The 144,179-nt window shown below is 44.1% G+C and overlaps 1 protein-coding gene and 1 pseudogene across 2 annotated transcripts; both read right to left on the bottom strand.

Annotated features, from left to right (window-relative positions):
- Positions 1 to 32,150: 32,150 nt before the first annotated feature.
- VAMP7 (vesicle associated membrane protein 7) lies at positions 32,151 to 87,558 on the bottom strand. Of its 2 annotated transcripts, XM_058658419.1 has the most exons (9): positions 87,429 to 87,531; positions 77,262 to 77,324; positions 74,500 to 74,654; positions 69,596 to 69,653; positions 66,795 to 66,932; positions 64,244 to 64,334; positions 53,501 to 53,568; positions 37,463 to 37,555; positions 32,151 to 32,403 (listed from the first exon to the last, which is right to left on the bottom strand). In XM_058658419.1, the coding sequence occupies exons 3-9, from the start codon at positions 74,643 to 74,645 to the stop codon at positions 32,335 to 32,337; spliced, it is 663 nt and encodes a 220-aa protein (XP_058514402.1). In that variant the 5' UTR covers positions 74,646 to 74,654; positions 77,262 to 77,324; positions 87,429 to 87,531; the 3' UTR covers positions 32,151 to 32,334. The 2 variants fall into 2 exon arrangements, with proteins under 2 accessions (XP_058514402.1, XP_004598945.1); XM_004598888.3 differs by lacking the exon at positions 77,262 to 77,324 and having other exon boundaries at positions 87,429 to 87,558.
- On the bottom strand, positions 67,994 to 68,772 carry LOC101530747 (large ribosomal subunit protein uL1-like; annotated as a pseudogene).
- Positions 87,559 to 144,179: the final 56,621 nt, after the last annotated feature.

Below are 144,179 nucleotides of genomic sequence, written 5' to 3'. Positions count from 1 at the left end.
GATGGGACAGCAGGACAGGGGACACATGGTTAGGGGGACAAGGGAGAGGGGACAGGGGACAGGAAGTCAGGGGACAGGGGAGAGGGGCACAGGGGCACAGGGGGACAGGGTCAGGGGGTGCACAAGGACATGGGAACAGGGGACAGGGGGTCAGGGGTCGGGGTGTCAGTGGGACAGGGGGACAGGGTCAGGGGGAGAGGGGAGAGGGAACAGGGGGACAGAGGCACAGGGTGCAGGGACACAGGGGGACAGGGTGTCAGGGGTACAGGGGGATGGGGGACGGGGGACAGGAGGCTCCGACCCCCCTCGCAGGCCTAGAGGCTCCCCGGTCTCCCTCGCAGGCCTAGAGGCTCCCCGGTCTCCCTCGCAGGCCTGGAGGCTCCCCGGTCTCCCTCGCAGGCCTGGAGGCTCCCCGGTCTCCCTCGCAGGCCTGGAGGCTCCCCGACCCCTGTCACAGGCCTCAGAGGCTCCCCGGCCCCCGTCACGGGCCTACAGGCTCCCCGGCCCCCGTCACGGGCCTCAGAGGCTCCCCAACCCCCGTCACGGGCCTCAGAGGCTCCCCGGCCCCCGTCACAGACCTCAGAAGCTCCCCGGCCCCCGTCACGGGCCTCAGAGGCTCCCCAACCCCCGTCACGGGCCTCAGAGGCTCCCCGGCCCCCGTCACGGGCCTCAGAGGCTCCCCAACCCCCGTCACGGGCCTCAGAGGCTCCCCAACCCCCGTCACGGGCCTCAGAGGCTCCCCGGCCCCCGTCACAGGCCTCAGAGGCTCCCCGGCCCCCGTCACGGGCCTCAGAGGCTCCCCGGCCCCCGTCACGGACCTCAGAGGCTCCCCGGACCCCGTCACAGACCTCAGAGGCTCCCCAGCGCCCCCGTCACGGGCCTCAGAGGCTCCCCGGCCCCCGTCACGGGCCTCAGAGGCTCCCCAACCCCCGTCACGGGCCTCAGAGGCTCCCGGCCCCCGTCACGGACCTCAGAAGCTCCCCGGCCCCCGTCACGGGCCTCAGAGGCTCCCCAACCCCCGTCACGGGCCTCAGAGGCTCCCCAACCCCCGTCACGGGCCTCAGAGGCTCCCCAACCCCCGTCACGGGCCTCAGAGGCTCCCCAACCCCCGTCACGGGCCTCAGAGGCTCCCGGCCCCCGTCACGGACCTCAGAAGCTCCCCGGCCCCCGTCACGGGCCTCAGAGGCTCCCCAACCCCCGTCACGGGCCTCAGAGGCTCCCCAACCCCCGTCACGGGCCTCAGAGGCTCCCCAACCCCCGTCACGGGCCTCAGAGGCTCCCCGGCCCCCGTCACGGGCCTCAGAGGCTCCCCGGCCCCCGTCACGGGCCTCAGAGGCTCCCCGGCCCCCGTCACGGGCCTCAGAGGCTCCCCGACCCCCGTCACGGGCCTCAGAGGCTCCCCGACACCCGTCACGGGCCTCAGAGGCTCCCCAACCCCCGTCACGGGCCTCAGAGGCTCCCCAACCCCCGTCACGGGCCTCAGAGGCTCCCCGGCCCCCGTCACGGACCTCAGAGGCTCCCCGGCCCCCGTCACGGGCCTCAGAAGCTCCCCGGCCCCCGTCACGGGCCTCAGAGGCTCTCCAGCCCCCGTCACACACCTCAGAGGCTCCCCGGCCTCTGTCTTACCTGCTCATGACTTCTGCCTCCTGCAGTACAATGTCCCAAGTTCCCAAGTGTGCTCCAAAAGCCGGACCATCTCCTCGTACTGCAACACGGACATAGCACTGCCAGCCGGCTCAGCTGTGCCTGCTTATCTCTGCTCGGCTCTGCTCGTCTCTGCTCGACTGTGCTCGGCTGTACTCGTCTCTGCTCGGCTGTACTCGTCTCTGCTCGGCTGTACTCGTCTCTGCTCGGCTCTGCTCGTCTCTGCTCGTCTCTGCTCGTCTCTGCTCGGCTCTGCTCGGCCCTGCTCGTCTCTGCTCGGCTGTGCTCGTCTCTGCTCGGCTCTGCTCGGCCCTGCTCGGCTCTGCTCGGCTGTACTCGTCTCTGCTCGGCTCTGCTCGTCTCTGCTCGTCTCTGCTCGGCCCTGCTCGTCTCTGCTCGGCTCTGCTCGGCTGTACTCGTCTCTGCTCGGCCCTGCTCGTCTCTGCTCGGCTCTGCTCGGCTGTACTCGTCTCTGCTCGTCTCTGCTCGGCTCTGCTCGGCTGTACTCGTCTCTGCTCGTCTCTGCTCGGCCCTGCTCGGCCCTGCTCGTCTCTGCTCGTCTCTGCTCGTCTCTGCTCGGCTGTGCCCGGCTGTGCGTACCTGCCCAGACGCCTCCCAGGACGGCAGAGGAAGGCCGAGTGCTGTATCACCCTAACTGCCACCCCACACAAGCACAAACACGCTAAGGCCTCTCCACAGCCCACCGTGAGCTGCTCCACTGGGTAAACAAAGCCCAGGCCTGCCCCTTAGGTGCTCTGTGAGGAACGGGGGTAGTGGAAAGGTTTCCAGGGACCTCAACTGCAGAATATCAGTGCTAGTCATCCGGTGTGTAACTCCAGCTCCCAGAGGGCCTGTTGACTTGGGACTTAAACTCCCAGGGTTCTTTCGGTTCCCTGACATTGTGCCCTGCTCTTAAAGGCACCCTGACAATTCCTATCACAGAAGCCCAGGCCGATGCTCGGTCCCAAGGGCCCTCCTTCCCTCCCGGGCCTTAGTATGCGGCCATCCGGCCTTGGAGCCCTGATCTTCCAACCACACGTGTCCAGGATCACTGTCCGGGAACCCCACCTGAGCTTAGGACGGCTTGGGCTGGGCTGCCTCTAGCTCAAAGGCTTGAGCCATCAAAGGTGGAGCCCTCTTGTGGCCACCAGCACTCACTGCAGGACGCTCAACCAGACTCTCAAAATCAAGGGAAGCAGCCAGGCCCAGAGAAGCATTCTCTCTCAAGGACACACTATTTAGAGCTTGCACACGAGTCCCATTACGGAAACCCTACCCAAGCCCTGGGGGTCTGCATGGGCAGACAAAGCAGTCCAAGGCCACAGCACAGCACAGCACACAGCACACAGCACGCTACCTCGCAGCAGGCCGGCAGCTTTCTCTTTCTTTCTTTCTCTTCCTACCTGCCTGCCTGTCTCTCTCTGTCCTATTTGCTTGGAAGCACAGAGGAACAGAGAGAGAGAGACAGCAATTTTTCTGGCATCTGCTGGCTCACTTCCCCAAGGACCACCACCAGAGACAGCTGTGGCTGGGTCAGGACAAGCCCAGGAACCAGGAGCTTCCTCCAGATCTCCCACAGGGCCACAGGGCCACAGGGGCACAAGCCCTGGCAGTATCCTCCGCTGCTCTCCCAGGACGATCGGCAGGGAGCTGGACTGCAGGGGAAGCACCCAGGATTCGAAGCAGTACCCAGACAGGCCATCCGCCTGGCAGGCTGAGGCTTGACCCACTCGGACAATACCCCGCACCAACACACCACACAACACCACACCACACCACACCACACCACACCAACCCTCGCTGGACCCTTCAGCAGCTCCTTCACCAGGCTGCTGAAGGTGTCTGTCCCCCTGGCTTGCACAACTTATGCCGTTGCGTGCTGTGAGAGCAGCCGCTACAGACGAGGGATCCAGGCATGTTGCTACTCTACCTGTCCTGGGGAGAAGGACCTCTGTGAAAAACAGACGTCAGCTGTTGGGATGTCTTGTGGAAGGTGGCACATCAGCGGCGGCCGACAGTCCACAGCTGACCAGCAGGAGAAAGAGTCTTGAATCCAGAAGGATCCCTGGAGGAGGGTGAAGTACTCCCTGGTGAACAAGAGGGCAGCAGCATCTGGCTCGAGGCTGTGAGGCCAAATTCCTGCCTCCAAAGCACATGACAGGGATGGCTGACCCCTCAAGTGCTAGCTGGAGGTAGAAAGGGCAGCTTTGTGCACCCTGTCGTGTGCAGGCAGCACAGGCCCTGAAAGCCCTCCCTTGTGCGGGCCTTGGTGGCTCGCCGGCCATCATCAGATGTGCTGGGCAGCAGGGCTGCATGGTGCAGGGTGCTCTCCGCAGCAGCTAGGGCCTGGGACTTCCTATTGCGGATGGCTGCTGACCTCTGGTGCCTACTTCTCCATCCACCTGCTCCTGGCTTAGGAGCCCACATGCCCAGACACCACCCAGCTAGGCCGAGGAAGGCCGAGTAGTGTATCACATCACCCTAACCACCACCCCACACATGCAAAAATACATGAAGCCGGGGCCCATCAGCGTGGCCTAGTGGCTGTTCGGCCTTGGAGCCCTGATCTTCCAACAACACGTGCCCCGGAATACTGTCCGGGACCCCCACACGACGCTAGGATGGCTCGGGTTGGGCTGTCTAGAGCTCAGAAGGCCTGAGCCGACCAGGGGTAGAAAGGGCAGCTTGGGGCCCGGCGCCGTAGCCTAGCGGCTAAAGTCCTCAACTTGAACGCACTTGGATCCCTTATGGGCACCGGGTTCTAATCCCGGCGGCGGCTCCACTTCCCATCCAGCTCCCTGCTTGTGGCCTGGGAAAGCAGTCGAGGACGGCCCAAAGCTTTGGGACCCTGCACCCTCGTGGGAGACCCAGAAGAAGTTCCAGGTTCCCGGGTTTGGATCGGCACGCACCGGCCGTTGCGGCTCCGTTGGGGAGTGAATCATCAGATGGAAGATCTTCCTCTCTGTCTCTTCTCCTCTCTGTATATCTGACTTTGTAATGAAATAAATAAATCTGTTAAAAAGAAAAAAAAAAGCAGCTTTGTGCGCCCTCTCGTGGCCACCAGCACTCACTGCTTGACGCTCATCCCAGGCTCTCCTGCCAAATCAAGGGAAGCAGCCCAGCTCCAGCTCAGAGAGGCATTCGCTCTCAAGGACACTCTTTTTAGAGCTTGCACACAAGACCCATGATCGGAAGCCCTACGCACGCCCTGGCGGTCTGCATTGACAGACAAAAGCAGTCTAGAGCACAGCACAGCACAGCACACAGCACACAGCACATAGCATGCTCTCTCGCAGGAGGCCGGCAGCTTTCTGTCTTTTCCTTCCTCCCTCCGGCCTCCCTCTGCCCCCTTTTCTTGGAAGCACACAGGAACAGAGAGGGAGAGACAGCAAGCTTTCTGGCATCTGCTGGCTCACTTCCCCAAGGACCACCACCAGAGACAGCTGTGGCTGGGTCAGGACAAGCCCAGGAACCAGGAGCTTCCTCCAGATCTCCCACAGGGCCACAGGGCCACAGGGGCACAAGCCCTGGCAGTATCCTCCGCTGCTCTCCCAGGAGGATCGGCAGGGAGCTGGACTGCAGGGGAAGCACCCAGGATTCGAAGCAGTACCCATACAGGCCATCCGCCTCTCAGGCTGAGGCTTGAACTACTCGGACAATACCCCGCACCAACACACCACACAACACCACACCACACCACACCACACCACACCAACCCTCGCTGGACCCTTCAGCAGCTCCTTCACCAGGCTGCTGAAGGTGTCTGTCCCCCTGGCTTGCACAACTTATGCCGTTGCGTGCTGTGAGAGCAGCCGCTACAGACGAGGGATCCAGGCATGTTGCTACTCTACCTGTCCTGGGGAGAAGGACCTCTGTGAAAAACAGACGTCAGCTGTTGGGATGTCTTGTGGAAGGTGGCACATCAGCGGCGGCCGACAGTCCACAGCTGACCAGCAGGAGAAAGAGTCTTGAATCCAGAAGGATCCCTGGAGGAGGGTGAAGTACTCCCTGGTGAACAAGAGGGCAGCAGCATCTGGCTCGAGGCTGTGAGGCCAAATTCCTGCCTCCAAAGCACATGACAGGGATGGCTGACCCCTCAAGTGCTAGCTGCAGGTAGAAAGGGCAGCTTTGTGCACCCTGTCGTGTGCAGGCAGCACAGGCCCTGAAAGCCCTCCCTTGTGCGGGCCTTGGTGGCTCGCCGGCCATCATCAGATGTGCTGGGCAGCAGGGCTGCATGGTGCAGGGTGCTCTCCGCAGCAGCTAGGGCCTGGGACTTCCTATTGCGGATGGCTGCTGACCTCTGGTGCCTACTTCTCCATCCACCTGCTCCTGGCTTAGGAGCCCACATGCCCAGACACCACCCAGCTAGGCCGAGGAAGGCCGAGTAGTGTATCACATCACCCTAACCACCACCCCACACATGCAAAAATACATGAAGCCGGGGCCCATCAGCGTGGCCTAGTGGCTGTTCGGCCTTGGAGCCCTGATCTTCCAACAACACGTGCCCCGGAATACTGTCCGGGACCCCCACACGACGCTAGGATGGCTCGGGTTGGGCTGTCTAGAGCTCAGAAGGCCTGAGCCGACCAGGGGTAGAAAGGGCAGCTTGGGGCCCGGCGCCGTAGCCTAGCGGCTAAAGTCCTCAACTTGAACGCACTTGGATCCCTTATGGGCACCGGGTTCTAATCCCGGCGGCGGCTCCACTTCCCATCCAGCTCCCTGCTTGTGGCCTGGGAAAGCAGTCGAGGACGGCCCAAAGCTTTGGGACCCTGCACCCTCGTGGGAGACCCAGAAGAAGTTCCAGGTTCCCGGGTTTGGATCGGCACGCACCGGCTGTTGCGGCTCTGTTGGGGAGTGAATCATCAGATGGAAGATCTTTCTCTCTGTCTCTTCTCCTCTCTGTATATCTGACTTTGTAATGAAATAAATAAATCTGTTAAAAAAAAAAAAAAAAGCAGCTTTGCGCGCCCTCTCGTGGCCACCAGCACTCACTGCAGGACGCTCATCCCAGGCTCTCCTGCCAAATCAAGGGAAGCAGCCCAGCTCCAGCTCAGAGAGGCATTCTCTCTCAAGGACACTCTTTTTAGAGCTTGCACACAAGACCCATGACCGGAAGCCCTACGCACGCCCTGGCGGTCTGCATTGACAGACAAAAGCAGTCTAGAGCCACAGCACAGCACAGCACACAGCATGCTCCCTCGCAGGAGGCCGGCAGCTTTCTGTCTTTTCCTACCTCTCTCCTGCCTCCCTCTGTCCCCTCTTCTTGGAAGCACACAGGAACAGAGAGGGAGAGACAGCAAGCTTTCTGGCATCTGCTGGCTCACTTCCCCAAGGACCACCACCAGAGACAGCTGTGGCTGGGTCAGGACAAGCCCAGGAACCAGGAGCTTCCTCCAGATCTCCCACAGGGGCACAGGGCCACAGGGGTACAGCGGCAAAGGGGCACAAGCCCTGGCAGCATCCTCCGCTGCTCTCCCAGGAGGATCGGCAGGGAGCTGGACTGCAGGGGAAGCACCCAGGATTCGAAGCAGTACCCATAAAGGCCATCCGCCTGGCAGGCTGAGGCTTGACACACTCGGACAATACCCCGTACAAACCACACCACACAACACCACACCACACCACACCACACCAACCCTCGCTGGACCCTTCAGCAGCTCCTTCACCAGGCTGCTGAAGGTGCCTTTCCCCCGGGCTTGCACAACTTATGCCGTTGCGTGCTGTGAGAGCAGCCGCTACAGACGAGAGATCCAGGCATGTTGCGACTCTACCTGTCCTGGGGAGAAGGACCTCTGTGAAAAACAGACGTCAGCTGTTGGGATGTCTTGTGGAAGGTGGCACATCAGCGGCAGCCGACGGTCCACAGCTGACCAGCAGGAGAAAGAGTCTTGAATCCAGAAGGATCCCTGGAGGAGGGTGAAGCACTCCCTGGTGAACAAGAGGGCAGCAGCATCTGGCTCGAGGCTGTGAGGCCAAATTCCTGCCTCCAAAGCACATGACAGGGATGGCTGACCCCTCAAGTGCTAGCTGGAGGTAGAAAGGGCAGCTTTGTGCACCCTGTCGTGTGCAGGCAGCACAGGCCCTGAAAGCCCTCCCTTGTGCGGGCCTTGGTGGCTCGCCGGCCATCATCAGATGTGCTGGGCAGCAGGGCTGCATGGTGCAGGGTGCTCTCCGCAGCAGCTGGGGCCTGGGACTTCCTATTGCAGAGGGCTGCTGACCTCTGCTGCCTACTTCTCCATCCACCTGCTCCTGGCTTAGGAGCCCACATGCCCAGACACCACCCAGCTAGGCCGAGGAAGGCCGAGTAGTGTATCACATCACCCTAACCGCCACCCCACACATGCAAAAATACATGGAGCCGGGGCCCATCAGCGTGGCCTAGTGGCTGTTCGGCCTTGGAGCCCTGATCTTCCAACAACACGTGCCCCAGAATACTGTTCGGGACCCCCGCACGACGCTAGGATGGCTCGGGTTGGGCTGTCTAGAGCTCAGAAGGCCTGAGCCGACCAGAAGTAGAAAGGGCAGCTTGGGGCCCGGCGCCGTAGCCTAGCGGCTAAAGTCCTCACCTTGAACGTGCCAGGATCCATTATGGGCACCGGTTCTAATCCCGGCGGGGGTTCGACTTCCCATCCAGCTCCCTGCTTGTGGCCTGGGAAAGCAGTCGAGGACGGCCCAAAGCTTTGGGACCCTGCACCCTCGTGGGAGACCTAGAAGAGGTTCCAGGTTCCCGGGTTTGGATCGGCACGCACCGGCCGTTGCGGCTCCGTTGGGGAGTGAATCATCAGATGGAAGATCTCCCTCTCTGTCTCTCCTCCTCTCTGTATATCTGACTTTGAAATAAAAAAAAAAAAAATCCATGAAGCCCTCTTGGCAGCCCATCGGGGAGCGGCTCCACTTGCCAAAGAACTCCCGGAGCCTGCATCTCAGGGTGCACTTCGAGGAATGGGAGTGGTGGTAAGGTTTCCTGGGACCTGATCTGGCAAAGTACAACCCCAGTCGGCTTGTGTAACACCAGCTCCCAGAGGGCCTCTGGGGACGCAGGCGTGGGACTCCAACTCCCAGAGGGCCTCTGGGGATGTTGACGTAGGACTCCAACTCCCAGAGGGCCTCTGGGGACGCTGACGTAGGAAGCCAGAGCCCAGAGGGCCTGTGGGCACGCTGACTTAGGACTCCAGCTCCCAGAGGGCCTGTGGGCACGCTGACGTGGTATTCCACCTCCCAGGCTTCTTTAAGTACCCTGCTATTAAAGGCACCCTGACACTTGCTATCTCACAGGCCCGCGCTGATGCTAGGCCCCAATCTACCTCCTCCCCTCCCAGGCCTTGGTATGTGGGCTTTCAGCATTGGAGCCCTGATCTTCCAACAACACGTGCCCCTGAATACTGTCCGGGACCCCCACACGACGCTAGGATGGCTCGGGTTGGGCTGTCTAGAGCTCAGAAGGCCTGAGCCGACCAGGGGTAGAAAGGGCAGCTTGGGGCCCGGCGCCGTAGCCTAGCGGCTAAAGTCCTCACCTTGAACGCACTTGGATCCCTTATGGGAACCGGTTCTAATCCCGGCGGCGGCTCCACTTCCCATCCAGCTCCCTGCTTGTGGCCTGGGAAAGCAGTCGAGGACGGCCCAAAGCTTTGGGATCCTGCACCCTCGTGGGAGACCCAGAAGAAGTTCCAGGTTCCCGGCTTTGGATCGGCATGCACCGGCCGTTGCGGCTCCGTTGGGGAGTGAATCATCAGATGGAAGATCTTCCTCTCTGTCTCTTCTCCTCTCTGTATATCTGACTTTGTAATGAAATAAATAAATCTGTTAAAAAAAAAAAAAAGGGCAGCTTTGCGTGCCCTCTCGTGGCCACCAGCACTCACTGCAGGACGCTCATCCCAGGCTCTCCTGCCAAATCAAGGGAAGCAGCCCAGCTCCAGCTCAGAGAGGCATTCTCTCTCAAGGACACTCTTTTTAGAGCTTGCACACAAGACCCATGACCGGAAGCCCTACGCACGCCCTGGCGGTCTGCATTGACAGACAAAAGCAGTCTAGAGCCACAGCACAGCACACAGCACACAGCATGCTCTCTCACAGGAGGCCGGCAGCTTTCTGTCTTTTCCTTCCTCCCTCCGGCCTCCCTCTGCCCCCTTTGCTTGGAAGCACACAGGAACAGAGAGGGAGAGACAGCAAGCTTTCTGGCATCTGCTGGCTCACTTCCCCAAGGACCACCACCAGAGACAGCTGTGGCTGGGTCAGGACAAGCCCAGGAACCAGGAGCTTCCTCCAGATCTCCCACAGGGGCACAGGGCCACAGGGGTACAGCGGCAAAGGGGCACAAGCCCTGGCAGCATCCTCCGCTGCTCTCCCAGGAGGATCAGCAAGCAGCTGGACTGCAGGGGAAGCACCCAGGATTCGAAGCAGTACCCATACAGGCCATCCGCCTCTCAGGCTGAGGCTTGACCCATTCGGACAATACCCCGCACCAACAAACCACACAACACCACACCACACCACACCACACCACACCAACCCTCGCTGGACCCTTCAGCAGCTCCTTCACCAGGCTGCTGAAGGTGCCTGTCCACCTGGCTTGCACAACTTATGCCGTTGCGTGCTGTGAGAGCGGCCACTACAGACGAGGGATCCAGGCATGTTGCTACTCTACCTGTCCTGGGGAGAAGGACCTCTGTGAAAAACAGACGTCAGCTGTTGGGATGTCTTGTGGAAGGTGGCACATCAGCGGCAGCCGACGGTCCACAGCTGACCAGCAGGAGAAAGAGTCTTGAATCCAGAAGGATCCCTGGAGGAGGGTGAAGCACTCTCTGGTGAACAAGAGGGCAGCAGCATCTGGCTCGAGGCTGTGAGGCCAAATTCCTGCCTCCAAAGCACATGACAGGGATGGCTGACCCCTCAAGTGCTAGCTGGAGGTAGAAAGGGCAGCTTTGTGCACCCTGTCGTGTGCAGGCAGCACAGGCCCTGAAAGCCCTCCCTTGTGCGGGCCTTGGTGGCTCGCCGGCCATCATCAGATGTGCTGGGCAGCAGGGCTGCATGGTGCAGGGTGCTCTCCGCAGCAGCTGGGGCCTGGGACTTCCTATTGCAGATGGCTGCTGACCTCTGGTGCCTACTTCTCCATCCACCTGCTCCTGGCTTAGGAGCCCACATGCCCAGACACCACCCAGCTAGGCCGAGGAAGGCCGAGTAGTGTATCACATCACCCTAACCGCCAACCCACACATGCAAAAATACATGGAGCCGGGGCCCATCAGCGTGGCCTAGCGGCTGTTCGGCCTTGGAGCCCTGATCTTCCAACAACACGTGCCCCGGAATACTGTCCGGGACCCCCACACGATGCTAGGATGGCTCGGGTTGGGCTGTCTAGAGCTCAGAAGGCCTGAGCCGACCAGGGGTAGAAAGGGCAGCTTGGGGCCCGGCGCCATAGCCTAGCGGCTAAAGTCCTCACCTTGAACGCACCTGGATCCCATATGGGCACCAGTTCTAATCCCGGCGGGGGCTCCACTTCCCATCCAGCTCCCTGCTTGTGGCCTGGGAAAGCAGTCGAGGACGGCCCAAAGCTTTGGGATCCTGCACCCTCCTGGGAGACCCAGAAGAGGTTCCGGGTTGCCGGCTATGGATCGGCACACACCGGCCGTTGCAGCTCGGTTGGGGAGTGAATCTTCAGATGGAAGATCTTCCTCTCTGTCATTCCTCCTCTCTGTATATCTGACTTTGAAATAAAAAAAAAATCCATGAAGCCCTCTTGGCAGCCCATCGGGGAGCTGCTCCACTTGCCAAAGAACTCCCGGAGCCTGCATCTCAGGGTGCTCTTCGAGGAATGGGGGTGGTGGTAAGGTTTCCCGGGACCTGATCTGGCAAAGTACAACCCCAGTCGGCTGGTGTGTAACACCAGCTCCCAGAGGGCCTCTGGGGACGCAGGCATGGGACTCCAGCTCCCAGAGGGCCTCTGGGGACGTTGACGTAGGACTCCAACTCCCAGAGGGCCTGTGGGGATGCTGACGTAGGACTCCAACTCCTAGAAGGCCTCTGGGGCACGCTGACGTAGGAAGCCAGAGCCCAGAGGGCCTGTGGGCACGCTGACATAGGACTCCAGAGCCCAGAAGGCCTGTGGGCACGCTGTCGTGGTATTCCACCTCCCAGGCTTCTTTAAGTACCCTACTATTAAAGGCACCCTGACACTTGCTATCTCACAGGCCCGCGCTGATGCTAGGTCCCAATCTACCTCCTCCCCTCCCAGGCCTTGGTATGTGGGCTGTTCAGCATTGAAGCCCTGATCATCCAACAACACGTGCCCCGGAATACTGTCCGGGACCCCCACACGACGCTAGGATGGCTCGGGTTGGGCTGTCTAGAGCTCAGAAGGCCTGAGCCGACCAGGGGTAGAAAGGGCAGCTTGGGGCCCAGCGCCATAGCCTAGCGGCTAAAGTCCTCACCTTGAACGCGCCGGGATCCCATATAGGCACCGGGTCCTAATCCCGGCGGGGGCTCCACTTCCCATCCAGCTCCCTGCTTGTGGCCTGGGAAAGCAGTCGAGGACGGCCCAAAGCTTTGGGACCCTGCACCCTCGTGGGAGACCCAGAAGAGGTTCCGGGCTCCCGGCTTTGGATCGGCGCCCACTGGCCGTTGCGGCTCGGTTGGGGAGTGAATCATCAGATGGAAGATCTTCCTCTCTGTCTCTTCTCCTCTCTGTATATCTGACTTTGTAATGAAATAAATAAATCTGCTAAAAAAGAAAAAAAAAAAGGCAGCTTTGCGCGCCCTCTCGTGGCCACCAGCACTCACTGCAGGACGCTCATCCAAGACTCTCCTGCCAAATCAAGGGAAGCAGCCCAGCTCCAGCTCAGAGAGGCATTCTCTCTCAAGGACACTCTTTTTAGAGCTTGCACACAAGACCCATGATCGGAAGCCTTACCCACGCCCTGGGGGTCTGCATTGACAGACAAAAGCAGTCTAGAGCCACAGCACAGCACACAGCACACAGCATGCTCTCTCACAGGAGGCCGGCAGCTTTCTGTCTTTTCCTTCCTCCCTCCGGCCTCCCTCTGCCCCCTTTGCTTGGAAGCACACAGGAACAGAGAGGGAGAGACAGCAAGCTTTCTGGCATCTGCTGGCTCACTTCCCCAAGGACCACCACCAGAGACAGCTGTGGCTGGGTCAGGACAAGCCCAGGAACCAGGAGCTTCCTCCAGATCTCCCACAGGGGCACAGGGCCACAGGGGTACAGCGGCAAAGGGGCACAAGCCCTGGCAGCATCCTCCGCTGCTCTCCCAGGACGACCGGCAGGCAGCTGGACTGCAGGGGAAGCACCCAGGATTCGAAGCAGCACCCAGACAGGCCATCCGCCTGGCAGGCTGAGGCTTGACCCACTCGGACAATACCCCGCACCAACACACCACACAACACCACACCACACCACACAACACAACACCACACCACACCAACCCTCGCTGGACCCTTCAGCAGCTCCTTCACCAGGCTGCTGAAGGTGCCTGTCTCCCTGGCTTGCACAACTTATGCCGTTGCGTGCTGTGAGAGTGGCCGGTACAGACGAGGGATCCAGGCATGTTGCGACTCTACCTGTCCTGGGGAGAAGGACCTCCGTGAAGAACAGATGTCAGCTATTGGGATGTCTTGTGGAAGGTGGCACATCAGCGGCAGCCGACAGTCCACAGCTGACCAGCAGGAGAAAGAGTCTTGAATCCAGAAGGATCCCTGGAGGAGGGTGAAGCACTCCCTGGTGAACAAGAGGGCAGCAGCATCTGGCTGGAGGCTGTGAGGCCAAATTCCTGCCTCCAAAGCACATGACAGGGATGGCTGACCCCTCAAGTGCTAGCTAGAGGTAGAGAGGGCAGCTTCGTGCACCCTGTCGTGTGCAGGCAGCACAGGCCCTGAAAACCCTCCCTTGTGCGGGCCTTGGTGGCTCCCTGGCCATCATCAGATGTGCTGGGCAGCAGGGCTGCATGGTGCAGGGTGCTCTCCGCAGCAGCTGGGGCCTGGGACTTCCTATTGCAGAGGGCTGCTGACCTCTGGTGCCTACTTCTCCATCCACCTGCTCCTGGCTTAGGAGCCCACATGCCCAGACACCACCCAGCTAGGCCGAGGAAGGCCGAGTAGTGTATCACATCACCCTAACCGCAACCCCACACATGCAAAAATACATGAAGCCAGGGCCCATCAGCGTGGCCTAGCGGCTGTTCGGCCTTGGAGCCCTGATCTTCCAACAACACGTGCCCCGGAATACTGTCCGGGACCCCCACACGATGCTAGGATGGCTCGGGTTGGGCTGTCTAGAGCTCAGAAGGCCTGAGCTGACCAGGGGTAGAAAGGGCAGCTTGGGGCCCGGCGCCATAGCCTAGCGGCTAAAGTCCTCACCTTGAACGCACCTCGATTCCATATGGGCACCAGTTCTAATCCCGGCGGCGGCTCCACTTCCCATCCAGCTCCCTGCTTGTGGCCTGGGAAAGCAGTCGAGGACGGCCCAAAGCTTTGGGACCCTGCACCCTCCTGGGAGACCCAGAAGAGGTTCCAGGTTGCCGGCTATGGATCGGCACGCACCGGCCGTTGCGGCTAGGTTGGGGAGTGAATCTTCAGATGGAAGATCTTCCTCTCTGTCTCTCCTCCTCTCTGTATATCTGACTTTGAAAGAAAAAAAAATCCATGAAGCCCTCTTTGCAGCCCATCGGGGAGCTGCTCCACTTGCCAGTGAACTCCCGGAGCCTGCATCTCAGGGTGCACTTCGAGGAATGGGGGTGGCGGTAAGGTTTCCCGGGACCTGATCTGGCAAAGTACAACCCCAGTCGGCTGGTGTGTAACACCAGCTCCCAGAGGGCCTCTGGGGACGCAGGCATGGGACTCCAGCTCCCAGAGGGCCTCTGGGGACGTTGACGTAGGACTCCAACTCCCAGAGGGCCTGTGGGGATGCTGACGTAGGACTCCAACTCCAAGAAGGCCTCTGGGGACGTTGATGTAGGACTCCAACTCCCAGAGGGCCTCTGGGGATGTTGACGTAGGAAGCCAGAGCCCAGAGGGCCTGTGAGCATGCTGACTTATTACTCCAGCTCCCAGAGGGCCTGTGGGCACGCTGACGTGGTATTCCACCCCCCAGGCTTCTTTAAGTACCCTGCTATTAAAGGCACCCTGACACTTGCTATCTCACAGGCCCGCGCTGATGCTAGGCCCCAATCTACCTCCTCCCCTCCCAGGCCTTGGTATGTGGGCTGTTCAGCATTGGAGCCTGATCTTCCAACAACACGTGCCCCTGAATACTGTCCGGGACCCCCACACGACGCTAGGATGGCTCGGGTTGGGCTGTCTAGAGCTCAGAGGGCCTGAGCCGACCAGGGGTAGAAAGGGCAGCTTGGGGCCCGGCGCCGTAGCCTAGCGGCTAAAGTCCTCACCTTGAACGCACCTCGATTCCATATGGGCACCAGTTCTAATCCCGGCGGCGGCTCCACTTCCCATCCAGCTCCCTGCTTGTGGCCTGGGAAAGCAGTCGAGGACGGCCCAAAGCTTTGGGACCCTGCACCCTCCTGGGAGACCCAGAAGAGGTTCCAGGTTGCCGACTATGGATCGGCACGCACCGGCCGTTGCGGCTAGGTTGGGGAGTGAATCTTCAGATGGAAGATCTTCCTCTCTGTCTCTCCTCCTCTCTGTATATCTGACTTTGAAAGAAAAAAAAATCCATGAAGCCCTCTTTGCAGCCCATCGGGGAGCTGCTCCACTTGCCAGTGAACTCCCGGAGCCTGCATCTCAGGGTGTTCTTCGAGGAATGGGGGTGGCGGTAAGGTTTCCCGGGACCTGATCTGGCAAAGTACAACCCCAGTCGGCTGGTGTGTAACACCAGCTCCCAGAGGGCCTCTGGGGACGCAGGCATGGGACTCCAGCTCCCAGAGGGCCTCTGGGGACGTTGACGTAGGACTCCAACTCCCAGAGGGCCTGTGGGGATGCTGACGTAGGACTCCAACTCCAAGAAGGCCTCTGGGGACGTTGATGTAGGACTCCAACTCCCAGAGGGCCTCTGGGGATGTTGACGTAGGACTCCAACTCCCAGAGGGCCTCTGGGGACGCTGACGTAGGAAGCCAGAGCCCAGAGGGCCTGTGAGCATGCTGACTTATTACTCCAGCTCCCAGAGGGCCTGTGGGCACGCTGACGTGGTATTCCACCCCCCAGGCTTCTTTAAGTACCCTGCTATTAAAGGCACCCTGACACTTGCTATCTCACAGGCCCGCGCTGATGCTAGGCCCCAATCTACCTCCTCCCCTCCCAGGCCTTGGTATGTGGGCTGTTCAGCATTGGAGCCTGATCTTCCAACAACACGTGCCCCTGAATACTGTCCGGGACCCCCACACGACGCTAGGATGGCTCGGGTTGGGCTGTCTAGAGCTCAGAGGGCCTGAGCCGACCAGGGGTAGAAAGGGCAGCTTGGGGCCCGGCGCCGTAGCCTAGCGGCTAAAGTCCTCAACTTGAACGCACTTGGATCCCTTATGGGAACCGGTTCTAATCCCGGCAGCGGCTCCACTTCCCATCCAGCTCCCTGCTTGTGGCCTGGGAAAGCAGTCGAGGACGGCCCAAAGCTTTGGGATCCTGCACCCTCGTGGGAGACCCAGAAGAAGTTCCAGGTTCCCGGCTTTGGATCGGCACGCACCGGCCGTTGTGGCTCCGTTGGGGAGTGAATCATCAGATGGAAGATCTTCCTCTCTGTCTCTTCTCCTCTCTGTATATCTGACTTTGTAATGAAATAAATAAATCTGTTAAAAAAAAAAAAGGGCAGCTTTGCGCACCCTCTCGTGGCCACCAGCACTCACTGCAGGACGCTCATCCCAGGCTCTCCTGCCAAATCAAGGGAAGCAGCCCAGCTCCAGCTCAGAGAGGCATTCTCTCTCGAGGACACTCTTTTTAGAGCTTGCACACAAGACCCATGACCGGAAGCCCTACGCACGCCCTGGCGGTCTGCATTGACAGACAAAAGCAGTCTAGAGCCACAGCACAGCACACAGCACACAGCATGCTCTCTCACAGGAGGCCGGCAGCTTTCTGTCTTTTCCTTCCTCCCTCCGGCCTCTCTCTGCCCCCTTTTCTTGGAAGCACACAGGAACAGAGAGGGAGAGACAGCAAGCTTTCTGGCATCTGCTGGCTCACTTCCCCAAGGACCACCACCAGAGACAGTGGTGGCTGGGTCAGGACAAGCCCAGGAACCAGGAGCTTCCTCCAGATCTCCCACAGGGGCACAGGGCCACAGGGGTACAGCGGCAAAGGGGCACAAGCCCTGGCAGCATCCTCCGCTGCTCTCCCAGGAGGATCAGCAAGCAGCTGGACTGCAGGGGAAGCACCCAGGATTCGAAGCAGTACCCATACAGGCCATCCGCCTCTCAGGCTGAGGCTTGACCCATTCGGACAATACCCCGCACCAACACACCACACAACACCACACCACACCACACCACACCACACCACACCAACCCTTGCTGGACCCTTCAGCAGCTCCTTCACCAGACTGCTGAAGGTGCCTGTCCACCTGGCTTGCACAACTTATGCCATTGCGTGCTGTGAGAGCAGCCGCTACAGACGAGGGATCCAGGCATGTTGCTACTCTACCTGTCCTGGGGAGAAGGACCTCTGTGAAGAACAGATGTCAGCTGTTGGGATGTCTTGTGGAAGGTGGCACATCAGCGGCGGCCGACGGCCCACAGCTGACCAGCAGGAGAGAGTCTTGAATCCAGAAGGATCCCTGGAGGAGGGTGAAGCACTCCCTGGCGAACAAGAGGGCAGCAGCATCTGGCTGGAGGCTGTGAGGCCAAATTCCTGCCTCCAAAGCACATGACAGGGATGGCTGACCCCTCAAGTGCTAGCTAGAGGTAGAAAGGGCAGCTTCGTGCACCCTGTCGTGTGCAGGCAGCACAGGCCCTGAAAGCCCTCCCTTGTGCGGGCCTTGGTGGCTCCCTGGCCATCGTCAGATGTGCTGGGCAGCAGGGCTGCATGGTGCAGGGTGCTCCCCGGAGCAGCTGGGGCCTGGGACTTCCTATTGCAGATGGCTGGTGACCTCTGGTGCCTACTTCTCCATCCACCTGCTCCTGGCTTAGGAGCCCACATGCCCAGACACCACCCAGCTAGGCCGAGGAAGGCCGAGTAGTGTATCACATCACCCTAACCGCCACCCCACACATGCAAAAATACATGGAGCCGGGGCCCATCAGCGTGGCCTAGCGGCTGTCCGGCCTTGGAGCCCTGATCTTCCAACAACACGTGCCCCGGAATACTGTCCGGGACCCCCACACGACGCTAAGGTGGCTCGGGTTGGGCTGTCTAGAGCTCAGAAGGCCTGAGCCCACCAGGGGTAGAAAGGGCAGCTTGGGGCCCGGCGCCGTAGCCTAGCGGCTAAAGTCCTCACCTTGAACGCGCCGGGATCCCATATGGGCACCGGTCCTAATCCCGGCGGCTCCACTTCCCATCCAGCTCCCTGCTTGTGGCCTGGGGAAGCAGTCGAGGACGGCCCAAAGCTTTGGGACCCTGCACCCTCGTGGGAGACCCAGAAGAGGTTCCAGGTTCCCGGCTTTGGATCGGCACGCACCGGCCGTTGCGGCTCCGTTGGGGAGTGAATCATCGGAAGGAAGATCTTCCTCTCTGTCTCTTCTCCTCTCTGTATATCTGACTTTGTAATAAAAGAAATAAATCTGCTAAAAAAGAAAAAAAAAAAAAAAAAAAAAAAAAGGCAGCTTTGCGCGCCCTCTCGTGGCCGCCAGCACTCACTGCAGGACGCTCATCCCAGGCTCTCCTGCCAAATCAAGGGAAGCAGCCCAGCTCAGAGAGGCATTCTCTCTCAAGGACACTCTTTTTAGAGCTTGCACACGAGACCCAGGACGGAAGCCCTACACACGCCCTGGGGCTCTGCATTGACAGACAAAAGCAGTCTAGAGCCACAGCACAGCACACAGCACACAGCACGCTCCCTCGCAGGAGCCCGGCAGCTTCTGTCTTTTCCTTCCTCCCTCCTGCCTCCCTCTGCCTCCTTTCTTGGAAGCACACAGGAACAGAGAGGGAGAGACAGCAAGCTTTCTTGCATCTGCTGGCTCACTTCCCCAAGGACCACCACCAGAGCCAGCTGTGGCTGGGTCAGGACAAACCCAGGAACCAGGAGCTTCCGCCGGATCTCCCACAGGGGCACAGGGGCACAAGCCCTGGCAGCATCCTCCACTGCTCTCCCAGGAGGATCGGCAGGGAGCTGGACTACAGGGGAAGCAGCCAGGATTTCAAGCAGCACCCATAGAGGCCATCCGCCTGGCAGGCTGAGGCTTGACCCACTCGGACAATACCCCGCACCAACACACCACACCACACCACACCACACCAACCCTTGCTGGACCCTTCAGCAGCTCCTTCACCAGACTGCTGAAGGTGCCTGTCCCCCTGGCTTGCACAACTTATGCCGTTGCGTGCTGTGAGAGCGGCCGCTACAGATGAGGGATCCAGGCATGTTGCTACTCTACCTGTCCTGGGGAGAAGGACCTCTGTGAAGAACAGATGTCAGCTGTTGGGATGTCTTGTGGAAGGTGGCACATCAGCGGCGGCCGACGGCCCACAGCTGACCAGCAGGAGAAAGAGTCTTGAATCCAGAAGGATCCCTGGAGGAGGGTGAAGCACTCCCTGGCGAACAAGAGGGCAGCAGCATCTGGCTGGAGGCTGTGAGGCCAAATTCCTGCCTCCAAAGCACATGACAGGGATGGCTGACCCCTCAAGTGCTAGCTAGAGGTAGAAAGGGCAGCTTCGTGCACCCTGTCGTGTGCAGGCAGCACAGGCCCTGAAAGCCCTCCCTTGTGCGGGCCTTGGTGGCTCCCTGGCCATCGTCAGATGTGCTGGGCAGCAGGGCTGCATGGTGCAGGGTGCTCCCCGGAGCAGCTGGGGCCTGGGACTTCCTATTGCAGATGGCTGGTGACCTCTGGTGCCTACTTCTCCATCCACCTGCTCCTGGCTTAGGAGCCCACATGCCCAGACACCACCCAGCTAGGCCGAGGAAGGCCGAGTAGTGTATCACATCACCCTAACCGCCACCCCACACATGCAAAAATACATGGAGCCGGGGCCCATCAGCGTGGCCTAGCGGCTGTCCGGCCTTGGAGCCCTGATCTTCCAACAACACGTGCCCCGGAATACTGTCCGGGACCCCCACACGACGCTAAGGTGGCTCGGGTTGGGCTGTCTAGAGCTCAGAAGGCCTGAGCCCACCAGGGGTAGAAAGGGCAGCTTGGGGCCCGGCGCCGTAGCCTAGCGGCTAAACTCCTCACCTTGAACGCGCCAGGATCCCATATGGGCACCGGTCCTAATCCCGGCGGCTCCACTTCCCATCCAGCTCCCTGCTTGTGGCCTGGGGAAAGCAGTCGAGGATGGCCCAAAGCTTTGGGACCCTGCACCCTCGTGGGAGACCTGAAGAGGTTCCAGGTTCCTGGCTTTGGATCGGCACGCACCGGCCGTTGCGGCTCCGTTGGGGAGTGAATCATCAGATGGAAGATCTTCCTCTCTGTCTCTCCTCCTCTCTGTATATCTGACTTTGAAATAAAAAAATCCGGGCTTGGCATCGTCGCCTAGTGGCTAAGGTGCTCGCCTTGATCCCATATGGCCGCTGGTTCTTATCCTGGCAGCTCCACTTCCTCTCTCTCTCTCCTCCTCTCAGTATATCTGAATTTGTAATAAAAATAAAATAAATCTTTAAAAAAAAAATCCATGAAGCCCTCTCGGCAGCCCATTGGGGAGCTGCTCCACTTGCCAAAGAGCTCCCGGAGCCTGCATCTCAGGGTGCTCTGCGAGGAATGGGGGTGGCGGTAAGGTTTCCCGGGACCTGATCTGGCAAAGTACAGCCCCAGTCGGCTTGTGTAACACCAGCACCCAGAAGGCCTCTGGAGACGCAGGCCTAGGACTCCAGCTCCCAGAGGGCCTGTGGGCACGCTGACGTAGGACTCTAACTCCCAGAGGGCCTCTTGGAACGCTGACGTAGGACTCCAACTCCCAGAGGGCCTCTGGGGACGCTGACGTAGTACTCCAGCTCCCAGAGGGCCTCTGGGGCACGCTGAGGTAGGACTCCATTGCCCAGAGGGCCTGTGGGCACGCTGACATGGGAATGCACCTCCCAGGCTTCTTTAAGTGCCCTGCTCTTAAAGGCACCCTGACACTTCCTATCTCACAGGCCCGCGCTGATGCTAGGCCCCAATCATCCTCCTCCCCTCCCAGGCCTTGGTATGTGGGGTGTTCGGCCTTGGAGCCGTGATCTTCCAACAGCACGTGCCCCGGAATACTGTCCGGGACCCCCACATGACGCTAGGATGGCTCGGGTTGGGCTGTCTAGAGCTCAGAAGGCCTGAGCCGACCAGGGGTAGAAAGGGCAGCTTGGGGCCCGGCGCCGTAGCCTAGAGGCTAAAGTCCTCACCTTGAACGCGCCGGGATCCCATATGGGCACCGGTCCTAATCCCGGCGGCTCCACTTCCCATCCAGCTCCCTGCTTGTGGCCTGGGAAAGCAGTCGAGGACGGCCCAAAGCTTTGGGACCCTGCACCCTCATGGGAGACCCAGAAGAGGTTCCAGGTTCCCGGCTTTGGATCGGCGCCCACCGGCCGTTGCGGCTCCGTTGGGGAGTGAATCATCGGAAGGAAGATCTTCCTCTCTGTCTCTTCTCCTCTCTGTATATCTGACTTTGTAATAAAAGAAATAAATCTGCTAAAAAAAAAAAAAAAAAAAAAAGGCAGCTTTGCGCGCCCTCTCGTGGCCACCAGCACTCACTGCAGGACGCTCATCCAAGGGTCTCCTGCCAAATCAAGGGAAGCAGCCCAGCTCCAGCTCAGAGAGGCATTCTCTCTCAAGGACGCTCTTTTTAGAGCTTGCACACGAGACCCAGGACGGAAGCCCTACACACGCCCTGGGGCTCTGCATTGACAGACAAAAGCAGTCTAGAGCCACAGCACAGCACACAGCACACAGCATGCTCCCTCGCAAGAGCCTGGCAGCTTCTGTCTTTTCCTTCCTCTCTCCTGCCTCCCTCTGCCTCCTTTCTTGGAAGCACACAGGAACAGAGAGGGAGAGACAGCAAGCTTTCTTGCATCTGCTGGCTCACTTCCCCAAGGACCACCACCAGAGCCAGCTGTGGCTGGGTCAGGACAAACCCAGGAACCAGGAGCTTCCGCCGGATCTCCCACAGGGGCACAGGGGCACAAGCCCTGGCAGCATCCTCCGCTGCTCTCCCAGGAGGATCGGCAGGGAGCTGGACTACAGGGGAAGCAGCCAGGATTTCAAGCAGCACCCATAGAGGCCATCCGCCTGGCAGGCTGAGGCTTGACCCACTCGGACAATACCCCGCACCAACACACCACACCACACCACACCACACCACACCACACCACACCACACGAACCCTTGCTGGACCCTTCAGCAGCTCCTTCACCAGACTGCTGAAGGTGCCTGTCCCCCTGGCTTGCACAACTTATGCCATTGCGTGCTGTGAGAGCGGCCGCTACAGACGAGGGATCCAGGCATGTTGCTACTCTACCTGTCCTGGGGAGAAGGACCTCTGTGAAGAACAGATGTCAGCTGTTGGGATGTCTTGTGGAAGGTGGCACATCAGCGGTGGCCGACGGTCCACAGCTGACCAGCAGGAGAAAGAGTCTTGAATCCAGAAGGATCCCTGGAGGAGGGTGAAGCACTCCCTGGCGAACAAGAGGGCAGCAGCATCTGGCTGGAGGCTGTGAGGCCAAATTCCTGCCTCCAAAGCACATGACAGGGATGGCTGACCCCTCAAGTGCTAGCTAGAGGTAGAAAGGGCAGCTTCGTGCACCCTGTCGTGTGCAGGCAGCACAGGCCCTGAAAGCCCTCCCTTGTGCGGGCCTTGGTGGCTCCCTGGCCATCGTCAGATGTGCTGGGCAGCAGGGCTGCATGGTGCAGGGTGCTCCCCGGAGCAGCTGGGGCCTGGGACTTCCTATTGCAGATGGCTGGTGACCTCTGGTGCCTACTTCTCCATCCACCTGCTCCTGGCTTAGGAGCCCACATGCCCAGACACCACCCAGCTAGGCCGAGGAAGGCCGAGTAGTGTATCACATCACCCTAACCGCCACCCCACACATGCAAAAATACATGGAGCCGGGGCCCATCAGCGTGGCCTAGCGGCTGTCCGGCCTTGGAGCCCTGATCTTCCAACAACACGTGCCCCGGAATACTGTCCGGGACCCCCACACGATGCTAGGATGGCTCGGGTTGGGCTGTCTAGAGCTCAGAAGGCCTGAGCCGACCAGGGGTAGAAAGGGCAGCTTGGGGCCCGGCGCCATAGCCTAGCGGCTAAAGTCCTCACCTTGAACGCACCTGGATCCCATATGGGCACCAGTTCTAATCCCGGCGGGGGCTCCACTTCCCATCCAGCTCCCTGCTTGTGGCCTGGGAAAGCAGTCGAGGACGGCCCAAAGCTTTGGGACCCTGCACCCTCCTGGGAGACCCAGAAGAGGTTCCAGGTTCCCGGCTATGGATCGGCACGCACCGGCCGTTGCAGCTCGGTTGGGGAGTGAATCATCAGATGGAAGATCTTCCTCTCTGTCATTCCTCCTCTCTGTATATCTGACTTTGAAATAAAAAAAAAATCCATGAAGCCCTCTTGGCAGCCCATCGGGGAGCTGCTCCACTTGCCAAAGAACTCCCGGAGCCTGCATCTCAGGGTGCTCTTCGAGGAATGGGGGTGGCGGTAAGGTTTCCCGGGACCTGATCTGGCAAAGTATAACCCCAGTCGGCTGGTGTGTAACACCAGCTCCCAGAGGGCCTCTGGGGACGCAGGCATGGGACTCCAGCTCCCAGAGGGCCTCTGGGGACGTTGACGTAGGACTCCAACTCCCAGAGGGCCTCTGGGGATGCTGACGTAGGACTCCAACTCCTAGAAGGCCTCTGGGGCACGCTGACGTAGGAAGCCAGAGCCCAGAGGGCCTGTGGGCACGCTGACATAGGACTCCAGAGCCCAGAAGGCCTGTGGGCACGCTGTCGTGGTATTCCACCTCCCAGGCTTCTTTAAGTACCCTGCTATTAAAGGCACCCTGACACTTCCTATCTCACAGGCCTGCGCTGATGCTAGGCCCCAATCTACCTCCTCCCCTCCCAGGCCTTGGTATGTGGGCTGTTCAGCCTTGGAGTCCTGATCTTCCAACAACACGTGCCCCGGTATACTGTCCGGGACCCCCACACGACGCTAGGATGGCTCGGGTTGGGCTGTCTAGAGCTCAGAAGGCCTGAGCCGACCAGGGGTAGAAAGGGCAGCTTGGGGCCCGGCGCCGTAGCCTAGCGGCTAAAGTCCTCACCTTGAACGCACTGAGATCCCTTATGGGCACCGGTTCTAATCCTGGCGGCGGCTCCACTTCCCATCCAGCTCCCTGCTTGTGGCCTGGGAAAGCACTCGAGGATGGCCCAAAGCTTTGGGATCCTGCACCCTCGTGGGAGACCCAGAAGAGGTTCCGGGTTCCCGGCTTTGATTCGGCACGCACCGGCCGTTGCGGCTCCGTTGGGGAGTGAATCATCAGATGGAAGATCTTCCTCTCTGTCTCTCCTCCTCTCTGTATATCTGACTTTGAAATAAAAAAAAAAATCCATGAAGCCCTCTTGGCAGCCCATCGGGGAGCGGCTCCACTTGCCAAAGAACTCCCGGAGCCTGCATCTCAGGGTGCACTTCGAGGAATGGGAGTGGTGGTAAGGTTTCCCGGGACCTGATCTGGCAAAGTATAACCCCATTCGGCTTGTGTAACACCAGCTCCCAGAGGGCCTCTGGGGACGCAGGCGTGGGACTCCAACTCCCAGAAGGCTTCTGGGTACGTTGACGTAGGACTCCAACTCCCAGAGGGCCTCTGGGGACGCTGACGTAGGACTCCAACTCCCAGAGGGCCTCTGGGGCACGCTGACGTAGGAAGCCAGAGCCCAGAGGGCCTGTGGGCACGCTGACTTAGGACTCCAGCTCCCAGAGGGCCTGTGGGCACGCTGACGTGGTATTCAACCTCCCAGGCGTCTTTAAGTACCCTGCTATTAAAGGCACCCTGACACTTCCTATCTCACAGGCCCGCGCTGATGCTAGGCCCCAATCTACCTCCTCCCCTCCCATCCCCTCCCATCTCAGGCCTTGGTATGTGGGCTGTTCAGCATTGGAGCCCTGATCTTCCAACAACACGTGCCCCTGAATACTGTTCGGGACCCCCACACGATGCTAGGATGGCTCGGGTTGGGCTGTCTAGAGCTCAGAAGGCCTGAGCCCACCAGGGGTAGAAAGGGCAGCTTGGGGCCCGGCGCCGTAGCCTAGCGGCTAAAGTCCTCACCTTGAACGCACTGAGATCCCTTATCGGCACCGGGTTCTAATCCTGGCGGCGGCTCCACTTCCCATCCAGCTCCCTGCTTGTGGCCTGGGAAAGCAGTCGAGGATGGCCCAAAGCTTTGGGATCCTGCACCCTCGTGGGAGACCCAGAAGAGGTTCCGGGTTCCCGGCTTTGATTCGGCACGCAGCGGCCGTTGCGGCTCCGTTGGGGAGTGAATCATCAGATAGAAGATCTTCCTCTCTGTCTCTCCTCCTCTCTGTATATCTGACTTTGAAATAAAAAAAAAAAATCCATGAAGCCCTCTTGGCAGCCCATCGGGGAGCTGCTCCACTTGCCAAAGAACTCCCGGAGCCTGCATCTCAGGGTGCTCTTCGAGGAATGGGAGTGGTGGTAAGGTTTCCCGGGACCTGATCTGGCAAAGTACAACCCCATTCGGCTTGTGTAACACCAGCTCCCAGAGGGCCTCTGGGGACGCAGGCGTGGGACTCCAACTCCCAGAGGGCCTCTGGGGACGCTGACGTAGGACTCCAACTCCCAGAGGGCCTCTGGGACACGCTGACGTAGGAAGCCAGAGCCCAGAGGGCCTGTGGGCACGCTGACTTAGGACTCCAGCTCCCAGAGGGCCTGTGGGCACGCTGACGTGGTATTCCACCTCCCAGGCTTCTTTAAGTACCCTGCTATTAAAGGCACCCTGACACTTCCTATCTCACAGGCCCACGCTGATGCTAGGCCCCAATCTACCTCCTCCCCTCCCAGGCCTTGGTATGTGGGCTGTTCAGCATTGGAGCCCTGATCTTCCAACAACACGTGCCCCGGAATACTGTCCGGGACCCCCACACGACGCTAGGATGGCTCGGGTTGGGCTGTCTAGAGCTCAGAGGGCCTGAGCCGACCAGGGGTAGAAAGGGCAGCTTGGGGCCCGGCGCCGTAGCCTAGCGGCTAAAGTCCTCACCTTGAACGCACCTGGATCCCATATGGGCACCGGTTCTAATCCCGGCGGCTCCACTTCCCATCCAGCTCCCTGCTTGTGGCCTGGGAAAGCAGTCGAGGACGGCCCAAAGCTTTGGGACCCTGCACCCTCGTGGCAGACCCAGAAGAAGTTCCAGGTTCCCGGCTTTGGATCGGCACGCACCGGCCGTTGCGGCTCCGTTGGGGAGTGAATCATCAGATGGAAGATCTTCCTCTCTGTCTCTTCTCCTCTCTGTATATCTGACTTTGTAATGAAATAAATAAATCTGTTAAAAAAAAAAAAAGGGCAGCTTTGCGCGCCCTCTCGTGGCCACCAGCACTCACTGCAGGACGCTCATCCCAGGCTCTCCTGCCAAATCAAGGGAAGCAGCCCAGCTCCAGCTCAGAGAGGCATTCGTTCTCAAGGACACTCTTTTTAGAGCTTGCACACGAGACCCATGACCGGAAGCCCTACGCACGCCCTGGCGGTCTGCATTGACAGACAAAAGCAGTCTAGAGCCACAGCACAGCACACAGCACACAGCATGCTCCCTCGCAGGAGGCCGGCAGCTTTCTGTCTTTTCCTTCCTCCCTCCGGCCTCCCTCTGCCCCCTTTGCTTGGAAGCGCACAGGAACAGAGAGGGAGAGACAGCAAGCTTTCTGGCATCTGCTGGCTCACTTCCCCAAGGACCACCACCAGAGACAGCTGTGGCTGGGTCAGGACAAGCCCAGGAACCAGGAGCTTCCTCCAGATCTCCCACAGGGCCACAGGGCCACAGGGGTACAGGGGCACAAGCCCTGGCAGCATCCTCCTCTGCTCTCCCGGGACGATCGGCAGGCAGCTGGACTGCAGGGGAAGCACCCAGGATTTCAAGCAGCACCCATACAGGCCATCCGCCTGGCAGGCTGAGGCTTGACCCACTCGGACAATACCCCACACCAACACACCACACCACACCACACCACACCACACCACACCACACCACACCACACCAACCCTCGCTGGACCCTTCAGCAGCTCCTTCACCAGGCTGCTGAAGGTGTCTGTCCCCCGGGCTTGCACAACTTATGCCGTTGCGTGCTGTGAGAGTGGCCGGTACAGACGAGGGATCCAGGCATGTTGCGACTCTACCTGTCCTGGGGAGAAGGACCTCCGTGAAGAACAGACGTCAGCTGTTGGGATGTCTTGTGGAAGGTGGCACATCAGCGGCGGCTGACGGTCCACAGCTGACCAGCAGGAGAAAGAGTCTTGAATCCAGAAGGATCCCTGGAGGAGGGTGAAGCACTCTCTGGTGAACAAGAGGGCAGCAGCATCTGGCTGGAGGCTGTGAGGCCAAATTCCTGCCTCAAATGCACATGACAAGGATGGCTGACCCCTAAAATGTTTCCTAGGAGCCCTGAAGAAAGAATCGTGGTACTCGTGAGGCCATGCCCAGAGATGGCTTGGAGGCTTTTGCTATCCCGCTCACATGAATTGGTGCACAAGGATAGAATAACAAGCGTGGACCACTGACTGTGGTTCAATATCTGAAATTTATTTACAGCAGCATACTTTTAGGAATGTTGTCAGGCCTGTCTCCATGGAGGTGGGGCTTGCGCCCTTTATATCTCAACAGCTAGGTACTGTTCTCAAACACAGCTAGTTCCTTTAGCAGGTTCTTTATCTAAACCTGTGAGCCCGGAAGTATCCTGCTCATTCATCTCCCTATCAATTGCTCCTGCTCCTTCAGGGCAGATTCAACTGGCTATTGTCTCCCACAAGAGCAAAGATTCTGAATGTCCTTCCAAAAATCCCACTTACGTGTTTTTTTAAAATTAGGCCTGAAAGATGTAGCCATGGATAACATGTCCTTTGAAGAGCTGAAAATGTGGTGAGGCAATACTATATGTTATACAAAAATAAATTCACCAGGGACCATTTACTATAGCTGCCTATTATCTCATCTAAATCCTCAACATCCTTTTTCCCCACAGAATGGACCCTGGCTGCCTCTCAGGGATAATTGGCCAGTGGTGGCTCTGGCTACTTCAAGCTGAGAAAGTGGCAAGGAGAGATGGCCACAGCAGTCAGCTGTTCTCCCGAGAATGCATCTATGGGTCCTTGGTAGAAGATAGAAAAATAACAGCTGCAATTTCTCCTGAGGTAATAAGTTTTTGAGTTTGACTTCAATCAGAGTGGCACAAGAACAGTGAAAGGTTCAACTATATATATTTAAAACAGCTGAATACAAACTTAACGTCCAACCGATCATAATCCAACCAAACATAATCCCCAAAGGAACAAATGGTCATTACCCTTAGGTCCATCCATTAAGCTGAAGACCTATGTCCCAGCTTCCCCAACAAAATAAATTGTCCTAAGAGACATGCAGTGAGTAACCTGGACACACTTAACAAAGCTACAGACACTCACCTTTCCCTGGCTTCTCTGCCCACATTTCATCACTGCCAGGCCTCACCCCTCCTGGAACTCCTGACGGCACACAAACCAGAAATAACATTACTATATCCATTGTCCCATCTAAGCAGTACACAGGGACCATGCTCAGGGGATTACCGGTCCTGGGTCAGCCAAGAGTCTAGGTGCCAGAGAACTGGAAACACCCGATCAGAAAGAGAGGGAGCCCTGGTTTCACAGGCCTTTTAAAGGGGCTTGTGAGAGGAGTGGTTACACAATGCAATAAGGTCATTTCTCAGTTGATAGGTGAGTCACAGGTGGGCAGGAGTGAATACCTAAGTGGTGGGTGGGGAGTGGCTGAGGATGGAATTAACATTCCATTACTGTTAGGACCCATCTTCAGGACAGAGGGCAGGGGACACAGCCACATTTCATTGACCCACTGTCAATGGGTGCTATTACTGGCTGCACCCCATAACAGAACTGCATACATTTGGGGATAATCAAAAGAGTTTTATAATTTTTTGGAAGATTTATTTATTTTCATTACAAAGTCAGATATACAGAGAGGAGAAGAGACAGAGAGGAAGATCTTCCGTCCGATGATTCACTCCCCAAGTGACTGCAATGGCCTGTGCTGTGCTGATCCAAATCCAGGAGTAGGAACCTCCTCTGGGTCTCCCACGTGGGTGCAGGGTCCCAAGGCTTTGGGCCATCCTTGATTGCTTTCCCAGGCCACAGACAGGGAGCTGGATGGGAAGTGGAGCTGCCGGGATTAGAACCAGCACCCATATGGGATGCCGGAGCGTTCAAGGCGAGGACTTTAGCCGCTAGGCCACAGCGCCGGACCCAAAACAGTTTTATAATTCTAACAAGTCATATGTTAACAATTAAAAAGTAGAAAAATCTTTGGCAGGCTTGCAGGGAAATCTCCAACCACTTAGTGAGGAAGAAATTAACTCTACATCCTACCTAGAAAAGTCCAGAAAAAGCAAATAGGGAGCCTGAGTAGGAAGTACAGACTGAGCGATTCTAGGGTAGCTGGCCCTTTTCCTGGCTGTCCCAAACTTTCTATATCAATATCTTTCTCTGTCTGAAAAGCCAAATAGGAAGCCTGATCAGTAAGGCACAGGTTGAGTGATTATCAGCTAGCTGACCTTTATTAGTCTCTGTGTATCTGAACTAATTTTGGGGCGAACAACCCTGACAGTTGGTGTAAGAAAGGTCTGGGAGCCAAAGCTGGAACTAAGTAAGGACCAGAGAAAGCACCTCTCCTGAGTCCAGAAAGAAATTTACAACCCTTTTATCTCTGAGAACCAGCCAGGACTCCTAGTGTAGTCACCAGACCCTATGATGAGGAACTGGGCTGCTACCATCCCCTGTGTGAAATCCAATAGCAAATGACTGACCGGGGCCCAGTGCAATAGCATAGCAATTAAACTCCTGTTCTGTCTTCTGTCTTTTCTTGGTTAGGGTTCTGAGTTCAGCATTTTGATTGGGGAGATCTCCAAAGAAACTTTGTCTGAGGTGTTCCAAGACCAGATTCTTGTGTGCACTAGCAAGGACAGGGCCCAGCACAGTCCGTCGTCCCAATCAGCTGGTGGTTGCAATTGCTGGGTTGGTTCTGTTTTCAGCCCGGACTTCCACTGGAACCAGTGGGTGTTGCAGTCCAGCCCGGTTCTGCCCAGCACACACTTGGCACTCACATCAACCAATGGGAGCCGCAGCCCAGTTGGAGCGACCCACAATAACCCCCACCAGGCCCGTCCCCTACCCTGGTTTGCCAGTATGTGTAGCAGACTAGTCCAGTCTGTCCCACATCCCATTCGGCTCTCATACATGTCAATGAGTATTAAAGCCTAGTTCAAGCCAACCAGCCCGACTATCCAGGCCACACAGATGCTGTTGAGTGTCTGTCTAGCCACCCCAGCCCCTGTCCTAGTTTTCGTGCCATCCCGTGGAAGTGGTAACCCAAGAGGGAGGAGCCCACCATTTCCCTTCCGGGTCTCTCCCACTCCCGGATTATGCACTCTCCAGGTAGTTCTGTGGTTTGACTTGACAGAATTAGACCCCAGTGCCAGCTTCTGCCAGCTGATGCTGTGGCTAAGCCCAACTATGTTATAAATCTTTACTGCAAGGATTCAGACAACATTTCTTAATATGTTTCCAACATAAGTAAAATGTTTTTGTTCTATATACTGTGATAAAAATGTCAGAAGAACTTGTAGAACAAGAAACTCACTGTATTACTCTTCAGTTTTATTAATGTTTTTGTGCATAATTTACAATAAGACATGTGCTTTAAAAAGCATTATTATACATAAATAGACCAAGGAACAGTTAAGTAGCTGACCCTTAAAACATGCACATCAATTTTGTTCAGGTGTGTATAAGAAAGGGAAACAAACTTTAAGTCTTTTTCCTTGGATTAGACATATTTGAAAATTATTACTTAGGAATGCCAAATGTTTTTCTAGACAAATATACTTTACAAAAGGAAAATGCTGATTAAGAGTTACAAGGCATTAGTGTTGATAAAGATGGGACATAATATTTGCAGTATGCAAGATCCAGAAGAAAAGTAGTTTGTAGTGGATGTAAAGCAATATATGAAACAAATGCTTATGAAAGCATGAATTTAAAGGCCAAAAGAACAGGAACCACAAGCAAGTTCATGGGACACACTCAAAGCACATGGCTAGGCTAAACAGGTGACTAAGTTACATAGATTTACTGGTTCTTTCATTGGGAAGAGTAACTTGTAATAAAATTTCCACTTACTGGCACTTATTGATAAAATATGTTTTCCTTTCAGTTACACACCAAATTCCAGAAAACAGATGCTAGAGAAGCTAAGCAGCGTGATCAAGATCAAATTTTCTCACAATGCAGTAGAATGGATGTTAAAACTGTCTATATTGTTTATATTGTTTATATACATCAAACTGTTTCTTGCAGATTTCCCAAAATAACTCCAAAGGTTAGGCAGGTTGAAAACATTATTAAGCAATGAAGGATGCTCAAACTATGCAACAGGAATCAAACCCTAACTCTGGAGCTGACTGCTGACTATATTTAGTTAGGGCTTTTTCAGAATGAACAAATTTTCCCACACTATCTGTTTTTCACTGCTCAAATGCTAGCATATCAACTGTGGTTCCCTTCTTTTTCTTTGGTGAATCAGAGAAATTTTCTTCTGCACTCTAACATCCCTTTAATTAACACCACAATTACCCTAAACATCAGCAGTTTACACACACACACATATATGTATGTGTATATATGTACACACATAGCACAACTGTCAACAATGCTTAAGCAATAATTCTCTCAAATCAGTTGCAATAGAGAAGTAGAGACTATCAAGCTATCTACTGTATTGTGAGTGATCAGCACAATGAACTTTATTCCTGAAAGTGAATACAGAATCTAGAAGGACAAGGAGAATTCTCTGTGCCTCTAATGGACTAATAAAATAGTCCTTATCTGACCGAAATAAAAATATGTTAATTTTACCTGTCTGGGCTCCTAGAAATAAGCAGCACCAATAATTTGATTATGAATTATCAAATAACAGCTGTTCTCCATTTATATTGTTTTGAAGCACCTAAAATTCCTCAATATCACAATACAGCTATTAGCAATACTATCTGTGTCTTAACTGTTTCTGAGTACACATATGATGTTCCTCCACAATTGTATTAGCTCTAAGACTGGTGGTTTCCGCCTTGGTGACAGTTTTGCATGATTACAAACAGAAATGTTTCTTTAAGTAGATGGCACTAGTTCACAAAAGCAATGCACAAAAGCCCTTTTTAAGTCTACTGCTGCAATGAATGATTCAATCTGAAGTTCACTGGAATAAATCAGCTGTTAGACCAAATACAGATCTGGAGGCATAGAACAAGAATTTTTTTTTTAAGTGAAAAGAGTGAAGAGACTGGCAGACACCATCTGTCAGCAGTGAAAGGCTTGAGTCACATGGATTGCTTTTAACTTCTTGTCCTCACACATCCTTGGTTGGTGGTAACTTACTCTTTCTTATTTCTTCACACAGTTTGGCCATGTAAATCCACCACAGAGCATTGACACAATGATATAGATGAACACCTGGAAGAGGAAAAAGGTAAGTTTATTTTCTTTTATGTATTACCTACTGCTAAATTATATATATATATATATATATATATATATATATATATATATATATATATATATATATATACTGTATTAAGAAGCATTGCTGACTCCACTAGAGTAGCACTTTTGAAAAAAAAGATTTATTTATTTTTATTGCAAAGTCAGATATACAGAGAGGAGGAGAGACAGAGAGGAAGATCTTCCATCCATTGATTCACTCCCCCTGTGAGCGCAACGGCCGGGGCTGCACGGATCCGAAGCCAGGAGCCAGGAGCTCTTCTGGGTCTCCCACATAGGTGCAGGATCCCAAGGCTTTGGGCCGCACTCGACTGCTTTCCCAGGCCACAAGCAGGGAGCTGGATGGGAAGTGGAGCTGCCGGGATTAGAACCGGTGCCCAAATGGGATCCCGGTGCATGCAAGGCAAGGACTTTAGCCACTAGGCCACAGCGCTGGGCCCTAGAGTAGCATTTTAAAAAAGATTTATTTTTATTGGAACGGCAGATTTGCAGAGAGAAGGAGAGACAAAGAGTTCCATCTGTTGGTACACTCCTCAAGTGGCTGCAATGGCCGGAGCCGAGCTGATCTTAAGCCAGGAGCTTCTTCAAGGTCTCTCACACGGGTGCAGGGTCCCAAGGCTTTGGGTCATCCTTTTTGGGACTGCCTTCCCAGGCTACAACCAGGAAGCTGGATGGGAAGTGGAACAGTGCCCTTATGGGATTCTGGTGCTTGGAAGGGGAGGATTAACCAGTTGAGTCATTGCACCACGCCCTAGAATAGCACTTCTGTACTAACTCATCACATTATTGTATTCAAAGGAATAAATGAAATTAAAAATTTCCTTTCTGATATAACTTGTGCTTACTTGAATTCCACTATGTTTTATTTCATGGGACAGAAAGCAGTGGAGTTCTCAATTCTCACCACTAACTAGGTAGATTCAAGGCTAAAAGCAGCTCTTACTAATGCATTGGTAACAATCATAATTTTTGAAATCTGATTCCATAATTAACTATATTTTTGGATTTTAAATATATATTTTGGTTTTCACTAGGATGAGAATATACAAAAATTATATAAACTTTGAGCAACAATGTTGTTACAAACTTAAGATGGCATAAAATTATGATTATCAAATCAAGAAAAAGATGATGATGTAAAGTTGAAAAAATGCTTCTTCTATTACAGATGTGTTATATTTTTAATTCTAGTATTGCAATTTAATTTTTTTCTTTTAAAGATATTAATTATTTGAAGGGCAGAAATACAGAAAGAGGGAGAGACAAACAGCTCTTTCATTTGCTCGTTTACTCCCCAAAGTGCCACAACGGTCAGGGCTGAGGCAGGCCAAAATAAGCAAGTTGATCCTGGTTTCTGTTGTGGGCCTAACCACTTGGGCCATCTTCTGCTGCTTTTCCAGGTGGATCAACAGGAAGCAGGATAGTAAATGAAGCAGCCTGAACTTGAGTTGGTACCCTATGAGATGCCAACATTGCAGGTAGCAACTTAACCCATTACGCCATAATGCCAATCCCATAGTAAGAATTTTAAGACTTTTTTTTTTTTGCATGTATAATTTGTTTATTTTCACCTGGCACTACAGCTTCCATTTTTTCCAAGCAATTTGCTCTTATTTTTAAATATTTTTCCAATAGGCTTTTTTTTTCTTAAATTTATTTATTATTTTTAATTTTTTTTAAAAGATTTTATTATTATTGGAAAGCCAGATATACAGAGAGGAGGAGAGACAGAGAAGAAGATCTTCCATCCGATGTTTCACTCCCCAAGTGACCGCAATGGGCCGGTGCGCGCCAATCCGATGCCGGGACCAGGAACCTCTTCCAGGTCTCTCACGCGGGTGCAGTGTCCCAATGCATTGGGTCGTCCTCGACTGCTTTCCCAGGCCACAAGCAGGGAGCTGGATGGGAAGTGGAGCCTCCGGGATTAGAACCGGCGCCCATATGGGATCCCGGGGCTTTCAAGGCGAGGACTTTAGCCGCTAGGCCACACCACAGGGCACTATTTTTAATTTTTTTTAATTCATTAATTACATTGTATTTTTAAAAAACTCTATGCAGTTGGTCATGATATTTAAAAATATATTTAAACATTAAGTTTACTACATTAAATTAGTCTTTCATTTTGCTTTAAATAACAACTTTGAGATATCAAAGTGATCTATTTACTTATTCATATGCTTGGAAAAAATGCATTCATGAGTTACATGTCCCCAACTCTCCTAAATTAGCAAGTATTTTGTCTTCCTCAAAAATATTGCAGGGGGATGGGTAAGGTGTTACAGAAAATCCTGATTGTTCATAAATAGGCTAAAGCACTCATGTCATATCACACAGAGACACTCACACATACCTATATGCTCCAAATGAAAGTTTGCCAATGATAGAAAGCTGACTTTGTTATAGCCTTAAAACAGGAAACTTGCTAAGCTTAAGTATCACATGTTTGATGACAACATCTTTTTACAAAGGTCAATATGTCATTTAGAGCAGTACTCTGCATGTGATAGGTAATCTGTAAATATATTTCAACTTAACCACAGTTCAGCTGTTAATCTAAATTCCCAAACCAAAGAACAAGAAGTTAGGCTAAGCAGTCTAGACTTTGCCACCTGATGATCCTGAGCAAGAAAACACTCAAGTTCACGGCAGCTATTTTCATTACAAAATTTATGCAGCTATGATTGCTTGTTTTTTTGTTAGATAGGTGCAGCTGTTGAAGGTGGACAAGCCTCACCCAGAGATTGCAGAGAAGTGGTTCAGACCTTGAAGGTAATGTTGGGCTTCTGCAAGTGACTGGTGAACAGAGAGGGAAGCAGCTTTACCTAGCCATGAACTACACCAGGATAAAGCACTCCACCACTTTTAGCAATAGCTCTAAGACTTTCAGTTTAGAACCTCATTATACTCTTTAAAATTAATGAGTGCTGGGCCCGGCGCTGTAGCCTAGCGGCTAAAGTCCTCATCTTGAAAGCCCCGGCATCCATTATGGGCGCCGGTTCTAATCCCGGCAGCTCCACTTCCCATCCAGCTCCCTGCTTGTGGCCTGGGAAAGCAGTCGAGGACGGCCCGAAGCTTTGGGACCCTGCACCCTCGTGGGAGACCCGGAAGAGGTTCCAGGTTCCCGGCTTTGGATCGATGCCCACCGGCCGTTGCGGCTCGGTTGGGGAGTGAATCATCAGATGGAAGATCTTCCTCTCTCTCCTCCTCTCTGTATATCTGACTTTCCAATAATAATAAACTCTTTAAAAAAAAATAAAATTAATGAGTGCTCTAAAGAACTCTTGCCTAGTTGAATGATAAACATCAGTGTTTGTCATTTTTGAAATTAAAATATGGGACAGAGCAGGTAAAGCCGTGGCCTGTAATCCCAGCATCTTACATATATATGTGCTTGTTTGAGTCCTGGTTGCTCCACTTTCAATCCAACTCCCTGTTTATGGTCTGGAAAAAGCAATGGAAGATGACCCAAATGTCTGGGCCCCTGCCATACACTTGAAAGACCTGCTCCTTGTTTCAGCTTGACCCAGTGGAAGCCGTTGCGGCCATTCAATGGAAGATCTCTTTGTCTCTTTCTATCTTTCTCTGAAAATCTCTCACATTAACAAATAAAAATAATTAGGACCCGGTGGCGTGGCCTAGTGGCTAAAGTCCTCACGTTGAACGCGCTGGGATCCCATTTGGGTGCCGGTTCTAATCCCGGCAGCTCCACTTCCCATCCAGCTCCCTGCTTGTAGCCTGGGAAGGCAGTCGAGTGCGGCCCAAAGCTTTGGGATCCTGCGGCCATTGTGGTCACTTGGGGAGTGAATCATCGGACGGAAGATCTTCCTCTCTGTCTCTCCTCCTTTCTGTATATCTGATTTTGTACTAAAAATAAATAAGTCTTTAAAAAACAAATAAATAAATAAATAAAATAATTAAAACTTAGACATAGATGTAGTGGATATTGTGAACAGTGGTTAAGTTAGCCCTGCATCTGAGTTTGAGTTCTGTTTCTGATTCAGTTCCCCAGTAATGGGTACTCTGGGGGGCAGCAGCTAATGGAAGAATACTTGGGTCCCTGACACCCACACAGCAGCTATGGAATGAATTCCAGGATCTTGGCTTTGGCCTCATTCAGCTTTGGCTTCTATAGGTTTTGGAGAATGAACCAGAGGATGAAAGATCTCTCCCTCCCCATCTATGTGTGAATGCACCTTTTCAGAACAGAGAAAAAACATTTATTCAAAATGTTTTACAAACTAAATTGATTTTATGAAAAATATCTTTCTATGAGGTGACTTTTGTATATTTTATTATATATAAAAATTCTCAGAAGAAAGGTTTAAGTGGACATAGTAATATACAAATATTTTAATTATTGTACTTACTGCTTCGAAATACATAAAAATGAGGAAGGAGAGAGGGAGGGAGAGAGAAAGAGATTTTCAGTTGGTTAGTTCACTCCCCAAATGGCTGCAACAGGAAGGGCTGGCTAGGCCAAAGCCAGGAGCCAGGCACCAGGAGCCAGGAGCCGGGCGTCAGGAGCCAGGAGCCAGGAGCCGGGCGCCAGGAGCCAGGAGCCAGGAGCCGGGCGCCAGGAGCCAGGAGCCGGGCGCCAGGAGCCGGGAGCCGGGCGCCGGGAGCCGGGCGCCAGGAGCCAGGCGCCAGGAGCCAGGAATTCTATCTGGTGGCATTCACATGGGTGGCAGAAACCCAAGCGCCTGAGCCAGCATCTGCTGCCTCCCAGTATACACGTTAACTGGCAGCTGGATGAGAACTGGACTGGCTGGGATGTGATCCAGTGCCCATAAGGGATTCTGGCATTGTAGGTGATGACTCAACATTCTATGGTACACGCTGACCATGAGATAATAGTTCATGGTAACTTCAAGGGGAAGTGCTTGGTCATAGGTTTCACCAGCGAAAGATATACGTAGCTCATTTAAGACTCTTAATTGCTGAGAAAGAATCTAGGTCTGTAACTTCTTAGAAACTGAAAAATAGAAGCACACACTACAACACAAAAACTTACAATTGATACAACGATGATGATGACAGTAAGCTTGAGATTCTTCATACACATGGCTCGAGCAAGGTTTCTGCTGGTAGTTTTGAAGGTGACAGACTGGAAAAAAGTATGAGTAATTTCTGACAGTTATTGCATGAATAATTTGTAGTAATACCTTGAAAATAAACTCTGCTTAAGCAGCAATACTTCTTACTCCTTTCCCTCATCTTTGTAAGTAGAAACTAGCCACTTATAATCATCAGCTCATCAAAACAGAGTCCTACCCACCGTAAACACTTTCCTTGTTTTGTTTGTTTGTTTGTTTGTTTGTTTTGTTTTCTCCACTATAGCAAAATGCATGATATTGAGCACTTAAGGTGGTACTTTTCATTAGCGGAAAACATTTTTCTCTTTACAGTTCCATTAAGAAAGGCTCCTTTTACATGGCTGCAAGCACATTCAGCTGTTTTTCTCATTATAATACTAGGATTTTGAGACATAAAAATCTATTTTTTTTTCTGCAGGAAGATAACATTTACTTGTGTGACTGCCAAAACTTAAAACTGCATTCCTCAGTCTGGAAACTGCTCAAAGACCTATCAACAAATAGATTATGTGAGAGTCACATGATAAAATGTAATGTACCAATGACAACAATCTAAATGAGATCAATCCCACAGACACAATTTTGAGTAAAACACCTTTGACATAAAAGAAATGCCACATTTATCTATGCAGGGAATTTGGGACTGTGATTACCTGCAGAGGGTTATAGCAAATATAAAAGGGCAGAAAAGGGTTTCTGCAATGTTTGTTGTGCTCTAGTCGTTAACACAGGTGTTGGTTCCACAGCTTTGTTCACTTTGTGAAAATACAAGCCATACTCTTAATGGTCAATAGAATTTTCTCTATATAAGTTATATATATATATATATCTCCTTTAATGCTACATTCAACTCCACCCATCTTTTCCACAGCAACCCTTGGATTTCACTTTAGTACATAAGATATTCAACACAGGCAGGAACCCAACATCCAAGTGTCTAGACTCTAAATAACAAAATTAATTACATCTAGCCCGAAACACATGCACTGAATAAAATATGTATATTAAGTAGGACATGTGACAAACAGGAGCTAAATGAAAATAGAAAGCTAAGAAATAGAAGTAAACAGCCCTTAATGGAGAGAATAGTAATAACATTTCTGACAAACTCCTTCAGACGCAAGACATCATTGCACTGAGTTAAAGTCATAGGTGATGGCACATGAAAAAGCTAAATTTAGATAATGAGACAATATGTTAATAAAATGAGGTCTAATTAAAAGTTATAGAATGCAGTACATAAATTACTAGACAGTTATGAGAATAAAAAATTTTCTCAGAATACATAACAAAATATGGGTAAGATGTAAATTAATGTAAATGCAAATGTAATGTAAATGTAAGATGTAAAATGTAAGATACATGGGAAAACTATCAGGCAAATCTAAGACACATTTATATAATCAATGCTACTTAAATATGTGCTTGATATTGATTTAAGCATCTATTAACAGTTACAGAGGGAGTGAATACAGCAAAAAAAAAAAAAAAAAAAAAAAAAAGAAAAAAGAAGAAATAACCAAGGGATTAAAAGCAGAACACATCTCCCAAACCAAAAATGACTTGAATATTTACATTGATCCGTCCCAAACATGGCAATAATAACAAAAAGTGGCACATATTTCTCATTTCTCAGTAACAGTCCAAAACTCCAAATCTTTATTTGTTCCTGTTACACTTAATTTTCTTTCTACTTTGAGGTGTAACTGAAAATGAAAACTATACATTCAAGGTATACAAAGTAATGTTTTGAAATATGTATACATTGTGAAATGATTACCATTAAATAACATATCCATTGTCACACAAAGTTATTTTTCATTTGTGTGGTGAATTCTCAGAACATATTTCAATTACTGAATAATTATTATTAACTACAGTCATTGTGCTATACGTTAGGTCTGCAGAACTTTAAGTGCAAGTGTGTATACTTTGATCAATCTCTTCTTTACCCAAATTTCCTGACCCTTGGCAACAACTTTTTTTTTCACTTTTTGTTTCTATACTTGTACGTTTACATTTTTAAAAAAAGATTTATTTATTTTTATTGCAAAATCAGATATATATATAGGAGGAGAGACAGAGAGGAAGATCTTCCGTCCGATGATTCACTCCCCAAGTGAGTGCAATGGCCGGGGATGCACGGATCTGAAGCCAGGAGCCAGGAACTTCCTCTAAGTCTGCCACATGGGTGCAGGGTCCCAAGGCTTTGGGCCGTCCTCCACTGCTTTCCCAGGCCACAAGCAGGGAGCTGGATGGGAAGTGGAGCTGCCGGGATTTTATTTCAAGCTTCCATATATAAAGGAGTTTCTGTAGTATTTGTCTGTGTCTGGTATTTTCCACTATTTCTACATACTCACTAGCACTTATTATCTTTTGTCTTTTGAAAATACCCATTCTAACATTTAAGAGGTAATACCCCATTGTAACTCTAACTTGAATTTCAAAGAGATCATATCTAATAATAAAGTGGGATTTATTCCAAAGATGCAAGGATGGTGTAACATTCACAAATCAATGAATGTAATGAATCATATAATCAGAATGAAGAATAAAGATCTTATCATCTCAGTAGATGCAGAAAAATATTTGTTAAAAGTAAACATCCACTTATGATAAAAAAAAATGATCAACAAATTTAGGTGTATAACAAAGGCAAAACCAAGAACAGTTTAAATGGGGAAAAGCTAAGACATGGAAGAAGACAAGGATGTTTATTATTATCAACTCATATGCAACACACTACTGGAGGTATTAGCAAGGCAATTAAGAAAGAGAAAAATAACAGACATTCAAACTGGAAAGAAGGAAGTCAAAAGATCCATGTTTCCAGATGACAGGATATTGTACACAGAAGAAAGAACACTCTACCAAAAAGCTGTCAGCACTGACAACTTTAGCAAAGTTGCAGAATACAAAAAGGTACCATTTTTTTTTAAAGCACCAGTAATAATCTCACGGGAAAGAAAATCAAGAAAGTAATTCCATTCATAATGGCTGTGAAACAAAGTAAAACAAAGAAGTGAAATGTTTCTATGATTATAAGACACAAATGTAAAATCATAAAGGACACATGAAAATGGAAAGAGATTCAATTTTCATTGATTGAATGAATTCATATTGTTAAAATCTCCATGATACTGAAAACAATCTATGGATTCAATGCAATCTTCATCAATATCCCAATGATGTTCTTTACAGACTAGGAAATCAATCCTAAAAATGCATAAGGAACCACAGAAGACCCATAATAGTTATTTCAAGGCATACTACAAGACTACAATAACTAAAACAGCATGGTACTGCCATAAAAATTGACTTATAGGCCAACAGAACACAATAGAGAACCCAGGAGTTGATCCACATACAGCAGTATATTAAACAAAGAAATTCTTACAACAAAGTAAACAATCAACACAGTGAATAAATGTAAGAATCAGAGGAAATAGTTACAAAGCTATTTAACCAACAAAACATTAATATCTAGCATATATAAGAAACTAAAAAATGCCAATAACAAAAACAAAAATCAATGCAGTTAAGAAATGGGCAAAAAAGAACACAGACACATTTCTAAAAAGATACAAATGGCCAACAAACATATGAAAAAATGCTAATATCACAAGCCATCAAGGAAATGCAAATCAAAACCACAATGAGATATGACCCCTGCCAAAATGGTTACTGTCAAGAAGAGAGCAACAGATGCAGATGTAGTAAGATGGGAATTTTCAAACATTACTAGCAGGAATGTAAATGAATCATTTGAATATTCAACAATTAATAACTGGATAAAGAAAATGTGGTGTAGATACACCACAGAGTATTATTTGGCCAAAAAACAAAAATCCTAGCATTTGCCACAAAATTGAAGGAACTACAAGACATTATGTTAAGTGAAATAAGTCAGATACAGAAAGACTGATACATGTTATTCATCCTATGTGGAAGTTAAGAAAAATTCCTCAATTTGAACACAGGTTAATACTTTCTAGAGGCTGGAGGGAGGTAGGGCAAAATAGAGTTTGGATAACAGGTACCGAATCAGTTAGATAGAAGGAATAAATTCTTAGCACTACACAGCACAGTGGGAGACTATAGTTCACAATAACCTACTATATATTTTCCAAGAAAATAAGAAAGGAACTATAAGGTTCTAATTGTAAAGTAATGATAAAGAGGGGGAAATGCTGATTACTCTGATTGGATCAGAATGCACTGTATATATATGTATTGAAATATCAGCTGTAGGGGCCTGTTGTGATGGCTCAGTTAGCTAATCCTCCCCTTACAGAAGCTGGGATCCCATATGGCCAGTTTGTGTCCTGGTTATTCCACTTCCCATTCAGCTCCCTGCTGTGGCCTGGGAAAGCAGTAAAGGATGGCTCAAAAGCCTTGGGACCCTGTACCCATGTGGGAGGAGACCCAGAAGAAGCTCTTGGACCCTGGCTTCAGATTGGCTCAGCTCTAGCCACTGTGGCCACTTGGGGAGTGAAACCAGCAGACAGAAGATCTTTCTGTTTCTCCTTCTTTCCATAAATCTGCTTTTCCAATAAAAACTACATTTTTAAAAGAAATATCCAAACCAAACCTGTACAGATGAAAAATACACAAGGTGAGATTAAAAAGAAATCAAAGAAGAAAATATAAGTAAAATTGAAAAACACAGTAACATAAAACTATTCTAAATTGAACAGTCAAAAAAGTGAAGAGTTCAAATGGCTTAATAAACATGTAGCTAGAATCCTACAAAGAGTTGAATATTTTTATGAAAACTAAATCCAAAGCTCAACAAACCTAAAACTAAAGAACACAAGGAAAACTACACTAATGTACATCAGAAGCAAATTTCTTAAAATCAAAGATAAAGAGAAATATCCCAAAGAAGAAAAGACACATTAGATACATGGATACTGTTGGAAATGTGTAGACAATGGGATGTTGGACTGTCTGACATTGTACCAGCAATGTCGGGGCACACTTAAATAAAGAGACTGGTAGAATTATGACTCCTTAAGGATTACACTATTGTAGCAACATGGGGAAAATCTGTAGGGGGGGGGAGCCCAGTCTATAAGAAATCATACCACAAAACTCAAAAATTCAAAATAAAAATACAAAAAAGAAAAGCTCACAGAAAGGAGCTAGAATGGTGGCAAAACACACTAATCCTCTACCCTGTAGTGTTGCCATCCCCTACGGGCAACAATTTATGTCCTGGCTGTTCCACTTCCCATCCTGTGGCCTGGGAAAGCAGTCGAGGACGGCCCAAAGCCTTGGGACCCTGCACCCACGTGGGAGACCCAGAAGAGACTCCTGGCTCCTGGGTTCGAATTGGCTCAGTTCTACTCTGGCCATTGTCACCATTTGGGGAGTGAAACAGTGGATGGAAGATCTCCCTCTCAACTCCAACTTTCAAGTTAAATAAACTATTTTTTCCCTTGACATTTAAAGGAAAAAATTATTGAAGATTTGGAAAACAAAGTAAGAACTACTGACTTGGATTCTCTAGTCAAGAAACATATCTCCCAAAAACTGGACTAAAATAGACTTTTGTGACACACAAAGCATGAAAGAATATATTTCCAGCAGACCTTCATTACAGGAAATATCAAAGAAAGTCCTACACACAAAGAATATGATATTACTTGGAAATTCAGATCTATACAGAAGAATGAAAAACATCAAAACGGTAGTTACATGAGCAAACAGAAAAGACTTCTTCATATTATCTAAATCTCCTTAAAAGACAACCAACCATTTAAACAAAACCATCAATAATGTACTGTGGGGTTAAAAATATGTATAAATAAACATAGGAAATAAGAGCATAAAGTGCAGGAAGAAAAAATGCAAGTATACTTGTAAGATTAATTCATGAAGGGGTATAACACCACTTGATGGCAGATTATGATGTTAAAGAGCTATACTAAAGCAATCAGAAATCAACAAAACAATTATACCTAATAAATTAGCAAAATGAAATAACATGGAATAAAAAATGATCGATCCAATGGAAGTCAGATAAAGAGGGAAAAGGGAAGAACAGATGGCAAAAGTAGAAAACATAATCTCATAAAGAAACCTCCAAGCTCAGACTGCTTCACTGGCAAGTTTTTCAATACATCTAAGGAACAGGTTATATTGGTAGTAATTTAATTCTTTCATAGAACACAAAGACGATACTTCCGAACTGTCTGATGAGCCTGGCATGCCTCTGATACCGAAATGCTAAAAGAAAAACAAATTACAGGAGAACATTAAAAAATGGTTATAAGCACAATCAGTAATTGCAAAAACATGGAAGCAGCCAAAATGCCCATCAGCAGAGGATTGGATAAGCAAGCTATGGTTCATCTACTCCATGGAATACTACTCAGCTATTAAAAAAAACAAAATGCAGTTCTTTGTGGCCAAATGGGCCCAACTGGAAACCATAATGCTAAGAAAATGAGCCAATCCCAAAAGGTTAAATACCACATGTTTGTCTTAATTTAAGATGATATGATGTTATGTATAACATCTTATGTTATGTATATGTTGTGTATAAACTAAAATTGAATTGTCAATGAGGAGACCACAGAAGGTGGTTAAGAACTCGCATTTACTTTTGACATATTGGTTGCTCATTACTATGTCAATTAATTCCATAATGATGTAAATTTTTGCTGATGGTATGTTGGAGCTTTTAGTTGACTGGGATGATACTCTGCAGGCTCTGTCTTCAGACCAGAGAGGGTATACCTAAGAAGCCGTTGAACTTGACTGGACAATAAGATGCTAGACTCTATGTTTGGTAGATGCTTGCAATGGGGGAATCTCAACTGAACTTGAGCTGTGGTTATGCAACAAGGTGGAGGAATCCACCATGGTGGGAGGGTTTGGAGAGGGGTGGGGAGAATCCCAGTACCTATGTAACTGTGTCACATAATACAATGTGATTAATGAATAAAAAATTAAAAAAAATATATATATATATGGGGTGACGGGAATCCCAGTACCTATGAAACTGTGTCACGTAATACAATGTAATTAATGAATAAAAAAATAAAATATATATATGTATTTTATTTATTTAATAATATATATATATATATGGGGTGAGGGGAATCCCAGTACTTATGAAACTGTGTCACATAATACAATGTACTTAATGAATTAAAAATAAAAAAAATGGCTATAATTTGGGGTCGGCATTCTACGCATGTGAAGCTGCTTTTGTGATGCTGGCATCCTGTATGAACACTGGTCCCAGTCCCAGCTGCTCTGCTTCTGATTCAGCTTGACAATGTGCCTCGTCAAATAGTGCCAGATGGCTTGATTACTTAGGTTCTTGCCACCCATGTGGGAGACCTGGATGGAATTTTGGACTGCTGACTTTGGGTTGGATCAACCTCAGTCACTGAGGCCATTTGGAGAGTGAACCAGTAGAGGGAAGATCTCTCTCTTCTCTTTAATTATGTTTAAAAAAATAAGTCTTTTAAAAAGGAATATACAGGGCTTGGCACTGTGGACTAGTGACTAAAGTCCTCGCCTGGAATGTGCAAGATCTCACATGGGCGCCGGTTCTAATCCCTCCAGCTCCACTTCCCATCCAGCTCCCTGCTTGTGGCCTGGGAAAGCAGTCGAGTGCGGCCCAAAGCCTTGGGATCCTGCACCTATGTGGGAAACCCGGAAGAGCTCCTGGCTCCTGGCTTCAGATCCGTGCATCCCCGGCCATTGCGCTCACATGGGGAGTGAATCAATGGATGGAAGATCTTCCTCTCTGTCTCTCTTCCTCTCTGTATATCTGACTTTGCAATAAAAATAAATAAATCTTAAAAAAGGAATATATTTTACAATATTAATTGAATAAAGGAGAAAAACATGCAGTGCTTTCAACAGATGGAGAAAAAAGTATTAGATAAAAAGTAATGAATAAAATCTCAGATGAGAAATTGAAAGAAACTCATCTACCTGACAAAAGGTGCTTATAAAAAAATCTATAGCTAACAAGATTTTAACAATGAAAATATTGAATTTTTCCCTATAAGACAGTCAGTATGCAAACATGTTCACTGCTACCACTTGTATACAATATCACGTAGAGGTTCCAGCTAGTGCAATAAACCAAGGACAATAAATAAAAGGTAGGAATCTGCAATATAACTAGTAAGTGAGTATTTCTGTCACCAGGGTGAAACAAACAGCTGGAAGCAGAGCTCGGTCAGGCCAAAAAAAGTACTCAAAAATTGAAAGACACTATTAAAAGGCTAAACATAAGAGTTATGGGAGTCCCAGAAGGTGCAGAGAGAGAAGCTGGATTTTAAACATGTATTTAATGAAATAATAAGGAAAAATTTCTCTAATCTAGAGAAAGATTTGGGAAACAACATCCAGGAGGGGCACAGAACTCCCGATAGGCTTGACCAAAAGCAATCTTCACCACCACACATGATAATCAAGCTCTCTTCAATCAAACATGAAGAAAATATCCTTAAATGTATACATGAAAAATATCAATTGACATGTAAAGGAATGCCAATTAAACTCACAGGAAATCTCTTACAGGAAACTCTACAGGCCAAAAATGGAGTGACATATTCCGGATTCTAAAAGCAAAAAATTGTCAGCCCAGGATAAGGTACCCAGGAAAGCTTTCCTTTGTCTTTGAAAATGAAATAAAATCCTTTCACAGTAAAGAAAAGTTAAAAGAATATGCCTCTTTCAAATCTGCCCTACAAAAAATAAGATTCTCTTGACAGAGAAAAGATATAGCACCCACCAAAACCAAAGGCAAATGTGAAGAACATCCCAGTAAAATGACAACAGAAGACTAAACCAATGAACAACCCATTGCTAAAATGACAGGACCAAATTACCATCCATTCATATTAACCCTGAATGTAAATGACTTAAGCTCATCAATCAAACATCATAGATTAGTAGACTGGATTAAAAAACAAAACCCATCTATTTGTTGCCTTCAGGAGATATATCTTTTTTTTTTTTTTTTTTTAAAGATTTATTCATTTTATTACAGCCAGATATACACAGAGGAGGAGAGACAGAGAGGAAGATCTTCCGTCCGATGATTCACTCCCCAAGTGAGCCGCAACGGGCCGGTGCGCGCCGATCCGATGCCGGGAACCCGGAACCTCCTCCGGGTCTCCCACGCGGGTGCAGTGTCCCAATGCATTGGACCGTCCTCAACTGCTTTCCCAGGCCACAAGCAGGGAGCTGGATGGGAAGTGGAGCTGCCGGGATTAGAACCGGTGCCCATATGGGATCCCGGGGCTTTCAAGGCGAGGACTTTAGCCGCTAGACCACGCTGCCGGGCCCCAGGAGATATATCTTACTAACAAAGATCAGTGGAAATTATATCCCTTGGATTCTGATTTTTTTTGTTAGTTTCATCTCTTCAAATCTTTCTTCTGATTAAATCTTTCAATGACTCATAGTTCATATAGTCACATCGCTTTCTTCAATAAGGTTCTTGATTTTCTTTTTCATTTCTTCAGCGACACATTGATCGTTTGATGGCATGTTATTTAACTTCATGGTGTTGTTCGTTTCTTTTTTTTTTTCCTTCCTGTTGCTGATTTTGTTTTGTGGCTTTTTGTATGGGGGGATGTGTGGTGACTGTGTAGTAGAGACTGTCATGTCTAGCAGCATGTTGTTTATCTTCATGGCATTGTGGATTTCTATGTTTCTTCCTATTGTTGATTTTGTATTCTGGATTTTCGTTTAAGAGGATGTATAGCAGCTGTGTAATGGAGACTATCATATGCAGATGTGAGGATACAGTGCAGTGTGTATCTCTGCTTCTGGACAAAGATGGACTTCCAATGAAACTGTTTACATATATCTTGACAATAGAATGCTGGACTTTGTCCATTGTTCATGCCTGCAATGATGGACATATGACTGTATGAAGACCTGTGCTATAGTAATGATATGGGGGAACTCAGTGAGGAAGGAGGGAATTGGGGAAGGGATAGGGGAAATCCTAGGGCCTATGGGACTGTATCATAAAATGATAATAATAAAAAGAAGTAAAATAAAAAAAGAATTCTATGAAATCACAGTAATCAACAAAGTGGTATTAGCATAAAGGTGAACAAATAAATGGAATACAACACAAAATCCAGAAATGAAGCTCCACAGCAGAGAATGTATAAACAAATTCTAATAAGTAGATTCATACAGGGAAACAATAGAAAGCAATAAAAATAAATTTCAATAATCAATGAAATGGGTGAAGCTTATAGGCACACAATAGTGAAAGAGGACAGACACAAACAAGTACATATGAATCTGTTTCTAGATAAATTAATAGGGAAAATATTACCTATGGTGCTAAAAGTCAGAAACATGATTAATTCTATAAACTCAAGGGGCCATGTCTTCTGGAATGTAGGAGATATTTTGCGTTTTGATCTGGGTGGTGACTATATGGGTATTCATTATATCAATAATAATTGAGCTGTAGATCTAAAAGTAGTACATTTGAAACATCCTACTGCATGCATGTTATTCTGCTGTTAAGTATCATTAGTACTTTTTGTACTTTTGTTATCACAGGGCATACAGTCACACAATTAAGATTTTATTTTGGAAGTACAGACTAGTATAAATGGGATAATCTTCAGGAATACTTACAGACTGGCAGTATCAAAGAAACTGATCTGCAGATCTGAGATCGTATACTTCTTTGCCCTGTTCTCTCTAGTAAAGAATGCATCACAAAGTGAGATCTAAACCCAGGTGTTTTGACTTCCTGTATGATACCACCCTTCTTCCAATTATCCTATGCTTTGATGAAAAAATTATTTACAAACTTCTATAAAACTCAACAGTAGTCTGTAGTCTTTTTAAGACCTGCTGTCGAAGGCCACTGTTCCTGCCAATACAAGAGGTGGACTAAGTCAGCCTTGGCCAAGGACTCACCAATGAGCATGAGATCTGCCACTGCAAGTAGATCCAATAGAAGAGCTTGGGGAAGTCCTTTGTCAGGATGCAGTTCGTGCAGGCTAGTGCAAGAACCAAGGCAAGGAGCAGCCTAGGCCAGGACAGGTTACAGTACCCACTGGCACGCATGTGGGTCATGTCTGGGGGCAGGCCAGGCTGGGCTAGTTCCAAAGCACCCACTGGCATATGTGAGAACCAAGATGTGGTACAGAGAGGCCAGATCAGATCGCAGCACCAGCCAATTCACATTAGGGCTGGAAATGGGGGCAGGCTGGGCTGGTTTGGGCAACAGCACCCACAAGCGCAAACTGGAACAGGGGGCCGACTAGGCTGGGTCAGTATATAGCTGGGTCAGGAAAATGCTGAGGTGAGACAAGCCATGTGAGACTAGGCCGCAGCACCCACCAGCACATACAAGCCTGGTAGGGGAGCAGTGGGAATTCCCCTATTGGTCCACTGCTCCTGTTGGTGAGCATGAAAGCTGAGACCAGGCCGGGCAGGGTTACAGAACCTGTTGGTCTGCATGTGAACTTCGTTAGGGGGTAAGCCAGGTTGGGCTAACTGATTGTATTTACCAGTGTAGGCATGAGCCAGTGTAAGGGCAGGTGGGTTGAGCTTTGCATCAGCAACAGCTGACAAGTGCTGGAATTCGGGACAAGTCCTATGGAGCTAGACTGCAGAACCACCCGGAGAGTGCAAGATCTGAGCAGGGAGTGGGTTCAGAAGGGAAACAGTGGGCACCCTCTGATGGGCTGCAACTCCCCAAGGTGAACATGAGAACCAGGGCTGGGGGTGGGCATGGCTAGATAGGTGCTGGCACTCACTGGCATGAGTGTGGGCTGGAGGATGAAACTGGTTGGGTTGAGTTAGGCTTCAATGCCCAGTGATGTTTATGAGATCTCAATGAGATGAAGGACAGACTGAACCAGTCCACTGCACATGCTGGCAGGCGCAGGAACCAGAGCTGGGGGCTGGTACAGTGAGGGTCATTGGTTGTTCTGACTGGGCTGCAGCTCCCCCGGCTGTATGTGAAGGCTGAGCGTTTGGTGAGCAGGGTTGGGCTAGGCTGCAGCACCCACTGGTTTGCATAGTGGAAGTAGAGGAAGGAGGACAGAACAAACTGGTCAACTATCCCAGGGAAGCTTGACAGCAAATTTCTGGGGAAATGGAGACTATGAGGTGGACTACCTCAGCCAATGAACTCTGGAAGCATTTCCTCATGCTTGGATCTGCACGAATAACAGCGTTTCGAAACTATCAAAATCACTTGAACAGAACCCTCAGAACATGCTTCATATCAGGGACCACAGGATGACATCTCGTGGCTGTTCCCCACCCCTGGGTACTGAGGCGGTTAGGATGCTGGGTGCGGCTTCTCCCCTTCTCTCCCCACTCCCCCAGATACAGGAAGAGAAAATGTGTAAACAATGGTTATCGTTGTCTCCCGTCCTGTGGAAGAAATCACCCGATACTGGAGAGCGTTTCAGAGGCACTTTTATTCCAACCTTCAGTTCCTTCTTTGGGGCAGAAGCCCCTGGATTATATATCCCTCCTATCCGTTCAATCCGTTACCCAGAAGCCTTCAGTGAAGTCAGTTAATTCCGTTATTTCCGTTACACAGAGAACCTCCTCACCCCTCCACCAAGGCCCCTGGCTATCTCTCAATCCTCCAATCAGCTTACACGCCTGAGGCAAGCAGTAAAGGGCCAATCACAGAGCACTTCCTGAAACCTGTCTCCAAGAGGAAGTAGGGTCCAGGCTTCATCTTAGGGCAGGGCATTGTCAGTGCTCCCAACAAATGGTCTCACCCATTTTCCCATAATCCTCGACCCTTCCCACCCTAATCCTCAACCCTTCCCACTCGAATCAACTATGTAAACATCATCAAAAATGCAATTAAAAAAAGAAAGTGAACCTATAGATATCTCTATTTCTCTCCCAAATCCTCCCACCCCCTGCCCCTGCCTTTCAGATAAATGAAGTAAGTTTTGGGAAAAAAACCTGCTGTTAATAAATGCACCTATAAAACTAAAACTAACAATAGATACTTAAATATTTCTTAGTAGATGCCAGATTCTGTGTTAGGTACTCTGTATGCATTATCTGATTTAATTCTTAAAATGCTATGAAGTAAATACATCTCCATTTTGATGATGAAAACTGAAGCACAGAGAGATTAGTTTAATAAGCAACTTGCTTAAGGTCCCAGAAGTAATAAATGGTAGCAGTGAGGTTCAAATCTAGGTAACATGCTTCTAGAGGTCACAACTTAGCCATTATATTTTTGCTGCGTCTGTGAACATGATTGATAACTGAACTATTGCAAGGTGTAAATTTCTACTCTATATTTTTTCGGTTTTATTTATTTATTTTTTTAATTCTTTTATTATTATTATCATTTTATGACACAGTTTCATAGGCCCTGGGATTTTCCTTCTCCCCTCCCCAAGTCCTCACTCCCACCCCCTGAGTTCCCCTGTATTATTACTATAGTATAGTTCTTCATAAACAGTCATATGTCCATCATTGCGGGCATGGACAATGGCACAGAGTCCAGCATCCTATTGTCAAGACATAGTTAACAGTTTCATTGCGATTCCATCATTGTCTGGAAGTATAGATGCATACTGCATTGTATCCTCATACCTGGATGTCATAGTCTCCATTATACAGTTACTGTACATCTCTTTAAATGAAAAGCCACAAAACAAAATCAACAATAGGAAGAAAAAAAAAGAAGAAATTAAATGAATGACTAATGTTTCACTGAAGAAATGAAAAAGCAAAGCAAGAATCTTCTTCAAGAAAATGATGCTGCTACATGATCTATGGGTCAGTGAAGAGTTCAATGAGAATGAGTTTTGAGAGAATAAACAAACAAAAAAAATACATGAGATACAGTTTCCATTGATTTTGGGATATTTATTTTACTGGGATGTTCTTCAAATATCTTCCAATATTCTTCCAAATATCTTCCAAGTCTGAGATTCTTTCTTCTGCCTCTTTCATTCTATTTTGGAGATTCTCCACTGTACTTTAAGTTTGCTCCACTGTATTCTTCATTTCTAATATATCAGCTTTCATTTGATTCATTTCCAGTGTGACATATTCCTTAAATTCCTTGAACTCCTGTAGTACGTGCTTCTCATTGTTGATAAGAAGCTTTATAACAAGTGTTTTGAATTCTGTATCCCCCATTTTCTCGATGTCTTCCTCAGTAAACTCTGAGGTTGGCAAAGGCTTTTGCTCCTTTGCAGAGAAATCTTCAGTAATATCCATTGTGCCTTTGTCTCTTCTTTTGCTCTTGGTCATTGTACTTCTGGTTATCAGAGTCTTCTCCTTGGGGCAGGTTTGCAAGCTCTGTCACCCACAGGTCTACAGTGTGATTTTACTTGTTGCAGTTGGTACACGGCTCTTTGTTTGCAGTCACTTGTGCCATTCCCTCCAACAAGTTCCAGGTCTGGGATCTTATGTTAGATTTCCACCATGGTCTTCACACCCCCAGCTCCTGACTCACGACTCTCCACCTCCTGTAATCCTGTGCTGAGGCTGCACTGTTGTCTCTGCAACCTTTCTCCCACCTTTCTGGTTTGAGCAGGCCCCAGGATTAGGGAGACACCAGGTGTCCTATATAGCTAGGTTGTTGGTGTTGCTGATCTTGCAAGAACCTGTTGGCTGTTAGGTCTGAGGGCCTCATGGATGTATTTTGGCCCATGCGATGCCATTCTTGGTGTTATTTTCCTGTGGGACCAGTGCAATGCCCTGAGCTCAGTTTTAGCCAAGCTCAGTGCATGTGCAGCTCACTTGGTGTTATTTTCCTGTGGGACCAGTGCAATGCCCTGAGCTCAGTTTTAGCCGAGCTCAGTGCATGTGCAGCTCACTGCTGTCCCTGCAGTCTTAAAGCCTTTGCCACACTGTACAAAATGGTGCGTGATGTGCCACTAGTGCAGTTTTTGATCTGCTGGCCATCAGGTCTGAGTGCTACCTGGACCTATCTTGGGTGCAGCCTTTAGGATGCCATGTTGTTGCAGTTCATTGAGCCAGAAATGAGTTCACTGCCAGCTCAGCGCATGCTCAGTCCTGTCCCATAACCTTTTCCTACCTGTATAAAATGGCACCCAATTTGGCTCTAGAGGATAGATTGGGTTGTGAAATTCACCCTGTTCCTGCACTGCCCATCTGGGACCTGCCTCTCACCCCCTGCTCCTGGTCAAATCTAACAGACCAGCAGAACAAGCAGTTCTTTGTCTTGGTTCACCTCCTGAGCTCCTGGTGAACATCCCTTCCCACCTTGTTGCTGGTGAAGTTCTGGTTCCCAATGGAGTTCAGATCGCCACTTGCTGAATGCTGCTGGGGTGTCAGTCACTGTAACACCACACTGTTGTGTCCACTGCTTTCCTGTGTCTGTCAGTCTCCAGGTCCCCCTCTGCTGTTGTGCTGTCCTCTACTATTTCCTGGAATGTGCCCTCTCTGCTTCACTCTGCGTAATGTTTCTTCAACATAACACATGGGAAAATGCAGATACATGTAACTACCATAATTGGCTCACAAAGATACAAGATCCTCTTGAAAGCTTATGGGTCTTTACAATCCCTGTCTCCTGTATGATGCAAGGATATTTCAAGCTATTACTGCAAATTAAATTAATTGTTCAGTTTCCAAGGCTCATCCTGGGTCACAACTGGTATGTACATTTGTTTCATGCATTGTAAGTTTTTACAGGTAAGACTGGTATATTCAGCTGAGATAATAAATTATGTAGGAATCAGTAAAAGCTTTAGAAAATTACCCCTGTATAGTATGTTTTTCAAACCAAAGCCTGGTTAATATTTTCTTCCCTGTGCTTCACTGTTGCCCCAATTATCACAATGTAACATAATCACAAACTGGTGACAAGAAAGGAAAAAAAAGAACCTCATAGTTGTGAATTTCACTATTATGTCAATCATCATTTTTAGTTTCTTTGCTTCATACTCTAAAAAAAAAAGATCACATTCCGTACTTACTGAGTCCACAAGATTTTCTGTTTTGTCTATTAATAATTCCAATCTTTCTCCTCGTTGAGCTACCAGATCTATGTTGGAAAAACAGAAAAGATTATGTTTTATATTACAAACTTGCTGCTTTTATCTTTGTGTTAAATAAAATCTTAACAAAATTTTCATAGTTATTTGCAGGAAGCCATGCTGTTGGGTCAGATGGCATGGGTCTGTGATGAGCATTGCTCCTCAGTTAGCAAGGCTACAAGGGGCTGCATGGCAAGGTCTGGAAGAATGTCTCTGGTCACCTCATTGTTGCCTCACCCCATTGTATGGACACTCGATCACCTCTCTGATGTTTCATAGAATTCTCCTGAGGGTGTTGTTGTTTTTCTGCAAATGTGAAATGATTTCTGTAACTGTTATAACACCTCAAACTGATCAATCATGTTATGATAAAATCATCTTTAGCAACGTAAGGCAATGACACACAGCTAAAAGCATGCAATGGTACAATTGAGCCCACAGTGTGTTCAAGCATCCTGCTATGTGTCCACCTTTGTCCTGAAGTTTGCCCTAATATAAGTAATGTTTTCCTTAAGAAATGGCTTGATAATATCTTGGAACAGATGGCAATCATGGAGGTACAAAGAGTTTTTTTTTTTTATTAATTATTTTGCATTATGTGACAGTTTCATAGGCTCTGGGAATCCCTCCCCTCCCCTCCCCCCGGTGGATTCCTCCACCTTGATGCAATATTACAGTTCAAATTCAATCAAGATTCTTTCCTTGCAAACATATACCAAGCATAGAGTCCAGCTACATATTGTCCAGATGGGTTGAACAGTTTCTTGGGGAGACCATTTCTGGTCCGAGGTTAGAGCTGGTAGAATATCATCCCAGTCAATTAAGAGTCCCAATATAACATCAAGAGCAATTTGCAACATTATGGAATTGACATGGTTTTGAGTAACCAGTATGTTAAAAAAAAAGCAAGTCCTAACCACAACCTATGATTCGCTTTTTTTTACCATGCGCCTCAAACTGTTACAACACATGATATGATTCATTTTGGTTTATCACCATGGAAAGCAGAAAGAAAACAGTTCATAAAGATAAAAGGAAGCTTCTTGTAAAGGCCCTCTGTTTGTAGATTGGCTGAGCTGCCCTGATCACTTTCACTGCCCTTTAACAAAAGAACAAAAAACAACTGAATCAGCACTAGGTGAAGGTGGTGGTAATTAATGCATGATTGACTATAAGATTTAATAAAGAATCTATGATATATACTTTTATAAATTCCTTTCATTTATGAGCTTCCCTTTTAATCTGTACTCTTGATATTTTAAATAATATTAGGTAGCTTATGTTTTAGTGAAAAGTGATTTTGGATGTAAGTAAACCACTTGTCACTATGTAACTGCATGTGCTGCCAACCGTGGAGTTCCTGGCTTCAGCCAGGTCACTGCAGGTTTGAATGAGTAATAGCTTGCTGAAAATATTTTCTCTGAAGTAAAATAACAATAACGTTTTTTAAGATTGATTTTGTAATCATTCTTTTATAATGAAGTAAAAATGAAACAATAGGATGTTGTGCAAAAGCTTGTGATGATTTGTGTATAAATAAAGAAGGCAGCTTTTCTGAGTTGTCCATTATGAGCATCATGCTGTAACGGTCCACATCCCATCTCTCCCCTTTTTATCTTCTCACTGATCCATGCATCCTTTGCAAGCTCTCAAGTCAGCTGGAGTGGGTCTCTGGCAGTTATTATTCCTGGCAACTCATATTTATGACAGAAAAACTTACATTTGTAAAAATAAAAGGTTCTGCATTTAGCCTTATTAACTGAAGTAGACAGTAGCATTCTTCATGTAAAGAGACAGACACTAAATTTAGTTTTTGCAAATTATACAGTCTGCATTGCAAGTACTTCATTCTATCAGACAGAGCGAATGTTTGAATGTATGGGCAATGATTACATTCCAAGAAACCTTTATGTGGAAAAACAGGCAGCAAAAATGTTAGAATAACCAAAATAATCCAAGTAGTGGATCCAATGTGGTAGCCTAATGGCTAAAGTCCTTGCCTTGCATGTGCCAGGATCCCATATGGGTACTGGTTCGTATCCTGGTTATTACACTTCCCATCCAACTCCCTGCTTGTGGACTGGGAAAGCAGTGGAGAATGGCCCAAGCAGGGAGACCTGAGGAAGCTCTTGGCTCCTGGCTTCGGGTTGGCCCAGCTCTAGCCATTGTGACCACTTGGGAGTGAACCAGTGGATGAAAGATCTTTCTCTCTGTCTCTCCTCCTCTCTATATATTTGACTTTACAATAAAATGAATAAATGTTAAAAAAAAAATCCAAAGTGGCAGGATACAAAGTCAATGTACAAAATCAGTTGTTATTATATATTGGTAGTGAATTGTCTGAAAACTCTGGAAAGCAACCTCACTTTCCACAGCTACAAAAGGAATGTAACAATAAATTAAGTGAGGTGGAAGATCTCTGTCATGAAAACTGCAAACGCTTTCTTAAAAGAAACTGAAGGGACACCAACAAATGGAAAGACACTTCATGTTCATGGAACATATGAAGACATAGGGAGAGGATGTCATCTACAAACCAAGAAAGTCGTATGACTTGACTATGCTGGTGCCCTGCAAAAAAAAAAAATAAACTTTGTTGCTCAAACAACCCAGTCAATGACATTTTGTCCTGGCTACCTAAGACAAATTATTTTAAATTAATAGTCTAACTTCCCATCTCATGAAATAGGAAAAAAGAGAAAACTAAATCCAAAGCTGGATTAATGTGGAAAAATTAGAGGACAGAAAAAAAAACAGGGGAAAAAAATCAAAGAAAGCAGGAGTTAGCTGTTTGAAAAGTAACTAAACTAACAAATCTTTTTGCAGAATGATCAAAAAAATGAGAGGACTCAAATGACTAAAATCAGAAATAAAAGAAGGGTCATCACCACCCACTTCACAGAAATCAAAAGGATCCTACGAATAAGAGTGTGTCAACATCTTATATAACTTACATGAAATAGACAAATTCCTAGAAAGATAACAAACTGCCAGAACAAACTCTAGGAAAAAAATATAGACATATAATACATAAAGAAACTGAATTGATAATTTAAAACTTTTGCACCAAGAAAAGTCCAGGCCTAGTTGGTGAATTATAGCAAACATTTCAATATTTAACCAATTTTCACAAACTCCTTGAAAAATCAGAGATGGAAATACTTTTCAACTCATTTTCTGAGGCCGGTACAGCCACAATATCAAAATAAAAGGCATATAATGCAAGAAAATACAGATTATCATCTCTTTTGAACAGATATTAATGAAGTCTCAGTAAAATACTGGTAGCATGTACCAAAAAGGATTATATAAAATAGGGTGAGGACAGGTTTAAATAGAGAAGGACTAGCTGAGGTAAAGCAGAGAGGGCACAAGAAATAGGAGAGGACATGCTGATGGCAGAGGGATACCTGGACATCTGTGGATGTGGGGAAGCAGCAGAGACAGCAGAGCAGTGCTGCAGTGAACAGATACCCCAGTGGTGATTGGTGATAGCAGCTCCACTGGCAGCCAGGTGGAAAGTGGAGTTCACTGGGAACTCAGGAGGTGAACTAAGCCATAGAATCACGAGTTCTGCTGACTTGTTCAATTCTAACGTGGGCGGAAGCAGAGTGACAGAGCCCACGCAATTGGGTGTAGGAATAGGGTGAATTTCATGGTCCAGACTACACCAGTGCAGCACTGGGCACCGATTTGTAAACCAGGACGGAGGATCTGGAGGAAGGACAACACTGAGCTGCTTATGCACTAAGCCAGGACAGAGCTCACATCTGGCTCAATGCATTGCACTAGTCCTATCAGGAAAACCATACTGACAACATTATATAAACCAACAAATCTGAAGACTCAGAAGAAAAGAATAGATTTTTGGACACATACAATCTACCAAAACTGAATCATGAATGAATAATGTAAATAGGCCTATAACTAAACCTGAAATTGAATCAGTAATTAAATCCCTCCCAACCAAGAAAAGCCCTGGACTGGATGGCTTCACTGCTAAATTCAACAAAATGTTTCATGAAGAACTTGCTTCAATCCTCCACAAGCTATTAAAAAAATAGAAAGCAAGGTAATTCTTCCAAACTCTTTGTACAAAGCGAACATTACATTAGTACCAAAGCCAGACAGAGACACAACAGAAAAAGAGAACTGCAGACCAACATCCCTGATGAACACGGAAGCAAAAATCTTCAACAAAATACTATACAACAGAAACCAACAATATATTAGACAGAGTGTTCCCCCAGACCAGGTGGGATTTGTTGCTGGCATGCAGGATGGCTTCTCATACGCAAATCCGTAAATGTGATACACCACATAAACAAAGTGAAAAATAAAAACTGGGCCTGGCATGATAACCTAGTGGTTAAATTCCTCGCTTTGCATGCCTGGGATACCATATGGGCACCAGTTCTAATCCCAGTGGCCCTGCTTCTCATCCAGCTCCCTGCTTGTGGTCTAGGAAAGCAGTTGAGGACGGCCCAAGGCCTTGGGACCCTACACCTGTGTGGGAGACCTGGAAGAGGCCCCTGGCTCCTGGCTTCGAATTGGCTCAGTTCCAGCCACTGAGGTCACTTGGGGAGTGAACCATTGGATGGAAGATCTTCCTCTCTGTCTCTCCTCCTCTCTGTGTCTCTGCCTTTCCAATAAAAATAAATAAATCTTTAAAAAAACCGCATGATCATCTGATTGAGTGCACAGGAGGCATTTGATAAAATCTAACACCATTTAAGCAAGATAAGCATAAAAAGAACATCCTGCAACACAATCAAAGCAATATACAAAAAAAAACTCAATGCCAACATCATACTAAATGGGGAAAGACTGGAAGCTTTTCCACTGATCTGGAACTAGACAAGGATGCCCCTTTCATCACTGCTATTCGATATAGTATTGGAAGTCCCAGATAGAACTATTAGTCAAGAAAAAGAAATTAAAGGGATTCAATTCAGAAATGAGGAAATAAAATTATCCCTACATGCAGACTATATACTATATGTGGAGAACCAAGAGACTTGAGCAGGGGCTATTGGAACTCATAAAAGAGTTTGGTAGGGTAGCAAATACAAAATTAACGAACATAAATAGATGGCCCTAGTATTCACAAATAACTCCATAGCTGCGAAAGAACTCGTAAGTAGCCTTTAAAATAACAGAGACAAATCTTAAATACCTTGCAATAAACCTAATCAAAGAGGTGAAAGACCTCTATGATGAAAATTACAAACCATTAAAAATTAGAATAATACATTTAAACAGAGCAATTACCATGTTCCTGGATCAGCAGGATCAACATCATCAAAATGCTTATATTACTGAAGTAATATACAGATTCAAATATAATCCCAATGAAAATCTCAACAACATTCTTCTTAGAAATAGAAAAGATGATAGGAAAATTCCTCTAGAAACACAAGAGACCACGGACAGCCAAAGCTATCCCGAAGAATAAAAAAGAAGCTAGAGGAATCACATTTCCAGACCTCAACATGCACTAGGCATTGGTTGTCAAAACAGTCTAATACCAATACAAAAACAGAAGATCAGTGGAACAGAACAGAAACACCAGAAGGGAGACCACACATGTATAGCCAACTAATCTTTGACAAGAAAACTGACAACAATCCAAGGGAAAAGCCTGGTCTCTTTAACAAATACCATCAGCACAATTGGATAGCAGCCTGAAGAGATAAGAATCAAGACTCTCACCTTTCATCTTATATAAAAATCAACTCTAAATGGATCAAGAACCTAAATTCGTACCCAGAAACCATCAAACCATTAGAGGAAGACACAGTAAGCACTCTAAAAGATTTAGGCATTGGTAAAAACTTCTTAGAAAAGTCACGAAAAGCACAAGCAGCCAAAGCCAAAATAAACAAATGGCATAGAATCAAGATGGTAGCATAGGGTACAGACAGTTCAGGAGGACGGATAATCAATCATTAGACAGGGTACAGCACAGGGAGCAGATTACAGCAAAAGATAGGGTGTCAGGCAGTCAACGGGGGGGAGGTACCTGGAGACCCCCTGAACACAGGGAAGAAGTGGCGACAGCAGAGTGGTTTACAGGGAACAGAAAACCCACCAGCCACTGGTGAACAGCGACTCAGACTCCATCAACAACCAGGGATCTAGCGGTGGCCACAAACTGGCAACTGCAGCAGCCAGGTGGGAGTGTGGATTTGCACGGGGAGCTCAGAAGACGAAGGTAGGCTAGGACCAGTCAATCTTGCCAAATATTTCGGCTCAGCAACAAACGGAAAGGGAACAGCAGACTCTGTCAGGCAGACTGTTACGGGTTGGAGCTCATGGCACAGGGATTGAAGGCCAGAGTGGGCGCATTTCCGGCTAGTCATGCTGGGCTGATCCCATGGGGAGGACAGCGCCAGCTTTGTGTCCTGTAGGATCTGTGTTCCCAGATCCGAAGGCCAACAGCCCTGGCTCTCCGGCAGTGCCCCTCTAGGTGCCATCTTGTATGTCTAGACAAGATCAGTGATGCCAACAAACCAGTTATCTGGGACAGTTGGCATTTTCCCAATCCAGGACATTGAATGAACATAAAAATTGACTTGTAGACCTGTAACTAATATATCTTAGGAGAAGAATCTGTCAGACAGGATAGCAATGTAAAAAGTTAAAAGCAGAGACAGAGGCACAATGGATATTATCAAAGACTCCCTGGTAAAGGAGCAAAAGCTTCTACCACCCTCAGAGTTAACTGAGGTCTGAGGTCATTGAGAAAATGGGGGATGCAGAATTCAGAAAACTCATTCTAAAGCTTCTGACCAACAATGAGAAGCACATAATACAGGAGTTCAAAGAATTTAAGGAATATGTCACACAGGAAATGAATCGAATGAAAGCTGACATTTCAGAAGTTAAGAATACAGTGAAGCAAACTAAAAGCATAGTGGAGAGTCTCAAAAATAGAATGAAGGAAGAAGAAGAAAGAATCTCAGAATTGGAAGAAATCCCCTGTTACCAGGGGTAAACAAACAAAAAGCTGGAAGCAGAGTTAGGCCAAGCTAAAAATTTGTATCCAAGAATTAAAAGATACGATTAAAAGACACAACATGGGCTCGGCAGCGTGGCCTAGTGGCTAAGGTCCTCGCCTTGATGCCATATGGCCGCTGGTTCTAATCCCGGCAGCTCCACTTCCTCTCTATCTCTCCTCCTCTCAGTATATCTGACTTTGTAATAAAAATAAAATAAATCTTTAAAAAAAAAAGACACAACATAAGAATTATGGGAGTTCTGGAAGGTGAAGAAAAAGAAACTGGGATTAAAGGTTTATTCAATGAAATAATACATGAGGGCATGGTGTGGTGGCCTAGTGGCTAAAGTTCTCATCTTAAACACGCCAGGATCCCATATGGGCGCTGGTTCTAATCCCGGCAGCTCCACTTCCCATTCAGCTCCCTGCTTATGGCCTGGGAAAGCAGTCGAGGACGGCCCAATGCTTTGGGACCCTGCACCCGCATGGGAGACCTGGAAGAAGTTCCTGGCTTTTGATCGGGTCAGCTCTGGCCATTGCAGTCACTTGGGGAGTGAGTCATTGGATGGAAGATCTTCCTCTCTATCTCTCCTCCTCTCTGTATATCTGACTTTGCAATAAAAATAAATAAATCTAAAAAAAAAAAAAAGAAAGAAATAATAAATGAAAACTTTTCTAACCAGGAGAAAACATTGGAAAACAATTATACACAAGGGTCACAGAACTCCCAACAGAGTTAACCAAAAGCAAACTTCACCACGACACATGATAATCAAGCTCTCTTCAGCTGAACATAAGGGAAAAAAAAGTCCTTAAATGTGCACGTGAGAAAAATACAAGTAACCTATAGAGGAACGCCAATCAAATTCATGGCTGACCTCTCAGAGGAAACACTACAGGCCAGAAGAGAATGGAGTGACATATTCCAGACTCTAAAAGGGAAAAATTTTTAGCCTAGAATAATGTATCCTGCAAAGCTCTCTTTAGTCTTTGAAAATGAAATAAAATTCTTCCACAATAAAGAAAAACTCCAGGAATTCACCTTCTCTAAACCTGCCCTACAAATAATACTCAAAGATGTTCTCATGAAATAGAAAAGGAATAGCAACTATCAAAACCAAAGGCAAATGTGGAGAACATCCCACTAAAAGGCTAACAGAAGACTCAATCAAAGAATAATCCCATTGCTAAAATTACAGGATCAAACTACCACCTATCCACATTAACACTGAATGGAAATGGCTTAAACTCATCAAACGCCGTAGATTAGAGGACTGGATCAAAAAATAAAACCCATTTATCTGCTGCTTACAGGAGAGATATTTCACGAACAAAGATCAGACAAAACTGCAAGTGAAATAATGGGAAAAGATATTCCAAGCAAATGGTAAGGAAAAACAAGGTGGTGTGGCCATTCTTATATCAGATGATATAGACTTTGATGCAAAAAAACATTAAAAGACATGAAGAAGGACTCCATATCATGACCAAAGGATCTATTCAACAAGAAGAGATCACCATAATAAATGTATATGTGCCAAATGCCAAGGCATGTAGCTACATGAAACAAACATTAACGGATTTAAAGGGAGAAATAAACTCCAATACAATCATAGTGGGTGACCTTAATGCCCCATTAACATCAATGGACAGACATAAAAAAAAACAAAAAAAACCAGAAGCTCAGTAAAGAAACAACAGAACTCACCCAAACTCTAAAGCAAGTGAAATCAGCTCTAAATGGTTCAAGGACCAAAATCTGCACTCAGAAACCATCACGCTACTAAAGCAAAACATAGGAAATATTCTCTAAGAAATAGGAATGGGGAAAGTATTCTTACACAAGACGCTAAAAGTACAGGCAGTCAAAGCCAAAATAAACAAATGTAACTACATCAAACTAAAAAGCTCCTGTACAGCAAAAGAAATGATTAACAAACTGAAGAAGCAACCAACAGAATGGGAGAAAATATTTGCAAACTACACAACCGATAGGGGACCAATATCCAGGATTTACAAAGAGCTTCAGAAACTCAAGGACAGCAAAACAAACAACTCTGTGAAGAAATGGGTGAAGGAAATGAACATACATTTTTTTTCAAAAGAACAAATTCAAATGGCTAATAGACTAATGAAAAAATGTTCAAGCTCCCTAAGTGTCAGGGAAAGAACAAATGAAAACCACAGTGAGGTTCCACCTAACTCCAGTGACAGAACTCTAAACACAACACCTGCTGCTGTGGACGTGGGGAGAAACATACTGTACTTCACTGCTGGTAGAAGTGTAGGCTAGTACCGTCACTATGGAAGTAAGCATGGAGAGTGCTAAGACAACTGAAAATTGATATGCCATATGACCCAGCTATGCCACTTTTGGGAATACATCCAAAGGAAATAAAATCTGCATTTGAGAAAGTGACTTGTAATCCTGTATTTACAGCAGCACCATCTACAATAATGAAGACATGGAAACAAATCAGATACCTGTTGAAAGAAAAATGGATAAAGAAAATGTGATATGTGTACTCCATGGAACACTACTCAGCCATTAAAAAGAATGAAGTTCTACTTTGCAACCAAATGGTCCCAACTAGAGACCATTATGATCAGTGAAATAAGCCAATTCCAAAAAGACAAATATCATACATTCTCTCTGATCTAAGCCAACCCTCATGCAAAATACATCGATACATATGCAAACATGTATATACATATATTCATCTAGAGGAACTGTATAATGTAGGCAAGTACACTATGAAGTGAAGATACACTGACGTATGCATCTCTACTGAAAAAAAGATGGACTCCCAATGAAACTGTTAAATACATCTTGACAATAGGATGCTGGACCTTCTACCATTGTGTATGCTTACAATGACATGACACACTTAAACAGAAGAATGACGGACTTTTGACTAGTGTTGAAGGGGAATACTATTGTAATAATATAGGAGAAAATAGTATGGGGGGAGGCAGAATGGGGAGTGTAGAAGGAGAAATCTCTGGGGCTTAAGAAATCATATCATGAAAAATAAAAACTAAACAGAAAACAAAAAGGATTACACACCATGATGTGGTGGGATTTATTTCAAAACCAAGAATGGTTTACTTTCCAAAAATTACTTCACATTGATAAAGGACAAAAATCAGATGATCATTTCAAAACATAGCAAAATAAAATATCTTTTCATGGTCAATATATTTAGTAATCAGAAAATACAAGGGAATTTTCTCAGCCTGATATAGAACATCTAAGAAAAATCCATACCTGCCCTTTTATTTTATTTTATTGTGAAAGAATCCTCAAGATCTTTCTGAGTCTCTCATTCAAAAACCAGACATTCTAAAGAGGCCAGTTACATTTTAATAATCTACAGAAACATTAGCTGTCTGGGTATTTCTAGTGAAAACTGAACAAATTACCCTAAATTGCCAAACTATCCTAAGGTCCCAGGACATTGTCTTGCTAAAAGTAAACAAATTCAGAGTGAAGAACAATCACAAATATTAAGCAACCATTCATATGGAATTATAGGTAGGTAATCATCTCTCTCATAATAACTAACTTCCAGTACTAAGTAAGTGTTGTTTCAGACTCTATTCCCTAGAATAATTTGAACCCAAGAGAGTAGTCTTATACCATTTTTCGCCCACATGCTTGAAACTATGCCACTGAAACTTACCTATGTTTCTGACCATGATTCCTTTCAGCTCATCCACTTGGGCTTGAGTCTCCATCACTTTGTCTAGACCCTTATTTTCAGAGTGGTGCTTCTATAAGAAAATAAATTTAAACTTACAGCACCTACATATTATTTATAATATGAAAATAAGAACAAGAGGAATGAAAATTTACTCTGAAAACACTACAAAATTATATCTCTACTGATAAAATATAATGCTGTAGGGGCTGGAATTCTAGTATGGTGGGTTAAGTCACTGTCTGTGATGCTAGCACTCCATGTGGGTGCTAGTTCATGTCCCAGCCTCTCCGTTTCCAAACCAGCTCTCTGTTAATGTACCTGGGAAAGCAGTGGAACATGGCCCAGGTCTTTGGGTCCTTGTACCTAAGTGAGGAACTCGGATGGCTCCTGGCTCCTGGCTTTGGCCTGGTCCAGTCCTTGCTATTGAGGCCATTTGGGAATCTAACCAGCAGATGAGATATTCTCTCTCTCCCTCTCCTTCCCCCCACTCCACCACCTCTTTTTTTTTCCGTTTTGAAACTCTTTCAAATAAATAAATAAGTCTTGTGCGGTAGCCTACTGGTTAAAGTCCTCGTTTTGCACGTGCCAGGATCCTATATGGGCACCAGTTGTAATCCTTGCGGCCCCGCTTTCCATCCAGCTCCCTGCCTGGGGTCCAGGAAAGCAGTCAAGGATGGCTCAGGGCCTTGGTAACCTGCACTCATACGGGAGACCTGAAAGAGGCTCCTGGCTGCTGGCTCCTGGCTTCAGATTGACACAGCTCTGGCTGTTGCGGCCACTTGGGGAGTGAACCAGTGGATGGAATATCTTCCTCTCTGTCTCTCCTCCTCTCTGTATATCTGACTTTCCAATAAAAATAAATGAATCTTAAAAAAATTGACTACACATAAGGGAAAATATGGACAGCTATTTTCATGGGTTTCTTACAGAATCTAGGACCCAAGACATTGATGGTAATACCTATTTTGAAATTATTATACATAGCTAACAACTACGGAGTCCTACTATTCCAGTTGCTTATTACACAATATTGCAGTCACTTATTACACAATATTGCAGTCACTTCAGTGTGATACATGTTTAAAATAGCTGATATTATTTAATCTACTTGAAAGTTTTGTGATAAAGGTGCTATTACTGTTTCTATTTACAGATGAAATTTGTCCAGGGTCACACACAGTTCTGGAACTAACAACAAATAAATTTGAATATTTTGCTGCCAAGTAACTGCGAATACTTTTAATTAGATATTGGCATACTTTTTCACTGGTGAAATTTTGTACATTTTCACATTACATGACATTTTCCAGTAAGGATTACGAAGTGAAATGTTTGCATAAAGTTTAAACGGAACTAATTTGAAGGAACTTCATCTCAGAGGAATGCACACATATATACATATATATTTAGAAGTATAACTCTCAGAAAAGTGCAAGATTCCCTAGAAAGGCTAAAATTAAAAAAACAAGTGGTGCTAAGACCATAAAATGATAAATCACTTTGGAAAAAGTGATTTTTAAAAAATTACATATCACGAATCATACAACTCAGCAAATCCACTCCCAAGTATTTACCAAAGAGAAATAAAAACATATCCACACAGACTTGCATGTGGATGTTCATAGCAGCTTTATTCATGATTTCTGAATGCTGGAAGTAACCTACATAGCTAGCAACAGGGAAATGGATAAACAAATTGTGGTACAGAAATACAGTATTACTAAGCAAAGAGGAAACAAGACTATTGATTTACACAGCACAGATGAGCACCAAAAGCTTTACACTGAGAAAAACAAGCAAGATACAGCAAAGTATATACCGTATAATTTCATTTGCAGGCAATTTTAGAATATCAAATTAATTGAAAGTGACAGAAAACAAGAACACTGGTATCCTGGGGCAGAGTATTGGAGAGGAAACTGGCAAAGAAGGTGAGAAAAATTTTAGAGTAATATAAATGATTTTGGTCTTGACTAATCTGCTATTTTAAAGGGATATAGAAGAAGACTTCTAAAAGTTAGTGGAACACAGAATTAAAAGATGCCTATATTGGTATCCCAAATTTTTTAAAACTATACTCCCTTTCTGTTAACTTTTTCAGTGAAAAGTTAGGTGAAATTTCATTAGGTTAACAATTAGAGAGTCACACAGATGAACAGACTTTCAAATGATTTAGTCTCAGTTGTTCAAAAATGGAATTTGCCTCACAGAAAGGTAGAGTTGGGTTAAAATGTCATTTGGAATGTGGAGTGGACTTAATCCTTAGAAGAGTAGTTTAATTAGATGAGCTCCAATATTGTTCCCTGTCCTGAGACACTTTGGCCACTATTAAACTACTGATTATTAGTTATCTACTCTAAAATACCCAAACACCCCATCCTTTTTTTATCAGGGCTGTTTTGTCATGTTGACTTACAATAAAACAAGCCAAAAAGCATATTGTAGGCCAGGGCTTTCTATATGTGTGGTGATCTAAGGCAACAGAGAAGGAGGTATGATTCACCACACTTCATCCCAAGAAAAATCTTACCAGTTGTGCAGCCAAGACACTTGAGAACTCGCTATTCATGGCATATGGAAGCGCTGTCTGGGCTCTTGAACCATAAGTAGTTTGAAATCTCTTCTTTACCTCATTCAGAAAATTAAAGGCTCTGGAACGTTCAAAATCCTAGAAAGAGATCAAGGTTGAGCTCATGTTTAAAAAATATGATATGGGTGGCTAACAATAATAATAAAAACTGCTAATGTTTACTGAGCACTGACTTTATCAGAAAAAACCAGCAATGTTTCCATTTTACAGAGAAAGAAACAAAGAGCCTGAAAAGGTAAATAACTTATCAAAGATCAAGCGAGTAGCAAATTAAAGAGGTGACTGTTAAATCCAGATATGTCTGGCTACTGCCAAAGAATAGTACGTTATCAGCTTCCTGAGATCAAGAATTGGGTCTTACTTCTTCCATACTTTTTCATAGATCTATGAAAAGTTCCAGACACAAAAACGACCAATAAATAATAGTCTTTCACACAAAAATCATGCTGGCATAAACTTTGATAGTTTGATAACATCAATCACAGAGGCACATTTGAAAAGATCAAGTGACATATTCTTGTCTAGTCGTAGATAGTCAAAAACTATGTATGTATGTTTATGTGTGTAAGTGCCCGTGTTTCCAATTACAGCTCAAGAAACATGAGGTTCAATTCTCCATCTCAGGTTTCACAACTTTCATCTAGTCCAAGTTCTTTCGTATCAGTCACTTTGTAACCTAGTTGGATCTCCTTTTCTAATTTCAGAAAGCATTCTGAAATCAAAGATAAAAATCATTGTGATGATCAATTCAAGTGACCATCATTTCTGTCCACATTCAGGATGCTTGGTCTAACACAAAGGTTCTTAAATGGGATCGATGGTAGAAAGTCAAGAGATACTTGCACTCAAATAGAAAATAAATTACATTGCTTTTTACCAATCTTTACTTTAAATCTCAACTGTAAATACAGGTAACCAGAGTAGTATTAAATAATATCTGTAATGCTGTAACTAATATATTTTTTCTATGCCATCAGTTATATATACCTTGAAATATAATTTACGCTCAGAATTATTAGTAACTAGATCCATGACTAGATATTAATTCAAAAGGAAGCCTACACTTTTAATAGATCAATTAAAACTTTTAAATATTATACATATATTTTGTTACTGCTTATGCTGAGATTCATGTGCACTTTACTTTATACTTTATTTTATTTTTTTTCAGACACACACAGGTTTATTGGACAGCCTAATACAGGCGCTGAGGCTTGCCCATGGTGCTCTTTATGTACAAGGCCTGCACATTCTGCCAGTTCTTCTTGAGCAGCGATACCAGGAAGTTGACAGCCAGGTGGACGTTGTCCACAAGCTCCTCTTGGTCGGTCATCTTCACGTGGACAACAGCCACAGTCAGACACAGCACCTTCTTCACCTGGAACTTGATGGTGGACTTGACCTCGTCGGCTTTGGCCACCATGTTCTCACTGTGTGTCACAAAGAGGGGAACCTGCCCACCTTGTTGAGGCCTGGGCATCCGAGAGATCTGTTTGCTCAGGGACTCCGAGGCCAGAAAGGCGTTGTGCTTCTTGCCCAGCTTCTTGACGAGTTTCTTGTTTTTGTGGAGCTTCTTGAGCACCTCGATGTCCATGTGGGGCACGTCCACAGCCTTGGCCTCATCGCAGTGCTCCTGGTCGCCCAGGACGCATACTGAGAACTTGGGGCGCAGGGTGGACTTGAGCCTGACGGTGCCCGAGAAACGCTTGTCCTTCTGGGGGTCGTAGTTGTTGAGGCTGATCTGCAGCTCCACCATCTCCAGGAACTTGTGGCGCTCACACTGGTTCCCGTGTAGGACCTCCCGCACCGCCTCCTCCTACAGGGTGTCTCGAGAAACTTTGCTGCTCATTGCCGCTCGCACCGCGGCAACCAGAAGAGCTACTTTATACTGTATTTTAAACATACCGAATTCATGGGTGACAAAGAGGTTTATGACACAATAAACTAAAAACCTTCATCTATGACCTCATGCAATTCCATGCCTCTTGTCAGGGAGCAATTTAGAAAAAACAGAGCAGGAGTTGGGAACCTTTTTTCTGTCAAAGGCCATTTGGATATTTATAACATTATTTATGGGCCATTAGCCTGCTAATCACTTTCAAAATGAGTGGGGAGAAGACGTGTTTTGGTAAAAGTTTATTCATTCATACAGTAAGAGTCTCAAAAAGGCAGCCACTCTTCTTTGTGCATGAATAAACAGGAATGAAGCTTCATGCAACCACGTAAGAGAAGCCTGTCCAGATGAAACCAACACTGAGCACAGCAGAGGACAGGATGTTGATGACATCATTAGGTTAACATTTGGGTCTACAGCCTACAAACATTAAGAAACAAAACAAAACCTACTTACCTGATATAAAGTATAGGTTTACATAACTGGTTGTAATGTACTATGATTTTGTCTATCCAAAGCTTATATACATCTAAAATTCATAATGTATTTCTTGGAGGAATGAAGTCATCCATTAGTTCAAGTTAAATGATTTTTGGGAGACTGTGACACCAAAGAATCAGAATTATGAACATCAGTTCTCACTACACAAGGATAAATACAGAAATGGCTACAAGTTACTACTTTACCAAAACCAATCAGGTGTCATGTTTTCCTGTCATGTGTTAAACTATATGACAAATGCAAAAAGTTGCTAAAAGGTTTCCATCATCCTTACTTACCGAAGGTACAGATGATTAAAAACTGTATTACCAGTGTACATAAAAAGCAATGTCTCCAAGTTACTTACATCATCAGTGATACAAAGATACACAATCCTGTCTTGGCAGATATAATGAAACAAGTAACTGCAGAATAAAAGATATAAGGCTTATTGTAGTTATAAACAGCATCCATTTCATCTCTACCTTCTATCTATATGTAAGTTTAGTAGTGTCAATGTCACCAGCTTATTCAGAAGTAAGCCTATTCTTCCTTTCCCCATCCCCTCGCTCCATACATGTTTCTCTCAAGTCAAACTAAGAGGAGTAAATAAGAAATTCAAAGAAAATTTCTATTCTGACTACACAGTACAATGGTCTGTATATGATATTATGATGATAACTATTATAATGATAGCTACAAAAGCATTAACTGGGCTCTTAAGGCCTGAATAAAAGATGGCATCTTAGGAACAATACATATCTAAGATTAACTCCCAATGGATCCATGTAGCCTTCCTTGCTTTTTCATAAAACCTCAAAGCCAATACATTTTCTGCCAAAATCTCAACATTAACATTTGTTTCCACATCTACACTGAGCCAGTTATTGTGTTGGATGCTGAGAATATTTGAAATAAAAACTATCAAGTCCCTGCCTCCATGGAGATCATAGTGGAGGGAATTATATTGTAGTCTGGCAAACAGGATGATGAGGAAATTAAAAGGAGTACATGGTACTCTGGGGACAAAGAGGAAGACATAACAGAGACATGCCAAAGGGTAAAAGGAAAGACTTCCTGAAATAAGGGATGTATTGTCTTGATTTCAGACCTGAAGAATATGAAGAGATGAAAATTCAAAGTTAGCACAGTATTTTACAGTATGAAGCAGCAAGTGTAAGACAAAAAGGCAACATATTAGATATAGAAAAGTACAACTGGACAGAATGTAAGGAAGAAAAAAAAAAACCAAACTACCTGAGCAGATGAGGCTGGACAAGTAACAAAAAGCAGGTCTATGCACAACATATAAGAGCAACGAACAAGCATTAAAAGGTTTTAGCCTGGGAAGAAAGTGATTAAATTTGCACTTTAAAAAAGATGCTTTGCTATAATGTAAAGAAGCAACTCAAAGGAGGACCTAACAGGAGACTACATAAGAAATGAGGAGGAATATGAAAATAGTATGGGCAATGAATAAAAATGCACAGTGAAGTGGGATAGGAGGAAACATTTACAGAACTTGGTGACTGGCTACATGGGACAAGACAGAAGGATAACCAAATTTTGCCTCCCAGATTTCAACCTTGGGCAAGAAGGTAGTAGACATGAATACATACTGAATTATATTATTAATGCTCACAAAACAGCCTGATAAGAACTATACAGAAGTATAGAAACTCAGGCAAAATGCTTTTCTCCTCTAATCTGAAAATGTCCATACCAATCACATCTATGACCATATTTACTGGCATATACAGTGGTCCTCAGTGAAGTTCACTTCCTTATTCTAGAAAATACTTTCTTGTGGCTGGTGCTGTGGCTCAACAGACTAATTCTCCACCTTAAAGTGCTGACATCCCATACGGGCACTCGATTGTGTCTCAGCTGCTTCACTTCTGATCTAGCTCTCCACATGTGGCCTGGGAAAGCAGCAGAGAATGTCTCAGGTCCTTTGACCCCTGCACCCACCACCCACTTGGGAGATCCAGAAGAAGACTCTGGCTTTGAATTGGCTAAGTTCCAGCTGTTGTGACGATTTGGGAAATGGACCAGCAGAAGAAAGATCCTTGTCTTTGTGTCTCTCCTTCTCTCTGTAAATCTGCCTTTCTAATAAAAATAAGTAAACCTTAAGAAAAATAAAATGTGTTCTCTATGTACCAGAATTCTTGATATCAGGTTTGCCTGGTACTCTGGACAGAACTGTGCCCTTCTAAAACTCCCTATGTTGAAGTCCTTACCTCCAGGATGACGATATTTGAACACAGGGCTTCTATAAGGTAAATGAGAGTCGGCTGACTAGGATACAGACCTCATGATCAAAAACAAAGATCATTCTTTCGCCACCATGTGAGTACACATCAAGAAGGTGGCCAATTGAAAGGAAAAAGGGCTTCTCCAGGAGATAAATTGGCACCTCGCTCACTTTCCAGAACTGTGAGACATTGTATATGCTGTTTAATCTACTCAGTTTATGGTATTATTATAGTAGTTCAACCAGACTAATACATCTAGTTTGGACTGTAGTTGTGTTCCCTCTATGCCTTCTAGCATCCTCACCTCCCCTGCTTTGCTCATGCTCTCCCTGGAGGGTAGCATGTACACTCACATTTTGTTTTTGATGTCTGTTTCAGTCATCACAATATGCTGATGATTTCCAAATTTAGTATCTCCTGAGTTCCAAATGTAAATATTGCACTGTTTACTCTATACATCCAACTAGACACACCATAACTTAAGCATAATATCCAAAATGGAAATAATCATTCTCTTCATAAAATTTGTTTCTCTTTAAGCAGACTCAGAAGTCATTTGGTGTGTGCAGGCCACAAAAGACAAAACAGTATGATCCCTTGTTATCACATGGCCTATGGCCAGGGGACAAAGAATCAGGACTGCAGTTATAACACAGTGTGGTAAGTGCCATAATATGGCACATATTAGATGCTACATAGAAATACAAAAAGGAAGTACTGGGGCCCGGCGGCGTGGCCTAAAGGCTAAAGTCCTCGCCTTGAAAGCCCCGGGATCCCATATGGGCGCCGGTTCTAATCCCAGCAGCTCCACTTCCCATCCAGCTCCCTGCTTGTGGCCTGGGAAAGCAGTTGAGGATGGCCCAATGCATTGGGACCCTGCACCCGCATGGGAGACCCGGAAGAGGTTCCAGGTTCCCGGCTTCGGAATCGGCGCAGCATCGGCCCGTTGCGGCTCAGTTGGGGAGTGAATCATCGGATGGAAGATCTTCCTCTCTGTCTCTCCTCCTCTCTGTATATCTGGCTGTAATAAAATGAATAAATCTTTTTTTTTTTTTTTAAAAAAAAAGGAAGTACTGGACCTATCTTGGAGTTCACAGTTTTTATTAGGGGAAACACTAAACTCAAGAAGACAGAATTGGATTTTTTTTTAAAAAAGTATGATAAATATATTCCATTAAAAGGCCACAGCTATTGCAAAGGTTAGGAAGAAAGAATCCAGCATTTAAGTCTAAATAACTAAGTATAGCTAGAGAGAACAAAACTGCGGGCTAAAGTCCTGACAGATGGGGTCATGAGCTGATCCTGAAGAATCTTCTAAAGCACATTAAAAATAAAAATGAATAGGGCCCAACACTATAGTGTAGCGGCTAAAGTCCTTGCCTTGAATGCACCAGGATCCCATAAGGGCTCAGCTCCAGCCATTGCGGCTGCTGGGGGAGTGAACCATTGGACGGAAGATCTTCCTCTCTGTTTCTCCTCTTCTCTGTATATCTGACTTTGCAATAAAAATTAAAATTGGGAACTTATACCCACATACCCACATGGGAGATCCATAAGAAGCTCCTGGCTCCGTATTGTCTCAGCTCTGACCATCACGCCATTAGGGAATGAACCAGTGGATGGAAGACCTTTCCCTAATATTGCCTTTCCAATAAAAATAAATAAATCTTAAGAAAAATCTCAGTAATATAATATCACCCCAGAAGACATAGCAGACTGCATCAGAACACTGGTGGGGAGATATAGTAGACAGACATCTCCACCTATGCCCACATTTCAATTAGATTACATATTCTAACATCCCTTGTAGCTAGATATGGCTATGCTATTAAGTTCTGGCTCATAAAATGTAGTAGAAGATACACGTCCCATTTCTGTATCATGCCCTAAACGGATTGTATATACTTTCCCTGGACATTAAAGCTTAATAAATTTTTGCAGAAAACTTCAAAGTCATACTCCTATGAGGCAGAGCTTATTAAACCCTAAAGCAATCTCTGGGCTCTCAAACATACAATGGCAGGAAATAGACTACAGAATCTTAACAGTTCCAGAATAACACATTATACTCTCATGATTTCTCTTAAAACAGGGCATGGACTATAGGTTCATTAAGTCTGATAAATGCATGAATAAAGTAATCGAAACAGGGTTTATAAATAAAGTTAAAGAAAAACATGTAAAGTGGGGAGCAGTTTTTGTAAGATATTTGAGAAGTGGGCATTGTGGTAAAACAGGTGAACATCTCCACTTACAACTCTAGCATCCTATATTAAAGAACCTGTGATCAAGTTAAGCTCCTCTCTGTGTCAACTTCCTGTGAATGTATACTTGGGGAACTGCAGAAAATGGCTTGGGTCCCTGCCACTCATATTGCAAACCAAGATAAAGGTTTTACCTTTTGGTTTTGCCTGGTCCACCTTATACTATCTTGGATGTTTGGTGAGTAACCAAGGATGGACAATCTCTTTCCTTACTCTGCATGATATTCAAGCATAAATAAATAATTAACAATCTATTATTTTGAACAAAGGAATCAGAGAATGGAAAAAGAGCAGTGTAGTTGTCTAGAGATAGCATCTGTTCTGGCAGAAAGAATTAGGCAGAGCTTTGAGGTTAGGATTCTGTGTCAAATCATAAACTAAGATTGAGACTTGAAGTTTTTTTTTTTCCTAGGACACAAGCCTATGTGAATCTGACCATTTATTTCTTGCCTGCACAAAATAATAATAAACATATCGAAAGACTACTCTGATATTTTAAGCTAATTTATCCAGAATGAATGAAGGTTGTATGTACTAAAGACATGACATGCTGTATCATTTCACAAATAAGGAATTTAATTCCAAAAAAAAAAAAAAAAAACCAGAAAATTTTCTAAGCTGGTAAAGGTTAGGGTTATGTCATCATATTGAAAGTATCCACTTAGAACCTTATTTTCTAGTTTCCCACACTTCTAATTACAGTAACAGAATCCCCTTCTTTCACCCTCTACTACAGGCGGAGTGGAACTCACTTGCCGTGTGAGTAAGTTAGTTTATTATTTTCAGAAGGTATCTTGGCCAGAATCTGCTCTGTAACCTCCAGGAAGTTTCCTCCACACCAAGCATGTTTGGCAAGGATAGTGGTTCCCCTGGCAACAACAGCAAAAAGAATGGCCATGGCTTCAATCTATCAAAAGAAAAAAAAAAAGATACAGATTTAGAGTATTTCCTTGACATGACCTTTCAAAAGAAAATTACTACCACTTACCAATATCTACTGGGAGATAGTAAACTTAACAAGGTCATTGTTTTCTATATGCTTACATATAAAGAAAACCACAAAATACACACATACATACATAATTGGTAGATTGAATTTAAATTTTTTTTCATCAAAAATTATTAAAAAGCAATGACAATAGATGGAAAAGGAACATAAAGATGGTTTTCATTCTTAAAGTAATGATCCCATTCTGAAAAGTTATTCTATAGAAACAGTTCAAAAGAAATTAGATTATACATACACAAGATAGTTATTAACAATAATAGCCCATATGAAGTGTTTACTCTGTCAGGCACCATTTTAACTATTTGCAATCATTAGTTAATTTAATCCTCACAACTCAATGAGATTATACAGTATTTTGATATTCCTATTATAAATGTGGAAACTGAGAGATAACTTAAGCTATTTAAAACTACAGAATTAGCAAGTGATAGAGCTGTGATTTAAACCAAGAAAATTCAGCGTCTGCACTCAGAGGTGACTCAGCAGGTCAGGAGCGGAAAGTCGTCTTCCCTGTCCTTTGCTTTGTTTTTCCCTGGTTGCTCTTCCGAGTTGTGTGGATTTTTTTGGCTCCACACTGTCCAGGGAACTTCACGTTCTTCTCCCTGTAGTTCTATGCTGCTCCACTTACGCTTTTGTCGCGTTCTAGCCCTCTCTGTCTGTGAGCTCTCTCACAGTCTTCCTCCTATGTCGGCCATCTTGCCACATCTCTCACCATACACTAAGATCAGATCTAAATGGATAACAGATCTAAACCTACATCCAGAAACCTTCAAACTTTTGGAAGAAAATGTTGGAAACACACTGGAACACTTAGGGGTAGGCCCTCACTTCCTAAAAAAGACTCCAGATGCAGTAGAAATCAAGACCAAAATAAACAATTGGGACCTCATCAAACTAAGAAGCTTCTGTACAGCTAGAGAAACAATCAACAAAGTAAAAAGGCAACCCACAGAATGGGAGAAGATCTTCGCACACGACATAGGTGATAGAGGGCTAATATCCAGAATATACAAAGAGCTACAAAACAACCAAAATGTCAAAACAAACAAGCCACTCAAGAAATGGGCACGGGAAATGGGCAGACACTTCACAAAGAAACAAACCCAAATGGCAAATAAACATATGAAAAAATGCTCAAGTTCCCTGGCAATAAGGGAAATCCAAATTAAAACATCAATGAGGTACCACCTAACGCCAGTAAGACTGGCCCACATGAATAAAAGCACCAAGGACACTTGTTGGCGAGGTTGCGGGGAAAAGGGAACCCTACTCCACTGCTGGTGGGGCTGCAGGCTGGTACAGCCTCTATGGAAATCAGTATGGAGAATATTCAAACAACTCAAATTCAACATACCGTATGATCCAGCAATAGCACTCCTAGGAATATATCCAGAACACTTGTTCTATGAGAAACCAACATGTACTCCTATGTTCATAGCAGCACAATCAGTAATTGCAAAAACATGGAAGCAGCCAAAATGCCCATCAAAAGAGGATTGGATAAGAAAGCTATGGTTCATCTACTCCATGGAATACTACTCAGCTATTAAAAAAAACAAAATGCAGTTCTTTGTGGCCAAATGGGCCAAACTGGAAACCATCATGCTAAGGGAAATGAGCCAATCCCAAAAGGTTAAATACCACATGTTTGCCTTAATTTAAGATGATATGATGTTATGTATAACATGTTATGTTTTGAATGTTATATGTTGTGTATAAACTAAAATTGAAGTATAGGTGAGGTGGTCACAGAAGGTGGCTGGGAACCCGCATTTACTTTTAACATATTGGTTACTCATTACTATGTCAATTAATTCCATAATGATGTAAATTTTTGCTGATGGTATGTTGGAGCTTTCAATTGACTGGGATGACACTCTGCTGGCTCTGTCATCAGACCAGAGAGGGTATACCTAAGAAACCGTTGAACTTGACGGGACAATAAGATGCTGGACTCTATGTTTGGTATACGCTTGCAGTGGGGAAATCTCAACTGAACTTGAGCTGTGGTTATGCAATAAGGTGGAGGAATCCACCATGGTGGGAGGGTTTGGGGAGGGGTGGGGAGAACCCAAGTATCTATGTAACTGTGTCACATAATACAATGTAATTACTGAAGTTAAATAATAAATAATTAAAAAAAAAATAAATAAATAAACCAAGAAAATTCGCAACAAAACAATCTTTTCTTTACACAGTACAGTGTTTTTAGCATGAAGGCCTTATGCATTATAAAAAGAAAGTGAAAATAAACTCACAAGAAGCATGGCTATACAAGTTAATAAGATTCTTTCTAAAAAAAAGTATGAGTATGTCCTATTTTTTTCATACAGTTTCTCTTATTTGAGGGCATAAATACAAAAAAAAAGAGAGAGATGAACAACTGCCTCACTAGTCTTCAACTAATTCTTCAATTTAATGCTACACTTTCACTTTCACTCAATAGATCAATGGTTCTCAAATTATACTAAGAACATAAATCTTAAGTGGAAGAGTGAAAATCACCTGTTAAGTTCAAATTCTGGGTATCCTCCTCTAAAATCGATTCCAAAGGCTTGAGGTGATACTCTGGAATGTATTTAAAACAAACCTTTTAGGGTGCTATTGATTCACACAACTATATTTTGTGTGACACACAGCAGTAGGCTATACAGTGCTCAAAGTCAAAGAATCTGCTAAGTCCTAGTTGGAATCGTAGCACACAGAGTAGAGGAAAGTCATCTTCTTCATTTCTACTCTAGAAATGAGGTGCTCCCCTGGGTGACGTCCTTAGTCACCCTCTTTTCAGGATTCTCCTTACATGCATGTAGGCAAGTTGCCTTATACTTTAGCCGTCTTAGTAATACAATGCTTCAAATACTTTATTTCCCTAAAATAATTGTCAACACACTATGGCTGCTTTTTTCCCTCTCTTTGACTATTCAACGTGCTATAATTTGGCTTTTGCCTTCAACCCTCCAAAAAGGTGTGATTTCTGAGATAACCAACAGCCTATGTTGCAAAATACACAGATCACTTCTCTAGGGGCCAGTATTGTGGCACAGAAAGTTAAGCCACAGCTTGTGATATCAGCGTGCCATGTAAACAATACTTTGAGTCCCAGCTGCACTGCTTCTGATCTAACTACTTGCTGATGTGCTTGGGAAGGCATCAGAACTGCCTGCATCCCTGCCAGCTGCGTGGGATACTTGGGTAATGTTTCTGGCTCTTACTTTTGGCTTGGCCAAGAACTGACTACTGTGGCCATTTAGTAAGTGAACCAGTGAATGAGAGACTGTTTTCTCTCTCTCCCCTGTCAAATAAATCTTTCATAAAGAACATTTTTATTTGAAAGGAAGAGCTGCAAACAGAGGGAAAGATACAGAGGTCTTTCAACTGCCTATTCACTTCTCAAATGGCCCCAAAACCAAGGGCTGGACGAGGTTGAAGCCAGGAGCTAGGAGCTTCATCAGTACTCACACATTGGTGCAGGGGCCCAAACACATCCAGGTGCATCAGCAGAGAGCTGTGTCTGAAGTGGAGCATCCAGGTCTCAAACTAGTAACCATATAATAGATTGGTGCCGCATTGCAGTGGCTGAATCCACTACACAAAAATGCCAGTAAAATTAAAAAAAAAAAAACTTAAAAAAATCACAATTTATTTAAGTACTGCTGCCATTACATTCTATGCAGGTTAGAACACATATAGAATAATGAATTCAAGAATCAAGATAGTGGAATAGGGTAAGGACATTTTTAAATGGACGGAGAAACATTAACCAGTGTGAAGCAGAGAGGGCACATTCCAGGAAACAGCAGAGGACAGCACAACAGCAGAGGGGGACCTGGAGACTGACAGACACAGGAAAGCAGTGGACACAACAGTGTGGTGTTACAGTGACTGACACCCCAGCAGCATTCAGCTAACGGCGATCTGAACTCCATTGGGAACCAGAACTTCACCAGCAACAAGGTGGGAAGGGATGTTCACCAGGAGCTCAGGGGGTGAACCAAGACAAAGAACTGCTTGTTCTGTTGGTCTGTTAGATTTGACCAGGAGCAGGGGGTGAGAGGCAGGTCCCAGATGGGCAGTGCAGGAACAGGGTGAATTTCACAACCCAGTCTGTCCCCTAGAGCCAAACTGGGTGCCATTTTATACAGGAAGGAAAAGATTATGGGACAGGACTGAGCATGCGCTGAGCTGGCAGTGAACTCATTTCTGGCTCAATGAACTGCAACAACATGGCATCCTAAAGGCTGCACCCAAGATAGGTCCAGGTAGCACTCAGACCTGACAGCCAGCAGATCAAAAACCGCACTAGTGGCACATCACGCACCATTTTGTACACTGTGGCAAAGGCTTTAAGACTGCAGGGACAGCAGTGAGCTGCACATGCACTGAGCTCGGCTAAAACTGAGCTCAGGGCATTGCACTGGTCCCACAGGAAAATAATACCAAGAATAGCATCGCATTGGCCAAAATACATCCATGAGGCCCTCAGACCTAACAGCCAACAGGTTCTTGCAAGATCAGCAACACCAACAACCTAGCTATATAGGACACCTGGTGTCTCCCTAATCCTGGGGCCTGCTCAAACCAGAAAGGTGGGAGAAAGGTTGCAGAGACAACAGTGCAGCCTCAGCACAGGATTACAGGAGGTGGAGAGTCGTGAGTCAGGAGCTGGGGCTGTGGAGACCATGGTGGAAATCTAACATAAGATCCCAGACCTGGAACTTGTTGGAGGGAGTGGCACAAGTGACTGCAAACAAAGAGCCGTGGACCACCTGCAATAAGTAAAATCACACTGTAGACCTGTGGGTGACAGAGCTTGGAAACCTGCCCCAGGAAGACTCTGATAACCAGAAGTACAATGACCAAGAGCAAAAGAAGAGACAAAGGCACAATGGATATTACTGAAGATTTCTCTGCAAAGGAGCAAAAGCCTTTGCCAACCTCAGAGTTTACTGAAGAAGACATCGAGAAAATGGGGGATACAGAATTCAAAACACTTGTTATAAAGCTTCTTATCAACAATGAGAAGCACGTACTACAGGAGTTCAAGGAATTTAAGGAACATATCACACTGGAAATGAATCAAATGAAAGCTGATATATTAGAAATGAAGAATACAGTGGAGCAAACTTAAAGTACAGTGGAGAATCTCCAAAATAGAATGAAGGATGCAGAAGAAAGAATCTAAAAATTGGGAGATATTTCTTGTCACCAGGGTGAAACAAACAAAAAGGTAGAAGCAGAGCTCGGTCAAGTTACAATAAGTATTTAAGAATTGAAAGACACTATTAAGAGGCTAAATATAAGAGTTATGGGAGTCCCAAAAGGTGCAGAAAGAGAAGCTGGATTTAAAGTTGTATTCAATAAAATAATAATGGAAAATTTCCCTAATCTAGAGAAAGAATTGGGAAACAACATCCAGGAGGGGCACAGAACTCCTAATAGGATTGAACAAAAGCGATTTTCACCACGACATATGATAATCAAGCTCTCTTCAATGAAACATAAGGAAAAGATCCTTAGATATGCATGCACAAAAATCAATTGACATATAAAGGAATGCCAAGTTAATTCACAGGAAACCTCTCACAGGGAATTCTACAAGTCAGAAGAGAATGGCATGATATATTCCAGATTCTAAAGGAAAAAGATTGTTGGTCCAGGATAACATATCCAGCAGAGTTTTCCTTTGTCTTTGAAAATGAAATAAAATTCTTCCACAGTAAACAAAAGTTAAAAGAATATGCCTCCTCCAAACCTGTCCTGCAAAGGATATTTAAAGATGTTCACTTGACAGAAAAGAGGAATAGCACAACCCATTGCTAAATGACAGGACCAAATCCCCACCTATTTAAATGAACCCTGAATGTAAAGGGCTTAAACCCATCAATCAAATGTCATATTTTAGTACACTGGATTAAAAAAAAAAACAAACCTGCCCGGTGCGGTGACCTAGTGGTTAAAGTCCTCGCCTAACACACTGGGATTCCATATGGGCACAGGTTCTAATAACAGCAGCCCTGTTTCCCATCCAGCATCCTGCTTGTGGCCTGTGAACGCAGTCGAGGATGGCCCAAAGCCTTGGGATCCAGCACCAATGTGGGAGACCCAAAAGAGCTTCTGGCTTTGGATGGCCCAGCATCAGCTGTTGCGGTCACTTGGGGAATTTATCCTCAGACAGAAGATCTTCCTCTCTGTGTCTCCTCTTCTCTGTATTCTGACTTTGCAATAAAAATAAATAAATCTTGGGCCAGGACTGATAGCATAGCAGCTAAAGTCCTGACCTTGAACGCGCAGCATCCTATATGGGCATCGGTTCTAATCCCGGTGGCCCTGCTTCCTATCCAGCTCCCTGCCTGGGGTCTGGGAAAGCAGTCGAGGACAGCTCAAAGCTGTGGGACCCTGCACTTGCGTGGGAGACCCGGAAGAGGTTCCTGGTTCCCGGCTTCGGATCGGCACAGAACCGGCCGTTGCGGCTCCGTTGGGGAGTGAATCATCAGACGGAAGATCTTCCTCTCTGTCTCTCCTCCTCTCTGTATATCTGACTTTCCAATTAAAATAAATAAATCTTTTAAAAAAATAAATCTTAAACCCAAACATCTATTTGCTGCCTACAGGAGACATATCTCACCCACAAAGATCAGTGGAAACTATATCTCATGGATTTTGATTTTTTTTTTGTTAGTTGCATCTCTTCAAAACACTTTCTTTCCCATTAAATTCTTCAATGACTCAGATCATACAATAGCAACATTTTCTTCAAGAAAGTTGATTTTCTTTTACATTTCTTCAGTGACACATTAGTGATTTAGTAGCATGTTATTTAGCTTCATGGTGTTGTTAATTCCTTTTTTGTTCTTGTTGTTGATTTTGTTTTATGGCTTTTCATTTAAGGGGATATATAGCAACTGTGCAATGGAGATTATCATATCTAGTAGCATGTTCTTCAACTTCATGGCATTGTAAATTTCTATTTTTCTTCCTGTTGTTGATTTTGTATTGTGGCTTTGCATTTATGGGAATATATAGTAGTAACTGTGTAATGGAGACTATCATATTCATATGTGAGGATACAATGTAGTATGCATCTCTACTTCCAGATAAAAAATGGACTCCCAATGAAAACGTTAAATATATCTTGACAAAAGGATGCTGAACACTCTGCCATTATCCATGTCCGCAATGATGGACATATGACTTTTTATGAACAACTATACTATAGTAATAATATAGGGGAACCCAGTGAAGGGGGTAGGAAATTAGGGAGGGGATAAGGGAAATCCCGAGACCTATGGAATTGTATCATAAAATGACAATAAGTAAAATTTTTTAAAAATTCTTTTTAAGATTCATCTAAAAAAAAGAATAATGAATTCAGCTGTGTAACCATAACCTTTCAAGACTGGTCAGCCAGGAACCAATATGGGTAAAACCAAGAGACTATGTCATCTGAAGAATGGATGGAGCAACTAGAAATTTTTTGACATAAAAAGACTGAAAAGGTCTTTCTCTTTGTCTCTTCTTCTCTCTGTAAAATCTGCCTTTCCAATGAAAATAAGATAAATCTTTAAAAAAATTTAAAAGGAATACAAGAACAATTTTCCAGTTTATATAAGATATACTTACCTGCATCAATCAGAATATAATTACGATCATTGGCTATGTTATAGGGCAGCACACTATTACACATTAGGTGTATAGCAACAGAACCTTTAACTTCCCTTTTAGATGTCACTAACAGGAATTCTTCGCTTCTGTCAAATATCCCACCTACAACAGAGTCTCAGCTGTCCCCACCATAACTTTGTTGCCAAAAACAAAAACAAAAACAAACAAAAAAACAAAACCCTGTAACATTTTAATGGCCATCAGGTTAGCAGAGACAACTGTGGCAGAAAAAAAACTAGATTTGCTAATTATTAGCAATATGTGGATCCCATAATATTTTTTTTATTAATTATTTAGCATTATGTGACAGTTTCATAGGCTCTGGGAATACCCCTCCCCCTCCCCACGTCCCTCCCCCCTGGTGGATTCCTCCACCTTGATGCAGTATTACAGTTCAAATTCAATCAAGATTCTTTCCTTGCAAACATATACCAAGCATAGAGTCCAGCTACTTATTGTCCAGATGGGTTGAGCAGTTTCTTGGGGAGACCATTTCTGGTCCGAAGTTAGAGCTGGTAGAATATCAGTGGATCCCATAATATTAAATACACTATTCAAGAAAAATAATGCAGGTGGGTGTCATGGGGCAGTGCGTTAAAACATCATTTGTGACCCTGCATTTCACATTGAAATGCCTGGAATTTTGTCTTTACTTCTGATTCAGCTTCAAGCGAATGGGCGATCTGGGGGGCAGCTGGAGATATCTCAAGTACTTGGATCCTTGTCACTCCCATGGGTGACCTGGATGGTGTTCATGGCTCCTGGCTTCAGCTTAGCCCACCCCTGACTATTGTAAGCATTTGGGAAGTGAACTAGTAGAGATAAGATTAGTATTCTTTCTTTCATTCTACCTTTCAAATGAAAAAAAAAAAGATAAATTTTTAACAATGTGGTATCAGTTTTCTGCGGCTGCTATAACCAAGTACTAAAAACCGGTGTCTTGAAACAATAGAAATTTATCATCTTATTGTTCTGAAGGCCAAAAGTCCAAAACTAAGGTGTTGGTAGGGTCACACTCCCTCTGAAATCTGTAAAGGAACATCCCTTTTTTCTTCTTTCTAGTTTTTGAAAGTTTACTGGCAACACTTAGTGTACTTTGGCTTGCGGCTGCAGCACTTTAGATTTTGCTTGTGGCATCCCATTACATTTTCTGTATTTGTGTCTTCACATAGTACCCTCTCTGTCCTCTCTCTCTCTAGATTTATTGTATATTATTTTTATTGGAAAGGCAGATCAGATTAATGGAGACAAGGAGAGACACAGATCTTCCATCTACTGGTTCACTCCTCAAATGGCCCCAAAGGCTGGACCTGAGCAGATCTGAAGCCAGGAGCCAGGAGCTTCCCCAAGGTATCGTATGCAGGCACAGAGTCCCAAGGTTTTGGGCTATCCTCCACTACTTTTCCAAGCCACAAGCAGGGAGCTAGTCATAAGTGGAACAGCTAGGACATCAACCAGCACTCATAATGGGATCCTAATAATTGCAGGGGGAGGATTTTAGCCATTGAGCCATTGTGCCAGGACTGCCTTTTCTCTTTTTATAAGGACAATAGTCATAAGTGAATCAAGTATACACTCTAGAATGACCTCATTTCAGCTTACATTTTAATTACATCTGCTATGAAAGTCCCATTTTCATGAACTAGCAGGCATGACTTCAATAAGTTGTTTGGAGGGCACAATCTAAAAATACACAGCAAACTCCCATTTTAGAAACTTAGTATTTTTCCCAAATCCTAGTCTCCCCTCCATATATATCATGCCAATTTACCTCTCTCTCTCCTTCCAAAGGATTTATCCCATCTGTGTTCTTGCTAATATTAGAGGAAAGTCCTTAGAGATACAGGCCAAAAGAGCAACCTATAACAGTTTGGAGTTAGAAAGGCCTGCACCCACTGTGTTAAGATTCCAAGAAAAGGGCATTTTGTTGTAGCCATTAGGGTTAAAAAAAGAAGGCTACTGGAGAAATACAAACAAGAATTCTAGATGTAGTTTTAAGACAATAGACTATGAAAAATTTGTGGAAAGGGCTTTGAAGTCCATCAGATTAAAAGATTAGTTAAGATGCTACTGGTTCATATCATGCTCAGGTTTATTGATAGAGCAAAATGCATACAGAGTTACAAACAATAAGCTTACAAAGGAACTTTGAGAATATATCCATTTGAAAGTGTATCAGTCTATTTCTCATTACTATAGCAAAATATAAAAGACAGGCTGTTTTTATACAGAAAAAGGTTTATTTTGGATCATGGTTCTGCAGGTATAAGGTATATGAGCCTCATCTGGCAGTCCCAAGGTGGTATAGTGCACCTTTACATAGGAAGAGACAAAGAGTGTACGTGTCTACATGTCTCTCCTTCTGTTTATAAGGCAACTAATAATAATTCAACCCCGTGAGTTCTACTCTCTTAATATCTCACAAGGGAGATTGGATTTCCATACACGAAGTCTTGGAAGACACTTAAAATGTATTTCAACCACCCTAGTAAAAACAATTCAGTATCAAAATAACAGATACAAATGTTTCTTCTCAGTGGAACACTCTTCAAGTATGGAGGAAGGCAGTGTAATGGAAAGATTAAGTCAATGTTTCTCATACTGAAATCCATGTATTCCAATGAATTTTTAAATTCTGCATTTTTATTTTTATAACATTAAAATATGTAAAGAATATTCTGGATCACTTGCATGATATAAATGAGTACAAGTATACAAGTCAGTGCTGTATTTACATTCAGGTTTAGGAAGGCATAAGTGCTAAGAAACTTCCTAAAGCAATAGTGCTTAATTTTTACTGTTTTGAAAGCATACCTGGCCAATCTTAAGTTGGAAATCCTAAATCTTAACTTAAGCATTCTTATATTCCCACTGTGTTTTTTATGCATTATAAAGACCAAATGTCTCTTACAGTTGTCAACTTGTAACTGAAAAATACCTACATTGAATAAGAATCAAGACTTTGTCATTCTGAAAATGACTGTGGCAGAATAACATTAACAATCAAAGTATCTCAGGCGAAGAAAATAATACTCATAAATCTATTTGTACCAAGTGGAAGCCAAATGATTTTATAACAGCTGTATGAACAAAGGGTCTACAACTATTCAAAGGAGTGGGAGAAGTGAAGACTTATCTTACAGCACACAGTTATAGTTAACACAAAATTAAAAGATTCTGTATCATTATTTGTTTATTGAAAGGAATTATGTTAATTATTGCAACAGTTCATGGGAACTGTTTCATAGAAAATGCACAATGAAAGTATTTTCCATTCTTGTATCATAAGCATATCCTGTCCCATCGAATTAATGCAAAGGTTATACAAGCTGAACATGAGAGATGGGAATTCACTGTAGGAGGGAGAGGTGGAACAAGAGAAGGCATGGGGGTGACAACAAAGTGAAGGTAAATAAACTTGCATGATGCAACGGAATGTTCCACGACCTGTCAATGTCAAAGCTTAATGGGTAAAACTGATAGTCTTAATACAACAGGGGGAAGACAGACATAAACATATTCATATACATGCAATGGAGTTAGAGTGAATGATCTAACAATGTTTCAAATTGTTCAGATTTCTGAAAGAATTCCTATGTGTTAGGAATTTCCTTAGTATAGTGTTAAGATAATTTCTCCTTAGAAGAGAGGCCAAAGTGTCTATTTTACCCTATTTTCCTACTGCCTCAAATGTTTTCTAAATAAATGAGTATATTTTGGTTTTAAATACAGTATAGATGACACAACTTAATATTAATGAGGATTTGAAGGCAGAATATTTTCAATACCAAACTATCTCCGTAAGTCAGATAAGCAGTTGACTGACAGTGATACAATCCTCAACTCTTCTTTTGAGTTTTCAGGAGGAAATAAGTCAATGACCAATGAACCACAAATTCTAATTCCGTTTTCCGGGGGAACAAAAAAAAAAAAAAAAAAAAAAAAAAGAAAAGAAAAGAAAAGAAAAAAAAAGCAAACATGGCTAAAATCGGCAATGTAAAGGTGTTTACAAAAGTTAGATCAGGATTGCTTCTGTTGGTACTACACGTATTGTTTTTGAGAATTCTGAGACTCAATCTGATCCCTTTAATTTTATTAGGTTAAAAATCCTATCCTGTTAAGTCAATTGCCTGTTTTACTTTGCATTTGCCAACATATAACATCATCTTAATTATTCCTGCTTTATCCCTACCTCAAAACACATTAAGTTTTCCAGAGTGCTGATGTATGTCTTCTGGGCAGCTATAACCCCTACATTTAGAAGTGTCTAGCACATAGGAGCTTTTCAATAAATATTTGTTAAACACTTATATAGCAATAGATTTGTTCTCAGCTACAGCTATTCAAATGAAAAGACTGTCCCAAATCTGATCACATTCTGTAGGACCAAATGTGAGAGAATGGAGGCGCAGGTGGTTGAGAGCAATTAATAAGAAAGAAATTAATTGGAAAACGATTGCAGGAATGATGGGAGAGGGAAGAGTATAGTGTCTGATAAATATTAGCCATTAATAAAAATAACAGTAAGCTGCAGATTTGATACTGAGGCAATAGCTCTGGGGAGATAAATAATTTCTAGCCAGCGGAGAAAGAACAGGAGGTCAATACTGGGTGGTGAAAGAAAGGAGTCTGAACAGCCAGAAGCAGAAAGTGAAGCCGAACATGACGTCATCGGGCAAGGGAGTCAAGTCTCGGGCGATCTCAGGGAATTAAAAAGCTACAGAAAGGTCTTGCAGAATGAGTACTGAGAAAAAGTTCGCATTTTCTTATACTCGTACGACAACTTAAACAACATACTGTGATGCTCCATAACTCGAGGGTTTTTTTGAGAGGTCTACAAAGCATTCCTGCAAAAACAGGACCTGCCCAACAATCCAACAGTCGACATCAGAGAAACCCGTCACCCTTGCACTGCCTCCCCACTCCCCCTACTCCCTTTTTGTCGATACCTCTGCCCTCCCTCGGCCGCCAGTTCTCCGCCTCCAGCAAAGCGAGCCCTGCTGGACTTACCTGTTTAGGCACCCCTTCAGGGAGTTGAGTCTCAGGACTAAGGGGCGCAGATCTGCTTTGGGTCGCCGCCTGCTCGTTCCCAGAGAAGGCTGGGCAGACGCAGTTTACTTCCGCGTAAAGCGCCCCGCCTAGCGTGGCCTCCTGGGAATGTGAGTCTTCCTCCAATGAGAGCAGGTGTGGAGGCGGGGCCTGCTGCGTTCCCAACCACCCGTATTTCCCAGGAGCCATACTGCATTTCGGGAGTCGTAGTTCCAACTGCAGTAGTCCCGAGTCTGTGACACGTTTACTCAACAAATCCTGCTGCAAATAATGTTAAATGCAGCACAAGGATGCTGGAGGGCTAGAGAATACAGGACTACAAAAAGAATCTGTCAGCGTTGAGTGGGCAGGATAAATGAATTGACCAGCTTGTTTTGCCATCTGCCAGCTTAGTTTCAGCTGTTCGTCTCCTGCTACTTTAGAGAAAACAGAATTCATCTAACATAGTCTCTACTTTTCGACGTGAAATTTTCTCAGTTCCTCAAACCCCTCACAAATCCTCTTTTTCTTTCATTCAGTAGTAACACTAATAAACTACTTTCATTCAATCTGACACCTCGCTCTTACATCCCTATTCCTTTTTGCCAGTTCAGAGTATATCTTCTCAATGGTGAATCCTTTTTGCAACTCAACGGCTCTCGGCTTATTCATATTTAAAGACTGTCATATGTTCTCTTCTGAAACAGTCCAGTCACCACTCTCAATTCCATAGCCTCTGCCTCTTCACACACAGACTTAACCCAGTGGTCTATCTCCCACTGCTCCATTCTCACCAAATTTCTCAGCAGTAATGCTATGATAGATATTTTGTAATAACTGCTATACTTCAACTCTATGACATTTAAAATAATTTCCTCAGTTTTGAAGACCTTTATTCTCTTAGCTCTTTTCCAGATATTACTCTGTCCATATCACCTCACCTCTGTGGTAGCTCTTCATTTTTCTTTATCATGTTCCTATTTCCATAGGGCTGTGCCCTATACTCTCACTCTTCACACTCTTCTTGCTAGAGTTAACCAGTCCAATAGCTTTGATTGCAATCTATATGTTAATGATTTGCATGCATAGGAAACCCAGCTAAAACTGTAATCCTACCAATTATTCATTGACAACTGGTAATCTCTTTGGTGCACCTCAAACTCAATGTAGTCCTCAATTGACCTAATACATTCCTGCTTTCTTCTCTTCCCTATCCTGCGTCCATTCAATGCAGAAAGCTGGGAATCATTTTCAATGCTATTATTTCCTTAACACTCACATTGAAACAATGAGTAAGCTATATTTATTGTCTTAAATATGTTATCTCACTTGTCAGTTTCAGTTTCCTCATTTAAAAATAACAACCATAGTAGTTTCAAGAAATGTCACAATGTTAACGATCAATATTGCAAGGCAGAGAATAAGCAGTTGGGACAGTAACTATTTATTGAGCAAACTTTTTTTGAGCAAACATTTTTTTGTCATTAGTTATCCTTCATTGTGACTTCATCGGGTCATCATGACAGCTAGCATTTACTTTTATTTACTTTATGTTTATATGGGAAAAAAAGGAAACATGGGAATTTGTAAAATATTTTGTGCAGGTTACCTCACTTGATTCCTCAGTATTTTTCCCAAGCATGCCAAGAATTTAGTACTGGTCACAAGACACTGATACATTATTATATTCTAATATGTGCAGAATATACCATATTTTGGTTGTTGAGTTCAGCTTTGGGGAAACTATGGACAAATTCAAGTATATTCATAAAGGAACTAAAATAAATTGGGCACTTGTGTTATGGTCTTAGGCAGCTAGTTCAGGGTTACGAACTTGGAAGTCATGCCTCCCCCACCTTTGTGATCCTTTCTGTCCATCTGTGAATCAAATGACACTATCATCACCCAGAACCAGAAAGGACTGTTATTTTGTTGTTGCATAGCCAGTCCTCTCCGCTCTCATGCCCTGAAAAAGACCAATGATGGGGAGGGACTCTATCTCCTAGTCACTTGCAAGCTCTGACTCTTGGCCTCCCCAGTCCCTGCTGGCTCTCTTTCTTCCCATGGACAGACTCCGAGGACAGGTAGCCCATTGTCCCGTCCAGCAGGACAGCCAACGGGGTCACAGCCACCTAAGAGAGAATGAAGGGACAATAGACACGAAGAATGGACAGCAAGACAGTAGGTCTGATCAAGCTGTCAGTTTATTGATTTCAACTGAGGATTTTTATATTCTTCAGTAACTAAGGCTCAGGGAAAGAGAAACTGGGACGCAAGCCATGGTCTCAAGACCGATTGTTCTTAAGCAGCCACCAACAATAGTAACCAGCATATCGACAATAGCATAGGTAATCAGTAACAAGATGTCGGTAAGTACAGCATCAATCACATTCTGAAACAGTTGCTAGGAACAATTGAAGCTAAGCGTGTAATTAATTTCATAACTTCTTTCCCAAGCATCTAGCCAACCGGGGGTTTTCCACTGTCCCATAGGTCTATATTCAAAATGGCTTCAGTGTGGCTATAGTACGTGGCTCCTGACAGCCCCTGAACATGGTTCACATATGTTTGTATTCCTCACCCTGTGTTCACTGCTTGGTCAAGTCAGCAAGGATGCAAATGCTAAGATGTTTTCTATTTCTACTTTCGTATTTTCAAGAGTTCCAGGAGCGATGAGGCCTAGCAGTAATGGAATGTGGGTAGAGAAGCCAGGAAAAGGTGAATGTTTGCAGCTTTGTAAGTGTGTCCAGGATGTTCATTGCATGTCTCTTAGGATAATTTATATTGCTGGGGAAGCTGGAACATAGGTCCATGTTCAGTTTAATGAACTGATTTCATGGTAATGACCATTTGTTCCTCTCAAGGTTTCCATTCAGACTGAATTGTCTTGTTGACTTTTCATTTACTTATTTCTAGTGGGCCCTGTTATCACCAAGCTTGGTTAATAAAGACTTCTTAGTACACTCTAGACTTGTCTGGCATGATCTCTCACACACCCTACAACACTAGAAATCAGAAGTAATATCTGTCCCTGTAGTGTCTCCTCCACATGCTCTTACCTCCACTTCCATTCCTCACCATTGGAGACTACTCTTAAGCCAAAATCTGGCCACTTCAAAATTCCACAGAAAATCTTTATGATTTCCCCATTATAAAGAGGATAAAGTCTAAGGTACTCAAAAATATGTATTCAACTTCATGATCTGGTCTTTCTCTGCCTCCCCTTCTTCATATTCTGGTTCTTCCACTCATACCCTGTGTTCAAGCCTATTATATATGGTGGCTATGATTTTATGTGTCTGTGAGAATATTTCTGAATGAAATTAGTGTTTTAATTGGTGGACTTAGTAAAGTTGGTTGCCCTCTCCAAAGTGTGTATCATTCAGAACACTGAGGCAGCGCCTGAAATATTCTTCATCTTAGCCAAAACGCTGAGAACAGAGAGGAATTTCACCCACTGTTTTCTGTGTCACTCCTGGAGTTGGAATATCTTATCTCAACTTCTGCAGTTGGACTGGGAATTACACATATGGCTCAATGGTGTGATGTACATTTTTGAAGAAGCACCTTACCAGGTTGAGGAATTTACTTTTTTCAGTTATATTTATCTTCATTATTTCCAAATACTTCCTTTCCTTAGCTATTAAAATATTCTTTTTCTTTTTTGTAGAATTCCTAACATCCAGATATCAGTACAATTTTATTTATTTTTTTAAAGATTTATTCATTTTATTACAGCCAGATATACACAGAGGAGGAGAGACAGAGAGGAAGATCTTCCGTCCGATGATTCACTCCCCAAGTGAGCGCAATGGTCAGTGTTGTGCTGATCCAAAGCCGGGAACCAGGAACCTCTTCTGGGTCTCCCACACGGATGCAGTGTCCCAATGCTTTGGGCCATCCTAGACTGCTTTCCCAGGCCACAAGCAGGGAGCTGGATGGGAAGTGGAGCTGGCGGGATTAGAACCGGCACCCATGTGGGATGCTGGCGCATTCAGGGTGAGGGATTTAGCCGCTAGACCACCATGCTGGGCCCAAATGAGCATTCTTGACTTGAATCGAAGGGGAATCAAAGGGAAAATATTTTCAGCTTGTCCCCCCATTCAGTATGATATTGACTTGTGGATTGGCATAAATGTGAGGAGTGACTTGAACATCGAACATTGGCCCTGAAGGCCTCAGCCATATTTAGACTTATCTGTGTCTCCCATCCCGCGGAAGAAATCACCCGGTACTGGAGAGAGTTTCAGAGGCACTTTTATTCCAACCTTCAGTTCCTCTTTGGGGCAGAAGCCCCTGGCTTATATATCCCTCCTCTCCATTAAATCCGTTACCCAGAAGCCTTCAGTTAAGTCAGTTAATTCCGTTATTTCCGTTACACAGAGAACCTCCTCACCCCTTCCCCAAGGCCCCTGGCTTATCCAATCAGCTTACACGCCCAAGGCAAGCAGTAAAGGGCCAATCACAGGGCACTTCCTGAAACCTGTCTCCAAGAGGAAGTAGGGTCCAGGCGCCATCTTAGGGCAGGGCATTGTCAGTGCTCCCAACATGGACTCTGTACTATTTTAGATATCTGCTTCTCGTTTCCCATAGCTCGCAAAATTCGTGCCATTCCGGTTCTCCACCAATGAGATGTGACCTCATGGAGTCTTACCTCAGAACCCCACCCCCAATCACTCACGGCCCCTCCCCTAATCCCCACTCACTTACCAAACTTCCATGACTCAAATAATTTCAGTCACTAATCCCTTGGTGTCTACCCACAACCCCTCCCAATCAGTTCCCCACATCCCACACACCTTCAGGGCTCACCTTGCTCTCCCCTGTCCTCCTCCATCTTGCCCCCTTCCCCTGCCCTGGGCAGTTCCCCATCCTGCCACCATGGCAAGAGACTTTCCTTTCTTGTTCTCTCCTCCTCCACCCCCCACTCCTGTTCCTACCCTGCTGGACCAAAGAACCTCCTAGATACCTCCTCATGCCTGGTATTTTCGGTTTGCAGTAAAAGAAGACTTCGCTGCAGGAAATTAGGTGCATATAAGGATTTATTGCAGCTAAAAACTAACAATATATAACTTATTATTTTGAGGTACGTTCCTTCTATACTTAATTTGTTGAAAGTCTTGTAAAAAGCCATCCATTTACCTTTTAATATGAAATGACTTATGGAAACACAGGAAAAATATTACATGTATGTATTACTGAATTAAAGCAAACTATATCCAATTGGCAAATTTCAGTCACATTGTTTACTTTTGGCCTTAATCAGAAAACAGGAAACTACAAATCAACTGGCATTTGTCCCTTTGAATAAACTTTTATTTTTAAAAAAGAGTGAAAAAGGTCAGCCCCTAAAACCTGACATGTGGTTTTAGAAGCCACTAGCAACTTTCTCAACCATCCTGGTGATGTGGGATATTGTAGTAGTTAAGATATGGTCAGCCTTTTAACACTCTAGCCCATTTCTCTATCCCCCACTGTCAATTTTATCTTTGGAGACTGAGGAGAGTATGTTGCTGTCTGTTGTAAGGAAGCTTCACCACTATGTTTTTTGTCTGGCTTAGCTATCCAAGTCACTATAGACATTACACAGTATCAGTTGACCAAATCCTGTAGATGCTATGGTGTAGTCATGGGTTAAAAATTGCGGCAGTAATGCCTCTTCTTTATATCCTGAGCACAGCATGATTGAGGCTTTAAAGAAAGATCACCTTAGATCCCCCACTTGCAGCAAAACTCTTGAAGGCACTAGCTGCTGCTCTGTTCTGAAGCCCAATCCTGCTGCTCCCAAAGCAATTTATGATATTACTGCTTTATTGGAGCCAGCAGTAGTAATTCTGGGCCAATTTTGTTCCTGTTGTTCTGTCATGGTGGCAGCCACTCTCCTCAGAGCCCTGTTGAGAATTTTTAATTATGAAATGATGTAAAATCTTAGCAAAGACTTTTTTTGCAGTTAGATGATCATATATTTTTGTTCATTTTCACATATTATATTTATTGTGATTGCTGAACCAGAATAAGCCATATTTTAGACCACAAATCAAGTCTTATTAATGTAAAAAATCAAATTTGGGTCATATCTTTTTAAACTACACCTGAATAAAACTAAAAAATCAGCAAAAAGGACTATAGAAACCTTCCTAAGCACATGGAAATTAAGCAACATATTCCTGAATGATCAATTGAAGAAATCATAAAGGAAACAAAACTGCCTTGAAACAAAATAAAAATGAAACACAGGAAGTTAAATTTGTGGGATATAGCGAGTGTAATGGTAAGGGAGAAATTGATAACAAGTACAAACATCAAATAACTAGAAGGATTTCAATAATAAGCAGCCTAAAATATACCTCAACTTAGAAAAGCAAAATTAAACCAAACCCCAAAATATTAGAAGACAAGAAATGTTGGGTATTGTCTGGGACTGAGAAAGTGGAATAGCATAAGTGAGTATCGTAATTACTTTGGCTACTTCATATAACTGTGCTTTCAGAGCCTACTTAGCTTCAATAACACATGTGTCACTTCCATTTGATATTGTAGTGAACATTAATCAGATTTTCATTACCATAATGAAAAGTCTGAAAGAAGCTACTTTATGAAGAGATTCAAGTCCAAACATGGCACAGGCTCAGCGAGGGACACCGTAGCTGTAGCACCTTTTGGAATGGATGGTGAAAGCAGAAATGTATGTCGGAGAAAGCAAATGATAGCATCTCAAAACAGAATCAGGAAGAAAAAACAAAAGTATCACAATCCCTTCTGAGGACATATGCACAACGACCTAAGGAGTTCCCAGTAAGCCAAACATCCCAAAGGTTCCACCACTTCCAAATAGTGTGTCACAACACCCCTACAATATCTCTTGGTTTGCTCAAGAGCTGAGTTAGACATGATCATGGAACCCCAAGATGAATATGGGTGTTAGGATTGGGAACAGGCCAGGCTGATCCAGGCTGCTGTACTGTACACGCTTCCAGGAAAGGGTGTGGGGCAGGCTGGGCCACAACATCCACCAAAACACACAAAGGCTGAGACAGAGAGGGAAGACTAAGCCAGGCAAGGGCCTAGTACCCACTGCACATATGAGATCTAGGTTTGGGAGTGGACCTGGTGGGGAAATTTGTGGAACTCCCCTGGTGCTGAAACTTACTGGTGAGCACGTGATTCAGGCCTGGGTTTTGGCTAGGCTGGGCTAGGCAGCTCCACTTGTCAATAAGTGTATGGGTTGGTTTGGGGGTTGGGAATGGGCAGGGCCAGACCAAATCTTAGCACCCTGGCATGTGCAGGAGCCAGGATGGAGTGTGGGACATGCTGGACTGGGCTATTACACCTACCAGTTTGCACGAAAGCCAGGAATAGGGGCTGCAGTACCCACTAGTGAGAGCTGGGACTGGGTGTGGGACAGGCCAGGTCAGACTGCTGCATCCTATGGTAAAGGCCAAAATGGATAATGGGCTATGCTGGGCTGGGTCAGAGCAACCAATGCCATGTGCAAGATCTGTGGCTGGGAACAGGCCTGGTTAGGGTGCTAAGGGGATGCCCTGGCTGGTTGTGGTTCCTACTGGTGTGTGCGAGAGCTGGAATGGGGGTGGCAGACTGGGCTGGACATGACTGCAGTATACCTTGGCATGGGTGTGGATTGGGTCTGGGGTATGCAAGACTGGGTTAGATTCCAGCACCTGCTGGTGGTCATGAGAGCCAGGGTGGGTATAGGACAGGCTGGGCTAGGTCTCAACCCTAACCTGCTGAACTATGTGAGAGCTGGGTCTGGGAGTGAAGTAGGCTTGGTTAGGCTGTAACACCCAGAAATAAGAGCCAGAATGGATGTGGGCCAGTTGGGTAAGACTGCTGTTCCTGCCAGGACAGGAGGTAGGCCAAGTCAGGATGGGACAAAGACCCACCAATGTCTGTGAGATTTGCCACTGGGAGGTGACCTGATAGAGGAGCTTGGGGAGCTCCTGTCAGGATGCAGTCCTTGCAGATGAGTGCAAGAACCAAGCCAATGGGGCCCGGCGGCGTGGCCTAGCGGCTAAAGTCCTCGCCTTGAATGCCCCGGGATCCCATATGGGTGCCGGTTCTAATCCCGCCAGCTCCACTTCCCATCCAGCTCCCTGCTTGTGGCCTGGGAAAGCAGTCTAGGATGGCCCAATGCATTGGGATCCTGCACCCGTCTGGGAGACCTGGAAGAAGTTCCTGGTTCCTGGCTTCGGATTGGCGCAGCACCGGCCGTTGCGGCTCGGTTGGGGAGTGAATCATCGGATGGAAGATCTTCCTCTCTGTCTCCCCTCCTCTCTGTATATCTGACTTTGTAATAAAATAAATAAATCTTTGGAAAAAAAAAAGAACCAAGCCAATGACCAGCCCAGACCAGGCCAGGTTACAGTACCCACCAGCATATGTGTGGGTAAGGTCTGGGGGCAGGCTAGGCTGGGCCAGTTCATGACATCTATAGGCAGATCTCAGAACCAGGACAGGGTGCAGAATAGGCTGGGTTGGGCCACAATACTAGCCAGTTCACATTAGTGCCAGGACTGGGGGCAGTCCAGGCTGTTCTGGGCTTAGCTAGACTAGGCTGTAGCACCCACAAGCATGAGCTGAAACTGGGGGCAGGTCGGGATGAGCCAGGCTACAGCACCTGTTGGCAAATGCTGAGGTGAGCTGGGCCATGCCAGACTGGGTCACAGCACCCACCAGCACATCTAAGACCTGTGAAAGGAGATCAGTAGAGGACATCAATGACTCCCCTGATGGGCCATTGTTCCCACTGGTGAGCATGAGAACTGGGACCAGGGGCAGACCAGGCTAGGCAGTGGTACAATACCCATTGGCCTACATGTGAGCTGGTTTGGGGGCGGGGAGCCAGGCTGGGCTAACTGATTGTACCCACTGGTGTATGCATGAGCCAGAGTAAATGTAAGCTAGTTGGGCTTTGCCACAGCACCAGCTGGCAAGTGCTGGGAATGGGGGCAAGTTCTGTCAAGCTAGACTACAGAACCACCTTGGAAACTGCAAGATCTGGGTCTGGGTTTGAGCCTAGTGGGGAAAATGTGGGCATCCTTCTGATGGGCTGCAACTCCCATCAGTGAGCATGAGAACCAGGACTGTGGGTGGACCTGATTGGGCAAATAATAGTACCTGCCAGCATAAGTGTAGGCTGGATAATGGGGTCAGTTGGACTGAGCTAGCCTGCAACATCCATTGATGTGTACAAAAGCAGACTGGGATGAAGGACAGACAGGAACAAGGGCTGGGGGTGGGGTGGGCCTGGTGGTAGTTACTGGGGGTCACTCCAACTGGACTGTAGTTCCCATTCATGTACATGAGGGCTGAATGTGTGGTGGGCAGGACTGGGCTGGGTGCAGTATCTATTGATTTGTGTAACAAAAGGGGATGGAGATGGAACTGACCCAGCAACTGCAACCACCAATGTGTATGTAGGCTGATGTGGGTGACAGACTGAGCCGGACCCTATACGGGCTAGCACACATGGAAGTCAGATCTGGGGTCACTTTGGGAATTTCTTTGGGGATGAGGTTTCTTTGGGGATCTCCCAACTGAACTGCTGGACTTAGAACTCCAACCATGGGGACGATCATAGGATCTGTGGTCTGACCATGGAGTACATGTGTCAGAACTGGGCCTCCTCAGTTGCTGAAGATCATGCAGTGGATGGCATGCCCATATGTACATGGGAGATATGGCAGTCAGTTGGGGCCTGCAGCCATCTATGACCATAGCAGAGGGTGGAGGTCAGAACAAATTGGACATCTCTTCCAGTCAAATGTTGACAGCAAGTATCTGGGCAAATGGAGACTCTAAGGTGGACTATGTCAACCAATAGACCTTGGATTTCTTCGTCCTTGGAGTAATGAAATCACAGCATCACAGAACTATCAAAACTATTTGAGCAGTACCCTCGGAGCATGATCCAAATCTGGGATCCTGGGATGACAGCAGGTACTTATGTGTACCCTTATGGGCACTTATGATAGCGGGGTACGCATCCCTTGGTACTTATGTGGTTAGAATGCTGGCTGCAGCTTCTCCCTTCTCTTTCCCAATTACCCCAGGCACAGGAAGAATTAAAAGAAAATTGGAAACAACTGACCCTTCCTACTCTACTTGGTGGTCCATATGGGTATGCATCCTTCTCAATTATGTTGACATCACCAAAAATAAAATAAAGAGTTACATACTTTCTAGATACAGTTGTGGGAAGTGTATAGGATAAATATACCTATTGTGCAGGGAAGACATAAACAGAAACAAGGAATCAGCCAAAGTAAGACCAAAACCCAACAAAGAAAACATTAAATGTTAGAACTCTAAATTTGGTATTTTCGGCATCCCGCAGTGGGGGATGTACTCCCAAGGGCTTGGATAGCCTTGCCCCTGTATTTTGCTGGTCACATCCCATATGATACCTGATGTGCTGCTACTGCTACCTCTATCCTCCTGTGACCTCCATTTTGGGGCAGCTTGCACAATTCCACTTTTTCTCTGCCTAGGCAAAGATTGTCTGTGGGGCTTCCAAATCTGCATCACACTTTCTGCATATGTTTTCTGGGCCTTGCTTTGAAATTTTCTTGGACGCCATCATGATCCCATAATTCTTGCATTCTGTACACTTGCAAAACCAGTATTTTTTTTAATGCAAGCACCAAGCCGGGCCAGACTCCAACACCATCTGGTGCTCTGCAGGACCAGGGGAAATGTATGACAGACTAGGCTAGGTCTCAGCCCTTGCTGAACCATGTGTAAGCTGTATGGGGGTATGGAAGAGCCATGGCTGGGTTGAAACATCCAACAATAAGAACCAGATTGGGTTGAAGAACAGTCAGGAAACACCACTGTTCCTGCTAGGACAGGTGACCTGAACAGGGCTGGCTCATGGACCCACTGGTATGCGCGAAACCTGGCACTGGGAGAGTTTCTGATGGAGGAGCCTGGGCAATTCCTCTGGCAGGACACAGTCCCTGCAGGTAAGCGCAAGAAGCACAATAGGAAACAGCCCAGAACAAGCTATGGAAATTATCCCACCAGCATACACATGGCATGGATTGGGGGCAGACCAGGCTGAACCTGTTCACATCACCCGCTGGTGAGTCCGAGTGCCAGAAGAGAGTGTGGGTCGAGCCAGGTTCGGTTGCGACACATACTAATACACAATAAGGAATGCCAAGGTGAGATGAGCCGTACCAGATGTGGTAGCAGTGCCCAAACAGCACATGTGATAATCAGGGGGAGGAGGAAAAGCTGACAGAGGAATGTGGGCTCCCCTGCTGGACAACTACTTCCATTGGAAAGCGTGAGTTAGGATGGGGACAGACCAGACTAGGCAGGGCTGTTACACCTGTGGGCCGCATGTGGGCCAGATAAGGGAAGGGCCACAGTGGGCTGACTGTTCCGACTGGTGCAAGCAAAAACTAGAGTGGGTGAGGGTTGGTTGGGCTTAGACACAGTACTAGCTGGCAGAGGCTGGCACTTGGAGCTAATTCTGTCAAGTCAAATGCCAGAACTACCTGGAAAGTGCATAATCTGGGAGTGAGTGTAGCCTAGAAGGGAAATAGTGGGCACCTCCTTCGGGGCTACCACTCTCATTGGACAGCATGAACACCAGGACAGGGGCAGGGGTGGCTGTACAGAAGGGCACCTGCCAATAGGTGTGTGGGCTGGATAGCAGGTTAGTTGGGTTGAGCTGGGCTTCAATGCCCATTGACACGTGCGAGAGCTTAACAGGATGTGGGACAGACTTGACAAGCCTGCGGTGCGTACTGGCAAGCATGGGAACCAGGGTAGGGGGCAGAACTGGTGGGGGTTATGGGGAGTGGCCCCAACTAGGCTGCAGCTCCAATCGGTTTGCGTGAGGACCAAGTATGAAGTGGGCAGGATCGAACTGGACTACAACACCCGTTGGTTCATGAGGAAGACAGGGCTGGAAACAGAACGAACCCAGCAATCCCAATGACCAGCATGAGCATAAGCTGATTGGTGTGACGGACAGTGTCGGACTCTGTACTAGCAAACTCGCACAAGAATCAGGCCTGGGATCATCTCCGATGAAGTTTCTTTGGAGAGAGATCCCTCCAACTGAACTGCTGATCTCAGAACCCCAACCATGAAGAGACTGTCAGCCAGTGGACTGTGAATAGGTTTCATTGCGATTGGAACTGAGAGACTGGCAGCAATCCAGAACTGATGAACTAACAAAACTATGAGCAGGACCCGCAGAGTGCGCCTCCCGTTGGGGATCTGGGATGGGTGGGAGGTTGGGTGGGGCTTTTCCCTTTGTTTTTTTCCCTGACCCCAGATACAGGGTAAAATGATATTGATGTGGAAACAATGGTATTACCCACTTTCACCCTTTAGCCCTTGACACTTTGTTCCCTAATCAACTAAGAAAGATTATTAAAAAAAAGAATAAAAAAACAAATAAAAGCATAAAATGTAAAAATAAACAAATAAATTGATTAATTAATTAAAAAAAAAAAGAAGTGGAGCATCCATGACTCAAACATGTACTCATAGGGAATGCCAGCATTGAAGGCCATGGATTAATCTGCTGTTTCACAATGTCAGCTCCTATTCTTTACAATTTGTTTGGCGGATATTTAAAACAAGATTTATCAACACAGTCTGTTTGCTGCAAAACTGACACACAATGATTTCTTGCTTGCTGTAGGAAAGCCCATAATATAATATGGAATGGATTTCTGTCTGCATCTTAACATTTTGGTTAAGCCATCAAAGCTAAAAAGAGTGAATGAAATATGCCCACCAATTCTGAAAAAGATTGTTAGGACATCCATAAAGAAATCTAAACTGGTCCAGCAGGCATTCCCCTATAGACAACATAAGAGATAGTCATTTATTGAGAATTCGTCATCTGAAATGAAGGCATACTGCAAGAAAGGATTTTTTTCATTGGGATTGGGATTCAGGAGGGAAGGGGCACCTTCTTTCACAAACTAACTTTCTGAAAGATATTGAAGAAGGGAAATATGGCATCTTTCTAGATGCTTATTGAGCTTCAGAACTATAGGTCATGGTGTTGTCTGGAATTCAACATGGGGGAAAGGAGAGAGGGAGAGAATCATTCTTATGGTAAACTAACTTATGTCTTCAAGATATTTGAGGTAAAATTAAGCATGGAGACTATTTTCTTCTGCTTATTCTCTAGAGGATTCTTTTAGTGCAAAAATGATTATGGCCTCTGCGACAGGAAGATGAAGCAGAACAAGCAAAAACTTGATTGAACTGCATTCCTATCATTTGGCAGAGCAACATTTTTTTCCCCTCAGGTTAAATAGATGGAGCAGTGAAAGCATCTAGATTTCACTCACCTTCAAAACACTATACTGAAAGTGTTTAAGGGTTGAAGTACTAGCTCCTTCATATTAATGGAATGCCAATACATAGTTTGAGGAAAGTCTTTTGACTTCAAAAAATTCCCTGAGGTAAAAGAGGAAATGCATCATAATGCCAATGAAGTTACAGGTAGGATGAGGGGCACATGTGCACTACATAATTCCACACAGCATATTTGAAAGCAGGGAAAAAATGAATATTTCTTGATTTTTAAATTCTGAATTCTGATGATTAAGAAAATTAGTCACATCACTCATATGCTGATTGTTCCCTTTAGGAAACAGAACATTGTATTTGTCCAGTGTCTAGGACAATGTCTAGCTCAATAAACAATACATGTCTGTTGAAATAATGAATGAATCATTCTGGGATCATAGTTATAATAGTTACAAGTTTTCTTTTCAGCTTCTCCCATTGCTTCTCCATATTACCTGGTATCACTTTTCTGTCTTTTTAAAAGAAATTTTATTTTTGATACTTTTTACGTATTTGAATAGGGTGTAAAGGGTCAAGGACTTTAGGAAAGTGGGTGAGACCATTGTTTTGACATTCTTTTTTCCTTCCTGTATCTAGGGGAATGGGAGAGAGAAGGGTAGAAACCACACCCAGCCTCCTAACCATCCTAGGGTCCCCGATGTGGGGCATGCTCTGAGGGTCCTGCTCAAGTGGTTTTAATAGTTCAACAGGTCTGAATTGCTGCCAATTTTGCCACTCCAATCACGATGAAATCTCTCCAGACTCCATTGGATGACATAGTCCACCTTAGAGTCTCTGTTTGCCCAGATATTCAGTGCCAACACATAGCTGTGGTAGATCATCGATTTTTTCCGTCCTCCGTCCTCTGTTGTGGTACCAGGTGCCCTCTGCAGGCTCCAATGTGCTGCCATATCCTCCATGTGCACCTGGGTATGTTGTCATTGCTCTGTCTAAGCCTCTGAGGAGGCTCAGCTCTGACACATGCATTCCACAATCAGACCATGGGACCTGCAATTTACTACATGGTTGGAGTTTTGAGTCCAGCGGTTCAGTTGGGATTCCCAAAGAAACCTCATCTGAGATGATCCCAGACCTGATTCTTGTGTGTGCATGCCAATAAAGGGTCCAGCACAGTCTGTCGCCCCAATCAGCTTATGCGTATGCTGGTGGTTGCAATTGCTGGGTCAGTTCTGTTTCCAGCCCTGTCTTCTACATGAACCAATGGGTGCTGCAGTCGCGCTTGATCCTGCCCATCACACACTGGGCTCCCATGCAAACCCATGGGAACTGTAGCCTAGTTGGAGAGACTTGTAATAACCCCTAACAGGCCCACCTCCTTGCCTGGTTCCCGTCTTGCCAGTATGTGCAGCAGACTGGTCCAGTCTGTCCCACATCCCATTCAGCTCTCGTACATGTCAATGGGCATTGAAGCCTAGTTCAACCCAGCCAGCCCCACTATCCAGCCCACTCATGTGCTGGTGGATGCCACTTTCTAACTAGCCATGCCTAACCCAGTCCTGGTTCTCATTCTCACCAGTGGGAGTGGTAACCCAAGAAGGAGGTGCCCACTGTTTCCCTACGGGGTCCACTTCCACTCCAGATCATGCACTCTCCAGATGATTCTGCAGTTTAACTTAACAGAATTAGCCCCCAGTGGCAACATCTGCTAGCTGATGTTGCAGCAAAGTCCAACCAACCCTCACCCCCTCTGGCATAAGCATGTACCAGTAGGTACCGTATACCAGCCTGGCTTTTCCCTGATCTAGCTTACATGCAAGCCAACAGGTATTGTAGCCCTGCCTGGCCTGGTCTGCCCCCAATTCCAGCTCTCCCACTCACTAGTAGGAATAGTGACCCAGCAGGGGATCTCCCTGCAGCCCCCAACTGGGTTCATCCACTCTCGTCTGGGTCTCACATGTGCTGGTTGGGTGCTGTGACCCAGTCTGCTATGGCCCATCTCACCTTGGCATTTGCCACTGGGTGCTGTAGCTTGATCTGGCCTAGACGGCTCCCAGTTCCAGCTCACACTGATAAGAACTACAGCTTAGCCAACCCAGCCAGCCCCCAGTCCCAGCCCTAGTGTGAACTGGCTGGTACTGTGGCCTGACCTAGAATGAACCACCCACCATTCTGGCTCTCAAATTTGTCAGCAGGTGATGTGAACTGGCCCAACCTGACTTGTCCCAAACGTGAGCCAAAGGTAAGCCCATGGGTGCTGTTCCTTGACCTGGTCTGGGATGTTCCCTTTCTTGGTTCTTGCACTCACCTGCAAGGACTGTGTCCCAACAGAGGAGTTGCCAAGCTCCTCCATCAGAACCTCTCCCAGTGTCAGATCTTGCACACACTGGTAGGTCCATGAGCCAGCCCAACTCAGTCTACCTCCTGTCCTAGTCAGAGCAGTGGCCTTTTCTGACTGGCCCTCACCCATTCTGGTTCTTACTGTTGGGTGCTACAGCTCAGCCAAGCCTGGTCCATACCCAGACACAGCTCACACATGGCTTAACAGGGACAGAGACTTAGTCCAGCCCATCTTACACTCATCCTGGTTCTCGTGAGCTCCAATGGGTGCTAGAGTCTAGCCTAGTCTTGCATGCCCCAGGCCCAGTCCACACTTGTGTCAAGAGAGACTGCATCCATGCCTAGACCAGACTGCATCCCCCACCTTGGCCCCCACGCTCACCAATGGGACCCACAACCAAGCCAGGCTATCCCCTTAGCTCCCCAACCAGGCCTAATCCCAGCCACAGATCTTGCGTGTGCCAGTGATCGCTCTGACCCAGCTTGGCATAGCCCCTCCCCTGTATTGGCCTTTGCCTTCAGATGCTGCAGCTTGGCCTGGCCTAGCCGGCTCCCAGTCCCAACTCTTACTGATGGGTGCTGCAACCTGGCCCTGCTCAGTCTGTTCTCATCCTTAGCTCATACAAACCAGTAGGTATGGCAACCTAGCCTGGCATGTCCTGCACTCCATCATGGTTTCTGCACTTGCCAGCCCCACCCCTTGAAAACCAACTTATACACTTGCAGATGGTTGGAGCTACTCTACCCAATCTGTCCAACACCCAGGCCTGGACCATGTGCTTATCAGTGGGAGATATGACCCACTGGGGGAGTTACCTAGATTGTCCCATTCGGGCCACTCCCAAACCCAGATCTCACGCATGTCAGCAGGTGTTAGGCCCTTACCCAACATGGCCTGCCCCATCCTTCTTAGCCTTTGTATTTGCTGGTGAATGTTATGGCCCAGCCCACCCCACACCTTGTTTTAGGGTGCACATGTGGGTGCTGCAACCTGGACTTGTCCAGACTGTTACTGGTCCCTGTACCCGTGAGTGATGGCAGGTTCCATGTCACACCTAGCTCAGCCCATCACCACCCCAACTCTAAACAGTGAGACTTATAGTTTCATAGGGTTGGGTCCACTAGTAACCCACAGAATCCACCCCCAAACCTAGTTCTCTTGTATGCTGGTTGGTGTCAGGACCCAGTCTAATGTGACCCATCCCCTGATCTGACACTCACTATCAGGTATGGGGATCTAGCCCTGCTAGACAGGCCCCCAGCCATAGTTTGCATGTGTGCTGGCATGTGGTGATCAGCCATGTTCCATGATAACAAGTCCAACCCAGGACTTCCATGCAAACTAGTGCATCAGTCTGACCCCAAAATATCTTCGGATCTCTCTACTCCATACCACCAGATCTCAGTTCCCTCACTTACCTGCAAGTACAGTGGCCCTGTCGTTGGGTGTCCCTTCAGGATTGATTCCTCACCTGGTTTCTGCCCACCAACATCACTTGGTATCACTTTTAAGCTCCAGTGCTAACTAGTGCTTGTAAGAACTAAAGTCCATCAAAAGAGACTCATCCATCACTCCACAAGATGAGAGAAACAAGATTTTATATAAGCCTACCTTATCTTGTATAAAATTTTGGCCACACCAGGAATGGATAGTATAGAATGGCAATTAAACTAAGTTGAGAAACTTTAAAAAAAATTTTATTTTAGTTGATGTTTACATAGTCAATTAGGATGGGGAGGATCTAAGGTTAGGGAGAAGTGGATGTGATCATTATTTTCAAGCTTTCTATTTCTTCTTCCCATTTCTAGGGGGATGGGGGAGATAGGGGAATAGGCCATATCCAGCCTCCCAATGAAGCCAGTACCAGAGGATGGAGAAGGGCCACCTGATATCAACCCAGAGTCACAATGGCACATATTCTGAAGGTTCTGCCCAGATGTGATAGTTTTTGAAACGCTGTCAATCTCACCAGTCTTTGGATGAGGAATCCCTTCCAATGTTCGTTGGCTGACACCATTGACCTTATAGGCTCCAATTGCCCAGATAATGGTTTTCATCATTTGGCTGGGGATAGTTGTTCATATATTCTGTTCTCCATTCTCTGCTATGGTACCAGATGTCCTCTGCAGGCCCCAATGAGCTACCATGTCCTTCATGTGCCCCATGGTCTGCCACCCAGCACTCCATCCTCTACACTGAGGAGAACTCAGTCCCAACCACACAGGTGTGCTTGGTGACCTGAATCAGGAGATCCAGGCCCCTCTGGGCTCCCCACCCTTGGGGCTCATGGATTAGCACCCACCACACAGGCAGGTCCAAGGACCTGGGCCAGGAGACCCAGGCCCCTCTGGACTCCCCACCCTTGGAGTTCATGGACCAGACACCCACCACATAGATGGACTCTAGGGCCTGTGCCAGGAGACTCATGGTCTCCTGCTGAACCCCCTACCCCTGAGGCTCACAAGTTCAACACCCACATGTAGGCAGGCCCAAGGCTCCAGGCTTTGCAGCCCAGGACCCACCAGACCCCCACCCCCAGTTTCCTGTACCTAGCACCCACCACTCAGGTAGGCTTGGTGACCTGGACCAGGAGACCCAGGTCCCTCTGGGCACCCCACCCCTGGGGCTCATGGATCCAGCACCCACTACACAGGTGGGCACAAGGACCTGGGCTATGCAACCTGGGACCCACTGGACCTCCCACTCCTGTTGGGGGCACTGACAATGCCCTGCCCTAAGATGAAGCCTGAACCCTACTTCCTCTTGGAGCCTTGGAAGTGCCCTGTGATTGGCCCTTTACCGCTTGCCTTGGGCGTGTAACCTGATTGGATAGGATTGAGAGATAAGCCAGGGGCCTTGGGGGTGGGGGGAGGAGGTCCTCTGTGTAACGGAATTAACGGAATTAACTGAATTAACTGAAGGCTTCTGGGTAACGGATTTAACGGATAGGATGGATATATAAGCCAGGGGCTTCTGCCCAAAGGAAGGAACTGAAAGTTGGAATAAAAGTGCCTCTGAAATGCTCTCCAGTATCGGGTGATTTCTTCCGCAGGACGGGAGACCCCGATACACCCCCAGGGCTCATGGACCCAACATCTACTACGTAGGTGGGCTCAGTGGCCTGGGACAGGAAACCCAAGCCCTGCTGAACCCCATATCCCTGGGACTCATGGACCTGAAATCCATTATGTAAATGGGCCCTGGAAACTTGGGCCAAGCGGACCTAAGGCCAAGCCAGACCCCCTTACTCCCAGGGCTCATGGACCTAACATCTACCATGTAGGTGGGCTCTAGAACTTGGCCAGGAGACTCATGGTCTCTGGGCCCCCCACCCCTGGGGCTCACAGGCCTGGCACCCACCACCTCCAAACTGACATGATTCATCTTTTCTCAGCATTCAGCAGTAGGTACTTCAGCTGCAGTGTCAGCTCCCCATCCTGGCTTGAATGTGAACTGGCTGATGATGCAGCCTGACTCATCCCCTCCCAGACCCCATCCTGGTTCTCGGATCTGCCAGTGGATATTATGAACTGGCCTGGCCTGGCCCACCCCCTGACCTGACCCACATGAATGCCGGCAGGTACTGTAACCTTGTTTGGGTTGGGCTGCTCTTTGCCTTGGTTCTTGCACTTACCTACAGGGACTGCAACCTGACAAAGGACTTCACCAAACTCGTCTATCTGGTCTCCTCCCAGTGGCAGATCTTGTGCCAGGTTGACTTTGTCCACCTGTTCTCCTGGCAGGAATGGTGTCCTTGTCCAATTGGCCCATATCCTTTCTTATTGTTGGGTGTTGCAGCCCATCCACACCTGGCCCGTGGTCAGACACGAGTCTCACATGGTTCAACAGGAGACGAGACCTAGCCCAGCCCCTTCTACACCCACCCTAACTCTCACGATTACCAATGAGTGCTGGAGTCTAGCCCAGCCCAGCCTTCCCCAGACCCAGGCCACACTAAATCTGAAGGAGATTGGAGGAATGTTCAGCCCAGAACAATGCACTGATTCTAGCAATGCACCAAGGGGAATTTCAGCCCAGCTGGGGCATCCCCTTAGCTCCCCAACCAGGCCTATTCCCAGCCATAGTACTTGCACATGCCAATGGATAGTGCTGTTCCACATGACTGAGCCCGCATATTTCCCTGCAGATTCTACCCCCAGACCTGATTCACTCGCATACTTGTAAACTTCATGGCCCAGCCCCACGTACCAGTTCCCTTTTCTGACACACTCTGGTGAGTTCATGTTGTAGCCCTTCAAGTAGAGTGGTCTTGTCCATGGAAGTTCCAGAGAAGTCATTCCTCACCTGGACCTGAACCCTAAGGTCCTTGCTGATCTACACCTGTGCCATCTCTCACTCCCTGTAAGCTCCACATCCCCAAGATCCCAGAGCATATTGTCGGGCAGCCCGCGGACTTCACCCAGGCACCATGGGTGTGTGGGCTACCCAGTCTGGGTCCTTCCAGCAGCCCCACATGGCTGGGAGAGTTGAGTACCTGGACCTCCAGTTTCAGACTCACCTGGCGGCCCCCACCAAGATGGTCTAAGTTGAGAAACTTATATGAAAATCTTACATGAAACTTACACAAAATGATCCATAGAGAAGTTCCAAACTTATATTGTGTTACTTATTACAATATAATTGCCTACAACTCATTGAAATTGTGATTTCCTTGAGGGCAAGGACTATTTGTGTCTTACTCATCACTGTATGCCAAGGACTTAGCACAGTGAATGGCACATAAATGAACTGACTTGTGAAGCTAATCAAAAGATACAATCTTTGTATAATTTTTTGGCAAATTTATTTATTTTAATATATGGTTCTAGTTTGAGCCACTTGCTAGATACTGAATAAATGCTTGAGGGCCTATGAGGGCAGGTTAGTGCTGATCTCTATGGTTTTAGATAGGGACAATTCTTTAGACTCCATGCTATCCCAACTCTTTTGCTTTTAAACTTACCATTTTTCCAAAGATTAATTTATTTTTATCACAAAGTCAGATATACAGAGAGGAAGATCCTCTGTCCAATGATTCACTCCCCAAGTGACCACAACGGCCAGTACTGCTCCGATCCGAAGCTGGGAACCAGGAACCTCCTCTGGGTCTCCCACGCGAATGCAGTGTCCCAAAGCCTTGGGCTGTCCTCGACTGCCCTCCCAGGCCACAAGCAGGGAGCTGGATGGGAAGCGGAGCTGCCAGGACTAGAACCGGTGCCCACACGGGATCCTGGTGCATTCAAGGTGAGGATTTTAGCCACTAGGCCACGCCGCCGGGCCCTAAACTTATCATTAATACTCTTTGTTTAAGTCTACTGTGCTGAACTAAGTTATCACATTTCATACAAAGATTTCTCAGTTCAGACAGAAAATGGACATGCTAATCCTTTAAAATATTATAAGACTTTAAATTTCAAGCTCGAGTAAGAGGTGCCTTTCCTAAGTGACAAATCATTGAAGTGATTTTCTATGAAAAACCAGTATTATTTTGACTTCTGAATGATAATATCATTCTTCCTATATATTTTTGTATTGTTCAATATCCCTTTTAAAATGATTTCTTAAAATATAGCTACAGATTTACAGTAATTGGAAAAAATATTTTAACAAATGTTTGGATGTATTTGATTGCCACCACAATCAAGATATAGATTAGTCTGTCATCTCAAGACTCTTATACTACTCTTATTTCCATTTGTTTTTGCAATGGGCAGGTATTCATGCATTTCTTATATGATTAAACTTGATAATAAGATATGTAAAATAAAAATATATTTAAGATATATCTTAAAATAAATCACTACTCAACAAGGAAAAAATAAAATATTTGAGACAGAAAAGAAGGACTATCGCATTTTGTGTTAGTTTGGGAAGGGAAGAGAGTAAAGAAAGAGTGAGGAAGGAAAACTTGGACAAATAACTGTAATAAATACAGAAAATATTTCTGATAGCTTTGTCTTTTATGTTAAAGGGTGAAACAATGGATTTATTGAACCACAAGAGGGAGGTCTTGTATTATACGTGTGTATTTCCTGCATTCATGTGCTATGTGCTTTTTAATTCTCCCCCTTAATAAAATTTTAGCATTGAAAGGGCTGAAATAAACTTTGATAGTCCTGCATGTAACATTCTCTCCTTCAGTATTATAATACTATTGGTTTAAGGATAAATAATAGGTGAATTAAAACTTTCCTGAAAACTTATAATATTGTGAAGATGAAAAGAAAAGGAACATTTTGATTTCCCACATGCATATGGATTTAATTTAAAAAGCAGCAAGTCAGTTTTAAAGTTACACTGTGAGACACAGTTCAATAAATGTTTGCTTTAAAAAATATTTTAGTTACCATTGATCTTCAATGAATGTTTCAGTTACCATCAATTTTGAATGAAGTTACTCAACTCTGAGAACTTTGGTAAGTTGAATGCCCTGAGGAAAAAAGCTTCACCAATAGAATGTTTTGTGTCAGAACTAGTTTCAGTTGTTTGATTTGAAAAATTATACTGATAGGAAATAGACTTTAATCTACTAGGCTTTTCAAACGATCAATCATATTTTGAAGATTTATATATAACTTATTCAGAAGCAAAGTATTTATTAAAATTCCTAGTGCAATAGAGATACTAGAAGTTAATCCATATATCTACAGCTACTGATCTTTGATAAAGGTACCAGAAACATATATTGGAAAAGGAACAGCTTTCAATAGATGGTACTGGAAAAACTGGACGTTCATACGCAGAAGATTGAATCTTAATTCCTAACTCTCATCCTATAAAAAGTAACTAAAAATGGATGAAAAATCTCAATGTGGGCCAAGTGCAATAGCCTAGCGGTGAAAGTCCTTGCCTTGTGCCACCGTGCATGTTGGTGAGGAATCAATCCTGAGGGTCTCCCAACCACAGGGTCACTTTACTTGAAGGTAAGCGAGGGGACTGAGATCTGGTGGTTTGGAGGGGAGAGGCTGGATGATCTGTATGGGACAGATTGATACACCAGCCTACATGTGAGCCTGTGTAGGACTTGTTACCACCGAACAATGCTGACTACCACACATCAGTTCATGCAAAAGCTAGGGGTAGGGGCCTGTCTAGCAGGGCTAGATCCCAGTACCTGACAGAATGTTGGAACAGGGGATGGGTCACGTTAGGTAGGGCCATGACACCAACCAGCACACGAGAGAACCATGTCCAGGGATAGATTCTATGAGGGATGTGTGGACCCAACCTTGTGGAAATACAAGCCTACTGTTTAGCTCAAGAGTTGGGGGTGGTGATGGGCTGAGCTAGGTGTGACACGGAATCTGCCATCACTCATGGGTACAAGGACCAATAACAGTCTAGGACCAACAGCATGTCCAGGCTGCAGTACCCACATGTGCATCCTAAAACAGGGTGTAGGGTGGGCCAGGCCACAATGTTCACCAGCAAATACAAAGGCTAAGATGGAAGGGTAGACTACGCCAGGCAAAGGCCTAACACCTGCTGGCATGTATGAGGTCTGGATCTGGGAGTGGGCCATGTTGGGGAACTTGGGAAACTCCCCCAGTGGGTCATAACTATAGCTGATGATCACATGGTCCAGGTCTGGGGGTTGGGCAAGCTGGGCAAAGTAGCTCCAACTGTTGGCTAATGTGTAGGTTGGTTATGGAAGGGGCGGACCAGGCAGGGCTGAGCAAACCTTAGCTCACCAACAAGAACAGAAATTAGGCTGGAGCACAAATCATGCAGAGCTAGGCTCTTACACCTACTGGTTTGCATGAGGCAGAGATGGAAGTAGACTGAGGAGGGCCAAGTTCCATCACCCGCCAGCGAGAATCAGGACAGGGGACAGGCTGGGTTAGGCCAGGCTAGAGCATCTAAGGCAAAGGCCAAGACAAGGAAGGGGCTATGCCAAGCTGGGTCAGAGCTGGCATCTGCATGATCTATGGCTGGGAACAGGCCTGGTTGGGGAACTAAGGGGACACCCTGACTGGGCTGGGGTTCCCACTGGTGAGTGTGGGGACCAAGGCGGGAGCTACGTTCTAGTCTGGAAATGGATGCAGTATACCTCAACTCAAGTGTGGACTGGGGCTGGGTGCACCAAATTGGGCTAGACTCCAGCACCAACTGGTGCTCTGGAGAATGAGGGTAGGTGTAGGACAGGTTAGGTTAGTTCTCTGCCCCTACTAAGCCATGTGTGAGCTGTGTCTGACTGGGCTGAAACATCCAACAGTAAGAACTAGAATGAGTTGAAGGCCAGTCAGAAAAGGCCACTGTTCCAGGACAGGAAGTGGACTAAGTAGGGCTGGCTCATGGACCTACCAGTGTGTGCAAGATCTGACACTGGGAGAGGTTCTGATGGAGGAGCTTGGCAACTCCTCTGTTGGGACACAGTCCTTGCAGGTGAGTGCAAGAACCAAGAAAGGGAACATCCCAGACCAGGTCAAGGAACAGCACCCATGGGCTTACCTTTGGCATAAATTTGGCATAGGTGTAGGCGGAGCAGGCTGAACCAGTTCACATCATCCGCTGGAGAATCTGAGCACCAAAATAGAGTGGATCAGGTCGGGTTTGGTGAAATAGATACGCTGATAGATATACTGATAGCTATAGATGTAGATGTAGACATAGACAGACATAAACATAGATAGATATACTGATCCATAGAAAGAAAGAAATTCTTTGAGTCAGGACTGTGGTGTAGTGTGTTAAGCTACCACCTGCAGTGCCAACAGGCCATATAGGTGCCAGTTCCTGTCCCAGCTGCTGCATTTCCCACCAAGCTCCCTGTTTATGGTCTGGGAAAGCAGCAGAGGATGGCCCAAAGCCTTGGTACCCTCTACCCGTGTGGGATTCCAGGAAGAATCTCCTGGTTCCCGGTTCCAGATTTGCTCAGCTACAGCCATGTGGCCATGGGGAAATGAACCGGCAGATGGAAGATCTCTCTGTATCTATTCCTTTCTCTGTGACTCAGTCTTCAAAATAAAAGTGAGATAAATCCTAAAAAAAAAAAAAATAATAATCAGATGTAACAAGTTGTAGTGTCCCATAGCAGAGTGTGATGGTTATTAGCTTACAATAATGTATTATGTGTTTTATTAAGAGCTGGAATAGAGGAGGTAGTAGGCTCCAAATACAAAGAAAAAACAATGAAATAGAAAACTAGTTGTGCAGTTTGACTGATTTGCATTTTGCGTATGCCTTGAAGTGTTGCATGATATCCCATAAAAATGAAGAAATATTATGCAATAATTTAAAAATTAAATAAAATAATAAAAATACATCCAAGAAGCTTCACTATGGTGAGCAGGGAGATAGTACAGGTTGATGTGAAAATTAAAAGAAAATGTTTTGTGACATGAGAAAGGAAATAATGCTCTGGAATTTTCACTTCCCTGGGCTAAATTTGATCACAATCAAGAAAAGGTTTGAAGAATTGAGGACTCACTCTGTGCTGATTCCAATAAATGTCATATAACATTTATTACTACCTTATGATGTCCAGATTGTATTTCTTTCTATTGAATTCTTATCATGCATTTTCATTATTGTGTAAGATGAATGCAATTACTTGCTATTACAGTGATTATCCCATAGTTGTCACTCAATAAATAATTGTTAAATAAATGAATCCGCATAGTTAGCTGCAGTCATATTCCTACTCTTTCCCAGTTTCCACTCTGATCAACTGCATTGTCAAGTAGGGGAAGAACAGTATAAAGGAAAGAAAATGGTCTTTGGGAACTAAAATTAATTTTTACTGATACAATTTGTGATGACTAGATCCTTCCGTTCTCTGTAAATCAGTCCAGAGACAGGTATTGGGCACTTGGAGGTTCTGATTGTGGTTTGGGATGGACCAGAACATCTCTGTTGTAAAAATATGTGATTTACACACACAGTAAAACCTTCTCTGCATGTTCAATTCTAATCTTAGGCAGGAATGATTTAAGAAACCTGAAACAGAGTTTAATCGAAATTGTTGTGAAAACTTGCATGTTAAAAATGCAAATGACACAGTGCAAAGAGGGAGACCCTAGGCTTCAATACTGGTCTTGCAGTAGGGTATCTCTCTGTACCTATGCAGGTAGTGCAGTGTAAAACTGTTTTCAGATATTATAGTTTCTCATTTTATTTCTTTAGTTAGTATGAATATACTTTAATATGTGAATTATTGTTTAAACTGATGTTTCCAGTCAGATAACACACTCTCTCTCTCTTTCCTCATATATATTACAGTACTTATTTTCATCATTTTTATTTTCTGAGACATCCATTTCTGAGTCATTCAAGCATAAGATACAGAAATGTACCTAAATATTCTAATACTCTCTAAAACAAGGGCATTTTCTTACATATTCATGGTAAATTAATATAGCCAGAAAATTAACATTGATCAAAAGTTATTATCAATCTACAATCTTCAGATTTTTCCAATTGATTCAATAATGTGTTTTACAACTAAATAAAACCTAGATCATGCACTATGTTTAGCTTTCATGTCAGTCTGAACTTCTTTACTAACGGACAATTCCTCAGTCCATTTTTGTCTTTCATGAAATGAATATTTTTGAAAGTCCACAGACAAACTGGTGTACAGAATGTTCCTGAATTTGCAGGTATAAGGCAATATATCATTCTCCTTTTAATTTTCTTTTCTTGATTTAATGATGTTTAGTCTTTTTCATATACATGTCAACAATTTTTATGTCTTTGGTAAAATTTCTAGTCAACTATTTTACCCATTTCAGTATTTGTTATTTTTCTATTGAATTGTAGCCATTCATCACTTTGAATATTAACTGCTTATAAGATATGCAGTATGCATATATTTTGCACCATTCCATAGGTTACCTTTTCATTTTGTTGGTTATTTTTTTGCTCTAGATCCTGCGAGGAAGGATTTGGACTTCTTCCATCCCAGGTGGGAGATCCAAACGGGAGTGGATGACCTCAGAGTTCTTGGCCTTTGAAGGCACTCCAATTCCCCATTGTCTCTTTAGCAGTTGGGATGTAGTCCTTGGTGCCCATACTGATAGTCCTTGGTGAGGATCAGAGAGTCTTCAGGGTTGGAATACAAGCCTCCCCGCCTGTCCCCCTGTTCCACTCTGAGGTCCCCCCCCCCCCAGCTTTGTGCATATGACCTCCTGTTAAGAGGTTGTCAGGATCGCTCTTGATTCCCCTTATATGACTTTGTAGTTTTACTATTGTCTAATGCTGATTCGAGTCTGTTTTCTATAAGTTACCTGTTATGATCCCGCTAGTCTATACCTCAGGTTTTCGTCACACCTTCTAAGGAGATGGAAGATTTCTCTGCTCTCCTGCCCCCTTTACGAGCAGCTTAGGGTCTTAAAAGTATATTAGGTTTTGGGCCTGGTTGGGGTGACCTAGCGGCTAAAGTCCTCATCTTGAATGCACTGGGATCCCATATGGGTGCCAGTTCTAATCCCGGCAGCTCCACTTCCCATGCAGCTCCCTGCTTGTGGCCTGGGAAAGCAGTCGAGGACGGCCCAAAGATTTGTGACCCTGCATCTGCATGGGAGACCCAGAAGAAGTTCCGGGCTCCTGGCTCCGGATCAGCACAGTACCAGCCATTGCGGTCACTTGGGGAATGAATCATGGGACGAAGATCTTCCTCTCTGTCTTTTCTCCTCTCTGTATATCTGACTTTGTAATAAAAATAAATAAATCTTTTTTAAAAAGTACATTAGATTTTACAATTCTTTGATGTAGATCATGAGCAGTCTGACTCACATTGATTGTACATTCATTGGTTACATCACAATATCTTATTGCATGAGATACACGCTGTTTGGGGTTGGAATAATATTAGTTTACAGGTACTGTTTTTCAGAATAACATCATTTCATCTAAAATTAAGGCAAACATATGGTATCTAACCATTTGGGGTTGGCTCATTTCCCTTAGCATGATGGATTCCAGCTGGGCTCATTTGGCCACAAAAAAATGCATTTCATTTTTTTTAAATAGCTGAGTAGTATTCCATGGAGTACATGAACCATAGCTTTCTTTCTTTTTTTTTTTAAAGATTTATTTTATTTTTATTACAAAGTCAGATATACTGAGAGGAGGAGAGACAGAGAGGAAGTGGAGCTGCTGGGATTAGAACCAGCGGCCATATGGGATCAAGACGAGGACCTTAGCCACTAGGCCACGCTGCCGAGCCTGAACCATAACTTTCTTATCCAGTCTTCTGTTGATGGGCATTTTGCTTGCTTCCAGGTTTTTGCAACTATTGATGGTGCTGCTATGAACATAGGGGTGCATGTTGGTTTCTTGTGTAACAGGTGTTTTGGGTGTATTCCTAGGAGTGCAATTTCTAGATCATAGGTATGTTGATTTTATGATACAGTTCCATATTCCCTTATCTCCTCCCCATTTCCCTTCCCCTATCTAGTTCCTCTATATCATTACTAACATATAGTTCTTCATACACAGTCATATGTCCATCATTGTGGGCATGGACAATGGCAGAGAGTCCAGAATCCTTTTGTCAAGATATGGTGAACAGTTCCATCGTAAGTCCATCTTTGTCTGGAAGCAGAAATGCATACTACACTGCATCCTCACTTCTGGATGTTAGTCTCCATTTCACAGCTACTGTACATCCCCTCAAATGAAAAGTCATGATACAAAATCAACAATAGAAAGAAAAATAGAAATTTACAATGCCTGAAGTTAAATGACATGTTACTAGATATGACAGTCTCCATTACACAGCTACTATACATCCCCTTAAATGAAGAGCAACAAAACAAAATCAGCATCAGGGAGAAAAAAGAAATTAACAACACCATGAAGTTAAATAACATGCTATTAAATGACTAATGTGTAGCTGAAGAAATGAGAATCAAGAACTTTCTTGAAGAAAATGATACCACTGCATGATCTATGAGTCATTGACTGATTTAACTGGAAGAAAGTGCTTTTGAAGAAATGAAATAAAAAAAAAATCGAAATCCATAAGACATAGTTTCCACTGATCTTTGTTGAAGTGTGTCTCCTCCAGACAATAAACAGATGGGTTTTGTTTTTTAATCTAGTCTACTAATCTATAACTTTTGATTGAGCTTTAGCCATTTACATTCAGAGTTTAATATCTATGGTTGGTACTTGGGTCCTGTCTTTTTAGGAATGGGTTGTTCATTGGTTTAGTTTTCTGTTGTCATTTTACTGGGATGTTCTTCACATTTGCCTTTGGTTTTGGTAGGTGCTATTCCTCTTGTCTGGCAAGAGACCATCTTGAAGTATCATTTGTAGGGCAGATTTCAAAGAGGCAAATTATTGTGACTTTTCTTTACTGTGGAAGAATTTTATTTCATTTTCAAAGACGAAAGAAAGCTTTGCTGGATATGTTATCTTGGGCCGACAATTTTTTTCCTTTAGAATCTTGAATATGTCACTACATTTTCTTCTTGCCTGTAGAGTTTCCTGTGAGAGATCTCCTGTGAGTTTAATTGGCATTCCTTTATATGTCAATTGATTTTTTCACGTGCACATTTAAGGATCTTTTCCTTCTGTTCAGTTGAAGAGAGCTTGATGATTATGTGTGGTGGTGAAGATCACTTTTGATCAAAGCTGTTGGGAGTTCTGTGCCCCTCCTGGATGTTGTTAGGGTTAGGTTAGCTCAATGAGTGAGTTTTAGCCGAGCTCAGTGCATGCACAGTTCACTGCTGTCCCTGCAGTCTTAAAGCCTTTGCCACACTGTACAAAATGGTGCGTGATGTGCCACTTGTGCAGTTTTTGATCTGCTGGCTGTCGGGTCTGAGTGCTACCTGGACCTATCTTGGGTGCAGCCTTTAGGATGCCATGTTGTTGGCAGTTCATTGAGCCAGAAATGAGTTCACTGCCAGCTCAGTGCATGCACAGTTCTTCCCCATAGGCCTTGCCTTCTTAAACAAAATGGTGCTTGATTAGGCTCTCAGTGCCTACCTGGCTGTGAAATCCACCCTTTCCTACACTGCCCATCTGGTATTTGCCACTCAATCTCTGTTCCTGGTCAAATCAAACAGACCAACTAGTGGGTTCTGGTTATGTGCATGAGTTTGATTGGAGCCTGGTTTATCTGTGTATTTCAGGATGAAAGTTTGCAAATATTGGATCAGAACAAGATCTACAAAATTTGATTGATAGGAATGTATGATATAATATCTGTGCTAAATTTGCATGATTAATTATCTGTCCGAGTTCTTATGGAATTACCAATACTTACTGAGGGGAAATACTCCGAAGATCTATTAATTAAATTTTTTTGTTTCTTAACATGATTTATGAAAAATAAATTTATAAACTTAAAAAAAACCCAGACCAGCAGAATGAGCAATTCTTTGTCTGGTTTCACCTCCTGAGCTCCCAGTGAACAAACCTTCCCCACTTGTTGATATTGGAGCTCCATCTGCTGCTGCAATTCAGATCATGACTTGCTGAAATCCGCTGGGTTATCAGTCACTGCAGCACCACACCATTGTGTCTGCTGCTTTCTTTGCTGTGTCTATCAGTCTCCAGATAGCTCTCTGCTGTCATTCTGTCCTCTCCTATTTCCTGGGATGTACTCTCTCTGCTTTATACTGGGTAATATTTCTCTGTTTCAAAATATCCTTACCCTATTCTGCCATCTTGATTCTTGTTTAAAATTGCTTTGAATCCAGATCATTTGAATAGTATAGACCTCTTTTATAAATGTTTATTATATAAATCCAAGAACATGGGATTTCTTTCCATTTATTTTTGCCAACCTTAATTTCTTTCATCAGTGTTTTATATTTTCCATTATGCAATTCTTCCTGTAGTTTTAGTTTATTTTGTTGTTTTTGGCTTCAGCATCAGTTTAATATTTGTCTCATGGAATAGATTGGTCAGTGCTTTCTCTTTTTATATTTTTTGGGAATCATTTAAAAATTATTGCTATTGATTATTTCTTACATATTTGATAGAATTCACCAGTGAAAACATTAGTCCTAAATTTTTTGTTTGTTTGCTTGTTTATTTGTTTTGACTTTTCAAATTGCTACTTGAATTTATTGGGCAGTTCAAGTTTTCAATTTCTTATTTTTTAAAGATTTATTTTATTTTATTGGAAAGGTACAATGACACAGAGAGATATATATCTTCCATCCATTGGTTCACTCCCCAAATGGCTGCAATAGCCATAGCTGAGCTGATCCAAATCCAGGAGGCAGGAGCTTCTTCCAGATCTCCCACATGGGTGCAGGGGCAGAGTTTGGGTGGGCTATCCTCGCCTGTCTCCGCAGGTACATTAGCAGAGAGTTTGATCAGAAGTGAGGCAGCCAGGTCTTTAACTAGTATTCACATAGGATGCTGGTGCTTCAGGTTGAGGCTTAGGCTACTACACCACAGCAATGGCCCCCAGTTCCTTCTTGATTTCATCTTGGTAGTTTGCATAATTCTTTTTTTTAAATATTTATTATTATTGGAAAGCCGGATATACAGAGAGGAGGAGAGACAGAGAGGAAGATCTTCCATCCGATGTTTCACTCCCCCAAGTTTGCATAATTCTAAGAATTAATCTGTTTGTCTCAGTTTCTAATTTTTTGTCATGTATTTGTTTACAATTGTTGCTTATAATTCTTTTTTTCTGCAATATCATTTGTCATATCTCTTTCATTTCTGATTTTATTTGAGTTTTTATTGGTTTAGTTGTAGATTTACTGATTTTGTTTAACTTTTCAGAAAGCAATCTGATTTTTTTCTTCTTTTCTATTGCTTTTTTTTTGTTTTAGTCTTTCTATTAATTTTGGTTTAATTATTTCTCTAGTTTTGTTAAAGGCGTAAAATGAATCTTCTCAGTTGTGATCTCACTTCTTTTTGGATGTAGTCATTTATCATTATAAAATTCCCTGTTTATGTTACTTTTGCTGCAACTCATGTGCTTTGGTATGTTTTGTTTCCCTTTTTGCTTGTGTTAAGACGGTGTAAGGCCTGACACAATGGCTTAACTGGCTAATCCCCCACTTGCAATGCCGGCATCCCACATGGTCATTTCTTCATGTCCTGGCTGCTCCATTCCCAGCTCTCTGCTTGTGGCCTGGGAAAGTAGTAGAGAACGGACCAAAGCTCTGGGACCCTGAACCCATTTGGGAGACCTGGAGGAGGCTCCTGGCTACTTGCTTTGGATGGGCTTGGCTCTAGCTGCTGTAACCTTGTGGAGAGTGAGCCAGCAGATGGAAGATCTTTGTCTCTCTTTTTCTTTGTAAAATTTGCCTTTTCAATAAAAAAAAAATCAATGAATCCTTAAAATAAGAACAAGTATATAAAGTGAAGCTTTTTTTTTTTAAAGAAAAACTTTGCTTAGTGTGTCTTTTCTATTTCTATTCTCCAGTCAGACACTTTAACCTTTTGCATAGTTTCTGTGTTTGTGGAGTACAAGGAATGGAGCTTCCTATTATGCTATTACAATTAGTCTTTTACAATTTAGTCTTTTTGGAAGGTAAATAATGGTATCTCAGGTTATTTTCAGTTTTCATTTCTCTAGAGAATATTGGGTTCTATAATGTTTTAAACAGAGCAATACTATGTTTCCCCCCTGTGGAGAAAGTGTAATGACTACAATTAACTTTAAATCCTTTATTGCAGTGGTTCTCAAAACTGGTACTTATCACAATAATTTACATAATTTTTCCTAAGTTCCACTTTAAAGTGAGTAAATGAGAATGTTCCCAGGTTAGTTTCAGATATCTGTATCTAACAATCCACTTAGTTAAACACATGGCTGGTTTTGGGAGCCAGCACTCTCTCTCTGTCTCTATCAGCCCATTTTTAACAAAGTTTGTCAAGTGTTTTTTAAACCTACTTCAATTTGAGCATGACTAACATTTATGATTATTGCCTAGTCCAGTGTTACTTCATATTTGATTCCCTTTCTCTTTTTCTCTCTCATGTACTATTAGTTTATTTGAGTAAACTGGTTTCTCAATATTTTAAAACATTGCGTTTTTACTTTTCTGCTGATGTTACCATTTGCAGAGCCATGTAATTAGTTGGTATGGACTCGAAGAAGGAAAATTATCATTCTGTTTGACTTAGAGTAATATTAATGATATTTAGTGCTTCCTCAAACTCACAACCTGGAGCTTAATGCCAGAGATTTTTTTTATTTAAACCACTATTTGTAGTTTAATGTCTATAAGGATCACTATGGTCTGATATTGCACTCATGATAGGTGAGTTAAAACAATGAGAAAAATGATTACTTTCATTGTAGGAGCAATAAATGGCTTTAAAATTGGACTTTCACGATTATTCCCCAGGTTCTATGCTAAGATGAGAGAATAAAACAACACCCAAAAAGTAGGCCAGTAGTTTTTTTCAGGTGCACAGATTTTGTTTGATACTATCACACTCGCCTTCACATATTTTCTGCAGAATTAAAACTGGGGTATGTAGTGATGCAAGGTAATTTTCTTCAATAAAATATATTTTAGTAAAGTGGGATATTTATATATTAAAGTCATGAGATTTAATTCTTATTTTACTATTAGGTTAATGTCTGTCTTTCTCCATTTTACTAGGAGAACAGATTCAATAGTTTGTTGGAGCCTTGCAGTTTCTGAAATTCTGTGCAACTGTATTTCTTACCATCTTATTTCTTCAAAACTATGTGGAGAAGGCAAAGAAATGTTGGATTGTCTTTGTTCCTTTAACAAATAGCTTGTGAATTGACTAATGTTCTGTTGGCAACTATTGTATTTTAGTGTAAATGACTTAGTCTTTCAGCAATTGTTGGATTCGTACAAGTATGCCAGATTGGAATATTGAAATTAATAAGATTTCTAAAGGTATTTCAAACTGACCTTAATTAATTAAATGCTTGATACATGCAGTCCAAAGTTAACCACTTAACAAATTGGCAACCAAATAAAAAAAAAGTGGAATCTTAACGCTTTGAGCAGCTTACTGGAAGGGATCTGGGCTCTTCACCAAGAGATTCAGTAGCAATACTGGAAACAGGGTGGGTCATTTTTAAGCTCCTGACTCATCGTCATCTAAGACTTTCACCTAAGACTGAACCCTTCTAAGTACTGTATTATCTGTGACAACTATGATTATATGAGTGTTCACAGTACAAAGAAAAGGTCCCACCAATAATGTCAATAGCTGAGATAAGAACCATTTTTAAAGATTTGAACGAAAGAATATTACAAGGGGAGATAATGGTGATAGGTCTTTGTTATTCCTATGAATTGGTATTTAAATTCAAAATTATATTAAAGATAAAAGGATGTTGCTTAGAAAAAAGAATTATAAAATAAGATGATTGGATCCTGTTTAGAAGATTGTAGAGTGTTAATTTATTCAATATTTGAAAGCAAGCAGTAATTAAGGATTGTCTGTGTGCCAAGTGAGTAGATTAATTCAGAAAAATTTTTGTTTTCTGAGAAATTAAGGAATAGATAATATCAGGATGTCAGGAACTGTATTTGTGAAAAATTCAGGCATTCTATTAAATAAGACCATCAAATCAAGACATAAGGCTGGACATTTGACTTAATGGTTAAACATATATGTTAGGATGCCTACATCCCATGTCAGAGTACTTGGATTCAACATAAAGCTTCACTTCTGATTCAAACTCCCTATTAGTGCAGATTCAGGGAGGTATGTTATAAGCTATAAAGTAATGGAAATTAAAAAAAATCATCTCCAAATATGCTGGGATAAATTTCCACCATCATGCAAGATAACTGAGGTACTGTTATTCAAGAATTAGATACACGCCTTTAAAAGAAAACTACTATATGCTTTATGATACAATGTGAGATTAAAACAGCAGCATTGGAGATAAACATGCGAGTTGATGAGAAGGTAACATCGATAAGAACTGATGATTCAATGGGAAGTAAAAATATGACAAGTGAGAGAGGAAAATGCCCAGGTTTTATACTAAGTAATTAGATAGAACATGGTGTCATGTAGTTAGTCAACAAAAATTTATTGAGTGCCTACTCTGTACTAGATATTGGAAGTAGAATAATTCACTGAACAGACATACTTCTTGCCACATGTATAATACAGTATTGTGAGGGGGACAGAAACAGGATATAATCAAAATAATTAAGTGTAGTTCTCAACTCTGACAAGTATGAATAAAGATAGTACAGTGTGCTGTGCCAAACTGTGCCAGGGAGACAAAATAGTGAATACAAGAGAATGACAATGTTTTCAGCAAAAAACAAGGTGGTGGCTTAATTTTTATCATGCTCAATTTTGAAGCATTAGGGAGAACATAGATGTAGATACATACAAGGCATATGAAAATATAAATTGGAATTCATCTGAGTAGCCCACATTGTTGGTGGCTCTTAGAAAGCAAAGCTTTCATTGTTCTAACCTTGTCTGTTTATTTTTTTTAAGTTCCTAAAAAGATTTCTTTGTTTATTATTATTATTATTATCATCATCATTTTATGATACAGTTCCATAGGCCCTGAATTTTTGTTACCCACTCCCAACCCCAACCCCATCACTGAGTTGCCCTATGTTTTTACTAGAGTATAATTCTTCATACACAGTCATATGTTCATCATTGTGGGCATGGACAATAGTAGAGAGCCCAGCATCCTATTATCAAGATAAAACAAACAAGTTTCATTGGGAGTCCATATTTGGTCTGGAAGTAGAGATGCATACTGCATTGTATTCTCATACCTGGATATGATAGTCCCCATTGCACAGTTAATATATATCCCTTAAATGAAAAGCCACAATACAAAATCAACAACAGGAAGAAACATAGGTAGATGGCGGAATAGGGTAAGGACACGTTTAAACGGAAGAAAAACATTTGATCAGGATGAAGTAGAGAGGACATAATCCAGGAAACAAGAAAGGACAGAACAACAACAGAGGGGTACCTGGAGACTGAGAGACACAGGAAAACAGCAGATACAACAGTGTGGTGTTGCGTGACTAATACTCCAGCAGCATTCAGCAAACGGCGATCTGAACTCCACCAGCAGCTGAAATTCCACCAGCAACCAGGAGCAGAGACAGAGCAGCAGATCCCAGATGGGCAGTGCGAGAACAGGGTGGATTTCATAGCCCAGTCAGCCACCTAGAGCCAAACCGAATGCCATTTTGCTAAGGAGGCAAAGGCAAGGGAAAGGACTGAACATGAACTGAGCTGGCGGTGAACTCATTTCTGACTCAGTGAACTGCATCAACATGGCATTCTACAGTACCACCCAAGACAACTCTGGGTAGCCCTCACACCTGACAGCCAGCAGATCAAAAACTCTAGTAGGAGCACGTCAGGCACCATTTTGTACACTGTGGCAATAGCTTTAGGACTGCAGGGACAACAGTGAACTGTGCATGTGCTGAGCTCGTGAGAATTCACTGAGCTCAGGGCATTGCACTGGTCCCACAGGAAAATAATACCGACTGTGGCATCGTATGGATCAAAATAGGTCCGTGTGGCACCCAGACCTAATGGCCAACAGGTTCTGACAAGATCAGCAACACCAACAACCTAGCTATATAGGACACCCTGGTGTCTCCCTAATCCTAGGACCTGCTGAAACCAGAAGTGGGAGAAAGGTTGTAGAGACAACAGTGCAGCCTCAGCACAGGATTACAGGAGGTGGAGAGTCATGAGTCAGGAACTGGGGCTACAGAGATCATGGTGGAAATCTAACATAAGAACTCAGACCTGGAACTTGTTGGAGGGAATGGCACAAGTGACTGCAAACAAAGAGCCGTGTACCACCTGCAAGAAGTAAAATCACATTGTAGACCTGTGGGTGACAGAGCTTGGAAACCTGCCCCAAGGAGAAGACTCTGATAACCAGAAGTACAATGACCAAGAGCAAAAGAAGAGACAAAGGCACAATGGATATTACTGAAGATTTCTCTGCAAAGGAGCAAAAGCCTTTGCCAACCTCAGAGTTAACTGAGGAAGACATCGAGAAAATGGGGGATACAGAATTCAAGACACTTGTTATAAAGCTTCTTATCAACAACGAGAAGCATGTACTACAGGAGTTCAAGGAATTTAAGGAGTATGTCACACTGGAAATGAATCAAATGAAAGCTGATATATTAGAAATGAAGAATACAGTGGAGCAAACTTAAAGTACAGTGGAGAATCTCCAAAATAGAATGAGGGAGGCAGAAGAAAGAATCTCAGACTTAGAAGATATTTCCTGTCACCATGGGGAAACAAACAAAAAGGCAGAAGCAGAGCTTGGTCAAGCTAAAACAAGCATGTAAGGATTTAAAGACACTATGAAGAGGCCAAATATCAGAATTATGGGAGTCCCAGAAGGTGCAGAAAGAGAAGCTGGATTTAAAGTTGCATTCAGTGAAATAATAATAATGCAAAATTTCCCTAATCTAGAGACAGAATTGGGAAACAACATCCAGGAGGAGCAAAGAGTTGATCAAAAACAATCTTCACCACCACACAAAATAATCAAGCTCTTTTCAATAGAACAGAAGGAAAGCATACTTAATATGCATTGGAAAAAAAATCAACTGACTATGGAAGAATGGTAATAAGACTCACAGCTGACCTATCACAGAGGAGAAAGAATTGGCATATTCTAGATTATACAAGGAAGAAATTGTCAGTCCAGAATAATGTTCCCAGTGAAGCTTTCCTTTGTCTTTGAAAATGAAATACAATTCTTCCATAGTAAGGAAAAGTTAAAATAATATGCCTCTCCTAGACTTGCCCTACAAAGAATACTTCAAGATGGTCTCTTGACAGACAAGAGGAATAGCACCCACCAAAACCAAAGGCGAATGTGAAGAACATCCCAGTAAAATAACAACAGAAAACTAAATCAAACAATTATAAACCCATTGCTAAAATGACAGGACCAAATTACCACCTATTCATATAAAACCTTAATGTAATTGGCTTAAACCCATCAATAAATCATAGATTAGTAAACTAGTTTTAAAAAACCAAACTTATTTATCTGTTACCTATAGGAAACATATATCTTATCAACAAAGATCAGTGGAATTCATACCTCATGGACTTTGATGTTTTTATTTTCATTGCTTCAAACCAGTTTGTTTCCTCATATTACAGCGCTCACTGATTCATAGTTCATATAGTAGCATCGTTTTCTGCAATTTCTTGATTTTCTTCTTCATTTCTTCAATGGCGCATTAGTCATTCAGTAGCATGCTATTTAACCTATTTCGATTTTTCTTCCTGCTGTTGGTTTTGTATTGTGACTTTTCATTTAAGCCCATGTATAGTAACTGTGTAATGAAGACTATTATATCCAGATGTGACTATTATATCCAAATGCAGTAAGCTTTACTTCCAGATAAAACAAATGGACTCCCAATGAAATTGTTCACTGTATTTCAACTATAGGATGCTGGACTCTGCATTGTCCATGTCTGCCATGATGGACCCATGACTGCTTATGAAGAACTATACTATTGTAATACTATAGGGGAAATCGGTGTGTGTGGGGAGGTGACTTGGGGAGGGTGTTATTGAAATCCTAGAGCCTATGAACTACATCATAAAGTAATAATAATAATAATAAGTAAAAAATAAATTAGATCTCAAATTTTTCCTTATCCAACACCTCAATGGTATAATATCCTTATCAGCATCCCAAATAAGCATCATTTTGTGTATTCTTAAAAGTTTTTTGAACAGGAAGCTCATTATTTAGAGAGGTAACTGTGTATTATATTAATTATTAATGAGCAACTTGATGACATCAAGAATAGGCTTCTTTTCTTGCTGTAGATGCACAAATCAACTCTCATTTTTTACATGACAACTGTGTGAGTATTTGTAGACAGTGATCCTGTCAGCCTAGGATGATTTCTTTTTCAGGTTAAACATTTCTGTACCTATTTGGCTTCCCATTCTATCACCCTCCTTATTATCTGGACCAATTCCAGTTAAGTGGTGTTCTACTTAAAGTATAGGGCTTAGTATTTTTGTTGTAGGGAAAGTGCATCTACTATTGCAACTCATCATCTTTACACATATAAGAGAGGTAATCTGGAGCAGTCACTCTTTCTTTGACCTCCTATAATTAACCCTTCTGTTGTATAATTAAAAATAAACATATATCAGGGACCGTATGTTTCCCTGTGGAACTGTTCTAATTCATCTTTGTCCTCTGGCTACCATTTTACATAAGATATCCATAGGGCAGTTAATTTTGGAAACACGTATGATAGAAAATTGCAGTTCAGTTTTTCTTAACTTACTTCAGCCAGTCTGACTACATTCAGGGATAATTATAACCTGTTTATTCTTTCATCCCTGATTCCATATATAAGCAATAATGCAAATAAAACCTACAAAATGGCATAACATAGGTTAACTCTGTCCTAAGACCTATCTAGTTTATTCCTATAAACCAAGGTGACATATTTTCAATCCGGGGAATTTTGACCTATTTTGTCTCAAAAAGACCATTCTTTTCTGGATTAGAGAAACCTAAGGAAGCCAACACTGTCATATCTGAGCAAGTTTTTGTAGGCTTTTATGGACCCTTGATTATGAATTTCTGATTTTCAGGGAACTCATAATTTATTCTTGTATCAAGACCACTGAATCCAAGTTACTTTGTTCCTCTGGCACTTTTATGTAAGTCTTAGGTGATTTCCATATGGTTTACTGTGTGGATTTTTAACGCTCATTGTTTGATCTCTTTGCAATCTGCACTCCTGTTCATTCCTCAGCCAGTCACATACTTTTAAATACCCTTTATATGATGACATTACTTTATTCAAAATGTCTATCTTCTGTTAAAATCTGTCTTGAATTTTGTCATCCATGGTTTCAAATTCACCTGGAGAGTGCATAATCTGGAAGTTGGAGAAACCTAGTAGGGAGATAGTGGGCACCTCCCTCATGGGCAACCATTCCCACTGGAGAGCACAAAAACCAGGACAGGGGCAGGTGCTGTTAGACAGAAAGGCCCCTATCAGTATGTGTGTGGGCTGGATAGTAGGTTGGTTGGGTTGAACTAGGCTTCAATGCCCATTGACAAGTACGAGAGCTAAATGGGGAGTGGGACCGACTAAACAAGCCTGCGGTACACACTGGCATGCATGGGAACCAGGCTAGGGAGCAGGCCTGGTGGGGGTTATGGGGAGTCGAACCAACTAGTCTGCAGCTCCCAATGGTTTGCGTGAGGACCGAGTATGAAGTGGGTAGGATCGAGCTAGACTACAACACCCATTGGTTCAAGTGGAAGACAGGGCTGGAAATAGAACTGACACAGCAATTGCAATGACCAGCATGTGTGTAAGCTGATTGGGACGACGGACTGTGCTAGACCCTGTACTTGCAAACTCACACAAGAATCAGGTTTGGGATCATCTCCGATGAAGTTTCTTTGGAGATCCCTCTAACTGAACTGCTGATCTCAGAACCCCAACCATGAAGAGACTGTGTCAGCCAGCGGATTCTGAATAGGTTTCATCGTGATTGGAACGGTGAGATTGGCAGCAGTTCAGACCTGTTGAACTACCAAAACTGCTTGAACAGGATCCTCGGAGCGTGTCCCACCTAGGGGACCGCGGATGGGTGGGTGGATGGGTGGGGCTTTTCCCTTTGTTTCTCCCCTGACCCCAGATAAGGGAAAAAATGATATTAGTGTGGAAACAATGGTTTTTACCCACTTTCTTGTAGCCCTTGACCCTTTGTACCCTAATCAACTAAGTAAGATTATTTAAAAAAATAAATAAAAATTGCAAACTGAAAAAAATTAAATCTACAAATGAACACAAGGAGAATTAACAATTTAACACTACTGAGTCTTCAAATCTATTAAGATGATGGTATATATTTCCATTTATAGAATTTTTAATGCCTTGTAATGAAGTTTATAGCTTTAAATGTATATTTTTGTTTTGTGTGTATTTTGTTAAATGCAGCCTTAAATAATTCATATTTTTGGATACCATTTTAAACGATTGCTATTTTATTTCAATATCCAATTTAAGTGCTAATTTATACAAATGCAATTGACTTTTGTATGTTGTGACTTGGTTCCCTTATGATTATAAGAGTTGCTTGAGATTCATTAGGATTTTTTCATGAATACAATAATGTTACATGTGAATAAAATGGCTTAGTTTTTTAATAGTCTTTAAGTATTTTATTTCATGTACTGATTTTATCATAATATCTAGGACTTGTAGTACAATGTTGAAAAGAAATAGAATAAAGAATAATAGATGTCCTTGCTTTGTTCCCAATCTAAAAAGTAAAACTGTTTTTTTATTACTAATTTAAAATTTTCTTTCCTTTTTTTCATTAATTGCATTGCATTATGTGACACAGTTTTATAGGTACTGGGATTCCCCCCACCCCTCCCCAACCCCTCCCTCCATGGTGGATTCCTCCACCTTGTTGCATTACCACAGCTCAAGTTCACATGAGATTCTTTCATTGCAAGCATATACCAGGCATAGAGTCCAGCATGTTATTGTCCAGATAAGTTCAACGGCTTGTTGGTGAGACCATCTCTGGTCTGAAAGTAGAGCCAGCAGAGTATCATCCCAATCAATTAAAAGCCCCAACATAACATCAACAACAATTTATAACATTATGGAGTTAATTGACGTAGTATTGGGTAGCCAATATGTTAAAAAAAAATGCAAGTTCTTAACCACATCCTGTGACTACTTCGTTGACATTTCCATTTTAGTTTATACACAACCAGGTTCTATACACCTTAAAATGGCAATAGATTGCTATTCAGCTGTCTCGTGACTATTTTCATTTTAGTATTTAGCATTATATAGCGTTGAAGCATAATTTTGCTGAACTTGGCTTTTTTTTGGGGGGTAGTCTAGACTGGCTTATAACTCTAATAAGACATATGTCAACAGATTAGGTGCAGAACAGTTTTAGGAGGGGTGTGCAGAGAAATCCTCAATACCCCAGTGAGGAGTAACCAATCTTTGTGTCCCACCTAGTAAGGTATAAGTGAATTCTCTATCTATTCTAGAGTTTTGTTTGTTTGTTTGTTTTGGGGGGGTTTCTGGAGCAATTCTGATGGTCAATACAAGAGAGGGTAGGGACCCAAGGTTGGAACCCAGCGAGGACCAGAGAAAGCTCCTCTCCTGAGTCCCCAAGGAAGTTTACTGTTCTTCTGTTTCTGCAGACCGCTCAGGGCTCCTGGCTGTTGTTCTGACACCCTTGGATCCTGCGAGGAAGGATTTGGACTTCTTTCATCCCATGTGGTGGATCCAAGAGGGAGTGGATGACCTCAGAGTTCTTGGCCTTTGAAGGCACTCCAATTCCCTGTGGTCTCTTTGGCAGTTGGGATGTAGACCTGGGTGCCCATACTGATGGTCCTTGGTGAGGATCAGAGAGTCTTCAGGGTTGGGATACAAGTCTCCTCCTGTCCACTAGCTCCGCTCTGGGGTCGCCCCCTGCTCTGTGCATATGGCCTCCTGTTAAGAGGTTGTCAGGGCCGCTCTTAATTCCCCTTATATGTCTTTGTAGTTTAACTATTGTCTAATGCTGATTCAAGTCTGTTGTCTATGAGTTACCAGTTATGATCCTGCTAGGTTATATTTCACGTCTTCTTTACACATTCTAGGGAGATGGAAGATTTCTCTGCTCTCCCTCCCTACTATGGGATAGCATAGGGTATTAAAAGTATATTAGGTTTTACAGTTCTTTGATGTAGATCATAAGCAGTCTGACTCACATTGATTGTTGGTTCATTGGTTACTTCACAATATCTTCTTGCATGTGAGAGGCTGTTTGAGGTTGAGATAATATTACATTTTACATATACTGTTTTTCATATTGACATCATATCATCTTAAATTAAGACAAACGTGCTATTAAGCTTAAAATATTTGGGAATTTTAAAAACCTTGTGGTTATAAGTTCCTAATTTAATTCCATTGTGATCGGAGAATATGCCTTGTATGCCATTGCTTTTTAAAATTTGTTGAGATTTCTTTTGTGACTCAGAATATGGTCTATTTTTGATGAAGATTCCAAATACACTGGAAAAGAGCATCTATTTTGCTATTGTTAGAGTTTTCTTTAGATACTGATGAGTTCTTGTTGGTTAAGCAAGTTTTTCAAAACATTTATAGCCTTGCTGATATTCTGTATACTTGTTATATCAACCACTGGGAAACTTGATGAAATATACAAATATAACAATTTAAGTTGATCTATTTATACTTATGACATTTTATTCTTTAATTCTAAAAAGCTTCTTGTTCATGAATCTTCTTTATGTGATATTAACAAAGCCACCACAGCTTTTTAAAATTGCTTGTATTATATATAATTTTGCACATATTTTCTTTTAATCTATTTGTGTATTTATAATAAAGGAAGTTTCTCACAGAATGCATATAGTTGCCTGGGGCTTGATTTGTATCCAAGAGAGAAAAGGTGTGTGTGTGTGTGTGTGTGAGAGGGAGAGAGAGAGAGAGAGAGAGAGAGAGAGAGAGAGAGAGAGACAGAGAGACAGAGAGTCAGAGAGAGAGAAGGAACTCCTATTTTAAAGTCAAAATAAGTGAAGTTCAAATGAGTATATTTTTCAAGATCAGTCAACCCTGTTTGATCCCACAGCATTTGAAAAATCACAGTAGGAAAAAAGCAAGAATTAAAAGGTATTTCTGAACATTTTGCCATTGACTGAATAATTCATGCATTTCAAATGGTATATGACACAAATTTTAAAATTTGAAGTCTGTGGAAAAAATACTGCAGTCAGGGCAAAGCATTTTATGGGGAAACTCGTAAAAATTCAACTGAAGTTGTACAATCAGGCATTGTTTATAGTTTTTTGTTAGTAAATCAAGATTGGAGAAATGTAGAAAAATTAATTCGGATTTTAGGAAGTAGAATTAATGTTTTGTCAATGAATATGTTAGATGACAGAATGATAAGATATGAATGATTCTCAGTTTATGACTTCTTGAGCAATTGAGTTAGCATTTATTCAGTCTGAGAACCAGAAAGATGAACATGTTTGAGGGGAAAAAAAGTTAATTAGTTGAATTTTGAACATGTTGAATTAGACGTATCTATGATATAGGCATTTGGAGAGTATGCAGCTGAATTTTTATCTTGGAAAAACAGTGTGTGCTAGAGATAAAAATGTAGGAGTCATTAGTACAGTTGAAATAAAATTGGATAGAATTTGTTGGGAAAAGTGTGTAGAATTGAAAAACAAAGGAAGCAGGAAGAATCTTGAGCATTGCAGTATGTAGGGGGAGGTAAAGGAAAGAACTGGATAAAAAGACTGAATTGGCCAAGTAAATAGCAAGGGAAATCAGAAAAGTGTAGCTTAACTGAATCTAAGGGAGGAAAGGAGGTATCAAAAGTGATAATAATACCAACAAAAAGTTGTCAAAACATTAAATGCTAATTTTATGCCTAGAAAATAGTATGAACTCAATAATTGACATAATTTTTAGCTGTTGTAGTAATAGCTGTTTCCAAACATATTCTTCTAGAAGTACATATGAATACTTTCACAGTAAAGACAGCCAGTGAATTTGCCTTCATTATGTGATTGAAATTATTGCCAACAAAACTCTATCCTTTCGCTAATCATGACAGCTATAACTACAAAGGAAAGATTTTGCTGGTCTGCTTTTCTTCAGTTTATACTTTCTGCCAGAGACTGATTATACATTTCACTTTCAACGCAGACTTTCCATGAAGAAGATACTCAAATCTTACTTTCCTGAAATCTATGCTGCATTGGAAATGAAGTGAAGCCATATATGGGAGAATGAACAGTCTAAAATAGAGAATACTGAAGGGAAAGTGGTGTAACCTCAGAGTTTTATTTCACTGAACAAGTGGAGAAATGAAGTAGGTTCTGGAACAAGTGAAGAGTTTTGGAGCAGAACAGAGTGCAGCATTATACACAGTAGTGTTTGGCACTATACCCTTGAAGTTTGGTGACTTCAAGAGAGATTTATCCAGTTTAAATATTACTAATATTCATTTATTCATTAAATGGCAATATACAACATAGTCAAGTAGTAAGAAATTCTATGGAGAAAAAAGTGAATTGAAACATGAGGACAGAGGGCCGGGCGTGGTAGCCTGCTGGCTGAAGTCCTCGCCTAGAACATGCTGGGATCCCATAAGGCACAAGTTCTAATCCTGGTGGCCCCACTTCCCATCCAGCTCTCTGCTTGTAGCCTAGGAAAGCAGTCAATGACGGCCCAAAGCCTTAGGACCCTGCACCTGCATTTGAGACCTGGGAAGAAGCTCCTGGTTTCAGATTGACCCAGCTCCGGCCATTGCGGCCGCTGGGGAACTGAATCAATGGACAGAAGGTCTTCCTCTCTGTCTTTCCTCCTCTTTGTGTATCTGACTTTCCAATAAAAGTAAATCTTTAAAGAAAAAAAAGAAAAGAAATATGAGGATAGAAGGGTGAACAATGGTGGTTTAGGGTGATCAGACAAGCCTCTTTGAGGAAGTGACACTTGAGCAAACTTCCATATTAGAGTTTTTAACATAGATATCAGGGGAAGAATACATAGTATTATTTAACTGCAGCCAAAAAAAATTGCTTCTGAGTCAGTTGGAAGGTCACTAGCAGATGTCACACAGAAGAACGACCAAATCTGGCCTTCAGTCTTAGAACAAGGAATCGAAAATTAGAGTAGAAAGCTGATGCAAATATCCAGGGATGAGATAGATAGTGTACGCTAGGTAGAGTAGTGATGACAGTGAGAAGTAGTTACAGTCTGCACATAGTTTGAGAGTAGAGACAAAAGGATTTGTTAACCAGTTGATATGTGAAAAAGATAGAAATCAAGGACACCTCCATAGTTGCCTGATGTGATCGCAAGAATGGAATTGTTATTTATTGAGGTTCAGGATAACTGAAATGTATAGAAATAAAAACTTTTCCTTAAAATATAATTTATTAAGTGTTATTATTATTAAACTTGTGAGTTGGGAGTTTAAGTAAGCAGTACCAAAATCAGGGGAGAAATTTGAGGTAAAAATATAAATTTGGGAATTATAAAACTTTAAGTGGTATTTTAATTGATGAGATTAGATGAGGTCACTGAGTATAGGTAAAGAAGAAAAATAAGAAATGAAACCTGAGACATGCTAATATTTTAAATTCAGGAAAATGAGGAAGAATAATCAAAGGACTTAAAGAAAAAGCCACTAATATGGTAAGAAGAAAATTAGGAGACTAGTGTGTTAGAAGCAAAAGAATTATTTCAATAAGGACACGATTTTGAACTACCTTATTGTTTAGGTCATTGCTGCAGCAGCTGTATGCAAGTATATCTTGACATTTCATTTGACTGCATCTAATATTATTTCTTCCTACTATCTAACCCTAACCCTAATTTTGCTACCACCATGTAAGTCACCTGTAGAAGCCTGCTCAATGATTGTAGATCATGTGCCAACTTGCAATTTCCAATGAGTTGGCATGTTTTAAGATTACACTTGATCAATGAGAGATGTTATCTGATGGATGCTCTCTTCTATGTCTGGTAGAAAATTCTAGGGCACATTCTATGTGGTTCCTTAAAGACTCTTCATTGGGAATAATCCACAGTTGACTATAATGGTAAACAGATCAATAACATACTTTTTAATTGATGTTCCTTCCTTTCTTGGTTCACATTTCTCAGTCCCTTTCTTCTATTTCCTGAATCACTTTCCTGAAATAACTCTGTGCAGATCCTTGCCTCGGGTTTTCCTAGGCTTTCCGGGGAGGAAAATAACACTAAAATCAAGGGCAAGATTGCTTAGGACAAATGCTGCTGGTAAATTGAATAAGATAAAGAATGAAAATTGACCATTGGATTTAGGAAGACAAAATCATTGGTGATATTGACTAAAGCTGTTTCAATGCAGGGTTGTTTAAAAATCCTGGCTCAAATGAGTTCCGCAAGAAAAAAAATGCTTTGGTTTTGTCAGTAGTATGTGGTAGGGTCATAAGCTGGGAGTAGAAGTATGCAGGAGGTAGTGGTGTTGGAGTGAAGAAAGAGAAATATACTACCTTTGAAGAGTTTATTTTAAAATAAGTTGAAGAGAGAAATAAAGTAGAAAAGTTTGTTTGTATTGAGGAGCCACTTAACATTTGTGGTTTTTTGGTTTCCTTTCAACCACAATTATCTGTTTAGATGAAAATGTAGAATAACTGAAAAACAAGATGGCAGAATAGGGTGAGGACATATTTAAACAGATGGAGAATCATTAGCCAGGGTGAAGCAAAGAGTTCTCAGTTCTGGGAAATAGGTTAGCAGACTGGATCAAAAAACACCAACATGTACTCCTATGTTCATAGCAGCACAATCAGTAATTGCAAAAACATGGAAACAACCAAAATGCCCATCAAAAGAGGATTGGATAAGAAAGCTATGGTTCATCTACTCCATGGAATACTACTCAGCTATTAAAAAAAACAAAATGCAGTTCTTTGTGGCCAAATGGGCCCAACTGGAAACCATAATGCTAAGGGAAATGAGCCAATCCCAAAAGGTTAAATACCACATGTTTGCCTTAATTTAAGATGATATGATGTTATGTATAACATGTTATGTTTTGAATGTTATATGTTGTGTATAAACTAAAATTGAAGTATAGGTGAGGTGGTCACAGAAGGTGGCTGGGAACCCGCATTTACTTTTAACATATTGGTTACTCATTACTATGTCAATTAATTCCATAATGATGTAAATTTTTGCTGATGGTATGTTGGAGCTTTCAATTTACTGGGATAATACTCTGCTGGCTCTGTCATCAGACCAGAGAGGGTATACCTAAGAAACCGTTGAACTTGACGGGACAATAAGATGCTGGACTCTATGTTTGGTATACGCTTGCAATGGGGAAATCTCAACTGAACTTGAGCTGTGGTTATGCAATAAGGTGGAGGAATCCACCATGGTGGGAGGGTTTGGGGAGGGGTGGGGAGAACCCAAGTATCTATGTAACTGTGTCACATAATACAATGTAATTACTGAAGTTAAATAATAAATAATTTAAAAAAAAAAAAAAAAAAAAAAAAAAAAAAAAAAACATCTGTCTGTTGCCTACAGGCGACACATCTCACCAACAAAGAAATGTGGAAACTGAAAGTGAAAGGATTGAAATTCAAGGCTAATGATAAAGAAAAATGTTGCAAATCTTGACCTGGAGATTATCCAACCTGTTCTGCTTTCCATCCTCTGATGAGGCAGTTGATTTCCTCTGTTGACTTACATGAGCTGGTTGCCTTGTCTTGTGTGTGCAGCTGAGTATGCTCTCTATTGAACAGGCACTAGCAACTGAGGAGGCCCAGCCCCAACATGTGTATGCCAAGGTCAGAACACATATTCTTGTGATTTTCCCTGAGGCTGTGGTTTGAGCCCAGTGGTCTATGTGGGGAGTTCCCCAAGAAACCTCACCTGGGAAGTCAATTAGACTTTTATGTGCACCAGCTAGTGCACAGTAAGGTTTGGTTTCGCATCAGCTAATGCATGTACTAGTAGATGCAGCTGCCTGGTTAGTTCTGCCCCAGCAGGTGCTGTGACCTAGCCCAGCCCAGCTTGCCCCTAAGCTCACACGTTTGCAGGTACTGATATCAATTTGGGTTGATCCCAAATAATCCCCACCAGGCCCACCCCTCAGCCCTGCTTTCTGTGTGTGCTGATGGGAGAAAGTTCATTTTTGTAAATGATACAAAATCCCATTTTTTAAACCAAATAAACAAGTAGATAGATTATATTACTCCTAGGGTAACAGAAGTGGCCCACTCTGAAAATTTCTAACCCTAGGATGGTTAAGGGAGGAACAAATATCAATATGCTGTTCTGGAGCCATGGAGTTCAGGAAATGTGTTGCAGATTAGTCTATAGGTAGAATATCATCACATAATCTATTTCCTCAAATCAGCCAAGTTTAAAGATCCTTTCCTCCTTTCTACCTCCTTTAGAAGCCCCTGCTAGTGGGCAGTCCTACCCTTTGACTTTTCTTGAACATTACCTTTCTGCACAGCCATTCTTTATTATTTTAAAATATATATATATCTTGACAATAAGACACTGGGCTTTCTACCACTGTCTGTACCTACAATGTCATGCTACACTTAAATAGCAGAATGATGGACTTGTGACTGGTTTTGAAGGACTATACTATTGCAATAATACAGGGAAAACTGAGGGATAGGGGGCTAGAGGGAGGAGGGAGAGTGGAAGAGGAAATCCCTGAACCTATGGAAGTGTATCATAAAAAATAAAATTCCTTTTTCCAAACTGGATTGGCCTTGGGAATGAGATATTTAGGTTCCATAGAAACCACAGGCTATTTAGGTACTAAGGCTAATGTGGTTGACATTATATGTAGTCAAGTTATCACGTCGACTTTACATTTCCTGTGATCTCTATCCCAGCAAGGGAAAAAGAAAGAAAGCTATGACCCCTGTCCTTTCACTAAGCCCAAATTAAGTTTCAAGGCATATACAACCTATACACATGTTGAATATTGATACATGTCATCAGATAGCATAACGAATATCACTAATAGTTAAGTACTGTCATTTCAGTGTCTCTGAGAGGGTGATTCTAAGGTGTTTTAAGCAAGGTGATATAAAATATTTGACATTTTAAATGTTTGAAGCAATGGGTTGAATAAGAGTTGATTTGATTATTTCAAAAATTCAAGAAACGTTGGGCCCGGCAGCGTGGCCTAGAGGCTAAAGTCCTCACCTTGAACGCCCCGGGATCCCATATGGGTGCCGGTTCTAATCCCGGCAGCTCCACTTCCCATCCAGCTCCCTGCTTGTGGCCTGGGAAAGCAGTCGAGGACGGCCCAATGCTTTGGGACCCTGCACCCGCGTGGGAGACCTGGAAGAGATTCCAGGTTCCCGGCTTCGGATCGGCGCAGCACTGGCCATTGCGGCTCACTTGGGGAGTAAATCATCGGACGGAAGATCTTCCTCTCTGTCTCTCCTCCTCTCTGTATATCAGACTTTGTAATAAAAATAAATAAATCTTAAAAAAAAATCGTTACCTCTGGGGCTTGAATTTGGCCTAGCAGTTAAGATGGTTGTTACTTAGGATACCTGTTAATGCAGACCCTGGAAAGCAGAAATGATGGCTAAGCTATTTGGGTTTCTACTAATCACGCCAGAGATTTGAATTGAGTTTCCAGCTCCAACTTAAGTACGGCTGAGCTTGATCATGTAGGGAGTAAACCAACAGATTAGGATTCCCTGCTTAACTGACTTCCTCTCTCTCTCACTCTCTTCCCACTCCATCTCCTCGTCTCTCTCTAATAAAAATAAAAAAAACATTAGTCCACAAATATGTATAGCTATAACACGCTGATACAGAATTTTTAAAAAGGTTATTATGTTATTTAGAAGAGTCAGTCCCACTTACATGGGAGAGTCAACATCACATGTGTTAGGCATGAATTCACTCAAGTATAAGATTTCTTCACATTATGTGCAATCTTGTACATTAGAAATGTTTGTGCTTTAATGATTCTTACTACATATTTGGACTTTATTATCTTTATTTAAGGAAAGTAAAGGCCCAAAGAAGGCATTTGGTAGAGAGAAAAGTCAGAATTGTCTGGCCTAGGAATCTGCAATCTGGATTTTTATACTTTTTGGTCATCTATTCACTGTGATTATGAATAAGGTACTTTCCCCCTCTGGCATTTACTATTGGTATTATAGAATAAGATAATTGAATATTATAAAAATCTATTTACATATTATAATCACCTAAGACCTATAAAACAATCCATTCCTCAGTCCCATCACCAAAAATTCTGATTTATAATGGGAATAATAGGAGAATTGAGGGAGAAAAGTATGGTTATGTCCTTGGAATTGTATATATGAAATAGATTAATTGTTCAGTTTTTATTAATAAATAATTTTTAAAAATGTTTTGATTTGATTTTTTTCTTGTAATACCATAATTTCCACAACACCACAGTGGTTTTAAAAAAGCCGATCCAGGGAAAAAATCATAGATCAAGTCTGACAATTCTCTCTGGAGAAAAACTTTGTCATTTAGTATAATATGCAAGTGCTGTAGTGCATGTCCTAGAAAGGAGTAAAAGGCAGTTAATATCAGTGATATAGTCCAACTTTGAACTTAAAGAGATCTCAAAACACCCCCCACCATCTCACACACACACACACACACACACACACGCACAATCACTCCGGTTCAAGAGCTTGTAGGAGTTTGATAAAGAAGAGTGTTGATATAATTCAAGGACAACTGAGTCCAAGAGTTCAAGAGTACATCTGAGGCAAAAAAAATTAGTAAAATAATGTTTTAGGTGAGAGAAACAAACTGATTCATTTGTCTCATTTTTTTTTAAAAGATTTATTTATTTTTATTACAAAGTCAGATATACAGAGAGGAGGAGAGACAGAGAGGAAGATCTTCCATCCGATGATTCACTCCCCAAGTGAGCGCAATGGCCGGTGCTGCACCGATCCGATGCCGGGAGCCAGGAACTTCTTCCAGGTCTCCCACACGGGTTCAGGATCCCAAGACTTTGGGCCGTCCTCGACTGCTTTCCCAGGCCACAAGCAGGGAGCTGGATGGGAAGTGGAGCTGCCGGGCATTAGAACCGGCGCCCATATGGGATCCCGGTGCGTTCAAGGTGAGGACTTTAGCCGCTAGGCCACGCTGCCGGGCCCATATGTCTCATTTTTGTAATCTTTGCTTTTCTTTGTAGACACATTTAGTATTGCTTCCAAATACTTTTTCCTTCTCTTTCAATACCATTCAAATATTAAGATGGGCCTGGGACCTTGTCCTACTTGGGAGAGCTTTTTCACCCTCATTGAAAGGGGACCAGTTGCCTGATATTGTAAAAATTGGTGTGTTTTTTCCCCCATTAGATTCCCATTTTAGTGTTTTGTTGTTGCTATTATCAGAGGGATAAGACTTTGGAAGTGAGAATTGAAAGACAGACCTAGGAGAAAAAGGCAATGGAAGTTATTCAATTTCTATAATTTTAGGATTAGAATATAGGTTCAAAATGACTCTTTAGGGTACATGAATGCTATATTCCATCATTTTTTCAAAGATTCATCTTATTTATTTCAAATTTGAGACCTCTTGAAGAAATGAACATGTTCTATATTTCTGCTGCCTGGATTTTCCTGGGTAATTGGATGGAATATTTTGTTTCAGTAAATCAGGCTAATAAAACGCTATCAAATATAAAAAAAAAAAGGCAGAGTTAGAGGTAGATGTACAAACACACACACACACACACACACAGAGACATCAATCTTCCATCTGCTGGTTCACTTCCAAAATGGCTGCAATGACTGGGGATGGGCCAGGTTGAAACCAGGATCCAGAAATTTCATCCTAGTTTTTCATGTGAGTGACAGGAGCCCAAGAATTTGAGCTGTCTTCTGCTGCTCACCCAGGAGGATTAGCTGGATCTGATGTGGAGCAGCCAGGACACAAAGTGGTACTCATATGAGGTGCTGGTGACACAGGTGGCACCTTATACACTATAGCATGATGCTGGTCTAGGTATACTCCAACTTATCACAGTAGGAGAATACGCAGGTGGCTAGATGTTAAAGCCTTATATTAATAAAGCTAGAGTATTTTCTTGTTCAATCATTTTTATTTTATTTCTTTAATAACCCACAACAGCAGGATGAGTCAATTCTTAAAGGAATTTGAGACTTGTCACCTGTGTCTTACCACCAGAGACATGACTCTCATCCAGCACAACAAAAAGAATGGCTGATGGAGATAAGGAATGACAACTTGTATGTCACAATTTTCCCCTTCTCCTCCAGGAGACAAGCCTTATACCTATGAGATAAATCATATAATGACCATGGGATCCCAAATGTAAGCAGTTCTAGTCTCAAGATGCCTTTTGGAAGCAAATGATCATGTTGTGGTGATCACTTTGAGGGTCAAGATAAAGATGTGGGCCTATATTAAAGTAATCAAGAGGTACAAATGACTATATGTAACAGAATCTAAATCACCAGAGCAATAGGCTATTTGAGAATGTGGAGTTTGAGAATTTTGACTGAACAACTATTGAAAAGTCCAACGGATCACTACAAATTTTTTTTTTATCTCAGTAACTGGAAATTGGGGTTAATTAAAATTTCAAAAGAAGTAGACAGGGCCCAACGTGGTGGCCTAGTGGCTAAAGTCCTCGCCTTCTACGTGCCGGGATCCCATATGGTTGCCGGTTCTAATCACTGTGGCCCTGCTTCCCATCCAGCTCCCTGCTTTGGCCTGGGAAAGCAGTGGAGGACAGCCTGAAGACTTGGGACCCTGCACCCACGTAGCAGACATGGAAGAAATTCCTGGTTCCTGGCTTCGGATCAGTGCAGCAGCAGCCGTTGCGCTCACTTGGGGAGTAACTCATCGGATAGAAGATCTTCCTCTCTGTCTCTCCTCCTCTCTGTATATCTGACTTTCCAATAAAAATAAATAAATCTTTAAAAAAAAAAAGAAGTAGACAAAGGCTATACATTTCAGATTTGAAATGGGGAAGATTAGGAGCTTAGTCTATGTTATGGTTGAAATTTGTACTGTATATTTGAGTACAGAGTTTAAATGGATATATCAGTGGGGAAATCAAGGAAAGAGGCTATTCTGGAGAAATAATCTGATGAGTTATTATCGCTTAAATTGCACCCAAACAGCAGAACACATTGTCAATGGAATTTTTTTTTTTAAGATTTTATTGTTATTGGAAAGCTGGATATACAGAAAAGAGGAGAGACAGAGAGGAAGATCTTCCATTTGGTGATTCACTCCCCAAGTGAGCCACAATGGGCCAGTACGCGCCATTCCGATGCCGGGACCAGGAACCTCTTCCAGGTCTCCCACTCGGGTGCAGGGTCCCAAAGCTTTGGGCCGTCCTCAACTGCTTTCCCAGGCCACAAGCAGGGAGCTGGATGGAAAGTGGAGCTGCCGGGATTAGAACCGGCGTCCATATGGGATCCCGGGGCTTTCAAGGCGAAGACTTTAACCGCTAGGCCACGCTGCCGGGCCCCTCAATGGAATTTTTTAAAATCAATCATTCCATGTAAGAATGGTATATAGGATACAAGGAATTATTATGTGTGGGATTAACAGTATAACTCAATGAGTATATTAGTGATGACAAAATTAGTGGCTGAAATATATACATATGTATGGATTTTGATTGAAAACAAAATCTATTTATATATTTGCTTGAAAGCAAAAATAAATGTATATATATACTTATGTGGGTGTACCTAACCCTGACCCTAACACACACACATATACAAACTAATTTTACTTGAAAGAGTTACAGAGAAAAAGCAGAAAGGACAAAGAGAGAGAGAGAGAGAGAGAGATCTTCCTTCTGCTGGCTCACTCCCTAAATGACTGTGATAGCCAGAATTGGGCTGGTCTGAAACTGGGAGGTAGAAACTTCCTGTAGGTCTCCCAATTGGGTGCAAGGCCCAAGGCCTTGGATCATCCTCCACTGCTTTTCCAGTTCATCAACAGGGAATTGGAAAAGGTAGAGCAGCCAGTACACAAATCAACAACGATATAGTATGCCAGTGTCACATATGGAGGATTAACCTGCTTATTTAAATATTTATAAGTCTGAAAGATACAGTCAGAGAGAAAGAGAGAGAGAGAGAGAGAGAAGCAGGTAGAGACACAGAGAGATCTTCCATCTTATGGTTCACTCCCCAGGTGGCTGTAACAACAGAGGCTGACACAGGCTGAAGCCCAGAATCAGGAACTTTATCAGGGTCTCCCACATGGATTCAGGGTCCCAGGCACTTAAACCATCCTTTTCTGCTCTCCCAGGCACATTAGCAGGGAAGTAGATCAGCAATGGAGCAGCTGGGACATGAAAGAGTCCCATATGTGGTACTGGCATTGCAGGCAGCACTCCTACCAGCAACACTACAATAACATCTCTGAAATATGTTTTTAAATCCAACTAATATATTGTTGTATTATAATGGTGCAAAATGTATTGTTTAGCCAAGTTTTCTTTTTTAAATTTTTAAAAATGTATTTATTTGATAGATGGAGTGACAAAGAGAGGAGAAACAGAAAAACAGCTAGAACTTCCATCTTCTGATCACTCCTCAAATGGCTCCAATGACTGGAGTTGGACCAGTCTGAAGCCAGGATCCCAGAGCTTCTTCCTGGTCTCTCCATGGGTGCAGGGGCCCTAGGACTTGGGCCATCTTCTGGTGCCCTCCCAGGTGCACCAGCAGATAGTTGGATTGGAAACGGTGCAGCCATTACTCAAACCAGCTCCCACATGGGATGCCAGCATCACAGGCAGAGGCTTAACGCACTGTGCCACAACACTTGCCCCTAGCCAATTTTTCTTGAATTTACTAACTTGACTACTTTTCTGCTGAAGGAGTCTAACTGAATATATATGTATACATAGTTACATTGATATATAAAAGTTCAGTAAGATAAAGTTCATTCTTACACATGGAAGGAAGAATATTTTGAAGATCTGTTTCCTTTAATTCAACTAGGGACTTCACTTCCATGCACAAGCCTTAAAAATAAATGGGAGGATACATAGACTTTAAAAAGCCAAATTTAGCACTTTTCTGAGCACCCAAAAACCTTACATACTTAAAAACTGGTAGGTTATTCTAGCCCTAACACATTTTGAATGAATGTGATTACAATTTTAAAGAAAGCCATACAGCTGTGTAGTATTTCAAGTGTGTATATGTACAGTTCTTCCCATCTGTAGTGCATTGTCTTGCTCTCTATAGCGGAGACACAACACCTCCCTACTTCTATAAAGGTGTGGAATGTAAATGCTTGGGTACCTATATTTGTACTACACTTAAGTGCAGAAGAGCTAACATTACATGGGGAAGGCATTTGACTAATCAGATGGGAATTAACAAATGAATTTTCCTTTATTTCTCTAGATGAGCAATCTGGAGATATAGTAGTTTCATATGATCTCTCATAAGAGATTGAGAAACCATTTTACCGTTAAACTGATTGTGGTTAATTCTGTGATATATTTCTTCATGTTTGCTTTTCTTCCCTCTCTACCTCATTACACTTTTTCTTGCTCTGGCTTCCCTGGATTGCACATATGCCTTTGCATCAATCTCTGTCATCTTAGAGACTATGACATCTGAACATTATGAACTCTGGAATAAGAGTCAGAATTCCTGGCCAAATGGGCCAAACTGGAAACCATAATGCTAAGGGAAATGAACCAATCCCAAAGGTTAGATACCACATGTTTGCCTTAATTTAAGATGATATGATGTTAAGCATAACATGTTATGTTATGGATATTATGTCATTTGTAGTATATAAACTAAAATTGAACTGTGAATGGGGGGTCACAGAAAGTGGTTAAGAAATCGCATCTATTTTTAACATGTTGACTGCTCAATACCATGTCAATTAATTCCGTAACGATGTTAATTGTTGCAGATGGTATATTAGTGCTTTTATTTGACCGGGATGATACTCTGCTGTCTCTGCCCTCAGACCAGAGAGGGTCTACCCAATAAGTAGTTGGACTTGACTGGACTATAAGATGCTGGACTTTATGCTTGGCATATACTTGCTGAGAGGGAATCTCAACTGAACTTGAACTATGGTTACACAACAGGGTGGAGGAACCCACCATGGGGGGAGGGTGGGGGAAGGGGTGGGGGGAGAATCCCAGTTCCTATGAAATTACAGAACAATGTAATTAATGAATTAAAAATAATAATAATAAAAAGAAATCGCATTTATTCTTAAAATGTTGGCTGCTCAATACCATGTCAATTAATTCCATAAAGACGATGTTAATTGTTGCAGATGGGGGGGAGGGTGGGGGGGAAAATCCCAGATTCTATGTAATTACAACACAATGTAATTAATGAATAAATTTAATAAAAAAAGAGTCAGAATTTCACTCGAACTGAGAACTGTGTGGCTTTGGAAAGGATATTTTCCCTTTATGTGCATCTTTTTCTTCAACTGAGAAATACTGCCAAACAAAATGCAGTTCTTTGTGGCCAAATGGGCCAAACTGGAAACCATAATGCTAAGGGAAATGAGCCAATCCCAAAAGGTTAAATACCACATGTTTGCCTTAATTTAAGATGATATGATGTTATG

This window comes from Ochotona princeps, chromosome X (genome assembly GCF_030435755.1).
Source record: "Ochotona princeps isolate mOchPri1 chromosome X, mOchPri1.hap1, whole genome shotgun sequence".
In the NCBI taxonomy this organism is placed as follows: domain Eukaryota; kingdom Metazoa; phylum Chordata; class Mammalia; order Lagomorpha; family Ochotonidae; genus Ochotona; species Ochotona princeps.
This window is presented reverse-complemented; position numbering and strand designations above follow the sequence as displayed.

What these genes read in the sequence shown, in the direction of transcription:
- VAMP7 (XM_004598888.3), bottom strand. Translation starts at nt 74,645, where the DNA reads ATGGCCATTCTTTTTGCTGTTGTTGCCAGGGGAACCACTATCCTTGCC. An exon ending in CTAACTTACTCACACGGCAA is followed by an intron (nt 69,654 to 74,499) that starts GTGAGTTCCACT and finishes TTTATTCTGCAG; the next exon opens with TTACTTGTTTCATTATATCT. An exon ending in TCATCATCGTTGTATCAATT is followed by an intron (nt 32,404 to 37,462) that starts GTAAGTTTTTGT and finishes TTCCTCTTCCAG; the next exon opens with GTGTTCATCTATATCATTGT.